At 54.5% G+C, this 121,896-nt stretch overlaps 4 protein-coding genes across 19 annotated transcripts; 3 read left to right on the forward strand and 1 right to left on the reverse strand.

The window, feature by feature from the left end:
- Positions 1-15,150: 15,150 nt before the first annotated feature.
- CDC42EP1 (CDC42 effector protein 1) lies at positions 15,151-24,093 on the forward strand. 4 transcript variants are annotated; one of them, XM_055105530.2, is made up of 4 exons: positions 15,179-15,309; positions 20,310-20,432; positions 20,782-21,522; positions 22,817-24,093. In XM_055105530.2, the coding sequence occupies exons 3-4, from the start codon at positions 21,060-21,062 to the stop codon at positions 23,506-23,508; spliced, it is 1,155 nt and encodes a 384-aa protein (XP_054961505.1). In that variant the 5' UTR covers positions 15,179-15,309; positions 20,310-20,432; positions 20,782-21,059; the 3' UTR covers positions 23,509-24,093. The 4 variants fall into 4 exon arrangements, with proteins under 4 accessions (XP_034804365.1, XP_054961505.1, XP_063459320.1 ...); XM_034948474.3 differs by lacking the exon at positions 20,310-20,432 and having other exon boundaries at positions 15,151-15,309; XM_063603250.1 differs by lacking the exons at positions 15,179-15,309; positions 20,310-20,432 and adding an exon at positions 16,022-16,537.
- A 426-nt stretch (positions 24,094-24,519) lies between these two features.
- LGALS2 (galectin 2) lies at positions 24,520-34,767 on the reverse strand. Its single transcript, XM_003821564.7, has 4 exons — positions 34,580-34,767; positions 26,537-26,619; positions 25,264-25,423; positions 24,520-25,100 (listed from the first exon to the last, which is right to left on the reverse strand). Exons 1-4 carry the CDS (start codon positions 34,583-34,585, stop codon positions 24,951-24,953), a joined length of 399 nt encoding a protein of 132 aa, XP_003821612.1. The 5' UTR covers positions 34,586-34,767; the 3' UTR covers positions 24,520-24,950.
- Positions 34,768-62,479: 27,712 nt separating this feature from the next.
- Positions 62,480-88,317, forward strand: GGA1 (golgi associated, gamma adaptin ear containing, ARF binding protein 1). 9 transcript variants are annotated; one of them, XM_034948942.3, is made up of 17 exons: positions 62,480-63,544; positions 68,629-68,713; positions 71,352-71,427; positions 73,205-73,303; positions 74,991-75,114; positions 75,560-75,660; positions 76,363-76,485; positions 78,035-78,175; positions 78,260-78,341; positions 79,675-79,782; positions 80,510-80,662; positions 84,173-84,237; positions 84,709-84,881; positions 85,648-85,844; positions 86,740-86,909; positions 87,149-87,259; positions 87,345-88,317. In XM_034948942.3, exons 1-17 carry the CDS (start codon positions 63,502-63,504, stop codon positions 87,453-87,455), a joined length of 1,962 nt encoding a protein of 653 aa, XP_034804833.1. In that variant the 5' UTR covers positions 62,480-63,501; the 3' UTR covers positions 87,456-88,317. The 9 variants fall into 9 exon arrangements, with proteins under 9 accessions (XP_034804833.1, XP_008973290.1, XP_063459321.1 ...); XM_008975042.5 differs by having other exon boundaries at positions 76,363-76,443; XM_063603251.1 differs by having other exon boundaries at positions 63,480-63,544; positions 68,633-68,713; positions 76,363-76,443.
- A 1,104-nt stretch (positions 88,318-89,421) lies between these two features.
- On the forward strand, positions 89,422-121,678 carry LOC100968722 (chronophin). 5 transcript variants are annotated; one of them, XM_024927094.4, is made up of 18 exons: positions 89,422-94,550; positions 95,826-95,868; positions 96,074-96,178; positions 97,238-97,314; positions 97,594-97,705; positions 97,797-97,873; positions 98,343-98,487; positions 99,339-99,407; positions 99,572-99,662; positions 100,068-100,213; positions 101,535-101,646; positions 101,985-102,066; positions 102,193-102,273; positions 103,070-103,186; positions 104,911-105,008; positions 105,301-105,484; positions 108,539-108,633; positions 110,692-110,883. In XM_024927094.4, the coding sequence occupies exons 1-18, from the start codon at positions 94,492-94,494 to the stop codon at positions 110,823-110,825; spliced, it is 1,827 nt and encodes a 608-aa protein (XP_024782862.2). In that variant the 5' UTR covers positions 89,422-94,491; the 3' UTR covers positions 110,826-110,883. The 5 variants fall into 5 exon arrangements, with proteins under 5 accessions (XP_024782862.2, XP_054961636.2, XP_024782863.2 ...); XM_055105661.2 differs by having other exon boundaries at positions 89,424-94,550; positions 110,039-110,809; XM_024927095.4 differs by lacking the exon at positions 110,692-110,883 and adding an exon at positions 120,316-121,678 and having other exon boundaries at positions 90,660-94,550.
- The last annotated feature ends 218 nt before the right edge of the window (positions 121,679-121,896 follow it).

Raw genomic sequence — 121,896 nt, forward strand, 5'->3', positions numbered from 1 at the left:
AAATTGTGGTGGTTCCTTTACCAGGCTCCCCTCTGCCTTCCTGCCTGGGGCAAAAGAGGGCGCTCCAGAGCCACAGAAAGTCCACTGGGACAAATGACCTCATCCTTCCACCACAGCCCTCCACTCCCTAAAACCTCCCCTCCTTCCCTCACCTGTGCCTTTCTCCAACCCTATCATGTCACTAGCACTTCTCTAGAACTGCCATGCCTTTGGCCAGGTTGTTTCCTGGGCCAGGCACACTCTTTCCCAATTTTAGGCTTCTATATTGAGAGGGTGGCCTCCTTCCTCCAGGAAGCCCTCCCTGGCTGCCTCCTCTGAGCTAGCTAGCTCCAATGTGCCCCCACGGCCTCTGGGGGATGACTGCCCCAAGCATCAACCATGTTGTGCCCTAAGGGGCTGGGGTCCGGGAGGGGAGACGAGGACAGGGGTCACCTACCTCCTTTTGGGTTAGGTGAGGGAGGGTGTGGGGGATGGGGCAGGCCTCCCTCTGCCTGGCCTCTTCTGGACCAGCGACCCTGACCCTCAGGCCCTCGGTCAATACCCATTGGGCAACCACAGGATCGATCGGCTGGGGCTGCCTGGAGGGGGAGGTAGGCAGGGTTGTTTGCTTCCCCAGGGGCACCTTTGGCCAGCCCCACCCCTCCGTGGAGGTCTCCCCTGCCGGTCTCAGCCTCTTGACGTCCTCACCCCTCCTCTGGGATTGTGCAGGCAGCAGGGGCGAAAAAGAGGGAGGCAGCAGCAGATGGGGGCTGACCCGGGAGCTGGCTCAACGCCCTGCCCTAGGGATGGAGAGACTGAGGCCGCCAGAGCCTGGTCAAGCCAGAGCTGAAGCCTCCGGCCCCAGCGGGACGGGAAGGAATCTGGTCTCCTCCTTCCTGGCTCCCTCAGCCCCGCCCCCATCAGAGCTGGGGAGGCCCCGGGATGGGAGGAGAGGACTGGGGCGGGGCACCCAGACTTGGAGTGGGGCCTGGAGCCCGGGATGCTTCCTGCGGACCTTCAACTCCCACATTCCAGGCTGTTCCCAAGACTCCTCGCTCCTCCTCCCTTCTCTACCCATCCCGTGTTGCGGGCGGGGGCGCGGGTGTTAGTGGCCCGGGTCTGAGCTAGCTGCCTGGGGCCTGTGGGGGTACTCGGGGGCCCCTCCTAGGGAGGGATTAGATCTACACTAGAGGGGCTGCCCTGGAGGCCTGTCCAAGCACCACCCAAGGGTACTTGTGATTGTCGTAAACAGGAAGCCCCCCTTTCCCCACCGCACCATGTAGACAGGCCCTGTGTGTCCAGACGCTGGGCTCTGGAGGCCGGGGGCTCTTGACCTCCCCGGCTGCGTTTCCTGTTAGCTGAGCCAGAGGAGAAAGAAGGGGACTGAAATGGGCTGGACAGGGGAGGTGCCTGAGGGAGTGAGAGCAGAAGGGGAAAGAGCCGAGGAGTGAAAGGCCAGAGCCGCCTGGCACACAGTAGGTGCTCAATAGTCTGTGGCCTGAGGTTGGGTAAGAAGGGAGGGGCCCCTCTGAGGAGAGCCATACAGTTGCGGGGAAGAGTGGAGGATTCACCCCACTGCCGCCAAGGCCTGGCACATAGTAGGTGCTCAGGAAATATTTGAGATCCATGTTTAGAGTAGGCCGGGAGGAGGCGTTCTTGGAAGAGAGCAGTGTTTCTGGAGGAGAAAATGAGGCCACCCCGGCCTTGCAGCCCGCTGCGGGCTCAGCATTCCCCCACCGTCCCTGTCTGGCCCCCGCCCCGCCCCGTGGCTGCCTGGGCCAGGCCACTGTCTCAAGGCCCTTTATTTTTAAAATCCCTGCGGTGTTCCTGCCCCAAGACTAAGGAGCAGTGCCAGCCAACAGCTCAGCCTGCGGCCTGGGCTCAGGGCCTAAAGGCGCCAGGGGTGGGGCATCCGGCCACCCCACAGCTGCTGGCCCAGCCGGCCTGCCTGAGCAGGGTGAGGAGGCCCCTGGAATGCCCCCACCCTGGGCCCCGAGGCATTAGTCCTTAGTCCCTGGTGAAGGGACAGAGGCCCACAAGGGTGGCAGGCAGGCTTTGCATGTTGAATATAGCAGCTTGTTCCTCCCACATCTTCCAAACAAATACGGGCACAGCACCTACTGTGTGTAAGGAGGAGGCGCGAGCTGGACCTCGTGGGGTGACAAAGGGGTGAGACATGCTTTCTCTTTTCCAGGGAGTCAGGGCCTGCAGAGGAAACAGGCATCGCAGTTGTGGGCATTTCTTGAAAGAGCCACGGACTGGAATCTAAGAGGCCTCTGGGCCCCAGTCCTGGCTCCATCCCTTCCCAGCTGTGTGGACTTGGGCAAGGCATTTGGTCTCTCTAAGCTTCTCTACAAAGGAAAACAATTACAGCTACCATGGAAGGCTGCTGTCTGTCACTAGACACAGCGATGAGCAACGCAGTCACCATCCCTGCCCTCACGGAGGTTAATGTCATGGGGGAAGGTGGTCCCCTGAACAAGGTCATGGCAGTCACCAGAGGCACAGAGCAGCAGCACGGAAGGGAGGGTGCTGGGGGGCAGGGGTGGGAGAGAACTTAATTTATGTGTTTTGGTTTTTTGAGACAGAGTTTTCGCTTTTTCTGCCCAGGCTGGAGGCAATGGCATAATTTCAGCTACCGCAACCTCCACCTCCCGGGTTCAAGTGATTCTCCTGCCTCAGCCTCCCGAGTAGCTGGGATTACAGGCACACACCACCACACCCGGCTGACTTTTGTGTTTTTAGTAGAGACAGGGTTTCACCATGTGGGCCAGCCTGGTCTCAAACTCCTGACCTCAGGCGATCTGCCCACCTCAGCCTCCCAAAGTGTTGGGATTACAGGCATGAGCCACCACGCCCAGCCAAGAACTTAGTTTAGATCCCTGGTCCCGTAGGCCCCTGAGGAGGGGACGTTTGAGCCGAGCAGAAAACAGCCTCTCACTTATCTGGGAAAAGAGTATTCTCTGCAGAAGAAAGAGTATTCTCTGCCAGGGCCCTGAGGCAGCAGGTGACAGGTATAGAAATGAAAGGACTTTGTAAACCCTTGAGGGCTGTGTGCCTGGTGCACAGGAGGTGCTATTATTATTATTATTATTTGTTTTTTTGAGAAGGAATCTCACTCTGTCGCCCAGGCTGGAGTGCAGTGGCGCAATCTCAGCTGCAAGCACCGCCTCCCGGGTTCACGCCATTCTCCTGCCTCAGCCTCCTGAGTAGCTGGGATTACAGGCACCTGCCACCACGCCCGGCTAACTTTTTTGTATTTTTTTAGTAGAAACGGGGTTTTACCATGTTAGCCAGGATGGTCTCGATCTCCTGACCTTGTAATCCACCCACCTCAGCCTCCTAAAGTGCTGGGATTACAGGCGTGAGCCACCACGCCCAGCCTATTATTATTTGTTGTTTTTTTTTTTTTTTTTGAGACGGAATCTCGCTCTGTTGCCCAGGCTGGAGTGCAGTGTGGTGCAATCTCAGCTCACTGCAACCTCTGCCTCCCAGGTTCAAGCAATTCTTCTGTCACAGCCTTCAGAGTAGCTGGGATTACAGGTAAGCACCACCACGCCCGACTAATTTTTGTATTTTTAGTAAAGACGGGGTTTCACCATGTTGGCCAGGCTGGTCTCTAACTCCTGACTTTGTGATCCGCCCACCTCGGCCTCCCAAAGTGCTGGGATTACAGGTGTGAGCCACCGCGCCCAGCCAGGAGGTACTATTATTATCAGTGTCACTATGTCAAGCGGGGAGGAGGCAGGGATGTCAGGCAGATCACACCACAGCTAAGAGCTGCCCCTGCCTCCCCTTCCCTTCACTTGCTCCCCTAGAGAATGCCAGGCTGGCCAGCCAGCATGTGTGGGCCTTTGCCCTACAAAGGGAGTTCACTCCGGCCCAACTCGTTTTTGCCTTTGATCCTCCCAACAGCTGTGGAGTAAGGCAGGCAGGGTATATTATCACATATACCCATTTGATGGATGGGGAAACTGAGGTGGGGTGCAGGATGGTGGGGGTGTCTCACTAAGATCACCCAGCTCATTCATGGCAAAGCTGGCCAGGTGTAGTGGCTCATGCCTGTAATCCCAACACTTTGGGAGGCTGAGATGGGAGGATCACTTAAGCCCAGGAGTTCGAGACCAGCCTGGGCAACATAGCAAGCCCACGTCTCTACAATAATTTAAAAAATTAGCCGAGCTGAGCATGGTGGTATGCATCTGTGGTCCTAGCTACTCAGGAAGCTGAGGCGGGAGGATCGCTTGAGCCCAGGAGGTCGAGGCTGCAGTAAGCCATATTCACGCCACTGTACTCCAGCCTGGGCGACAGAGCAAGACCCTGTCTAAAAAAAAAAAAAAAAAAAAAAAGACCAAGCTGAGCCGTGCAACCAAGTAGCCCAGTTCCCAGGCTAATCCATTTGCTCTGAGGTGGTCCCTTGGGAAGCCATCCTTGACTCCCCCCAAAAAACATTTCCTGCTTCACCCCAGCATCTGTCCCAGCACCCACAAACCAGATGAGCTTCTTTCCAGCACACAGACTCCACCAGGAGGTGCCAGCCACCCCTCAGGCTCCAGCCAGAGAAGAATGTGGCCTGACCCTCCCCGTGGGAGCTCTGGCCAGCAGGCCTTGGCAGAAGCGAGGCCGGCTGAGTCAACAAGAGGCTGGCAGGGGCTCAAGCTGCCCACTGAGGGGGAGTCAGAGACCCAGAGGGGGCTGCCCATTCTCCAACTCTCACTCTCTGCGAGATCCCCCCTCCTGCTTGGTAGGCGCCAGCCAGCCTGGTTAACCCCTGCAGACCCAATCGGGGAATGGCCTGGTGAGAATCCACTGTCAATCTCCTTTGGAACAGTGGTGTGGGACTTCAGGTAGGTCGCTTCACCTCTCTGGGCAGTTTTCTTGCCTGTGAGATCCTCCACTTGCCCATGAGGATGTTGTCAGAGTCTTTATGAATTCATAAAGATGACTCTGCACATAAAACCCTAAACCATCGCGTCCCCTCTCTGCAGCCTGGGAGTGTGAATTTCTGAGTTCAAAGGCAGTGGCTGGGCCGGGCGCCGTGGCTAACGCCTATAATCCCAGCACTTTGGGAGTCCGAGGCGGGCAGATCACCTGAGCTCAGGAGTTTGAGACCACCCTGGGCAACATGGTGAAACTCCGTCTCTACTAAAATACAAAAAATTAGCCAGGTGTGGTGGTGCGCACCTGTAGTCCCAGCTACTCCGGAGGCTGAGGCACCAGAATCTCTTGAACCTGGGAGGTGGAGGTTGCAGTGAGCCAAGAGTGCACCACTGCACTCTGGCTTAGGCTACAGAGTGAGACTCTGTCTCCAAAAAAAAAACCACAAAGGCAGTGGCTGTGCCCTGCTGCCAGGTGCTGAACTGGTGCTTCATGAGTGTTTGCTGTGATGTGAAAGTTAAGTCCATGAAACAAATGAGAAAAGTACAAGGAGTTTGAGCCTCTGCAATGATTATGACACACCCCCAACCTGTGTTTCTAAAGCTCCTTTCGCAGACATGTTTGATCACAGGCATTGTTTGTTTGTTTGTTTTTGGGTGTTTTTTGTTTTTTTTTGAGACACAGTCTCACTCTGTCACCAAGCTGGAGTGCAGTGACGCGATCTCAGCTCACTGAAGAGCTGAGATCTCTCTCTGCCTCCCGGGTTCAAGTGATTCTCCTGCCTCAGCCTCCTGAGTAGCTGGGAATACAGGCATGCGCCACCTCACCCGGCTAATTTTTGTATTTTTAGTAGAGACGCGGTTTCGCTATGTTGGCCAGGCTGGTCTCAATCTCTTGACCTCGTGATCTGCCTACCTCGCCCTCCCAAAGTGGTGAGATTACAGGCATGAGCCACCACGCCCGGCCCATCATAGGCATTGTTACTCCCACTTGACAGATGAGAAAACTGAGGCACGGGGAGGCTAAAGAACTTGCCCAAGATCCATAACTGGTACTACTTGGAGCCAGGTCTTCTTCTGACTTTCTGCAAAGGGAAGCATCTGGGGAACTCTCTGTTCTCAGAGGTGGAAAGAGGAGCAGTGAGCAGAGGTTATGACGAGTTGATTTCTGCTCCATTTCAGGGAGAAATTCTTGGCTGGCAGAGCTGTCCTCTTGGGGGAGTGGTGAGCTTCCAGTCACCAAAGGGATGTAAGTAGAGGCAACAGCCATCAGTCAGGGTTGCTTCTGAACAATTCCAGCCCCAGAAGGATGTGTATACAGGACGTGAGGTTCCTCCTCACCCCTGGAGACCGGAGGAGATCATGGTCCCTCTGAGCGTGGTCCCAGAGCCTTTGCCCTCAAGGCAGCAGGCCACTGAGAGGCGACAGACCTGGACTCAAATCCAGCGCGACCATTTCCAAGCCATGAGAGGTTACTTCACCTCCTTGGCCTCAGTTTCCTCATCTGCACAATGGCGTTGTGAGGATCAGAGCAAATATAAGTGGAACTTCAAGCTCCGAGCTGTGTCTGGCAATCAGGAGATGCTCAGTTAATGCTCCTCCTGCTTCTGCTCTTCTTCTTATCATCAGTCCAGGAAAGAGAGGAGGAAACCAGGAGCTAGGAAGCAGGTTTGGGGCATAGGAGGTTGCTGAGTGAACCCAGGACCTAGAGCCAGGAGCGCCAGGTCCGACTCCCAGCTCTTTGATGAACAGGCAGGTGCCATGGGCAAAAGGTGTGTTCCCTTGTCCATTTCCATCTCTGCCACACAAAGGAGATCATGAACATGGAAGTGCTTCATTAACCAAAGTGGACGGGCTTTTGTTAGAAGAAAACAGAGAGATCCACGTGTCCAGGAATGAGCGCGTGGCCATGGGGGTGAGGAAGGCGCCCCCACAGCCCACCCAGGCAGGGCCACGTGAAGCCCCCAGGGCTGGGCCAGGCTGGAGGAGGCCATGCAGGAGATGGTCAGGGCAAAGCAGGACTGGCCTGCAGCCCACGGGCCTATCTCTTAGGCCAGGGTGGGCCACAGAGAATAGGCCATTGTTTCTGCTCCTCAAATGCTTTTCCTGTCCCCCCTCCATGCCCCTCCTCTCTCCACCCCACCCACCTCACAGTGAGAACAAAGGTCTCCCAGAGGACCCCTCCCCACCACCCTTCCATCCAGGCCCCGAACCACCTGGCCCAGGTCTGGAGAGCACATTTCTATCACCCAGGGACAACAGGGTCACCTGGCCCTGACCCCTTCTGCTGCCCCTCCCGCCCCCTCCAACTGCAGCCGCCGCAGACCCCCACTCCGCCCTCAGTCCATCCATCTGTCTGTCCTCCTCAGGGGTGGGGCTGGAGGAACTGACCCCACATCCTTCCTCAACCCCCCTCCAACTTCTTGCTCTCCAGGAGAAAGGGAGCCAGAGGGGTTGGGGGGGCCTCCCCACCCCCATTTCCCTGCGGATCAGTGAACAAGAAACCAGAGCTGGGTTGGCCTGGAAGGCTCCGCCTGAGAAAGCTCTTCCACAGGCCAGCCCTTTTCCCAGAGCCTGGAATTCCAGAGGCGTTTCCGGCTCTGACAGCTGTCTCCTGGAGACGTGCCCTCCCCGTGGGCCTCATAGCCACGCCCTCCAAAATGCCCCTGGGATTAACTCCCATCCTGACCCTACTGCTCCCAAGAATCGTTTTGCACCCAGACATCACCTCGAGGAGCAGCTGGGTGACACAGATAGGGACGAAGAGCAGCTGGGTGACACAGATAGGGATGCATCTGCCATCACCCGGCACCAAGGCTACTCCCTAGCCTCAGGCCAGGCCCTGACTCCCGCACGTCTCAGCCATCACTGCAGCTGACACACCTTGGCCACATATACCCGAGTCAGACACACACACTTAGAGTTTCCAGCCTGGCTCTCACTGTTTGCACACAGCCTCATAAATCTATAGAGCCTCGCTCATCCTACCTCCTCCAGGCAGTCTTCCTGGAAGCCCTGCCAAGTCGGTGCTGAGCCTTACCTGTCTGTGAGCCTGTTTCACCCTGTTAGTCTGAGAGATGGCACACACTCAACAGATGCTCACCCACACTGAAGCCAGCCATGGAGTGTGTGGCAGCCCAGGACTCCACTGCACACTCGCATGCAACCCCGACAAGTCTATTCTCTCTGGGCCTCAGTGGCCTCAGAAGCCTTATTTTTTATTTTTATTTTTTTCAGTCACCCAGGCTGGAGTTCAGTGGCACATCTCAGCTCACTGCAACCTCCGCCTGCCAGGTTCAAGCGATTCCTATGCCTCAGCCTCCCCAGTAGCTGAGATTACGGGCGTGTGCCACCACACCCAGCTAATTTTTGTATGTTTAGTAGAGATGGGGTTTTGCCACATTGGCCAGGCTGGTCTCAAACTCCTGACCTCAAGCGATCTGCTGGCCTCGGTCTCCCAAAGTGCTGGGATTACAGGCGTGAGCCACTGCGCCTAGCACCCAGGAGTCTTCTGAGAACCCTGAAACCGCCCCCTCTCCCCCCACCAAGTGTTAACTCGTGGGGATCTGGAGTCAGAGGAAGGAACCAGAGAGCCGAAGGGTCCTTCCAGGAGGGTCTCCATCTCCTGGCTCTTTCAGAACACATTCCTGTCATCAAGGGCCACAAGGGGAAAAAAAAAGCAAAACAAAAAACAGCATTAGGCAGGGTTGCCCCCAGCCTCTGCTAATGAGGAAGCCCCATCAAGGATCCTGAGTCACCCCTGGGTCTGTGATCCCCGAGGGCCACCATCACTGAGTGGGGCAGTGGCCCAGCCTAGCACCCGACACTACTCTCCCCGTGTGCGGCATTCAGTGCCTCTGCCTGCGTCCTCCACAGTAGACCCAGCTTAACTTCTAGCCTTCCAGAACCAGATCATGAACTCAGGTGTACCCATTCCCACCTCCACCTCTCTGCTGAAGCCTGTTCTCTCCCCAACTTCACCTACAGACAATCTTACCCCAAGACAGAATGCCCAACTCAAGTGCCACCTTCTCCAGGAAGGCTCCCTGGCCCTCCTCAGTCGGTCTTCTGCCTCCCTGGTCCCTTCAACCGCTGCTTTGACCTTTCATCGCTACCAGTCTCCTGGCCTCTGTCTTCCCCAGCAGACTCTAAGTATCTTGAAAGTATGGCCCATGTTCCTTACCGCTGCCCCCTCATAAGGTGCTCAGCCCAGGGCCTGCTGCAGCAACTACCCGTTTACCATGTGTCCAGGGCCTTGTCCAGGGCCTGCTGCAGCAACTACCCATTTACCATGTGTTCACGGAAACTGCCTACTGGTAAAGGAAAAATGATAAAGTCATAACAGGCCGGGCGCGGTGGCTCACGCCTGTAATCCCAACACTTTGGGAGCCTGAGGCGGGTGGATCGCTTGAGCCCAGGAGTTCGAGACCAGCCTGGCCAACATGGCGAAACCCCGTGTCTACTAAAAATACAAAAATTAGCCAGGTGTGGTGGTGCATGCCTGTAATCCCACCTACTTGGGAGGCTGAGGCACAAGAATCGCTTGAACCTGGGAGGCAGAGGTTGCAGTGAGCCGAGATCACCACCACTGCATTCCAGCCTGGGTGACAGAGCAAGACTCCATCTAAAAAAAAAAAAAAAAAAAAAAATGGTCGGGTGCAGTGGCTCACACCTGTAATCCCAGCATTTTGGGAGCCAAGACGGGCGGATCACCTGAGGTCAGGAATTCAAGACTAGCCTGGCCAACATAGCGAAACCTCGTCTCTACTAAAAATACAAAAATTAGCTGTGTGGTTGCGGACTCCTATAATCCCAGCTTCTCGGGAGGCTGAGGCAGGAGAATCGCTTGAACCCAGGAGGCACAGGTTGCAGTGAGCCAAGATGGTGCCATTTCACTCCAGCCTGGGTGACAGAGCAAGACTCAATCTTGAAAACAAAAAAAAAAAGAAAAGGAAAGAAAAAAGAAAAAAAAAGTCGTAATAACAGCTACCCTTCCTTGACCATAACTACAGGTCAGGCAATGAACTTTATGGCTTATTACAGATAATGGAGTTGAGACCAATGCTGGGGACTGACTTATCCAAGGTCACTCTGCTAGTGAGAGACAAAGTCCTGATTTGCACTCAGGGTTGTCTGACTTGGGAATGCACACTGGGGAGAGCATGGGGGTCAGCCTTCTTGGCCCATCGCCAGTCTCCCCTAGGTGTGAGGTCACCTCTGGAGAACTAGGTCACAGCACAAACCTCTTGAAGAGTCCAAAGCTGCCCCCTTCCCCTGCAGTGCCCAGGTGTGCCTGAGCCCCTGCAGGAGTCTAGCCAGTGAGTATCCTTGTATTGGTCCCAGGAGGAGAGTACCTGCTCTCGTTTGGCTCAGTCAAGGAACGATGAACAAAGATTCCTGTGTTGGTCCTGATCATTCATTTTCCAGTGCGCCAGGAGCACAGAGCATGCACGGACATCACTCTCTCATCAGCGATCTCACCAGGAAATAGATACCAACATGGAGGATGGACCGGATGCAGTGGGGAGGCTCATTTTGAAGGAGTTCTTCCAGAAGAAGGTGACATTTCAAAGCAGTCTTCAGCCGGGCGCAGTGGCTCACACCTGTAATCCCAGCACTTTGGGAGGCCAAGGCGGGTGGATCACCTGAGGTCAGGAGTTAGAGACCAGCCTGGCCCACATGGCGAAATCCCATCTCTACTAAAAATACAAAAAAAAAAAAATTAGCTGGGCATGGTGGTGGATGCCTGTAATCTCAGCTACTCAGGAGGCTGAGGCAAGAGAATTGCCTGAACCCGGGAGGCAGAGGTTGCAGTGAGCCGAGATCACGCCATTGCACTCCAACCTGGGTGACACAGCAAGACTCTGTCTCAAAAAAAAAAAAAAAAAAAAAGCAGTCTTCAAGGGTATTTTGCCTCCAGGTAACCTGCTGATGAGGTGAGTGAAGTGCATGTGTGTGAGAAAGATGGGGACGTGCTCAGACACCCATACTGGTCAGCAGAGACCAGGCGTGAGTCAGTGTAAGGGCATTACAGGATGGAAGTGGAAGGAGTAGATGGACAGGTGGGTGAGTAGATGGCCACGGGTGTGGGCAGTGGATCAAGCGATGCTGGGTAGAGTGGGTGGGTGGGTGTACAGGTAGGTAAATGGATGATGGGGTGGAAGGATGCATGGGTGTGTAGGCGGCTGGATGGGTGCATAAGTGGATGGATGGATGAATGGGGGATAGGCAATGGGTCAATGGAAGGGTGGGTAAGTAAGTGGTTGAGTGATTGGATGTATGTGAGTAGCAGATCAAGACATGGACAGGAAGTAGGTGGGTAAATGGGTGCATGGAAGGGAGGGCAGATGGACAGGGGAGTGGGCAGTGGGTAGATGGATGAATTAGCAATCGCATCGACGGATGGATGGACCAGTGGACACTCAAGAGCTGGAGAACGGGAAAGACCAATCAGTGGGTCAATGAGCAGATGCATTAACTGACCAAAAGCCCAGCCAGACTTTGGGGTACAAAGGGGACATGCACCCTAGGGAGGGGCTGATAGTTGTGGCCTCAGTTGAAGGCTCCCATCCCAAACCTCCCTGGAACCTGGAAGCAGCCACTGGCATTCCTGGGTCCCCAAGGAGGAAATACTTCTCCCTAGCTCTGCCCTGCCCCCTCCTCCCTGGCTCCATAGACTGCTCCCTGCCCAGGACCTGCCTCCTTCCCTTAGGCCCCTTGCCTTGGCCAACCCAATCTGCTGGGCTGAGTGGATGGGGCAGCTGAGCCCTGGGACTATAGCCTGAGGAGCCTGGTTCCTTCAAGACAGGGAGGTAGGGGATCCTGAGCTCTGGGCGGTTGGTTCACCTAGCAGCTCCCCGTCCCCAGCTGGGAGGCATTTGTTCTGCATTCTGCATGGTGATTACAGCCCTGCCAAGGTTAACCCCTGCACTCCTGGGCACAGCCTCTCAAAGGGAAGGAAGGGGACCACAGGAAATTGGGGGAGGAGAAAAGCATGATAAAGGGAGACTGCCCAACCCTGGATCCTTCTTGGGGATATTGAAACTTCTCCCTTTCTCCCGTTTTCCAGAGGGAAAAACTGAGTCAGATCCTTAAATCAGGAGTGGAGCCAGGAACAAGGGCACAGCCTACATGGAGATAGGTTTCTATCTGGAGGCAGGCAAAGGAGGGAGAGGGCTCCTCTCTGCCTCAGCTTACCCAGATGTAAAAGGGGGCAAGAATTCCTGATTCACAGGTTGCCTGTCAATGAGCTGGAGAAGACAAAGCATGTGGCATATATAGTAGGGAGGTTCTCAACCTCTTGTTCTTTCCTGCCTGCCCTCCCTGCCCACGGGTGAAGAAGATGGAGCAAGCATGGGGCAGGTTGTAACCACTTCCATCAGGACTGCTTGCTCAGTCATCTGCCTGGGGCTCACAACACCCCAACTAGTAAATACCCACACTGCTATTATACCCGTTTCAGAGATGAGAAACTTGAGGCTCAGATGGGCCAAGTGCTTTGCCCACGGTCAGCCACTGGGCCAGGATTTGAGCTCAGGGCCTTTGACATTGCACCAAACTGCCTCCTTTACCAGCCGCTCTAGGGATCCTCTGACTAGAGTGACGTGTAATTGATTGTCTAACCAGGTCACCTTTGAGAATGAAAGGAAGTGCTATTAATAATTACACTGGAACAGTATGTGTAATCTGGGCTGTCCTAGGCAAACTGGAAAGTATGGCTATCCTGCCAAAGTAGGGAGCTTTACGCAAATCACTTCACTTATCTGCAAAAGGGACACCATGGCAGGACTTTCCCTATGGGGCTCTCACAAGAATTAAATGTCATAATGCATGTTAATGAGCTACAGGACCTGGTATGCATCAGGTGCTCAATAAGTGCTGGTTACTACTGATGCTATTAATAGTAATAACCACAGTAGCACTAGTTCTTTGTTTCCATCACTGTCCTTCCAGTCCATTCTTCACTCACAGTCAGATTTCTATTTTGTTTTTTGTTTTTTTGAGATGGGGTCTCGCTCTCTCGCCCAGGCTGGAGTGCAGTAGCACGATCTCAGCTCACTGTAACCTCCGTCTCCCAGGTTCAAGCAATTCTCCTGTCTCTGCCTCCTGAATAGCTGGGATTACAGGCACCCACCACTATGCCCGACTAATTTTTGGTATTTTTAGTAGAGACAGGGTTTCACCATGTTGGCCAAGCTGGTCACGAACTCCTGACCTCAAGTGATCTGCTCGCCTCGGCCTCCCAAAGTGCTGGGATTACAAGTGTGAGCCACCGCGCCCGGCACTTTTTTATTTTTATTTTTTAAGATGGAGTCTCGCTCTGTTGACCAGGCTGGAGTGCCGTGGTGCGATCTCATCTCACTGCAACCTCCGCTTCCCGGGTTCAAGCAATTCTCCCTGCCTCAGCCTCCCGAGTAGCTGGGATTACAGGCACCCGCCACCATGCCTGGCTAATTTTTGTATTTTTAGTTGAGACGGAGTTTTATCATATTGGTCAGGCTGGTCTCAAACTCCCAGCCTCAAGTAATCTGCCCACCTCAGCCTCCCAAAGTGCTGGGATTACAGGCGTGAGCAACCGCGCCGGACGACAGTCAGTCTTCTAAATGTACACCTGCCAGTGCTGCCTGCTGGCTCACTGTCCTGATGCTGTTCCAATTCTCCATGGGACAAAATACTCCTGGGCCGGCCCCCAGGGAAAGAGTTCCTACCGCTGTGCCACTTGAGCAAATGCTAGAATGCTTTGTGCCTCTGTTTCCTCATTTGTCCAGCTGCATAAATAGCTCCTTCCCTTGGCGGCCAGCATGGGGATTCAGGGAGCCAGTGGAAGAGGCCTAGCCCCTGGGTGAACAGTAAAGACCTTGTCTCCTCCACCTGCGGGTAAATACAGCTCCTCATCCCCGGCCACAACAGCGCTCAGCCAGTCTCCTCCAGCCGGGTTTGCCTCCGCTGCAGGGTCCTCCACTCCCAACCTTTGCTGTGCTGTCCCCTGCCAGCTGTGCACTGTGCATTTCCACTGCCCTTCCCTCTGCCTACACGTCCTTTAAGACTTAACTCACAACCATGCAGTGGCTCACACCCATAATCCTAGCACTTGGGGAGGCCGAGGCAGGCGGATCACCTGAGGTAAGGAGTTCAAGACCAGCCTGGCCAACATGGTGAAGCCCCCTCTCTACTAAAAAATATAAAAATTAGCCGGGCGTGGGTGGGTGCCTGTAATCCCAGCTAGTCCGGAGGCTGAGGAGGGAGAATCGCTTGAACCCGGGAGGTGGAAGCTGCAGTGAGCTGAGATCATGCCATGGCACTCCAGCCTGAGCAACAGAGAGAGACTCCGTCTCAAAAAAAAAAAAAAAAGAGAGACTTAACTCAGGTATCATCTCCTCTAGGAAGCTTTCCTGAGCCCCCAGGCCCTGCAGGAAGTGTTAGGGACCTCTCTGTGCCCTGACAGCCCAGGGACTCTATAGTCAGATGGGAGTAGTCAGAGGAGGGCACAACAACGGGAGGCAGGGGCCAGAGATCTCTCTCCCCTCCTTGAGGATGGCACAGGGTCCCGGGTATGGCTGATTCCCTGCCCTCCATGGAGGTGGGCGGGGTGGGGGGAGGGTCTGTAAAGTCTCTGAGATGCGACTTCATTTACCTGCCGAGCAAGCCTCCTAGGTGCTCTTGGAGCAGGGAACACTTCACACAACATCTGACGCTGCTATTAGCTATCCCACTTTCAGATCAGGAAACTGAGGCAGAGAAAGGTAAGTAGTGACCGAGGCAGGACAGGAGCCCAGGCTGTCCGGCTCCAGGGTCCCGGTCTTGACGGCCACTCTACCCCACTCTACCAGTCGCCCCAGTATGGCTGTCTTCCTCCTGGGCACCGCGGGGCCTGTACCGGATGGAAGGGAATGAGAATGGGGAGCAAAGGAGTGGGCATGTCATGCCTGTAAACATCAAGGTTTAAAGGCCCAGGCATTCAAGGCCTCAGATCGAGCTTCCCGGTTCCCCAAACTCCCGCAGGGCGCGGCTGGAGGGCCCAGGAGGGAGGAGAGTTCATCAGGCCTGGACGCCCCAAGCAAGGCCACGAGGGGAACCGGTGGAGGAGGGGTTGGCGGCCGGGGACGGGAGTCGCCTCCCCGGGGCAGCCCGCACGTTCCCCGGCTGGCCTTGTCCGGGGTGGCGAGCAGAGGCCTGGCCTGGCCCCCCAGCCGCGTCCCTGCCAGCTCTCGGCGGCCGCGAGGACGGTGCCGGGGAGGGGGCCGGGCCCCGCCCGCGGGCGGGAGGAGAGGGGCGGGAGGCGGGAGCGCCCACACCCCGCCCCCGCCCCCGGATCCAGCCCGCGGAGCCCGCGGCCAGGGCGGCGCAGACCGGCCCAGCGACTCTCCCGGGCTGCCAGCCGGGACGCGCGGCCGCCGCCGCTGCAGACGACGAGTCCGCCCTCGTCCCGCGCCCCCGGGGCTCGCGGAGCCAGGTAACAGCCCGGGCGCGCGGGTCCTCGGGGCGGAGGCCGTGGAGGCCGGCGGGTCCCGGCGCCCGCGGGGACTCTGCACCCTACTAGGCTCCCGGGGCCGGGACGGGGACGAGACCCGCCCGGGAGAGGCGCCCCCGGGTGCCCACGGGAAGGCCGGGCGCGGCCGCGGAGCCGCGCGAGGAAACTCCGAGCTTTCGGGCTTCGTGTCCCGTTCCAGGCTGGCGGAAGGGGCAGAGGATCGGACCGGGCTGAGCGGCCAAAATGCGCGAGGAGGGGGCGAGCCGAGGGGCAGAGCGGGGGCTGTCTCCGCGCCTTCCTGTGCGGGGGAAGGAAGGGCCGGGGCGGGCAGCGGGCGACGCGGCGGAATGTCTCCCCTCCGCCGAGGCCCACGCGGAGAGCGGGAAGTGGGGGGTGAGGGGCCCGGGGAGATGGACAGGCACCCTGCCCCCCTGCCCGACCGCCGCATTCCAGGCTGGAGCCGCGGATGAGGTCATCCCGTCCGGTTCCCCTCCGGCCAAGACAGCCGGTCGTCCCCTTCCCCCGCGGAGCGACCCTCCGCGTCCTGAGCCCCGTCCCCCCAGGGAATGTTGGATGGCCGAAGTCCTTCCCGGACTTCCAATCCCGGCCGCCCTCTAGATTGTTCTGCCTTTGCCCCAGCCGTGCCAGACCCGCAACATTCGAAGCCCTTTTCCTAGACCGGGAAACTGAGGCTTAGAGAGTACGGGGGACTGGCCGGGAGGCCGCAGCGGCACTAAACGTGGCGCGGGGACCCGAGACGCGGCCCGCAGCCGCTCCGCCTCGCTCGGTCCAGGGCTGGTTCGGCTCTAACTCGGGGCGGTGGGCACGAAGCGCGTCTCCTTTCCACTTTCCCCGTCGCTCCCTAATGGCCCACGGTGCCCCCCTTGGAATACGGAGGACCGGGTCCCCTAGCGCGACTGCGAACAACTAGCTACCCCGTTCTGACCTCAGTTTCCCCGTCTCTCCACTTTGAAGCGTCTGGACTTTGAGGAGCAGGAGAAGCCAGCCGCCCGGTTTAACCCCTTATCCCAGGGACCACAGCAGGTTTGGGGGAGCTGCCATAACCATGACCGGGACCCGCTGTCCAGCGGTGGGGGGGGCGTCACCCAGCTGGATGCCCGCAGGAAGTGGGCTGTGTGCACCCGAGCAGTGGCCTCCAGGATGAGACGTGGGCCCCTGGCCAGCACTGCGGCCTGCGGGTGACCCCCAGGTGAATGCCAGGGTGCAGCCGCCCCCGCTGTCCTTCAGACCCGCCCTTGGCCTCCCCGCGACCACATGTGCCTCCACAGCGGCCCCTGTTGGCCCGATCCCGGCTCCAAAACTTGTTCTTGCGTCATTCCCACCATTGAGTGAGCTCAGGCCATGTGCCCAGGCCCTGACTATCCTCTATAGGGTAAATATAAGGACTCCAGGGACACTGAGGCTGTGTGGTGACCTCCTTGCCCAGGTCACAGGCAGTGAATCTGCAGAGCTGGGTCTCCTGTCTTCCCAGGCCTGCACCTGCACCCCACACCAGGCTCAGCACTGGGCATCCAAGCCCTCCAAATCCTCTTCCCCATTCCCCATCGTCTTCACCCCCACCCTGGGGCATTTACCAGCAATGTTGGTCTGTGACTGAGGGTAAATGTCTCTGAGCTTCGTTTTTTCCATCTGTGAAAGGGGTGTTCTGAACACTAACGGGCGGTGTTCCTGGGCAGGTGAGGGGAGGTGAGCCTGGCACCAGGACACTTGGAGCCCTGCTTACTCCAGTGCCAAGTGAGGCACACCTGATGGCCAGCAGTGCCCTGTGGTTGGCAGCAAGTGCCACGTGGCTGCCACCGGGGTCCCTGGAATGAGAGATGTTAGTGTAAAGGTGTCAGATTTGAACCCATGGCTGCCCTGCTCCAGTATCTGAGGGTTTCATTACATTTTCTACCCTTGCAACTCCCCTGGGAGGGGAACTGCCTGGTGTGCTGTTCCGTTTTCCACATGGGAAGACCGGGTCCCAATACCCTGCCCTCAGCTCCACAGCGCTGCAGAGTCTCTCGACCGCAGTAGGCAGGGTAGTGTGAGGGGTGGGTACTATTGGGGGGTGCCCAGAAATATTTGAAAGATGGGATCATCACAAGATTGGGGAGGAAGCTGGTCCCCCAAGTCAAAAGTGACCATGGGGGTTCTGGGGGGAGGAGCCCCTTTTGCTGGGAGATGAGGTGCTGCCTCAAGAAGTCAGGGAGGCCAGGTGTGGTGTTTCACACCTGTAATCCCAGCACTTTGGGAGGCTGAGGCAGCAGGATGGCTTGAGTTCAGGAATTTGAGACCAACCTGGGCAATGGAGTGAGACCCTGTCCTTACAAAAAGTGGAAAAACTTAGCTGAGCCTAGTGGTATGTGCCTGTAGTCCCAGCTACTCAGGAGGCTGAGGTGGGAGGATCGCTTGAGCCTGGGAGTTCGAGGCTGCAGTTAGCTGTGATGGAGCCACTGCATTCAGCCTGGGTGACAGAGTGAGACCCTGCCTCAAAAAAAAAAAAAAAAAAAAGTCAGGGAGCTGGGGTGGGAGCAAGTGGGTAAGGCCACATGGCAGACCCTTCTACAGGACATTGTACAGAGGAACACCCTCCCCGCTCCCATTCCTTCCCCCAGAGATGCATCCTTAATCCCTGCTGAGCAGGGAAACTTGGCCCTGCCATGAACCTGTCACTTAACCTTGGACAGGTCTCCCTTCCCTCCGAACCTCAGTGCTGCCTGTCAAATAGGCCACGCTGTGGCTTTGCAGGGTTGTGGGAGAATCAGATGACATCATGTAATGGTTGGCCAACTGTGGATCGCTTCAGAACTTCAGCAAACATTCCACGAGGACTTCTCGGTGCCGGGGGTGCCAGGGAGGGAAAAAGATGATTCAGAAGTTCCCCCCCACAAGGGGGAGGAGTTAGGGCTGGGGGAGGATCAGATGGTGGGAAGGGAAGAGAATGTAGTCAGAAAACAAAGCAAGCTTTGTCCTATTGGCTTCTTTGTTCTTATCTTGTTATTTAACCTATTTTGAATTTCAAATAACATTAGAAGGGCAGTATTGAGATTTTTATGCTTGGAGGTGGCAGCAATGGTTTTAAAAAAGGAAGAAGGCTGAGCCGCAGACGTAGGTGTTCTTAAGGATCATTACTGACTTTTATCAGCTGAGGTCCCAGGTCTGTGTAGGTAAGTGACTTGCCCAAGGTCACATTGTGAGGACACAGAGCCCAGCCTGCCCTCCCACTCTCAGAAGGGGCCAGGGTGATGTTTTGGCATGCAGGTTATCATGGAGATCTGTGATTCAGCTGGCATTGATTTGGCACTTGTTAAGTGCAGAGCCCAAGCTAGATGCCCAAGGGAGAAAGGCAGGAAAATCCAGGCGGCCTCCCCACCCTCCAAGTGCATTGCCGATCTCGGGAGGCAAGACTGGGCTCCACAAGCCAGTCAAGGGCTTATGTGAGTTCAAGTCTCAACTAGCTCTGTGGATCTGACCTCTAGCCAGCTTTGCCCTCAGTGGGCCACAGGAAAAGCATAGGATCACAGGTGTGCTCTAGCCTGGACTTTGTATGACACTAGAAGGAAAGGGGTCAGAAGGAAAGGGGTCAGAACAAGAGATGCTTAGAGAAGCTGGAGCAGGGGAGGATGTGTGTGTGTGTATGGTGGGGGTGAGGAATCAGGAAGGAGAGATGCGCAAGAAATAGCTTTTGGCACCAGCTGAGCTTTTTCCAAAGCTTGCTCCCTGACAGCAAGGCTCCTACGTCAATTTGACAAACTGTGATAAAGTCTTTTCCTGCGGGCCTTCTCAGAGCCTTGAATATGCTCACGCATGGAGGAGGCAGCTGGAAAAAGCCACTTTTGACCACAGGATCCTTATTCCAGGAAGCTCCTTGAAGGTGGATGGTTCAGAGGAACCTCTGCTCTGGCTGTTTACCCAGCTTCACAAAGCTTTGGTGAGGTGTCTGCTCCCTCCTGGCTTCGCTGCGTGGCAGAGATTTTAATGCACAGAGAAGGGAGGTGACTTACTCTGTTACTCAGCAGGAGGCAGTGTAGCCTGGGGCTCCAGGGCTCTGGGATGTGGGGCCTGTTTCACCATTTCTTACTACGTAGCCTCAGGCAAGTTACTTCACTTTGTGCCTCAGTTTCCCCTCTCTAATCTCATGCTGCCCTCAGGAGTAATGTTTTTGTTGTTGTTGTTGTTTGTGAGACGGAGTCTCGCTCTGTCGCACAGGCTGGAGTGCAGTGGCGCAATCTCGGCTCACTGCAACCTCTGCCTCCCGGGTTCAAGCAATTCTCCTGCCTCAGGCTCCTGAGTAGCTGGGATTACAGGCGCCCGCCACTACGCCCAGCTAATTTTTTGTATTTCTGGTAGAGACAGGGTTTCACCATGTTGGCCAGGCTGGTCTCTAATTCCTGACCTCGTGATTCACCCGCCTTGGCCTCCCAAAGTGCTGGGAATACAGGCGTGAGCCACCGCGCCCAGCCCCTCAGGAGTATTGTATGGGTTTAAACGATGAGGCAGGTGAGGTCTTGGCACTTAGTAAGTGCTTCATAAGTGGGCCCTGCAGAATAAGTGCTTTCTTTTTTTTTTCCTTTTTTTTTTTTTTTTTTTGAGACAAGGTCTCGCTCTGTCTCCCAGACTGGAGTGCAGTGACACAATCATGGCTCATTGCAGCCTTGACCTCCTAGGCTCAAAGGATCCTCCCTTCTTAGCCTCCTGAGTAGCTAGGACCACAGGCATACACCACCACACCCAACTAATTTTTTAAAAAATTTTTTGTAAAAACCAGGTCTCATTATGTTGCTCAGACTTAGAATGAGTGAATGAGTGCTTCTATTTTTTCCTGATACATGGCTTAAGTGTATAGCTCAATGAATTATTTGTCCCCTATTCAGTCAGTACCTGCTCAGAGGCTGCCATCATTCTGATTGCTAATAGCATCAATTGGTTTTGCCTGTTACTGAACTTCCTTGTTTTTTGTGTTTTTTTTTTCTTTTGAGACGGAATGTTGCTCTTGTTGCCGAGGCTGGAGTGCGGTGATGTGATCTTGGCTCACTGCAACCTCTGCCTCCAAGGTTCAAGCGATTCTCCTGCCGCAGCTTCCTGGGTAGCTGGGATTACAGGTGCGCACCACCACGTCCGGCTAAGTTTTGTATTTTTAGTAGAGACGGGGTTTCTCTATGTTGGCCAGGCTGGTCTCGAACTCCTGACCTCAGGTGAGCCACCCACCTCAACCTCCCAAAGTGCTGGGATTACCAGCATGAGCCACCGTACCCGGCTGTGTTCTTGAACTTTCTATACACAGACTCACTTGGGTCCCCGTGTGCCTAGCTTCTGCCCCGCGTCAGTTGGAGGCCTCCATCCGTGTAGTTGGGTGTGATCATCTATCTTCTTCAGCTGCTAATGTTTGGACCGCGGATTTCCTCCTCTGTCGCGGGCCTGCCGTCACCACCCATTCTGTCTTCCTTCCAGGTCTCCACCTCTGGGCAGGAGAGTTGCCGACCACCTCGGGGGTGCTTTCTCTGCGCTTGAACATCTATAGCTGCTTCTGAGGGGCTGGGAGACGGGCCCCTGGGAGAGACAAGCCATGAACCCCCCACAGCCTCAGCATTTGGGGACCTCACCTTAGGAGAGTGCCATTTACAGCTTCCGCCAGGGCAAAGGAGCTGAGCAGCCATCCCAAGCCCAGCCCACCTCCCTCCCCCGGCCCCTGGTAGGCATGGACTAGCAGCTGTGAGCAGCCAGAGCTGATGCCCGGCCCCCAGGGGGGCAGAGGCGCCCCCACCATGAGCCTGGGCAAGCTCTCGCCTGTGGGCTGGGTGTCCAGTTCACAGGGAAAGAGGCGGCTGACTGCAGACATGATCAGCCACCCACTCGGGGACTTCCGCCACACCATGCATGTGGGCCGCGGCGGGGATGTCTTCGGGGACACGTCCTTCCTCAGCAACCACGGTGGCAGCTCCGGGAGCACCCATCGCTCACCCCGCAGCTTCCTGGCCAAGAAGCTGCAGCTGGTGCGGAGGGTGGGGGCGCCCCCCCGGAGGATGGCATCTCCCCCTGCACCCTCCCCGGCTCCACCGGCCATCTCCCCCATCATCAAGAACGCCATCTCCCTGCCCCAGCTCAACCAGGCCGCCTACGACAGCCTCGTGGTTGGCAAGCTCAGCTTCGACAGCAGCCCCACCAGCTCCACAGACGGCCACTCCAGCTACGGTGAGGGCCTGGGTCATCTTGGCCCACTTTTCAGAGGCTGAGGCTGAGGCCCAGAGGGGTTCAATGGCTCCTCCAAGCTCCAAGTGAGCTCCAAGTGACCACAGAGGTCAGGCCCAAACCCCACATCATGGATGGGGAGGGGGTGCAGTGGTGGGAACAAGCTGACTCCCCAAAACACCTGAGGTTGAGAGTGAGGAGGTGGAGTTTGAGTTCTAGCTGCCCCTCACTTGCTGTGTGACCTGGGCAAGCACATCCCCCTCTCTGGGCCTTAGCTGAACCAGTCACCCACCCATTCTTGCCCCCTTCAACCAAAGCCTTCCCCTCATGTCGGAATGATATCATGGAGAGGTGAAGGGCCTGGGCTCTAGATTCCAATTCGGTTCTGCCTGAATTTCAGGAAGTCAATTGACCTCTATAAGTTCAAGTCCTCGCCTGGATAATGAGTCTCTCGGGGTCATTGCTAAGATTCAGTGCCAGGAGAGGCGCAGGGGGGCTGGTACTTAGTAGGTGCTCAGGACACTGGAGCTGTTGTTATCTGAACTTGGTTTCCTGTAACCCGACAAATTTGGAAAACCACTCACAGGAACCGCAAGCCACGGGCCTTCCTGCCCAGCCAGAAGTGCCACCTTGGCCATTTGGTCAGAGCTCACCTGAGAACCATGGGCCCCTGCTGCCACCTGGTGGCCACTCCCTGCCTTGCAGGAGTGGCTCTAACGCCCCTGCCCCAGGCGGCCGCTCAGAACCGCACTGAGGACTGGTCCACAGAAACCCGATTCTGTCTCAGGTCTGTAGTCCTGGAAGCAGGGGCTGGACGTGTCTGTCCTTCATTTCTATACAGTCAGACCCGATTGCTGGTCCCATCCTGTGTCCACAAACCAGCTCACGTGCTATGGGTTCACCTGCAGCCATCGGCCAGCGTCATGGCAGGGAGCCGGTGGCCATGGCTGAGGTCACAGTTGGGACTGAGAGGAGATTTGAGCTCCAGACTTGATTCCACCTCGTCAGACTTCTATGGCCTTGGGCTAGCTCCTTCGCCCCATCCCAAACTGAGCCTCACTTTCCCCATCTGCATAATGGAAATGAGGATAATGATGATTTTCAGCTTTCGGGGTAGAGAGGAAGATCACACAGGTGACCATGGAGTGTATTCTATTGGAAAGATGGGAGAAACCGAGGCCTGAGAGGGGAGGGACTAGCCAGAAGCCACACAGCAAGCCAGGACTGGTCCTGTCTCCCCTCCTGAATTCCTGGTGAGGGACCCCAGCTCTGAGCCCACTGCCCATTTCTCTTCTAGGCCTGGACTCTGGGTTCTGCACCATCTCCCGCCTGCCCCGCTCGGAAAAGCCGCATGACCGAGACCGGGATGGTTCCTTCCCCTCTGAGCCCGGGCTTCGCCGCTCTGACTCTCTCTTGTCCTTCCGCCTGGACCTCGACCTTGGGCCCTCGCTCCTCAGCGAGCTGCTAGGGGTCATGAGCCTCCCAGAAGCCCCTGCAGCTGAGACTCCAGCCCCCGCTGCAAACCCCACGGGTCCTGCTGCAAACCCCCCAGCCACTACTGCAAACCCCCCAGCGCCTGCTGCAAACCCCTCAGCACCTGCCGCAACCCCCACGGGTCCTGCTGCAAATCCCCCAGCCCCTGCCGCAAGCTCCACACCCCATGGACACTGTCCCAATGGGGTAACAGCTGGGTTGGGCCCAGTGGCTGAGGTGAAGGCCAGCCCAGTGGGAGGGGGTCCCCGAGGACCTGCTGGCCCTGCCCTCGGCAGGCACTGGGGAGCAGGCTGGGATGGCGGCCGCCACTACCCAGAGATGGATGCGCGGCAGGAGCGGGTGGAGGTGCTGCCCCAAGCCCGGGCCTCCTGGGAGAGCCTGGACGAAGAGTGGAGGGCGCCCCAGGCAGGCAGCAGGACCCCGGTGCCCAGCACAGTGCAAGCAAACACCTTTGAATTTGCGGATGCTGAGGAGGATGATGAGGTCAAGGTGTGAGGGGCTGGGGCATGGTCCCAGGGCCCCACCTAGGTGCAGAGCCGGCCCCTCACCTAACAGCTGGTTCCTACCAGACCGGAGAGGGGAGAAGTCGTGTTGCCCCTAAACCCCTCCCCACCTCTGCAGGACAGACATGGGAGGGAGGACAGGGAAGGCCAGGCTTGCTCTGGGACTTTTATGCTCCCAGAGGCCCTGCCAAACTGACCACCTCCCCCGACTGCCACTTTGGACCTAATAGCTGTTCCTTAGGCCCCACTCCATGCCACCCCCACCAGCTGGAGGACCCAGCCTCACAGTGTGTCCTTTGTGCCAGACCAAGCGGCCCGTGGGGGGTGGGGGGCAGGGAGTGTACCACACAGGGCCATTGTCTCACCTCCCAAAGGGACCGCCTGCCCCCAGCTCATCCCAGAGCGTCCCTGCTGCAACCCTGACAGCCGTCTCCCAGGCCGCTTCCCCAACATCCCCGCCCCAGCCTCCCTCTTACCCCAGAAAGGTCAGGTATGACCTCCCGGGGAGGAATCCCACCTGCCTGTATACCCCAGACTTGCCTCTGGGGCCTGATTAAATAAGGCTGTTTTGATAAAAGGTGTCCTGCAAGATGCTTGGGGACCTGGGACAACAGCATCAGCTCTGTCTGCTTCAGTCCCCTCCCCTCCAGGGAGTTTAGAAAGCCAAGGATCCCCCATCAAGGCCCCCAGCAGGGAAGGGAAGTGGACGCGCCAAGGGGAGGGTAATGAGTAACCAGGCTGGAACGCCCCTGAGATAAGAGGCCCAGGTGGGAGCCCTTATCTGCAGTTCCGGGAACAGCCCCTGGCCCAGGTGCCTGGGACTCGTGTCTGCCCCATAATCCCACAGGGCAGCGTGGCATTTGCTCTGGCGATGGTGGGGGCAAGTAGACAGAAGCAAGTGCGTAGAACTGTTGGGAGCATGTCTCAGCCTCCCAACATGGCAGCCGGGTGTCCTCATATCTGTTTCCTCCTCAGTATTATGAAAATGCCAGGAGCATTAAAATGCACGGAAAGAGAAATGCCCTCCTTAGGTATCGGAAGACCGGTTAAATTTAGCCACAAACAGCTAACGTGAGGTGGTGCGCTCCCTGTCACTACAGGTATGCAGCCAGAGGATGTGTGGCAGGAGGCAGGATCACTACGGGACCTCAGGATCCCTGAGAGCAGGACATTCTGGATCATGGGGTGCCTTCATTCAGAGGTCCTCAGACCAGGGGTATCCCATGTTTTTGTAAACTTGAGGGACCCAAGAGAGAAAGGAGTCACAAGCCACAGTTCTTGCCACAGGAAGACTCGATAAAAACAGATTATTTTGTTTGCTTTTAGCCCTGGGGCAGGAACTGCAGGTAGGGATAGGGGAACACAGCCAAGCTCTGTTGATCCTGGTGTGACTCGGAAGAAGAACCAGGACAGAGAATCTCGGCTGGAAGTCTTTTATTCTTTTAACTTGAAAGAGGACATGTTGAACCCGCCCCTTATGCTCAGGTAGCTCAGGTGGCTGTGGCCCAGCCTGTTGGGAAAAGTCAGCTCGTGCCCATCTGGCAGCTTCACCTTGAATTTGTCACTCTCAAAGGTCACTGTGAACTGTGGGGAGGGAGGGTGTCAAGGAGGCAGGAGGCCCTGGAAATGGGCCAGGGCAATGCCTGATGGCTCAAACAAGGCCAGCACCTGTGTCCAGGCCAGGCTCTCTTCCATCTGGGCCCTCCCCTTGACATCACCCCAGTGCCCTTTCCCCCTTTGACCTCACCTTGACCTCTGACCCTGGGCTGAAGCACAGGTGATCTTCCCGTTGTTCTTGCCCCCAGTTGCTGCCGTCCAATGAGTTGCAGACAATGATGGATTCGCTGAAGCGAGGGTTGAAATGCAGGTTCAGCTTGTCTGTCCCCTGGCCCAGATTAATTACAAAGCTGCAGGAGAAGGGGTAGCAGGTGAGGTTCAGGGCTCAGGCCTGGATAAAGCAGCTTGGGTTGGAGGACCTTGGTTGACCACAAGCTGGAAGAATCAAAGCTTGTGTTAGTTGAGATCTGTGCCTTAAAACAAGGGAGGTAACAACCTGCTCAGACTTAGCACTGTGGTAGCACATTCCATTTGGAGCAGGGATCACACTGTTGAGAGAAGGGTAACTGATAGTGACAGCTTCAGGAATTGGGGGTGGCTCTCCTGGGAGAGAGAAATGCTATCTCTTAGATATCTGAAGACCTATTAAATTTAGCCACCAGCAGCCAACCTAAGGTGGTGAGCTCCCTGTCACTATGGGTGTGCAACCGGGGTTGTATGACTTCTTGGCAGGATCACTACAGGAGCCTGGGCTAGACCTGCAGGGTTCCTGAAAGTGGGGCATTCTGGGTCATGGGGTGTCTTCATTTGGGAGTCTCAGACCAAGGGTATCACACATTTTGACAAACTTGAGGGACCCAAGTAGGAGAAATAAGTCACTTTTCCCTTAGCTCCTATGGCATGCAACTGCCCGCCCCCTCTCTAACCAAAAGTAGATAAAGCACAGTTCCAAGATGCGCTGACATGTTCTGCAGGCGAGAGAGCCCTTCGCTGGACTGTGACTCACGGAGGTGGTGAGGCCGCTGGTTCTAACCAAGAGGATGCCAGCGAGACCACTCAGCCTCCCCTGGTGGCTGCCCTGGTTTAATGCTCATGAAATGCCAGCCTGTGGCCATTCTGCTGGGTAAAGAGGGTGGTGTCTCTGGGGATTTGGGCGTTCCCTAGAGGCACCTGCCCCGCAGGGGGCCAGGCAGAGTTCCAGGGGCTTCTCCACCTGCCCCTTCAATGGCTGTTGGGGCAAAAGAACAGAGCATATGGCATCAACTCTGAAATTCTGCAGGTCCCCAAACCTAGCCTCAGACATGAAGTGGGGGCCAGCAGGGGTGTGGGGAGAAGGGTGTGAAAAAGGGCCCATTGGCCTGACGTCCCTCTTGCCTGACCACTTCACAGGGCTGCCCTGCCTGCCCCACCCGCCCTGCCTATTCCGGGCCTGCAGACTCCCCCAACCCTGAAACCTTGCTCACCCATCAGTGCCATCGGCGATGCTGCCTGTGATCTTCAGGGTTGACCCCGGCTTCATGTCCATGTTCTTAACCTCAAGTTCCCCCTGGGCCAACAGAGAAACATTCCACTCGAGTCCCCACAGAAAATCAATCCCACACTTGCTCAGCAGCTTCATCCACCTCATCCCAACCCAGCTGCAGGTCTCAATCCCCCTGCCCACGTGAGGACGCAGGAGACCACCAAGCTGGAAAGTGGCAGAGCCAGAGCGCTCTGATCAAGGCCTCCCCAGAGCTTCCCCACTCTCTGCCCTGTTTTGCTCTTATCCACCCCAACCCGAAGAGGCACAGGACGGAGGCTCAGTTTGCCCATCTATGAAATGGGCAGAGTGCTTCCTGCCCAGTTCCGCAAAGTGTTCAAGTGATGAAATCACACTGCCCTCAGCAGAACCCCAGAAACAAAAATATGATATGGAAAATGACTGTAACAGAGGCACAAGATCTTGGCCCACCCAAAACTAAATCTGGCCAGGTACAGGGGCTCACGCCTGTAATCCCAGCATTTTGGGAGGCCGAGGCGGGCTGATCACCTGAGGTCAGGAGTTAGCAACCAGCCTGGGCAACATGGTGAAACCTCGTCTCTACTAAAAATTAAAAAATTGGCCAGACGCGGTGGCTCACACCTGTAATCCCAACACTTTGGGAGGCTGAGGCGGGTGGATTACGAGGTCAGGAGATCGAGACCATCCTGGCTAACATGGTGAAACCCCATCTCTACTAAAAATACAAAAAGTTAGCCGGGTGTGGTGGCAGGCGCCTGTAGTCCCAGCTACTCGGGAGGCTGAGGCAGGAGAATGGTGTGAACCCGGGAGGCGGAGCTTGCAGTGAGGTGAGATCGCGTCACTGCCCTCCAGCCTGGGCGACAGAGCGAAACTCCATCTCAAAAATAATAATAATAATAATAATAATAAATAAAATAAAAAAAATTATCTGTGCATGGTGGCGGGCGCCTGTAATCCCAGCTGCTCGGGAGGCTGAGGCGGGAGAATTGCTTGAATTCTGGAAGCGGAGGTTGCCATGAGCTGAGATCGTACCATTGCACTCCAGCCTGGGCGACAAGAGTGACTTTTCATCTCAAAGAAAAACAGAAAAAAAGGCTGGGCCCAGTGGCTCACACCTGTAATCCCAGCACTTTGGAAGGCCGAGGCAGCCAGATCACCTGAGGTCAGGAGTTTAAGACCAGTCTGCCTAACATTTAACCCTGTCTCTACTAAAAATGCAAAAATTAGCCAGGTGTGGTGGCACGCATCTATAGTCCCAGCTACTTGGGAGGCTGAGGCAGGAGAATGGCTTAAGCCTGGGAGGCAGAGGTTGCAGTGAGACAAGATCACGCCACTGCACTCCAGCCTAGGCAACAGAGCAAGACTCCGTCTCAAAAACAAAAACAAACAAACAAACAAAAACTAAGAATCTATAAAACTCCGCAAGTCCTATGTCCATCAAAGTCTCTCTCCAAGCTTCACTTTCCCCTTCTGTAAAATTGACTAATTTGATTTATTCATTTAAAAAACAGTTGATAGCCTGGGTGTGGAAGTGTGTACCTGTATTCCAGCTACTCGGGAGGCTGAGACAGGAGGGTCCCTTGAGCCCAGGAGTTGGAGACCAGCCTGGGCAACATAGCGAGACTCCCATTTCTATTTTTGTTGTTGTTGTTGCTGAATGCCAGCTGTATGACAGACCCTGTCACACCAGGGAGACACCACCAACCTTCAAGCTGGTTTTGAGAGGATTCAAGAACATGTTTGTGAAATCCCATGCACAGGCCCTCATGTAGACCAACAGCAAATCACAGGACCACCATCATTTATTGTTTTACTTTCCTTTTCTTTTTTTGTTTTTTTGTGGTTTTTTTGAGCAGAGTCTTGCTTTGTCGCCCAGGCTGGAGTGCAACGGTGCGATCTCGACTCATTGCAACCTCCACCTCTCAGGTTCAAGCGATTCTCCTGCCTCAGCCTCCCGAGTAGCTGGGACTACAGGCATGTACCACCATGCCTAATTTTTGCATTTTTAGTAGAGACAAGGTTTCACCATGTTGGTGTGGCTGGTCTCAAACTCCTGGCCTCAATTGATCTGCCCACCTCAGCTCCCCAAAGTGCTGGGATTACAGGCGTGAACCAAGCCCAGCCTTAATTTTCTTTTTTAAATTTTTTCTTTTTTTCTGGACAGTGGTCTGCCCAAATGACCATCATTTTGATTACTTGCAGTTATGATTCATCTGCTCCTTATTTTCCATAGGAAAGCAGCACCTGAATTTCTGTACAGTAGGAGCCTCCTCTAGCCTCACGATGGTTACTAGGGGAGATTTCTAAGCTGGGTTTTCAAAGCTCATTACCCAGGGCTGGGCGCGGTGGCTCACGCCTGTAATCCCAACACTTTGGGAGGCTGAGTCGGGTGGATCACCTGAGGTCAGGAGTTTGAGACTGGCCTGGCCAACATGGAGAAACCCTGTCTCTATTAAAAATACAAAAATTAGCCGGGTGTGGTGGCACATGCCTGTCGTCCCAGCTGCTTGGGAGGCTGAGGCAAGAGAATCGCTTGAACCCAGGAGGCGGAGGTTGCAGTGAGCCGAGATTGTGCCAGGCGACAGAGCAAGACTCTGTCTAAAAAAAAAAAAAAAAAAAAAAAAACTCATTACCCAAGACCAGTTTTTGCATCTATGACCAGAGGGTGAGGGTTGGTCTGACTGGGACGCAACAGGCACCAAAGATTTAGAACAACTTATGGGAGGACACTTTTACATTGTGGGAGTTCTGCTCACTGACTTTTTTCTTTTTATTTCCAGAAAAAGCATGATCTGAGAAGCCCTGAATGAGCTCATTGGACTGGGGCACTTTGCCAGAAGTCAAGGGGGCAGTGGCCATGGGAGGACCCTCAGTGCCCTCTTGCTGGCAGCCGCCTCCTCTCTGCAGAGGAGGAAGTGACCCGCTGGTAGGTCACATGTAGGGGTAGGTTGTTAGGTATTGCCCAACTCTCCCACAGGCAGTAAGTTCCTTTTTTTTTTTTTTTTTTTTTTTTTGAGATGTTGAGATGGAGTCTCACTCTGTCACCCATGCTGGAGTGCAGTGGTGCAATCTTGGCTCACTGCAACCTCCACTTCCCGGGTTCAAGCAATTATCCTGCCTCAGCCTCCCGAGTCACTGAGATTACAGGCTCCCACCACCATATCTAGCTAATTTTCTTTGTATTTTTAGTAGAGACGGGGTTTCACCACTTTGGCCAGGTTGGTCTCGAACTCCTGACCTCAAGTGATCCTCCCCTCTGGGCCTCCCAAAGTTCTGGGATTATAGGCGTGAGACACCACACCCAGCATTTTTTTTTTCTTTTCTTTCTTTCTTTTTTTTTTTTTTTGAGACAGGGTCTTGCTCTGTCACCCAAGATGGAGTGCAGTAGCACGATTATAACTCACTGCATGCAGCCTCATAGCCTCCTGAGCTCAAACGATTCTCCTGCCTCAGCCTCCTAAGTAGCTACGACTATAGACGTGTGCCACCATGCCCAGCTAATTTTTAAAATTTTTGTAGAGATAGGGTTTTGCTATGTTACCCAGGCTGCTCTGGAACTCCTGACCCTCAAGTGGTCCTCCCACCTCAGCCAGTAATACATTATTTTTTTGAAAGGTCTTGCTCTGTCACCCAGGCTAGAGTGCAGTGATGTGATCAGAGCTCACTACAGCCTTGACCTCTTGGGCTCAAGCAATCCTCCCACCTCAGCCCCCCAGGTAGCCTGGACCACAGGTATCCCACCTGGCCCAGCTGATTTTTTTTTTTTTGAGATGGGGTCTCACTATGTTGTCCAGGCCAGCCTCGACCTCCTGAGCTCAAAGGATCCTCCCACTTCGGCCTCCCAAAGTGTTGGGATTACAGGTGTGAGCCACTGTGCCCGGTCTGGCAGTACATTTTATAAGAGACGCCTGGAGGAGGCAGCAATGCTTAACCCAGGACAGCGGGCCATGACGGCGTCATGTCAGACACGAGGCTGCTCAGACCAGGGCTTCTCAGCCTTGGCCCTCTGGACGTTTGGGGCAGGCATTTCTTTGTTGGGGTCTGTCCCTTGTGTTATAGGATGTTGAGCAGTATTCCTGGCCTCTACCCACTGGATGTCAGTGACACCCTCCCCTGAGCGGTGACAACCAAGAATGTCTCCAGACAGGGTCTGTTGTCCCCTGGGAGCAAAACCTCCCTGCTTTAGAGAAAGTGGGGTTTGGAGGCTGGACACCTAACTCCCCATGTCTTCGCTTAACACGACGGGGTGGGGTCCAGATTTTGGAGCCAGACAGACGGGATTAAAATCAGTCTCTTGCTGGCCAGGCGCGGTGGCTCACACCTGTAATCCCAGCACTTTGGGAGGCCGAGGCGGGCGGATCACGAGGTCAGGAGATTGAGATCATCCTGGCTAACACGGTGAAACCCTGTCTCTACTAAAAATACAAAAAATTAGCCGGATGTGGTGGTGGGCGCCTGTAGTCCCAGCTACTCGGGAGGCTGGGGCAGAAGAATGGCGTGAACCCGGGAGGCGGTGCTTGCAGTGAGCCAAGATGGCGCCACTGCACTCCAGCCTGGGCGAAAGAGCGAGACTCTGTCTCAAAAAAAAAAAATCAGTCTCTCACTGACAAAGACCATTACCTCTGGGAGATGAGGTTATCCAGTGAGGACAGTCCAAAAGGGGCTCAAACAAGAAACAGAAGACAGGTGTGCCCGCCACACAGACACTCACAGACGTGTGCCCTGCGCACACACACGTCTAACACCAAGCATCAGGAGATGGCTCCCCGCCTCCTGCCAGCAGCCTGTGCCCACACCCCGAGCCCTGCAACAGTCAGGCCAGGATAGGGGAGCTGGGCTGGGCCTGGACTAAGAGAAGCACCCACACTCCCCTTGCAGCTCCTGGGGGCTGCCTGACGGAAACAGCAAAGCTCAAACCCCAAGGATAGAGGTGGGGGCTGCTGCAGGGCAGAAGCACTCGGAAGTCCAGGGTCAGGGGTGCACTTGGACAAATAGGGATGCTGAGAGCTGCGGGAGGGTGCAGGCCCGGGAGACTTGTCCCCACCCAACAGAGTCAAAGGCGCAGAGAGAGACAGGCAGAACTGGGTGGGGGTGTGGTCGTCCCTAGAGCTGGGGGGGTGGGGAGTTGGGGGCCCAGACTCTAGTGCCGACTCTGCCCCTAATTGGCAGAGGGGCCTGGGGCCAGCTTAGCCCCTTTCTGGGCCTTGGTTCCCTTATCTGTCGTATAAGGGATTTGGATGATATGGCCTCTGGAGCTGCAGAGAGAGGAAAGAAAAGGCAGAGGTGAGATGACCAGGAAAGAGAAGGTCGGGAGAGTCCGTGGGCCACAGCAGTCCTCCCCGAGAGGCAGAGGGTGATGAGGGCATAGACCCTTCCACGCAGGACCCCTGGCACATTCACATCCTGCATCCCCCCTGCACTTGAATAGCATCCCCTGAAAATTCATGTCCACCTAGAACCTGTCAATGTGACCTTTTTTTTTTTTTTTTTGAGATGAAGTCTCACTCTGTCACCTAGGCTGGAGTACAGTGGCTCGATCTCGGCTCACTGCAACCTCTGCCTCCCGGGTTCAACCGATTCTCCTGCCTCAGCCTCCCAAGTAGCTGGGATTACGGGTGCCCGCCACAACATCTGTCTAATTTTTTCTTCTTCTTCTTCTTCTTTTTTTTTTGTTTTTGTATTTTCAGTACAGACAGGGTTTCACCATGTTGGCCAGGCTGGTCTTGAACTCCTGATCTCAAGTGATCCGCCTGCCTCGGCCTCCCAAAGTGCTGGGATTACAGGGGTGAGCCACCGCGCCCAGCCTCAATGTGACCTATTTAAAAATAGTTCCTTTGCATATGTAATCGAGTTAAGAGGTCATACTGGTTTAGGGTTGGTCCTAAATCCAATACGACCAGTGTTCTCATAAGAGGAGAGAAATATAGACACAGAGACGGAGACACACAGAGGAGTCCACGTGAAGTTGGAGGCAGAGATTGGAGTGATGCAAGCCAAGGAATGCGAGCAGCCACCAGAAGCTGGAAGAGGCAAGAAAGAACCCTCCCCTTGCGCCTTCAGCAGGAGCGTAGCCCTGTAGCACCTTGGTTTCAGGTTTCTAGTCACCAAAACCAAGACAGAACAAACGTCTATTGTGTGAAGCCACCCACAATTTGGTGGTAATTTGTTATTGCAGCCCTAGGCAATGAATACACCATCTAATCCTCAGAAGAGGCAGCCTGTGATCCCCTTCCACAGATGTAAGGAAGACTGGGGCTCAGAGACGGTCAGTGACTTGGCCAAAGCCACACAGTAAAGCTGTGGCAGAGTCAGGTGTAGAATCAACGAATCAGAGACCTCAGTGGGAATCCACTCAACCCCTTGTGATTTGCAGCTTGTGGCCTTGGGCAATTTGCTCTCCAGGACTTGGGTTTTGTGTGTGTGTGTATATGAGACAAGGTCTCACTCTGTTGCCCAGGCTGGAGTACAGTAGTGCAATTACAGCTCACTGTAGCCTCGACCTCCTGGGCTCAAGTGATCCTCAGCCTCCCAAGGCTGAGGAGTGTGCCGCTACCCCTACTAATTTTTTAAGGCAAGGCGTAGTGGCATGCACCTGTAGCAGAAAAGGTCTCACTATATTGCCCAAGCTGAGTTTTTTTTTTTTAATCTCTATAAAGCTCAATGGAGGCCAGGCACAGTGGCTCACACCTGTAATCTCAGCACTTCGAGAGGCCAAGGCAGGAGGATCCCTTGAACCCAGGAGTTTGATATCAGCCTGAGCAACATAGTGAGACCTCATCTCTACGAAAAATAAGAAATAAGCTGGGTGGGGTGGCTCACGCCTGTAATCCCAGCACTTTGGGAGGCCGAGGTGGGCGGATCACCTGAGGTCAGGAGTTCGAGATCAGCCTAGCCAACATGGTGAAACCCTGTCTCTACTTTAAAAATACAAAAATTAGGCCAGGAGCAGTGGCTCACACCTGTAATCCCAGCACTGAGATCGGGAGTTCAAGACCAGCCTGACCAACATGGAGAAACCCCTACTAAAAATACAAAATTAATCAGGTGTGGTGGTGCATGCCTGTAATCCCTGCTACTCGGGAGGCTGAGGCAGGAGAATTGCTTGAACCTGGGAGGTGGAAGTTGTGGTGAGCTGAGGTCGTGCCATTGCACTCCAGCCTGGGCAACAGAAACTCCGTCTCAAAAAAAAAAAAAAAAAATTAGCCAGGTGTGGTGGCACATACCTGTAATCCCAGCTACTTGGGAGGCTGAGACCAGAGAATTGCTTGAACCCAGGCAGCAGAGGTTGCAATGAGCTGAGATCGGGCCACTGCACTCCAGCCTGGGCAACAGAGCGAGACTCCATCTCAAAAAAAAAAAAAAGAGAAAAAGAAACAAATAAAATTAGCCAGTGTTGTGGTGAGTGCCTGGGGTCCCAGCTACTCAAGAGGCTGAGGTGGGAGGATCATTTAAGCCAAGGAGGTCAAGTCCTTGCTTAAATCAAGTGCGTTATGATTGCCACCACTGCACTCCACCTGGTGACAGAGCAAGATGCTGTATTGCTATTGTTGTTTTGAGATGGAGTTTCACTCTTGTTGCCCAGGCTGGAGTGCAATGGCACAATCTCGGCTCACCATAACCTCTGCCTCCCAGGTTCAAGTGATTCTCCTGCCTCAGCCTCCCCAGTAGCTGGGATTACAGGCATGCGCCACCAGGCCTAGCTAATTTTGTATTTTTTTAGCAGAGACGGGGTTTCTCCATGTTGGTCAGGCTGGTCTCAAACTCCCAACCTCAGATGATCCACCAGCCTCGGCCTCCCAAAGTGCTGGGATTACAAGCAGGAGCTACCACGCCTGGCCCAAGATGCTGTTTTTTAAAAAAAAGACCTCTGTCCAACTTCTTTGCTGCACAGATGGGGAAACTGAGGCCCAGAGAGGGACAGCAATGGTTTTCCCTAAAAGCCCCCACCCAGGCAAAGACAAAGATGAACAGAGTGGGGCAGGCAGCAGGGGGCTAGTGTCCTCACCGTCATGGTGACAGCTCCTGGCGGCAGCTCCCAGCGGCTCCTGGAGGCCTGTGCTCAGGGTCTCAACTCGTGGTCAAGCTTATATCCTAGAATATTACACATTAACTCCCTCAAGTTCCGAGGTGAGGACTTTGCCCCTTCTACCTCGTGTCTCCCCGCCTGCATCTCCCAGTACCCAGCACAAACAGGCAGAAGACTCCTCAGCCAGCTCCACCCCACCCAGCCCGGAGCATCCTCCGGGCCTCCCTCCAGCCCAGCCTCCCCCTCCTCAGCGCTCCCAGAGCCCGAGAGGGGAAGCAGCCCCAGCTCTGCCCCCACACAAACCGCAATGCAGCCGCTTGACAGCTCTCCCAGCCTCCCTCACTTAGCCCAGCTTCCTTGCCTGTAAAAAGAGAGATTTGCTTTGCAAAAAAAAAAAAGTCTAGGTTTCTAATTTTCTTTTTTTTTTTTTTTTTTTTGAGACGGAGTCTCACTCTGTCACCCAGGCTGGAGTGCAGTGGCAACGATCTCCGCTCAATGCAAGCTCCTGGGTTCACACCATTCTGCTGCCTCAGCCTCCCGAGTAGCTGGAACTACAGGCACCCGCCACCATGCCCGGCTAATTTTTTGGTATTTTTAGTAGAAACGAGGTTTCACCGTATTAGCCAGGATGGTCTCGATCTCCTGACCTCGTGATCTGCCCACCTTGGCCTCCCAAAGTGCTGGGATTACAGGCGTGAGCCATTGCGCCTGGCCTAAGGTTCTAATTTTCTATGATGTTATGATTCACTGTCAGAGAGCATTATGTTTTCTTCTTCCCTCCCCATATTATTTATCTGATCGGACATGTAGGTTTCAAAACCAATACACAGATTCAAAGAAAAGATTTCAAACTATTTACAACAAATGGTCAAAAGCAGAGGAGAGCTGGGCGCAGTTGCTTAAGCCTGTAATCCCAGCACTTTGGGAGGCCAAGGCAGGCAGATCACCTGAAGTCAGGAGTTTGCGACCAGCCCGGCCAACATGGTGAAACCCCATCTCTACTAAAAATACAAAAATTAGCTGGGCGTGGTCGCACCTGTAGTCACAGCTACTCAAGAGGCTGAGGCAGGAGAGTCGCTTGAACCCGGGAGGTGGAGGTTACAAGGAGCTAAGATCGCGCCACTACACTCCAGCCTGGGCGACAGAGTGAGGCTCCGTCTCAAATAAAAAAATAAAAAATAAATAAAAGTGCAGAAGGAGTGGGAGGGCTGAGTGGGGGACACGGAGGATGAAAATGCTTTGCTCTTGACTTCTGTTACTTATGTAACTGGCATGCTTACTATAGACAATTAGAGATATTAAATAAAAAGAAAAATAATCACTCATAATGCCACCGCCACGAGGGAACTGGCTTACTCTGTTGGCACATTTCCTTCCAGGCGGTTCTCCACAGATTTACATTATAGACACCCCTCTGTCTGTGCAATTGTTTATCTCTCTTCATTTGGGAAACATTAAAGACCACAAATCTATATTTCAGAACCATACTTTAATGCCTGCGAAATAGTCTACCTTTCAACGACTGAATTTATTTAACCAATTTCCTTCTGCTGAATACTCACATTAATTCTAAATTTTTGCTATTAAAAATACTGCTGCATTAAATCTATTTGGACATAAACTTTGGCTGCATCGTGACAACTTATGTAGGGCAGATTCCCAGAAGGAGAACTTTTCTAGAGCTCAGGATTTGGCGAGCCAGAGCGTTTTCCATCAGAGTTGGCGGTGGCCACTCCGGGCAGGATGTGGGGAGCTGGCCTTGCCGAGGGCCCTTGGTGCCAGGAGTCTGCAGGTGGCTCACTGCCCAGTGCCCACATAGGACACCACCTTCAGTCCCCTGCCAGCCCGGAGTGAGGAGTGACTTCCTCCTTTCACCCACAAGGAAATTAATCCTCTCTCGGCCTTTCTCCCAAAGGCATGGTAAAACCCCAGTGAGATAAGGAATTTTAAAAGGCTTTCTCCCTGGAAACTAATCAACAGAAACTATACCTTTTAAAGGTGGCATTTTTCTGATTATAATAATAATATTATCCACTATAGGAGGTTCCAGAAAGTACACACACTAAAAGGAACTTAAAGTTCACTTGTTTTAAAAGAATGTTCAAAAGCAGGGGAAAATGACCATGCATATCATTTACGTACTTTGCTGCGTATATATTTTATACCAATGAAAGATTTAAAAAAAGAAAAAAGAATGGCTGGGCATGGTGGCTCACCCCTGTAATCCCAGCACTTTGGGAAGCTGAGGTGGGTGGATCGCTTGAGTCCAGGAGTTCGAGACCAGCCTGGGCCACATAGTGAGACCCTATCTCTACTAAAAATTTTTTTTTAATTAGCCAGGCATGGTGGCACATGCCAGTAGTCCCAGCTACTCAGGAGTCTGAGGTAAGAGAATCACTTGAGCCCTGGAGATCCAGGCTGCAGTGAGCCATGATTGTGCCACTGCACTCCAGCCTGGGTGACAGTGACGGACCCTGTCTCAAAGGAAAAAGAAAAAGAACAGAAATTCCAATACTCACATCTGTAACCTTGTCCTCTTAACAATGGCTACCTTCTGAAGGGCATTCTGCACTTTGCAAACCACTTTCTTCAGCCCTCATCGTTATAAGCTCATAGTACATTCTCAAGGGAACCTCTGTTCTCACCCCATTTTTCAGGTGGGGAATTAGGGATCCCAGGACTCACGCAACTAGAAAGTAGCAGAACTTGCTGTCTAGCAACCAATCCCTTGCTCAGGCGCCTGCCAAAGTGTGTGGCACTGCCCTCACTTAGCAAAAAGAGCATTTGACCTCCAGTGTGACCTTGAGCCCTCTGTGCGGTGGCCGCCTCTGAGATGGCCCCAGTGATCCCCAGCTCCTGGTAATCACATACTTGCCTAATCAGCTCCCTTGAGCATGGCTGGACACAGGACTTGCTTCTAACTAAAAGAATACTAGAATGTGGCAAAAGTCATGGGATGTCACTTCCAAGGTTAGGTTACAAAAAAACTGTTGTCTTGCTGTCTCTCTCGCCCTCTGCTCTGCTCTTGCCCTGGGGAAGAAGCAATGAAACCACCTTGCGAGTAGCTCTATGGAGAGGCCCATGTGCCAAGGAACTGACGTCTCCAGCCAACCACCAATGAAGACCGGGACCTGCCAACAGCCACATGAGTGAACTTGACATTGGAGCTTACCCCACGCCAGCCTGGAGACAACTTGTGCAGCCGACACCCTGACTGCAGCCTTGTGAGACCCGGAGCCAGAGGCTCTCAGCTAAACCCCACCTGGATTCCTGCCCCAAAGAAACCATGAGAAACGTGTTTCTTATTTTAAGTCCCTACATTTTGGGTTAATTTATTACGCAGTGATAGATAACTAATATACCTTGCCAAGCAATTGTTATTGGAAGGCTGGTAGGCGGAATAATATTCCTGAAGGCCTCCCTCCTGGCTAAAGAATCTTTGGTCCATAGATGTCCACAGACATTCTATAATACTATACTGAATTTTTTTTTTTCTTGAGATGGAGTCTTGCTCTTGTCGCCCAGGCTGGAGTGTAATGGCGCGATCTCAGTTCACTGCAACCTCCACCTCCCAGGTTCAAGTGATTCTCCTGCCTCAGCCTCCCAAGTACCTGGGATTACAGGCACCCACCACCATGCCCAGCTAATTTTTGTATTTTTAGTAGAGGCAGCATTTCACCATGTTGGCCAGGCTGGTCTCAAACTCCTGACCTCAGGTGATCCGCCTGCCTCAGCCTCCCAAAGTGCTAGGATTACGGGTGTGAGACACCACGCCTGGCTACAAAAGATATTTTTAAATTAGCTTGGCACGGTGGAGCACAAATGTAGTCCCAGCTACGGGAGAGGCTGAGGTGGGAGGTTCGCCTGAACCCAGGAGGTCAAGGCTGCAGTCAGCCATGGTCACACCACTGCACTACAGTCTGGGTGACAGAGTAAGACCTTGGTCTCAAAAAATATGTATATATTTTCTCTTCAACCTAAAAGTTTATTTTTTTCTGATTGTATAAGAAATTAAAACATTTTAGGCTGGGCGCAGTGGCTCACGCCTGTAATCCTAGCACTTTGGGAGGCCGAGGCAGGTGGATCACCTGAGGTCAGGAGTTCAAGACCAGCCCAACCAATATGGTGAAACCCCATCTCTACTAAAAATACAAAAACTAGCCTGGTGTGGTGGTGTGCGCCTGGAGTCCAAGGTACTCGGGAGGCTAAGACGGAAGAATCGCTTGAACCCAGGAGACGGAGGTTGCAGTGAGCTGAGATAGTGCCACTGCACTCCAGCCTGTGCAACAGAGCAAGAGTCCATCTCAAAAAAAAAAGAAAGAAAGAAAAGAAATGAAAACATTTTGGTGTCATGGGCCTGAGGCATCATGCCTGCTGAGCCTGGTGGTGCACACAGCTTCCCACGGGGCTCCTGCTATTGGGAGACTTTGGTCCTGACATCCCTGAGACCCCTACTGTGTCCTCTGCCGTCCTCCTCCCAAAGAACAAACAGATCAACACCCCGGCAATATCCATTTTAACTCTTGCTTCCCTCTCTGCCGAGCCCTCCCCAGCAGCACACAGAGGGACCGGGAAGACCCTCAGGTACTGGTGGGGTGTGGGAAACACAGAGCTTTCAGCAACAGATAGATAATGTCCAGTCCCGGCTGTGTCACCTACAAGCTAAGTGGTCATGACAGGTTGCTTCAAGCCTCGTTTCTTCATCTGTGAAAGGGAGCTAACAGCACCTTCGTCCCAGGGTGGTTGTGAGAATTTTTTTTAATTTAATTTTATTTTATTTTATTTATTTATTTATTTTTTTGAGATGGAGTCTCGCTCTGTCACCCAGGCTGGAGTGCAGTGGCGCGATCTTGGCTCACTGCAAGCTCCTCCTCCCGGGTTCTCGCCATTCTCCTGCCTCAGCCTCCCAAGTGGCTGGGACTACAGGTGCCTGCCACCATGCCCGACTAATTTTTTTGTATTTTTAGTAGAGACGGGGTTTCACCGTGTTAGCCAGGATGGTCTCGATCTCCTGACCTCATGATCTACCCGCCTCGGCCTCCCACAGGGCTGGGATTACAGGTGTGAGCCACTGTGCCCAGCCTGAATTTCAATTTAAAAAGTTAACCTATGGGCTGGGCGCGATGGCTCACACCTGTAATCCCAGCTACTCAGGAGGCTGAGGCAGGAGAATTGCTTGAAACTGGGAGGTGGAGGTTGCAGTGAGCCGAGATGATGCCATTGCATTCCAGCCTGGGCGATAGAGCAAGACTCCCAACCAAAATAAATAAATAAATTATATATATGACCATCAGGTCTCCAGGATGTTTAGGCTGCCTGAGGGGGGGTCCCCTGCTCCCGCAGCTCATGAGCTGACCGTCCCTCCTTCAGGGGACTTCCACAGAGCTCTCGCCTCATCCAGCCCAGGGATCTTCCTGTTTAACTTGATGGCCAGGTCCGGGGCCCCTCTCTACACAGCAGCCGCTGGCCATTTCTGGCCACCCATCCCCAGCTAGTGTCCCTCCAGGACAACCCAGGTCCCCTGGAGCTCTGGGGTCATCCCATCTCACCTGGAATCAGGGTGGGGCCTTGAAGGAGGAAGGAATTTGGAGACTTAGTGGGGAGTGGGCCGAAGCCACCGAGCTTTCTCCCTTTCTCCACTCCTGCCCCCAGTCTTTCCACCAACCACTGGTTCTTTGTAAGATGTAAATGACAACATTCCACTCTCCTGCTTTAAATCCTCCAGGTTTCTCCTTGCACTTACAGCAAAATCCAAACTCCCCTCTCAGCTAACCAGCCCCACACGATCGGGTCTGGTCCACCTCTTACCCCGTCTCACGCCACCTGCCCCCTGGCCACACTGACATCTCTATCCCTTGAATTCACCAGGCTCATTCTAGTCTCATGCCTTATGTCCTTGCTGTTCCTTCCACCTGGAATTCTTCCTCAGCTCTTGGCTGGATTGAGCTCCTTATCATGTCAGTTTTAACTCAAAAAGGGGATGGATGGACAGTCGGATGGATGGATGGGTGCTATGATACTATTATTACATAAAATAGGTTTTGCCCATGGTTTCTAACTCATAACTCTCACAGCCTTTGTTAGTCTTTTGTTATAATGTTGGGGTGCTTTAGGCCTCAGGAACAGGCCTCAGAAAACAGAATCTCTCTCTGACCTTTGGCTGTCCTTCCTTACCTGCTCCTTTCTCTCCTCAAGGTAGGAATCTCCCCCTGCCTTTCTTTCTTAGAACAGAAATTCTGGCCAGGCACAGTGGCTCACACCTGTAGTCCCAGCACTTTGGGAGGTTGAGGCAGGCGAATCACTTGAGGTCAGGAGTTCGAGACCAGCCTGGCCAACATGGCGAAACCCTGTCTCTACTAAAAATACAAAATAATTAGCAGGGCGCGGTGATGCGCACCTGTAATCCCAGCTACTCGGGAGGCTGAGGCAGGAGAATCGCTTGAACCTGGGAGGCTGCAGTGAGCCGAGATCGCACCATTGCACTCCAGCCTGGGCAACAAGAGAAATTCTTCCTTAAAGAAATTCTTCCTTAAAGAAATTCCCTGGCAGGGCACGGTGGCTCACGCCTGTAATCCCAGCACTTTGGGAGGCCGAGGCAGGCGGATCACCTGAGGTCGGGATTTCGAAACCAGCCTGACCAACAAGGAGAAACCCCATCTCTACTAAAAATATAAAATTAGCCAGGCGTAGTGGTGCATGCTTGTAATCCCAGCTGCTCGGGAAGCTGAGGCAGGAGAATTTCTGGAACCCAGGAGGCGGAGATTGCAGTGAGCCGAGATCGCACCATTGCACTCCAGCCTGGGCAACAAGAGCAAAACTCCGTCTCAAAAAAAAAAAAAAAGAAAGAAATTCCCTGACCTACCTTGTCATAAGACCCTCATTTCAGAAGGGGTCCTGCTCCATCCCTTGGAGTAAGAAATGCTGCACAGAGAGGCCAAGAAGAATCTGAACAGACGGGCCTTGCGGGGGTTCCACGCTTCGTCTAGTAATATTAGATCAGATCCTTTTTGCCCATTCACAGTTCTACACAGAGGTCAATCATGCCGGCATAATAAAGTCCCCATAAAAGGCCCCAGGGGATTGGGTTTGGGCAGCTTCTGAGATAGCTGAACACATGGCTGTCCTGAAGGATGGTGCCCCCAGGTGGGAGGGGAAGCTCTGCATCTCTTCCCCATAACCCGCCCTAAACATCTCTTCATCTGTATGTTTTATAACATCCTTTATAATAGACCAGTACACACAAATGTTTCCCTGACTTCTGTGAGCACTCTAACAAATTAACTGAACCCAAAGAGGGGTCGTGGGATCCCCAACTTGAAGTCCAGAGGCTCAGACTTGCAACCGGTGTGGAGGGAGAGGGGAGTCAGGGAGAGGGAGCTCAGGAGTTCGAGACCAGCCTGGCCAACATGGTGAAATCCTGTCTCTACTAAAAATACAAAAATTAGCCAAGCGTGGTGGCACACACCTGTAAGCCCAGCTACTCTGGAAGCTGAGAAAGGAGAATTGCTTGAATCCAGGAGGTTGCAGTGAGCCGAGATTGTGCCACTGTACTCCAGCCTGGGTGACAGAGTGAAACTCTGCCTCAAAAAAGGAGAAAAAAGAGGCCTGGTGTGGTGGCCCACACCTGTAATCCCAGCACTTTGGGAGGTTGAGGTGGGTGGCTTACCTGAGGTCAGGAGTTCGAGACCAGCCTGGCCAACATAGAGAAACCCCATCTCTACTAAAAATACAAAAATTAGCTGGGCGTGGTGGTGTGCACCTGTAATCCCAGCTACTCGGGAGGCTGAGGCAGGAGAATCACTTGAACCTGGGAGGCAGCAGCTGCAGTGAGCCGAGATCGGGCCATTGCACTCCAGCCTGGGCAATAGAGTGAGACTGCATCTCAAAAAAAAGAAAAGAAAAAGAAAAAAGATGCATGGTTAAGTGGGTGGATGGGTGAGGAGGTGGAGGGAGGGGTGGGTGCGTGGATGGTGGATCAGCAGGAGGAATTGCTCATCATAGAGCCCCAAAGGGTGGGTATCTTCAGGGCCCCAATCTGGTGTAGCACGGCCCCTCCCTCCATCCCTCCTGCCCCCTCCCTGGCTTATCATCCCAGCCTTTTGAACCAGGAAGCCTCCGTCTCAGGGCCACGCCAACTTATGCACATGTGGTGCTGGGTGGATTTACAGAAAAGATCATCAGGTTCTGTGTCCACCTTCTTATAAGTGGCAAGAAGATTTTCCATCTCTGTGTCTTTAGAAATTGAAGATGTAAACCAAGCTGCTTCTGTGACTTGGGTGGTCCTTGAGTGCTCTTCCTCAGAGACAGGTGACCTGAGTCCTGAGCGCAGTTCCTTCTCCCTGGCCCAGGCCACACAGTCTTTCCATGGATAGTGGAGCCTTTTTTTTTTTTTTTGAGACAGAGTCTCGCTCTGTTGCCCAGGCTGGACTGCAGTGGTGCAATCTCGGCTCACTGCGACCTCCACCTTCCAGGTTCAAGTGATTCTCCTGCTTCAGCCTCCCAAGTAGCTGGGATTATAGGCACCCGCCATCACGCCCGACTAATTTTTGTATTTGTAGTAGAGACGAGGTTTCACCATGTTGGCCAGGCTTTTCCTGAACTCCTGACCGCAGGTGATCCGCCTGACTTGGCTTCCCAAGGTGCTGGGATTACAGGCGTGAGCCACAGCGCCTGACCTGAGCCTTCTGCAGCTTAATCACCCAGTCACAGCTGTCCATGCGGGCGGGTACCTGGGGATGGTGAGGAGAGGCTAAAACAACAGAAGCAATGAAGCAACGCTGCTCACCCCAGCATTCCCACCCCACCCCCAGCTTCTGGCAGGATTATATCTGCCAAGGACAGGACTATATCCGCCTCAATCTTTGTGTTTGCCAAGCAGGGAGAGGAGCATTTATCCATCTCTAATGTGGTAAACAACCAAAGGAGGTCCCCCGCCAAGTGCAGCCCTAGTCGCAGGAGCACACCCACTCCCAAGGCTTCTGATCCACCCTGAGCACCTACGGCCACTGGAAACCCCCACTCTTACTGAAGTCTGTCCCTGGGGGCAATCCCCTTCCGCTCACAGTTGGCCCCAGCTCTGCCCTGGGCCACACAGATTCTGCTGCCATCACTGCTTTTCTGATGATTGCAGTCTCAGGACCATCTGGGCTGCCTCCCCGCAGCACCCCGTACATATACAAGCCTCCTTCCTCAAGGGGAAACACCTATGAGCCCCCAGGGCCTCATCTCCCAGAATCAGAATCCAAAGGATTCCAGAAGCAGCTTGGTTTAAATGGACATTTTCCTGAAGGCCAAAATCAACAGGTACAGGCCTTCAGGGAAATGTCCATTTCAGAAGCTGACCCTTTATTTTTAGGATGGGAGCAGGACCTAGGTGCCGTAATACCCTTGCAGGTCAAGTTCACAACCCCCGAGACCCACCAACCAGAGCGGTCATGAATTCTCCCCTAATTCCCAGAGCCCCTGGGGAGACCATGGGCTGCAGGAGAGCAGATGAGACTGTGGCTGGGTGTCCAGAGCTGCTGCCTGCTCCGGCACCTTCATGGAATGGCATTGGCCTCAAGTCCTCGCTGCCTCTTACTGGCTGTGTGACCTTGGGCAGGCCAGGTAGCCTCAGCTTCCTAGAGAATGTATGTAATGGGCTTGGCACACAAAATATGGCACATAGTAGGTACTCAACTATTATTATTCTGTATTTAATAGCTAATTGGCTGGCATTTGCTCAGCACTCTGCATACATTGGGCCATTTCGAGGTCTCTCGCCTGCATCTTAGTTTGCTAATTAGGTGCTTATCTGGGACCTTCCTGGAGCAGGCATTCTCTGCTCCATTCTCTCCTCTGAACGCGTGACAGCCCCAACCCTTGTTCCCCCAGCAGGAGCAAAAGGGATTGGATATGATGACCTCCAGCTCAATGTCTAAGGATCTCTGGGTTTCAGTTTCCCCCTCGGCCAGCTCCTCCTGCCCCTACCAGCCACCTCCCAAGCTGGGGGTTTCACTGGCCCACCTTTGTTCCCTGCAGAATCCTAGAGTCCTCCAGCCCTTCCCTCTCTGGCCTTCACACTCCACATCCTCAGCCCAGCACAGGAGCCAATTTTGCAAAGAGGTAAAGAGACCTCACCACTGCTTCACCAGTCTGTCCATTTCCTAGCAAGCAACTGACACTTGTTTGGTTTTATAAATTAAGGTTTCGATTCTTGGCCAGGCGCGATGCCTCACACCTGTAATCCCAGCACTTTGGGAGGGCAAGGGTGGTGGATTACCTGAGGTTAGGAGTTCAAGATCAGCTCTGCCAACATGGTGAAACCCCATCTCTACTAAAAATACAAAAATTAACCGGGCATGGTGGCTCATGCCTGTAATCCCAGCCACTCAGGAGGCTGAGGCACAAGAATCATTTGAACCCAGGAGGTAGAGGTTGCAGTGAGCCAAGATGGCACCACTGCACTCCATCCAGCCTAGGAGACAAAGCAAGACTCCTTCTCAAAAAAAAAAAAAAAAAACAGTTTCAATTCTTGTATAATATGTTGCTAGTGGGAATGTAAAATGTTGCAGCTGCTATGATAAATAGTTTGGCAGTTCCTCAAAAAGCTAAACATGGAATTACCCTGTGATCTAGCAATTCTACTCCCAAGTATGGACATACCCAAAGGAATCGAAAGCAGGAACTCAAACTAAGATTTGTAAACCAATGTTCATAGCAACATTATTCATCAGACCAAAGGTGGAAATACCCAAGCATCTACCAACAGATGAGCTAACGGCCCGGCGCGGTGGCTCATGCCTGTAATCCTAGCACTTTGGGAGGCTGAGGCAGGAGGATCACGAGGTCAGGAGATCAAGACCATCCTGGCTAACACGGTGAAACCCTGTCTCTACTAAAAAATACAAAAAATTAGCCGGGCGTGGTTGCGGGCGCCTGTAGTCCCAGCTACTCGGGAGGCTGAGGCAGAAGAATGGCATGAACCTGGGAGGCAGAGGTTGCAGTGAGCCGAGATCACGCCACTGCACTCCAGCCTGGGCCACAGAGCAAGACTCTGTCTCAAAAAAAAAAGAAAGAAAGAAAGAAGAAAGAAAGAAGGAAAGGAGCTGGGCATGGTGGCTCATGCCTGTAATCCCAACAATTTGGGAGGCTGAGGCAGGATGACTGATTGAGGCAGGAGTTCGAGACCAGCCTGGGCAACATAGTGAGACCTCATCTCTACAAAAAAAAATTTTTTTTTAATTAGCCAGGTATGGTGGCACACACCTGTAGTTCCAGCTACTTGAGAGGCTGAGGTGGGAGAATCATTTAAGCTTCAGAGGCCAAGGCTGCGAGCTGTGATTGCACCACGGCACCCTAGCCTGGGCAACAGAGAAAGACCTTGTCTCAAAAAAAAAAAAAAAAAAAAGATGAATAGATAAACAAAATGTGGTATATACAAACAGTGGAATTTTTTTTTTTTTTTTTTTTGAGAGGGAGTCTTGCTCTGTCTTCCAGGCTGGAGTGTAGTGGCATGATCTCGGCTCACTGCCACCTCCGCCTCCCGGATTCAAGCAATTCTCTTCCTCAGCCACCCAAGTGGCTGGGATTACAGACACCCGCCACCATGCCCAGCTAATTTTTGTATTTTTAGTAGAGACGGGGTTTCATCATCTTGGCCAGGTGGGTCTTGAACTCCTGACGTTGTGATCCACCCACATCAGCCTCGCAAAGTGCTGGGATTACAGGCATTGAGAGAAGAGAGACAGATCCTCTCATTTTGTGTTATATTGTCTTATACTCAGAAAAGGAAAGAGAAGCAAAACTAAAGGCAGGTAGCCCGGCACCTAGGAACCAGACCCGAAAGCAAGGAACCAGACCTGAAACCAGGCCTGGGCCTGCCTGACCTAAGCCTGGTAGTTAAAGATCGACCCCTGACCTAACTGGTTATGTTATCTATAGATTCCAGACATTGTATGGAAAGGCATTGCAAAAATCCCTGTCCTGTTCTGTTTCCTTCTGATTATCGATGCATGCAGCCCCCAGTCACATACCCTCTGCTTGCTCAATCCATCACGACTCTCTCACGCGGACCCACTTAGAGTTGTGAGCCCTTAAAAGGGAAATGAATCGCTCACTCAGGGAGCTCGGCTCTTGAGACAGGAGTCTTGCCTGATGCTCCCGGCCGAATAAACCACTGCCTTCTTTAACTCAGTGTCTGAGGAGTTTTGTCTGCGGCTCGTCCTGCTACAGCATGAGCCACCGTGCCCAGCAGACAATGGAATATTATTTAGCTATGAAAAAGGATGAAGTGCTGATACATGCTGCATGCTACAGCATGGATGAAACTTGAAAACATTATGTTCAATGAAAGAAGCCAAACACAAAAGGACAAATATTGTATGATTCTACTCATATGAAATATTTGCAATAGACAATTTATAGAGACAGAAAGTAGATTAGAAGTTATCAGGGGCTGAGGGGATGGGAGAATAGTGGAGTTACTGTTTAATGGGTATAGAGCTTCTGTTTGGGGTGATAAAAAAAGTTTTGGGACTAGATAGTGGTGATGGTTGCACAATGTTATAAATGTAATAAATGCCACAGAATCCTACATTTAAAGATGGTTAAAATTGGCCAGCCGCTCCCCGCCCCTGACGGCGTCTTGCTCTATCGCCCGAGCTGGAGTGCAGTGGTGCAATCTCAGCTCACTGCAACTTCCGCCTCCCAGTTCAAGCCATTCTCCTGTCTCAAGAAGGGTGGTTGTCAACCGTGTGGTTTAGATGTTTGAAGAGAGAAAGCATTTACCTCCCCCTGCTGGCCACTAAGAGAACAATATAAATTAGGAAGAAAAACAGCTTTTCAATTGCTAAACCTCTACTTAAAAATATGACAATTAAGACAAGCATGTGATTAAAACACTTCACACAGCTCAAAAGGGCTTTACAGGGAAAAGCAAGTCTCCCTCTTTTCTCAATCCCCAAGCCAATATCTCTCTCATGCTTGTTTCCAGGGATATTCTATGTGCTACGCAGGTGAAAACATGCCAGACACTGACTGCGTGTTTTTTTTTTTTTTTTTTTTTTTTTGGAGATGGAGTCTCTGTCACCCAGGCTGGAGTGCAGTGGTGTGATCTCGGCTCACTGCAACCTCTGCCTCCCGGGTTCAAACAATTCTCCTGCCTCAGCCTCCCAAGTAGCTAGGACTACAGGCGCGTGCCACCACCACCGGCTAATTTTTTGTATTTTTAGTAGAGATGGGGTTTCGCCATGTTAGCCAGGACGGTCTCAATCTCCTGACCTCATGATCCGCCCACCTCGGCCTCTCAAAGTGCTGGGATTGCAGGTGTGAGCCACCGCGCCTGGCCCTTTTTTTTTTTTCTCAGACAGGATCTCACTCTGTCACCCAGGCTGGAGAGCAGTGGCAGTGACTCAAACATGGCTCCCTGCAGCCTCAACCCCTTAGGCTCAAGTGATCCTCCTGCCTCAGCCCCCCAGGTAGCTGGGACTACAGGTACATGCCACCACATCCGGCTAATTTTTATATTTTTTGTAGAGACATAGTATCGCCATGTTGCCCAGGCTAGTCTTGAACCCCTGGGCTTAAGCGATCCTCCTGCCTTGGCCTCCCAAAGTGCTAGGGTTACAGGCATGAGCCACCATGCCTGGCCTATATTGGCTGTTCTGTACTTTGGTTTTATTCCCTTAACAGCATATCTTGGAAATTGTTCCATCTCAGTGAAACACATTTCTCTTTTTTTTTTTTTTTTTGAGACAGAGTCTCGCTCTGTCGACCAGGCTGGAGTGCAGTGGCGCAATCTTGGCTCACTGCAAGCCCTGCCTCCCGGGTTCACACCATTCTCCTGCCTCAGCCTCCCGAGTAGCTGGGACTACAGGTGCCCACCACCACGCCCGGCTAATTTTTTGTATTTTTAGTAGAGACGGGGTTTCACCATGTTAGATAGGATGGTCTCAATCTCCTGACCTCATGATCCGCCTGCCTCGGCCTCCCAAAGTGCTGGGATTACAGGCATGAGCCACCGTGCCTGGCCAACACTTTTCTCTTTCTAAAGGCTGGGATGTATTCCACCTTCGACATTTTCAGCCAGTCACCTACTGGTGGACATTTAGGTTGTTTCTAGTCTTTGACTTTTACGAGCAAACCTGCATGATCCTCTGTGAACATGGCCCTTTGTGCAAGCGTGTCATGATTTCTAGGGGATAACTGAGCGCTGACTTTGTGCATACGCTATCACTTTTAACCACATGCCAACCCCTGAAGTAGGTATTACAGTCTCCATTTTACAGAGGAGCAAACTTAGAGAGGTTAGGTAATTTGCCCCAAGTTGCCCAGGAAGTAAGAACCCAGGTCTGAGGGCAGGGTTGATGCTAACCCATCAGTGCTTTTGTGCAAATTAGGAAAAGGTATAACCCCACCCCAGGGTGAGGGGTTTGGCAGATGGAGGTGAGCTGGATGTCTGGTTGAATGCTTAGCCAGGTGCTATGTGCAGTGCGCAACCTGCCCAACCGTTCACAGTGGCGCTGTGGGGTTCCTGAGTTGTCACCTGAAGGTGAATTGTGGGTTCACGTCTGGAGGTCAGTGAAAAAGTGATGGATACGAACTGGATAAAGGCCAAGTGTTTGTTTGCATTCATTCCATTCATTCAACCACCATCTCCTGAACCTCTGTGAGTAGGGCCCATGGATATACAGAGAAGCAAGTAGAAATGGCCCCTGACCCAATCCAGCCCCCTCCCAGCAGAAAAAGAGACCCACAGCAAAAGGCAGCCCAAAGGGAAAAGGCGTTTCGTGAGGGCAGAGAAAAGGCCCACAGGCTGGGAGGCAGGTGACAAAGCTCTGGGACTACTGGTTCTGTGACTTTCAGCAAGCCACTAATCCACTCTGGACTCAAATGAGACTTGGACCAGCACCTTCTAACTGCAGGCTGCCAAAGAGAACAGAACAGAAGATATCAGTATGCCTGGCACGTAGGGTAAGTATTGCCGTGTGAAACTTGATTATGTGTGTGTGTGTGTGCACGCGTGTGCGTGTGTGTGTGTGTGTGAGTCAGAGATGGAGTTTTTTGTTTTTGTTTTTTACTTCTTGAGACGGAGTTTCACTCTTGTTGCCCGGGCTGGAGTGCAGGGTCACAATCTCGGCTCACTGCTACCTCTGCCTCCCGGGTTCAGTGGATTCTCCTGCCTCAGCCTCCCGAGTAGCTGGAACTGCAAGCACACGCCACCACGCCCAGCTAATTTTGTATTTTTAGTAGAAATGAGGTTTCCCCATGTTGGTCAGGCTGGTCTCGAACTCCTGACCTCAGGTGATCCGGCCACCTCGGCCTCCCGAAGTGCTGGGATTACAGGTGTGAGCCACGGCATCCGGCCTAGTCAGAGATGGATTTTCCATGACGCTAATAGACCTTAAATTCCAGGGCTCCTCCCTTGTCTTGGGAGAGGCCTTAGCAAGTGTTCATGTGTTCAACAGTTTGCAAAAGTAAGAGGTTTTTTTGTTTGTTTGTTTGTTTTTGAGATGGAGTTTCACTCTTGTTGCCCGGCTGGACTGCAAGGTCATGATCTCTCTCACTGCAACCTCCACCTCCCAGGTTCAAGCGATTCTCCTGCCTCAGCCTCCCAAGTAGCTGGGATTACAGGCATGTGCCACCATGCCTGGCTAATTTTTTGCATTTTTAGTAGAGATGGGGTTTCTCCATGTTGGTCAGGCTGGTCTCGAAGTCGTGACCTCAGTGATCCGCTCACCTCGGCCTCCCAAAGTGCTGGGATTACAGGCATGAGCCACCATGACTGGCCCAAAAGTAAGAGTTTTAAGTCACAATCAGGGCTGCTGCTATTCTCTTTCCACTGACTTGCTCTCTGTCACACTTCCCCTGGGGAAGGGGATACTGAGGTGGCCATAAGCATTTTTGAGACCCCACTAATGGGTGAGTTGTACATACACTTAATTTGAAGTTTGCCAGGCATGGTGGCTCACACCTGTAATCTCAGCACTTTGGGAGGCTGAGGTGGGTGGATCACTTGAGATCAGGATTTCGAGATCAGCCTGCCTAACATATAGTAAAACCCTGTCTCTACTAAAAATACCAAAAACAAAAAACAAAAAACAGGCCAGGCGCGGTGGCTCACACCTGTAATCCCGGCACTTTGGGAGACCGAGGTGGGCAGATCACGCGGTCATATCGAGACCATCCTGGCCAACATGATGAAACCCCATCTCTACTAAAATACAAAAAATTAGCTGGGCGTGGTGGCGCACGCCTGTAGTCCCAGCTACCTGGGAGCCTGAGGCAGGGGACTCACTTGAACCCGGGAGGCAGAGCTTGCAGTGAGCCGAGATCGTGCCACTGCACTCCAGCCTAGGCGACAGAGCGAGACTCCGTCTAAAAATAAATAATAAATAAATAAATAAATAAATAAATATAAATAAAAATTAGCCGGGCATGATGATGGGCACCTGTAATCCCAGCTACTCAAGAGGCTGAGGCAGGAGAATCACTGGAACCCAGGAGGTAGAGGTTGCAGTGAGCCGAGATCACGCCACTGCACTCCAGCCTGGGCAACAGAATGAGACTCCGCCTCAAAAAAAAAAAATTGAAATCAGTGGGTTATAGTTATAAGGTTCACAGTCACTTCTGTGACTAGTTACGTGATTGCTAGTGGCCCTAGTGTAGGAATGGCTTCCAGAAATACTCCTAGAACTCCCCTGACACACCTGGTATCCTGACCTAAAGGTGCAGGGACAGGGGTCACTCTATGACCACGGTATACATCCTAGATGCCCGACATGGGAAGAATGTGGTCCTGGGAGGAGAAACAAGGTCTGCATTGTAGGGAAGCAGAAGCTAGTCTGTAGAAAATTCTTCCAATTATCAGATGCATTAAATTATAAATGGATGATTCAGTTCCCATTGATACTTGGTTAGAATAGAACTCCTGCCTATTGTGAACATAGTTAATAACGTTGCATATGTAATTACAAGTGTACCACGCGAGATTTGGTTTTTTGTTAGAAAGCATATGCAGTCGAATTGATCAGAATGCTTTTGCAGAGCACAAACCTGAAGCAGTACTGCAAACAGCAAATGTTTCTACACCTCGTGATTTACACGGCATGACACACGAGCTGTGTCTCAGCATGTAACACATTACCAACAACACAATATGACACTGAGAAAAACTTTCCTAAAATAAAAAAGTAAAAAACATTTTTTGATCAACCATGCCAGAAAGCTGACTTGTCTTTCCCTTTATAGAAAATATAATCTGGAGGCTGGGCGCGGTGGTTCACACCTGTAATCCTAGCAATTTGGGAGGCTGAGGCAGGCGGATCACCTGAGGTCAGGGGTTTGAGACCAGCCAACATGGTGAAATCCCGTCTCTACTAAAAATACAAAAATTATCCAGGCGTAGTGGCAGGCACCTGTAATCCCAGCTACTCGGGAGGCTGAGGCAGAATCACTTGAACCCAGGAGACAGAGGTTGCAGTGAGCCAAGGTCACGCCACTGCACTCCAGCCTGGGTGACAGAGTGAGACTCTATCTCAAAAAAAAGAAAAAAAAGAAAATATAAGCTGGCCATGGTGGTGCATGCCTATAGTCCCAGCTACTGGGGAGGCTGAGGCAGGAGGATCCCTTGTTCCCAGAAGTTCGAGGCTGCAGTGAACTTCATGATCATGCCGCTGCACTCCAGCCTGGATGACAGAGTAAGACCTCATCTCTAAAAAAATAAAAATAGAGGCCAGGCGTGGTGGCTCACCCCTGTAATCCCAGCACTTTGGGAGGCCAAGGTGGCGGTAACTTGAGGCCAGGAGTCTGAGACCAACCCAGCCAACATGGTGAAACCCCGCCTCTACTAAAAATACAAAAATTATCCAGGCGTGGTGGTGCATGCCTGCAGTTCCAGCTACTCGGGAGGCTGAGGCAGGAGAATCGCTTGAGCCCAGAAACTGGAGGTTGTAGTGAGCCAAGGTCGCGCCACTGCACTCCAGCCTGGGTGACAGAGTGAGACTCCATCTCAAAATAAATAAAAATAAGGCCGGGCGCAGTGGCTCACGCCTGTAATCCCAGCACTTTGGAAGGCCGAGGCGGGTGGATCACGAGGTCAGGAGATCGAGACCATCCTGGCTAACACAGTGAAACCCTGTCTCTACTAAAAATACAAAATATTAGCCAGGAGTGGTGGCACGTGCCTGTAGTCCCAGCTACTCAGGAGGCTGAAGCAGGAGAATCGCTTGAACCTAGGAGGCAGAGGTTGCACTGAGCTGAGATTGCGCCACTGCACTCCAGCCTGGGGGACAGAGCAAGCCTCCATCTCAAAAAATAAATAAATAAATAAAAATTAAAATAGAAAATAAAATAAAATAAAATCATTGCTACATAACAAGCATGTGGCCCAAAATTGTAGGAAAAAAATGTATTACAGTGGCATGTCAGGTGCTTAAGTAAAAATATCTTATTGTTCTGATTTAATAATTATGGTATTTGCCAACATTTTAAAGTTTTTTATCTATTTCTCACTCTAAATAAATACATAAGCAGGGCGTGGTGGCTCACGCCTGTAATCCCAGCACTTTGGGAGGCCGAGGTAGGTGAATCACCTGAGATCAGGAATTCGAGACCAGCCTGACCAATATGGAGAAACCCCGTATCTACTAAAAATACAAAATTAGCCAAGCCTGGTGGCGCATGCCTGTCATCCCACCTACTCAGGAGGCTGAGGCAGGAGAATCGCTTGAACCTGGGAGGCGGAGGTTTTGGTGAGCCGAGATCATGCCATTGCACTCCAGCCTGGGCAACAAGAGCGAAACTCTGTCTCAAAAAAATAAATAAATAAATACATAATTTTGCATCAGTCATTTTATATCCTTTTTTCTTAGAGGTTCCCCAATTTTTTACAAATTTCAGTCTCCACGAAATCTGAATTCATCCCATCCTGATGTAAAACATATTTCTTAAATTGGAAATCTGCCACAAAAGATCGAAAAGCTCTGGACTAGATAGATGATCTCAAAGATTTCTTTTTCTTTTTTCTTTTTTTTTTTTTTTTTGAGATGAAGTTTCACTCTGCCACCCATGCTGGAGTGAAGTGGCGCGATCTCGGCTCACCGCAACCTCCATCTCCTGGGTTCAAGCGATTCTCCCACCTTTGCCTCCCTAGTAGCTAGGATTACAGGCACGCAACTAACACGCCTGGCTAATTTTTTTTTTTTTTTGTATTTTTAGTACAGACGGGGTTTCACCATGTTGGCCAGGCTGGTCTCAGATTCCTGGCCTTAAGTGATCCGCCTGCCTGGTCCTCCCAAAGTGCTGAGATGACAGGTGTGAGCCACTGCGCCTGGCCCAATCTCAAAGATTTCTTCCCGCTCTAGAATTCTCTCTGTGAGAACTGCATTCTGATCCCCTCCCCCCAGCAGCTGCAACTCTAACAGAAAGACAAGGAAGTTCTTCCTTGGAGCTGATCCAAGTCTTTCCTGCTGTCCTTGAAGTCCTTGTCCTGCAAGGAGGCAGGGAGACAAAGTGCCAGTGTGCAGGGCTGTAGGCAAGCCAAGGCGGGGAGAGGTGAAGACAGGTGCTTTGAAGCTATATGCTCTAGGAGAAGAGAAGGAAAAGGGTAGGACCAAAGCCCTAAACCTAGAGAATGGAACTGACGGCCTCTCCCAGTATACCAGTAGCAGCCAACATTTGGAGCCTTTTTTTTTTTTTTTTTGAGACAGTACCTAGCTCTGTTGCCCAGGCTGGAGTGCAGTGGCACGATCACAGCTCGCTGTAGCCTCGACCTCCTGGGTCCAGCCATCCTCCTACCTCAGCCTCTCAAATAGCTGGGACCACAGGCATGCACCACCATGACGGGCTAATTTTTAAAATTTTTTTATGGAGACGGGATCTTGCCATGTTGCCCAGGCTGGTGGAGGCTTCTTTATTTAGAATTTATAGAGTGCCAGCCAGGCGTGGTGGCTCACGCCTGTAATCCCAGCACTTTGGGAGGCCGAGGCGGGTGGATCACGAGGTCAGGAGATCGAGACCATCCTGGCTAACACGGTGAAACCCTGTCTCTACTAAAAATACAAAAAATTAGCCGGGCGTGGTGGCGGGCGCCTGTAGTCCCAGCTACTCGGGAGGCTGAGGCAGGAGAATGGCATGAACCCGGGAGGTGGAGCTTGCAGTGAGCCAAGATCGCGCCACTGCACTCCAGCCTGGGCGACAGAGTGAGACTCCATCTCAGAAAAAAAAAAAAAGAATTTATAGAGTGCCTACCGCGTGCTAGGTAATGTACGTGTAACTTCCTTTTTTTGTTTGTTTTTGTTTTGAGACAGGGTCTCCTCTGTCTCCCAGCCTGGGGTGCAGTGGCTCAATCTCAGCTCACTGCAACCTCCGCCTCCCGGGTTCAAGCGATTCTCCTGCCTCAGCCTGCCGAGTAGCTGGGATTACAGGCACGTGCCATCATGCCCGGCTAATTTTTGTATTTTTGTAGAGACAGGGTTTCACCATGTTGGCCAGGCTGGTCTTGAACTCCTGACCTCAGGTGATCTGCCCGCCTCAGCCTCCCAAAGTGCTGAGATTTCAGGCATGAGCCACCGCGCCCGGCCATGTACATGTTATTTCTAACCTCCCAGCAACCGAGGTTGGAGAGGTGAAGTGACTTACCCGAAGTCACACAGCTCTGCACTCTCCTGTCCTGCACTTCTTACCCTCCAGCATTGCCATGCTCCCCAGTTCTAAAGATTTTATTTAGCAGGCTGGGCGAGGTGGCTCAAGCCTGTAATGCCATCACTTTGGGAGGCCAAGGCGGGCGGCTCACTCGAGGTCAGGAGTTTGAGACCAGCCTGGCCAACATGGTGAAGCCCAGTCTCAATGAAAAATACAAAAAACAGGGCTGGGCCTGGTGGCCCATGCCTGTAATCCCAGCACTTTGGGAGGCCGAGGTAGGTGGATCACCTGAGGTTGGGAGTTTGAGACCAGTCTGACCAACATGGAGAAACCCTGTCTCTACTAAAAGTACAAAAATTAGCTGGCGTGGTGGCACATGCCTGTAGTCCCAGCTACTCAGGAGGCTGAGGCAGAAGAATCACTTGATCCCAGGAGGCAGAGGTTGCAGTGAGCCAAGACTGTGCCACTGCACTCCAGCCTGGGTGACAGAGCAAGACTCCATCTCAAAAATAAATAAATAATTTTTAAAAATACAAAAAAATTAGCCGGGCGCGGTGGCTCGTGCCTGTAATCCCAGCTACTCGGGAGGCTGAGGCAGGAGAATTGCTTGAATCTGGGAGACGGAGGTTGCAGTGAGCCGAGATCTAGCCACTGCACTCCAGCCTGAGCCACAGAGTGAAACTCCATCTCAAAAAAAAAAAAAAAGATTTTATTTAGCAAACACCATCTCCCCCAACCCACCTTTGGGGAGGAAATTCCTCCTCATTCTCCATTCACTGCCCCTTCTGTCTCACACTCATTCAGCCACCTGTCGGGTAATTGGTCTCTCGCCCTCCTCTGCAGCACTTTGAATAAACCCACACAGGACTTCGGACAGCCCCGCCAGCCTACAGCTTCTCGGCTGATTGTCTTTGTGGCACCATCCAATCTGAAAGTATATTGTTCATTTATGGGCTGAGTAATTTACTTGAATGTAAATTCTACCAGGGCAGGGGCTTGCCTCTCTTATTCCCCCCAACTTCCTCCCCTGTCCTGCCACAGGACTTGGCACAAGGTGGGCGCTGAATCATTAATTGCTTTCTTGTGTAACCTCGACCTCAGAGTCATGCTGTAAACTCCAAGTGCTAGAGCACAAGAATGAAAAGTAGCAACTAACACGGGGCAGTATTTGCACATTGTCTTCCCATTGATGAAATCCGCTGTCTCTAGTTTCCTTCTGGCCAGTGGGGTAAGGGCATAGTATCCGCCTCAGTGTCCACGCCCCTGTAATTTACATCTTCCTACCCAATGAAAAGGTGTCCGGGGGTGGGGAAAAGGGAGTTGCTCAGACTCTTCATTCCCCAGCCCCTTCTGTCCCCTAACTGGTTGGCACACAATTCAGTCACTGGCAAACATGACCCCATCTGGTACACCTGAGCACCTAGAGTAGGGAGAGGCTGATAATATGAAGAGCTGGGGCAGAGGAGGCTGGGGACTAGAGTCCCACTCTGCAGCAGAGGTGGTCCACACCATGTAGTCAGACCTTGAGGTGAATCTACATAAGCTCTTCTCAGATCTAAGGTCCTTGGGGAGCTAGAGCAGGCAGGAACAGTTGGCTTGGGGAGCATGAGGTGGACTGAGCAGAGGTTAAGGTTCTCTAACTTTGGGCAGACATTCCTGGGCCGGCTAACTGCAGCCTTGACCTCCTGGGCTCAAGCGATCCTCCTGCCGTATCGAGTAGCTGGGACTATAGTTGCATACCACCACACTCAGCGCTGAGCTAATTCTTTTTTTTTTTTTCTGGTTGCCCAGACTGGTCTCAAACTCCTGAGCTCAAGTGATCCTCCTGCCTTGGCCTCCCAAAGTGTTTGGATTACAGTCGTGAGGCCCCTGTGCCTGTGCCCAGCCTCTCCAAGGGGCTTTTACATGGTGGTCACCCAGAGAAAACCAGCAAGGTAGAGCCTGCAGCACCTTGGAAATCAAGCAGAACTTGGCCCCAGCTCCCCATTTATGGCTTCAGGCAAGAGTTTCTGTAACCTCACTGGCCCTCTACTTTCCTCCTCTGTAATTTGAGAAGACTAATAACTATCTTAAAGTACTGGTATGATATAAATGAAAAAGCCATGGCACATAATGGATGAGTCAATAAATGGTAGCAAATTATCCTGATTTGGAATCAGATCAAAGGTAGTGAAACGAACTGTCACATGGGAGATTCCCACCTGCCCCCCAATCTTCCCAGGACATGGAAAAGCCCAATGAACAAATCCATTTCATTAGTGGCCACAGTCCCCTCACTCCCACCCTGAAATGGCCCAGATTTCCCTTGCAGCAGATTTTTTTTTTTTTTTTGAGATCTCACTCTGTTGCCCAGGTTGAAGTGCAGTGGCATAATCATGGCTCACTGTAGCCTCAACCTCCTGGACTTAATCCATCCTCCCACCTCAGCCTCCCTAGTAGCTGGGGCCACTGGCAGGTGCCATCATGCCTCGCTAATTTTTTTTTTTTGAGACAGAGTCTCACTGTGTTGTCCAGGCTGGAGTGCAGTGGCACAATCTCGGCTCACTGCAACCTCCGCCTCCCAGGTTTCAAGCAATTCTCCTGCCTCAGCCTCCCAGATAGCTGGGATTACAGGCATGCATTACCAAGCCCGGCTAATTTTTTGTATTTTTAGTAGAGATGGGGTTTCACCATATTGGCCAGGCTGGTCTCGAACTTCTGACCTCAGGTGATCTGCCCACCTCGGCCTCCCAAAGTGCTGGGATTATAGGAGTAAGCCACTGTGCCTGGCCATGCCTGGCTAATTTTTTAAATTTTTTGTAGAGACGGGGTCTTGCTGACCTTGTAGCAGGTCTTATTTTTGCTGTCCCATTGTTTCAGGCAATCTAGATTTTGGGGGAAAGGCTTAACTGCAAACAACCAATGAGATAATCTTCTGTAACACAGGCATTTATATATTTGTACTGAATTATATTTCTTTTCATCTTAAACATCATTTTCTTTTTTAATTTTATTTATAATAAATAAATATTTATTATAATTTTTTTTTTTTTTTTTGGAGACGGAGTCTCGCTCTGTCACCCAGGCTGGAGTGCAGTGGTATGATCTCGGCTCACTGCAACCTCCGCCTCCCAGGTTCAAGCGATTCTCCTGCCTCAGCCTCCTGAGTAGCTGGGATTACAGGCTTACACCACCACGCCCAGCTAATTAGTAGAAACGAGGTTTCACCATGTCGGTCAGGCTGGTCTTGAACTCCTGACCTCGTGATCCACCCACCTTGGCCTCCCTAAGTGCTGGGATTACAGGTGTGAGCCACTGCACCCAGCCAACATGATTCTTTTCAATTAAGATAATTTATTAAATTCACCGGGAAATAGAGCTAAATTTTAATACTTTGTGAGCCTTTTATTGTGTAAATTCACACATTTTGGCAATGATCTTGGTTACACCACTTGGCCCAGATCGGATTCAGAAAATAGAGCCCTTCTCCCTGTCCCCTGCACACATACATGAGGAGTTGAATACATCCATTCTGTAGGCTCTGTCATCTTTCTGATGTCTGCTCTCTCCCAGTCAGCAGCAGCATCTGGAATCATGGCTCCTGGGATCATGCATGAACTTTGGGTGCAGAGAATCAAGCTTGAGTTCAAATTCTGCTTTCTGTCTTCTTAGCTGTGTGACCTCAGGACCTTTGCACTTGCTGTCTGCGTAGTCACCCTTTCTACCGCTGGCTCCTTCTCAGCTTAAATATCAACTCCAACAGGCCTGTCCAGGCCACTTCCCATATGGCCTCTACTCTCTCACACTAGCTCACTTGGGTCCCTTCGTAATTACCTCCATGTGCTTTGTTTGCTTCCGTGTTTTCTTTTTTTATTCTTTTTTTTTTTTTTTGAGACTGAGTCTTATTCTGTTGCCCGGGCTGGAGTGCAGTGGTGCAATTTTGGCTCACTGCAACCTCTGCCTCTTGGGTTCAAGCAATTCTCCTGCCTCAGCCTCTTGAGTAGCTGGGACTACAGGCACGCGCCACCACGCCCAGCTAATTTTTTGTATTTTTAGTAGAGACGGGGTTTCACCATGTTTGCCAGGACGGTCTCAATCTCCTGACCTCGTGATCCGTCCGCCTCTGCCTCGCAAAGTGCTGGGATTACAGGCTTGAGCCACTAGCCTTTTTTTTTTTTTTTTTTGAGATGGAGTCTCACTCTGTCGCCCAGGCTGGAGTGCAGTGGCGCGATCTCAGCTCACTGCAACCTCCCAGGTTCAAGGAATTCTTGTGCCTCAGCTTCCCAAGTATCTGGGATTACAGGTGCATACCACCACACCCGGCTAATTTTTGTATTTTTAGTAGAGATGGGGTTTCACCATGTTGAGCAGGCTGGTCTCAAACTCCTGACCTCAAGTGATCTACTCGTCTTGGCCTCCCAAAATGCTGGGATTGTAGGCTTGAGCCACCCCGCCCAGCCTGCTTCTGTGCTTTCCATCCTTTGAAGGCAGGGACTTGCTCTGATGTGGGCTCTTGTGATGGAGACACGTGGGGGCCTTGGCCAACCACATCCTTGCTCAGAGTCTCAGATTTCTCATCTGTAAAACAGGAAGAATAGAATTCAACTCTGAGGTCTGTGGGAATATTAAAGGCGACAATGACAACCATGGTCCTCTGTGCCCCCCTCCCCTGAGGTTCCCATGCCCGGAAGGGACATGCAGGATCTGACTGGAGTCACAGGGGCTGAGGCTGGGGCCACGCCTCAGTTTGTTTCCTGAACCTTCTACAATCCTCTTCCAAGAAAGAATTGCATGTCCCCCCCATATCTCTCCTCCAAGTTTGCAAGGATGCCCATCTCCCCAGCTCCTATTCCCTCGCCCCAGCCCTCCCTCACCAACGTTTCCAGTGTTCCAGGGGTTTTCCTAGGAAGGAGCTGAGGTGTTAAATCCTTAGAGGTCGGTGTGGCTCAGGCGATTATAGCTGAGCTTTACCTGCCCTTCTCAGGGTTTCCTCAAGTCTCTCAAAGCAACACATTTGCTCATGGTGGGGAATGGGTGGGAACGGCTGCCACAGGCATTTCCTCCAAGTTTCCCGTGTTGGTCCTCCTTCCTTTCACCATCTTTAGGTTCCTCCTACCGTACCTCCTACCCTGATTCCCAGTTTGGGCCAGGCCCTTCACGCATAGACACAGCTCCTGAGTCTACCTTATCACGCCCTGCTCCCCAGAACTCAGAGGGACAGCCTACAGCCTTTGTTACAAGCACAGCCTGGCTCGCCTCTCCAAACCCCCATACTCACTGTGCAATGTTGGGCATATTCATTCATTTATTTGATGCATATTTATTGAATACTTATTGTGTAACAGTTACTGTTTTAGGGCTTGGGGATATATTATTAGTGAAGTAACTAAATAAAATCCATTGCCGTGGTGGAGCTTACATTCTGGTGGGGGAGAGAGACACAAAACACAACAAAGAAATGAAATATGTAGTGGAGATAAGCGCTAAGGAGAAAAGTTCAGCAGAAAAGGTGGTAGGGAACATGTGGTAGGGGATTAATTTTGCAGACACACTTGTTCAAGATCATCCAGAAAGCAGTGAAGTCAGAATTTGCACCTAAATCAAATCTATTTTGTCTTTAAAAGTGACTCCTGACAGCACAGACATGTCCCTAAATGAATGCAGTAAATGCGATGTGAGTTTTATTTCAGTAATAATTCATCTCAGGCTGGGCGTGGTGGCTCACGCCTGTAATCCAAACACTTTGGGTGGTCATGGCAGGCGGATCACCTTAGGTCAGGGGTTCGAGACCCGCCTGGCCAACATGGCGAAACCCTGTCTCTACTAAAAATACAAAAATTAGCCAGGCATGATGGCGCATGCCTGTAATCCCAGCAACTCAGGAGGCTGAGGCAGGGGAATTGCTTGAACCCAGGAAGCAGAGGTTGCAGTGAGCTGAGATCGTGCCACTGCACTCTAGCCTGGGCGACAGAGTAAAACTCTGTCTCAAAAATAAATATAATAGGCTGGGCGCAGTGGTTCATACCTGTAATCCCAGCACTTTGGGAGGCTCAGGCGGGTGGATTACCTGAGGTCCAGAGTTCGAGACCAGCCTGGCCAACATGGTGAAACCCCGTCTCTACTAAAAATATGAAAAAATTAGCCGGGCATGGTGGCAGGCGCCAGTAATCCCAGCTACTCGGGAGGGTGAGGGAGGAAAATCACTTGAACCCGGGAGGCAGAGGTTGTGGTGAGCTGAGATCACGTCACTGCACTCCGGCCTGGGCGACAGAGAGAGACTCCGTCTCAAAAATAAAATAAAATAAAAATATATATATAATTCATTTCAGTAGTAAAAGACATAAACAAAAAGCTATAAGTATACACTATGTTACAGCTTTTGTTGAGGAATGCAATAAACATACATATCACTTCCCTGTATAATCTCAATGGCCTTTGGGAGAGAATTTAGAAAAGCATCCCAGTCGCTGAATGGTTGAGTTTAGGGGAAAAACTGACCCAGCACAGCCCCCTCATCTCCTGGATGAGGTTACTGCGGTTCCGCAAGGTGAATCGAGGTCAGTCGCCAAGGCAGAACCGGATTCGCCAGATTCCCTAGTCTCAGTGGAGCTTTAACCCTCCCAGGCACAGGACCGCTGGAGAGGTCGCCACGGGCCGGTTTCCCAGCCGGCCGCGAGGGGGCGACAGAGTGCAATGGACCCAGGTGAGTTGGGGACCAGGCGCCGCCAGGTCGTGACGCCACAAGGTGAGGGAGGTCTTTGATGGAGGGAGATACAGGAGAAAAGGCGCCGAGCTTAGGAAGTCTGTTCGTACTGTCCTCCCCGATTCCAGTCTGGCTCCCACTGCTATCTTCCTCCCACTGCTGGACCTTTCTAAAACAAAAGCCTGACTTTGCTACCATCCGTAAAACTGTAACGACACCTCCAACGTTGCTTACAGGGAAAAACAAAAGGGCAGCAAAACATGGGACCTGGGTGATCTTGCCCCAGCCTAATTCCAAGATATCTCCTGCAAATAGATATCTATTTGCAGATATCTGGGAGCCGTATTGAAATACTTCCAATTCCCTGGACTCATCCTACTTTTTTTTTTTTTTTTTTGAGACTGAGTCTCGCTCTGTCGCCCAGGCTGGAGTGCAGTGACGCAATCTCGGCTCACTGCAACCTTCACCTCCCGGATTCAAGCGATTCTCCTGCCTCAGCCTCCTAAGTTGCTGGCACTACAGGCACGCCCAGATAATTTTTTTTTTTTTTTTTTTTTTTTTTTTTTTTTTAGTAGAGACGGGGTTTCACCGTGTTAGCCAGGATGGTTTCGATCTCCTGACCTCGTGATCCGCCCTCCTCGGCCTTCATCCTACTTTTTCTCCCTGAATATCTTTTCGCACCAGCTCTACGTGGAGAAATCCGACTGCCTTTGAGCGAAGTACAGTATCACTTTCTCTTGAAACCTCCCCTGACACGACCCCTCCCCTGACAACACCCCCACCTACCCCACCCCAGTTTGGGGGAGGAGCCCCCTCCTTTGTTCCCACTACCCCGTGGGCTTCCCCTATCACACTGTAATAAATATCTGGCCTTGTCTATCTCCTGTGCCCATCACAGAGCAAAGCAAATACAAAGAGTTCATTAAACGTTTGCTGGATGAATGGAGGAGACGGCACAGGGTTCATGCTCTGCTACTTGTGCGGCCTCAGGCCGACTAATTATCTGGTGGGTTTGTTGTAAGGAGTCAGAACTAAATGGATTAATTACAAATAGTGCTTAGGACAATGCCCAGAGTACTGTAAGCACTCAAGAAACTGATTTATTTTCGTCATTTTCACAGCGGCCAAGGTACATAAGGATGTAGCTTATCGCCCTTTTAAGGGACTCTCCCACGTTCGACTCTAAGCGGAAGTAGCCGCTCAGGGCTCCGGAAGTGGCCTCAGAGCCCCTCAGCAACATGCCCGCAGAGAATTCTTCCGGAGGCGGTCACAGACATCTCCGTGACGCAGAACGAGTTACAGCGTCCCTTGGGGTTTCCATGGTGCTGCCCTTAGCCTGCAGTATCTCCGCTTCCTCTCCCGCCTGAGCGCCGGGAACGGAAAAGCAGGCGGCCGGCCCCAGCTGCGACGCAGACGCCGCGTGGGGGTGGGGTTGGGCGAGTAGGTGACGCTCTAGGCGAGCTCGTTGGCCTCTCTATGGTGCCGAGCGCGCCCGTTCGGACGTTGCCCCTTTAATCGGCAGAGGGCGGTGCCCAGGAGGTCCCGCGAGAGCTGCGGGGGGCGGGGGGGCGGTGCCGAGCCTGGGGGCCGGTGGCGGATGGAGCCCGCGATGGAGCCGGAGACTCTGGAGGCGCGAATCAGTGAGTGTCCGGGAGGGGCGCGGGCCGGACCGGAACCGGAACCGGAACCGGGGGCACGAGGCGGGCCCCTTCCCGGCGGGGGCGGGGTACGGGTCGCCCCCTCCTCACGCCCCGCCCCCGGCCCGGGAGGGGCGGTGTCCTCAGTCGGCCCCTCAGACCCTGGAGGGATGGAGGACCCCGGCCCCTGCGCGGTCCAGCGGTGGGAGCGGGCGCCGCCCACCTGTCGGATCCCTGGGCCACGACCCCTGGGACGGCGAGTGAGCTGCGCCGGGAACCCCCGGGACGGAGAGAGCAGCCTCCAACCCCCAAGGCTCACATTGCTTCACGGAGTAGCGGCCCGGGGAAGGAGCACGCGAGCGGTCCCCCGGGGTTGCATCTCACACCCGGGAGGGAGGGACCCTACTATTCTCAGGCCCCGAATCCTCCACTCTCTGGCCCTGCATGGCGTTCCTGGAGCCCGCAAGTAGTCACATTTGCTCATTACCCCGTCCTGGAAGGGAGGACCCACTGCCCCATTTGATTCCTCCCGCCGCTCCCAGTCTCTAGCCACACAGTGAGAAACCCCCGCACCCTACAGGCTTGGGAGAGTCTTAGACTCCAGAAGTATTAATAATTCCAAGCTCCCTGTCACTCCCTTCAGCCTAACCCCTCAGTCTCCAAGATGCCTTTCCCAGCTCTTGCTGAACTTCCTTCAAAGGCTTCTACACCCCTTTTTTTCTTGTTTCTCCTCAGACGTAGCTTCCTATTGCTTAGGCTTCCTAGCCCGCAAACCCTCCACCTGAGCTCCTTAACCCACAGCCCTGATGATCCCCTGCTCTCACAGCCCCGCTCCTGGACTCTGCCTCTGAAAGCCGTGGCTGGCTTCTCCCTGGTCTAGTGAGGGTTCTCTCCCGAGGCTTTAACTGCTGTTGGGACCCCGTCGTTGCCAGGGCCTCAGGGAAGCCTCTTGGACCCGGGCACACCGGCAACTGTCTAGCGTGGTTTGGGGTCATGGCCGGCCCCTTTTAAGCCAGGCTTGAGCAGAGTTGAACCATGACGTTGGCCCCAGAACCAAACCTCTAGGGATGTTTCAGAGTCATCCTAGCCACCAGAGGGGCAGGGGGTGGAAAAGGGGCACTCAGCAGCCCTTGACCGTTGTGAACGCCGGAAGTGTCCGCCTGGGTCTCAGCAGCAACTGGGCTGGGGGGATGGGTGGGCCCCTGGCTAACTGATGTCAGACACAGGTCTTGAGCTGTGGGTCATACAAAACATTCTCAGGTTTAGAAACAGTGGGGGTTTTCTGAGAGTCCAGAGAGTCTAAAACCAGGCAGAAGTTAGAGATACCTGGGTTTGGCTGGGCCCTGACACATTGGGGCTGGGATTTTCTCCTTTCCTTCCCGCTTTGTGTCCTAGCAGAACTGTAAGATCTTTCCTCTTCCCTTGTGGAGGCTGGAGGTAAAGGGTAGCTTCTTTTTTTTTTTTTTTTTTTTTGAGACGGGTTTTCGCTCTTGTCACCCAGGCTGGAGTGCAGTGGCACAATCTCAGCTCTCTGCAACCTCCACCTCCCGGGTTCAAGTGATTCTCCTGTCTCAGCCTCCCGAGTAGCTGGAATTACAGGTGCGCCACCACGCCCAGCTATTTTTGTATTTTTAGTACAGATGGGCTTTCACCATGTTGGCCAGGCTGATCTCGAACTCCTGACCTCAGGTGATCCGCCTATATAGGCCTCTCAAAGTGTTGGGATTACAGGCGTTAGCCACTCATCCGCCCACGTCGGCCTCTCAAAGTGTTGGGATTACAGGCGTGAGCCACCGCGCCCGGCCTAGTGAGGTAAATGATGTTATTGTCAGCACTATAGAGTGGCAGGGTGGAGTCTTACCCTGTTGTGAAACACCTCCCTCCCTCTCTAGGTGTTCTCCCCAACTGCCTGCTAGGGAGGGTACTCCCCTCAGGTAGAATTAAGAGGGCTGAGGGTCAGGGGCCATGGGCCAAGGAGGTCAGTCAGATCTCCTTGGATCTGGAGGCCCTGGCTTTCAGCCAGAGGCAGGGGGAGAAAGATGATGTCTCATGATGCCAGCGCTTCCTCTTCACTGGCGTCTGACCCAGGAGCAGTCCAGAATCAGCTTCTCTGACCTCACTCCAACTCACGTGTCTTTGACACTTTAAGAGACTTCCTGTTTTAGGGTCTTCTGGCTGGGTGTCATTGAATGGGCAGTGATTCTCTTAACTTTAGACTGATGTTCCCCAGCCTTTGGGGACTCGGAGGCAGAGTAGACAGTTACCCTTACCCCTGGGTTGGGGAGGGTCATATTCCTGGTATCCCCAGGAGGTCAACAGGGGCTTCATTTTTCTGAGGGACTAGAGGGTCTTGTGGAGCTCCTGGGACAGAGCTCTAGATCCAGAGAGAACATTCGTCCTTCCGATCTCAGCTCAGCTCTGAGAGGCCTCCCAGAGAGCAGCTCCCGAGGGCTCCAGAGCCCTCCGAGAGCCCTCCCAGAGAGCAGCCCCCACCTCCCAGGCTGTCTGCACTTCTCCTTGCTATGCTTTGCTCTGTAACATTTTGCAACAGTCTGCAGTACACGGGGTTTGTTAATCTGAGTATTCATTGTTTCTCTTGCTGGGCAGTGAACTTGAGGAGGGCAGGGATTTTGTCTGTTCACTGCTGGAGCCCCAGCACCCAGAATACTTAAATCTGAGTTGGATGAATGGCGGCCAGCCACTGGGATTCCAGGGCTTTGGGCCCTCTGCCATAACATATGGCCCAGGGCAGGCGCCACATGCTGGGTCAGTCCCCAGCCTCCTGTCCACAGATCTGTCTCTGTTCTACCTCCTGGGCTGTGTCCTTCCACACCCTCAGCTCGGTGCTCAGGCGTGGGCAGAACTGGCTGGGAAGGGGTGGTGCTTAGAGGTGGGCTGTGGAGAAATGAAGATCGAGCTCTGGCTGCCCCCATGGCCTTCCCATGCAAAAAGTATTTTGTCATCCAAAATCAATATTTCGGTCAGGCACAGTGGCTCATGCCTGTAATACCAGCACTTTGGGTGGCCGAGGTGGGTGGATCATTTGAGGTCAGGAGTTTGAGACCAGCCTGACCAACATGGTGAAATTCCATCTCTACCAAAAATACAAAAAAATTAGCTGGGCATGGTGGTGGACGCCTGTGATCCCAGCTACTCTCAGGAGGCTGAAGCAGGAGAATCGCTTGAACCCAGGAGGCTGAGATTGCAGTGAGCGGAGATCTCGCCACTGCACTCCAGCCTGGGCAACAAAGCAAGACTCTTTCTCAAAAAAAAATAAAAATAAAAAAATACAGGCCGGACGCGGTGGCTCACACCTGTAATTCCAGTACTTTGGGAGGCCGAGGCAGGTGGATCACGAGGTTAGGAGATCAAGACCATCCTGGCTAACACAGTGAAACCCCGTCTCTACTAAAAATACAAAAAAAAAAAAATTAGCCGGGCGTGGTGGCGGGCACCTGTAGTCCCAGCTACTCAGGAGGCTGAGGAAGGAGAATGGCATGAACCTGGGAGGCGGAGCTTGCAGTGAGCCGAGATCGTGCCACTACACTCCAGCCTGGGCAACAGTGCGAGACTCGTCTCAAAAAAAAAATCCATATGTCATTCCAGCTTTACAAGATGGGGAAATGGAGGTTCAGGGAAGCATGTAACCTAAATTGTTGTTTAACCGGTATTGGGGGTTAAAGGGGTAGCTGTCTGGTCGTGTTTACACCACTTCATGTAGACCTGTTGGCCCTCTTTCCTTGCCACTATCCATTTCTGGATTCAGACTTCCCCAGAACCTCACCCTTTGCCTGCCCTCAGCTGACTGCTCATTCATTTGCCAAGGGGAGACAGGTGTGGACATGAGTGGCTGGGATGCAGTGCCGTAGCAGGCTGGGGGACACAAAAGAGAACTGACCCAGCACTGCTACCGTGGGCAGGAGTAGAGGATTAGGGAAGGGGACACCGGAGCCACTCCCAAGGGAATGAAGGCTTTCTGAACCTGGTGTGATGGTAAGACTCACTCCTTACTGAGGCCCCTCATTCTCCTTACTGAGGCCCCTCATTCTCCTTACTGAGGCCCCTCATTCTCCTTACTGAGGCCCCTCATTCTCCTTACTGAGGCCCCTCATTCTCTGCCTCGTGTGGTTACCTGCATCTTTCCTGCCCGTACAGCCATGCGTGGGTCAGAGGTGTACCAGCTCCAGCGTGGGTGACTCCTCCTGGTCCCTGCTTGTGTGTTGCCTCTTCCAGGCAGCCTCCTCAACCCCAAACTGAACTGAGTCCCCTCCTCTGTGTTTCTTTTTTGTTTGTTTGAGACGGAGTCACCCAGGAGTCACCCAGAGTCCCAGCTCTGTCACCCAGGCTGGAGGGCAGTGGCGAGACCTCGGCTCACTCCAAGCTCTGCCTCCCGGGTTCACGCCATTCTCCTGCCTCAGCCTCCCAAGTAGCTGGGACTACAGGCACCCACCACCAAGCCCGGCTAATTTTTGTATTTTTAGTAGAGATGGGGTTTCATCGTGTTAGCTAGGATGGTCTTGATCTCCTGACCTCGTGATCCACCCACCTCAGCCTCCCAAAGTGCTGGGATTACAGGCATGAGCCACCGCGCCTGGCCCCTCCTCTGTGTTTCTACAGCTCCTTGGCTTCCCTCTGTCACACGTTATTGAGAACCTAGCTTCCCTTGGCCCACTTCCCGGCTACACAGCTCCTTGAGGGCGGGACTATGATTTTTTCTCCCTTACTTCTGGATCTCCTCTGAGCATAAATTTCATGAGAATTATGGAGACACTGTTCTCAGCAGAATCAGAGGAGGTGGGGCTGGCGTGATGGGTCCAGCTGCAGGGGTGGGAGGAGTGGGGAGGAGGGGAAGGGCCCTGACCATAGTCTCTAAAAGTGGGGCCCTTTGGAGGGCAGCTGTGCTCATCTGTCTGTCTACACCCACACTCAGGTCTTGAGGCTGTCTGGGCAGGAAGGCAGGGGGAGAGCTTTCCCACGTGCTCAGTCACACTCCTCTCCCACTCCTGACCACACCTTTGCCAGGGTCAGGAGTGGAAGAGCAGGAATCCCACTGCCGGGCCACAATGACCCCAGCTCTCCTCTTCCAGATAGAGCCACGAACCCCCTGAACAAGGAGCTCGACTGGGCCAGCATCAACGGCTTCTGCGAGCAGCTCAACGAGGACTTTGAGGGGTAGGTGGCCGTCCCCACTTGTTTGCACTGCCCTGCACTCTCCAGAACCCAGTCTCGGGTACAATGGCCTGGGTGGGTGGAGACCCCGTTTTCATTCTGAACGTATTCACAAAGCGATGAGGATGGGGCACTTGGCACTGAATGCTGTTTGGGTGTCACTCTCTGGGGTGGGCCTTGCTGGATCCATTTAACAGGTAAAGAAATCAAGGCTCAGAGGACTCAGATCTGCCCCCACATCTCACAGGGAGAAAATGCTAGTCCTGAGCTTGGTAAGACCCAGGCCTGCTGGACCCGCAGCCAGTGCTTTGTGGGGAAAGGCCCCCCAGAGGGAGAACTGCATGTTCCCCAATTGGGAGGAGGCCAGTAGGCCCTTTGCTCAAGGAAGAACCAGAACTACCTGTGTTAGAATCACCTAGAATGTTGGCCAGGCACAGTGGCTCATGCCTGTAATCCCAGCACTTTGGAAGGCCGAGGTGGGTGGATTACCTGAGGTCAGGAGTTTGAGACCAGCCTGGCCAACATGGTGACACCCCGTCTCTACTAAAAATGCAAAAATTAGCTGGGCGTGGTGGCACGTGCCTGTAATCCCAGCTACTCAGGAGGCTGAGGCAGGAGAATTGCTTGAACCCAAGAGACAGAGATTGTAATGAGCCGAGATTGCGCCACTGCCCTGCAGCCTGGGCAGCAGAGTGAGACTCTGTCTCGAAAAACAAAACAAAGAATTACCTAGAATGCTTGTCAGAAATGTACATTCTTAGCCAGGCATGGTGGCGCACACCTGTAATCTCAGTTACTGGGGAGGCCAAGGCGGGAGGATCCCTTGAGGCTAGCCTGGGCAACATAGCGAGACATCATCTCTTAAAAAATAAAAAAATAGGCCAGGCATGGTGGCTCACGCCTGTAATCGCAGCACTTTGGGAGGCCAAGGCAGTTGGATCACCTGAGGTTGGGAGTTCAAGACCAGCCTTACCAACATAGAGAAATCCCATCTCTACTAAAAATACAAAAAAAATTAGCCGGGCATGGTGGTGCATGCCTGTAATCCCAGCTACTCAGGAAGCTGAGGCAGGAGAATTGCTTGAACCCAGGAGGTAGAGGTTGCAGTGAGCCAAGATCGTGCCATTGCACTCCAGCCTGGGCGACGGAGTGAAACTCCGTCTCAAAAAATAAGTAAATAAATAAATAATAAAAAATAAGGCCGGGTGTGGTGGCTCACGTCTATAATCCCAGCACTCTGGGAGGCCGAGGCAGGTGGATCACGAGGCCAACAGATTGAGACCATCCTGGCCAACATGGTGAAACCCCATCTCTACTAAAAATGCAAAAATTAGCAAGGTGCAGTGGTGTGCGCCTGTAGTCCCAGCTACTCGGGAGGCTGAGGCAGGAGAATTGCTTGAACCCGGGAGGCTGAGGTTGCAGTGAGCCAAGATTGCATCACTGCACTCCAGTATGGTGACGGTGAGACTCCATCTCAAAAAAATAAATAAAATAAAGTAAATGCACATTCTTGGGCTGCCCCCAGACTCGACTGTCCAGTGGGGGGTTGGGAGTGGACATTCTTTTTATTTTTTTTTTGAGATGGAGTCTCGCTCTGTCGCCCAGGCTGGAGTGCATTGGCGCGATCTCGGCTCACTGCAAGCTCCGCCTCCCGGGTTCACGCGGTTCTCCTGCCTCAGCCTCCCCAGCAGCTGGGACTACAGGCGCCTGCCACCACACCCGGCTAATTTTTTTGTATTTTTTAGTAGAGACGGGGTTTCACCATGTTAGCCAGGATGGTCTCGATCTCCTGACCTCATGATCCACCTGCCTCGGCCTCCCAAAGTGCTGGGATTACAGGCGTGAGCCACCGTGCCCAGCTGGGAGTGGACATTCTTAGTGGGCTCCCCAGGCGATACTAAAGTTTCGGGACCACAAACAGCAGTGTGTGTGCTTTGGAGTCGTGCTGCTTGGGTACGAGTCCCGTCCCCTCTCTTAGCTGAGTAACCTTGGGTGAGTGGTTGCCTCTGAGTGTCAGTTTCTTCACAGTTGAAGGAACTTCCCACGGTGAGGCGGGAATGACCATGCTGCCTGCCTTATGCAGCTTAGGCAGGAAAGTGCATGTGAGCCTCCTCACACATGACCAGTTCAGCACATGTGAGCTCTTACCGTCACTGGTGACGGGTCTTTTACAGTCTGGTAGATGATGTCACCACCTCCACCATGAAGCTGCTCTGATTTGCCACAGCAGAACTTCCTTTGCCACCTTGAGTTCCCAGGGAACTGTGTCTGCCCGTCTCTCATGGCATATTGTAATTGTCTCTATGGCAAGCCAAGCCAAGGATGTGACACATCAGAGTTCTTAGGCCAGCCCAGGAGCTGAGCTCACACCTTTTGAAGGTCCCTGCCTGCAGTCTCTGTCTGGCCCTGCCCTGCCACAATCTCAGGCCATATCTGATCTGGAGAGGGAGCTGGGCCTTTGCATATGCCTGCAGAAACCTTAGAGGGCTGAAGTCTCGGCGGCGGGCTGGGGTGGTGACCCTCCCCTAGGGCGACCAGGGCCCCTTGGAGGAGGGCTGCAGTCCCAGCGGCCTGGGGTCATGGCCCTAGGGTGACCGGGACTCCGTGGCGACTCTGGCTCTGTGTTGTTCCTCCCACCCAGGCCTCCACTCGCCACCCGGCTGCTGGCCCACAAGATCCAGTCCCCACAGGAGTGGGAGGCGATCCAGGCCTTGACGGTGAGAAGGGGAGAGGCCACCATCCATCCCCCGCCATGTGACGACACCAAGGGAGGCCAAGACTGAGGTTCTTGGGGTCCATAAGGCTCTTCAGAGCCCAAGAGAGTTGTGCTAAGATGGCCCAGGATGGAGGTCTGGGCCTGCCCCAAGGGTCCCACCACAGCCAGCGGGCTGGCCTCCCACCCCAGCATCCATACACGTAGGCCTGTTGCTGAGGGAAGGCCCTCTAGGGTCATCTGGTCCAGGGGTTCCTTGCTTCAGCTGCACATCGGCTGCCTCTCCAGGAAGCGTGTTCAACACATGGAATCAGGGCTCCACCCAGACCTGCCGAGGCCACACTCCTGGAGTATCTGCATCCAGAGATCTGCACGTTTGTAAAGCTAAGGGGTGGTGCTTGGGCTCAGGCCTGAGGTTTTGCATCTGTTCAATAGCAGAGGAGAGAGGGGTGTACTGTCTGTGGCCCCCAGCATGGGCCACATACCAACCCACCATGGAGCAAAGCTGATTTTTTTTTTTTTTTTTTTTTTTTTTTGAGACGGAGTCTCGCTCTGTCGCCCAGGCTGGACTGCAGTGGCGCAATCTCGGCTCACTGCAAGCTCCGCCTCCCGGGTTCACGCCATTCTCCTGCCTCAGCCTCCCGAGTAGCTGGGACTACAGGCGCCCGCCACCACGCCCGGCTAATTTTTTGTATTTTTAGTAGAGACGAGGTTTCACCGTGTTAGCCAGGATGGTCTCGATCTCCTGACCTCGTGATCCGCCTGCCTCGGCCTCCCAAAGTGCTGGGATTACAGGCGTGAGCCACCACGCCCGGCCGGAGCAAAGCTGATTTTAAGTGGTGGTAGAGATAGTTTCTCTTTTAATACTTACGTGTTTAGTTGGGTGCAGTGGCTTATACCTGTAATTTCAGCACTTGGGGAGGCCAAGGCAGGAGGCTTGCTTGAGGCAAGGAGTTCAAGGCTACAGTGAGCTATGATTGTGCCACTGTACTCCAGACTGGACAACAGAGTGAGACCCCATCTCTAAATGATAATCATTATTGTTACATATTTGTTTTAACATTTTTTTCTCAAGTATAACTAGTCCTATGATTTCATAGATGTAGCTTAGGATAAGGCCAAGGTAGATGTTGCCTATATAAGGTTTTTTTAAAAAAGGAAAAATAGGCCGGGCTGGTGGCTCACGCCTGTAATCCCAGCACTTTGGCAGGCTGAGGCGGGCAGATCACCTGAGATCAGGAGTTCAAGATCAGCCTGACCAACATGGAGAAACCCCATGTCTACTAAAAATAAAAAATTAGCGAGGCGTGGTGGGCAGGCGCCTGTAATCCCAGCTACTTGGGAGGCTGAGGCAGAAGAATCATTTGAACCCAGGAGGCAGAGGTTACAGTGAGCCGAGATCGTGCTACTGCATTCCAGCCTGGGCAACAAGAGTGAAACTCTGTCTCAAAAAAAAAAAAAAAAAAAAAAAAAGGAAAAATAGTAAGAAAATAATGTACAGTTGGTACTCAGATGTGGGGCCTAAGCTATGAATGGGACTAGAGCATTGCTACAGGTTGGGCATTGCTGGGCACTGTATGTAGGTCGCCTGACCCTATCTCCCATGGGAGTGATGACCAGTCCCAGAGGCCTGTGTGACTCTGAATCTTCCAACCTCACAGGCCATTCCCTCCCTTCTGAAAGCCCACCCATGGGCTTCTGGCCCCTGTCCAAGGCGTGGGAGGGAGGCCACGGCCTCTGATGCACCTGGGCGTCCCCTCCCATCCCCCCTCCCTGCACAGGTGCTGGAAACATGCATGAAGAGCTGCGGCAAGCGGTTCCACGACGAAGTGGGCAAGTTCCGCTTTCTCAACGAGCTCATCAAGGTCGTGTCTCCCAAGGTTGGTGCCCTCAGCCCAAGCTCAGTCCTGCCCTGTCGGATGTGGGGAGAGGAAAGAGGACCTTCAGATTGTGGAGCGACTTTTCCAGGGAGCCTCCCACTGGGGTGTCACCTCAGCCCCCCATGAGAACTCAGACCTAGGAAAAACACTGATCTCTTCTCACAGTCCTCTCATACCTGATTCTGGGACAGCCTGGGGTCTCGGAGGAGTGTTTCCAGGCTGGCCAGGGGCGGGCAGCCATGGAGCTGCCCGGTGCTTAGGAAGAAATGATTCCAGGGGATACATAAGCTGACAGATGGCTGTATGTGTCAGCCATCTCTGGCCTGAAATCACTCCCTGTGGACCTGGCCACAGAACCCTAGCTGGTCTCTGGCAGGTTTCCCTGTCCCCACCACACAAGAGCAACCTCCCTGGACCTCAGCATCCAAGGCCACAGACCTGAGTGATGGAGCCTGCTGGCTCCAGACGGGCCATCCCCGGCTCAGCCCAAGGAGTCTTCCCACAGACCGTGAACATTTCTTTTTCTTTATTTTTTTGAGATGAAGTCTTGCTCTGTCACCCAGGCTGGAGTGCAATGGCATGATCTCTACGCTCCACAACCTCCACCTCCTGGGTTCAAGCAATTCTCGTGCCTCAACCTCCCAAGTAGCTGGGATTGCAGGCGCACGCCACCATACCCGGCTAATTTTTTGTATTTTTAGTAGAGATGGGGTTTCACCATGTTGGCCAGGCTGGTCTCGAACTCCTGACCTCGTGATCTGCCTGTCGTGGCCTCCCAAAGTGCCGGGATTACAGGCGTGAGCCACCATGCCCGGCCTACCTACCGTGAACTTTTTTTTTTTTTTTTTGACAAGGAGTTTCACTCTTGTCACCCAGGCTGGAGTGCAATGGTGCGATCTCAGCTCACTGCACCCTCCACCTCCTTTTTGAGCAATTCTCCTGCCTCATCCTCCAGAGTAGCTGCAATTATAGGTGCCCACCACCAAGCCTGGCTAATTTTTTATTTTTAGTAGAGACAGGGTTTCACCATATTGGTCAGGCTGGTCTTGAACTCCTGACCTCATGATCCACTGCGTTGGCCTCCCAAAGTGCTGGGATTACAGGCATGAGCCATGGCCTCCGGCCTACTGTGAACATTTCTTAAGCTGTTTGAGTGACAGCCCACCCCCTTGGCCCTTCCTTGCTCAGACCCATCCTTTGACCAGAGCTACTGAATAATCCATATGGCCTCCCATTCTCCTCCCAACAGGGGACTCTGGTGTGAGAGCCACTTTCCCCAGCCCAGTTTGCTGCTAGGAGACGGAGAGTAGGCCCAGGGCCTCCCAGTTCCACCCTCACCCCTCCCTGGGCAGCCTGGAGACCTCTGGCTCCTCTTTCCTGGGATGTCAAGGCTAAGTCCCCAGAGCCGACTATGAGCAGGCCTGTCCCTCATGTCAGTTCTGCATCCTCACCATGGTGCCATCTAGCAGGTGGGGAAACAGACACTGAGGGCTGACCCAGCTAATAAGTGGCAGGGGTAGTAGGTGAACTCAGTCTACCCCAGGCTGGTTGGGCGGGGCTATGAGGACCCTGTAGGCTAGAGGGCTTCCCGGGGAGTCCTGGGGAGGCAGTAGGGTGTGGACAGGGCTTGAGGCTGAAGTGAGTGGGGCTGGGCAGTATCAAAGGCCTCCCCACTGTGTCCCTGAAGTATCTGGGCTCTCGGACATCGGAGAAGGTGAAGAACAAGATCTTGGAGCTCCTCTACAGCTGGACAGTGGGCCTGCCCGAGGAGATGAAAATCGCAGAGGCCTACCAGATGCTAAAGAAGCAGGGTGAGGCACACAGAGGGTGGGGGGGCGACCAGGGCCTGCCTTCCCCTCCCCCACCATGAGCTGGGGCTCCAGCGGCTTCAGGGCCTTCTGAGCCAGCAAGGTCATGGGTCTGTCTAACTCCTGGAGAAAGTACAGCTAGTGCGGCCTTCTGTGCTCTGCCTGAGGCTAGCTTGGGTGGAAAGAAGGTGAGTTCGAATCAAGCTTCCCCTCAAAGAGTGGTCTCCAGGGAGTGGCCTCAAAATATGGGTCCCCAAACCATCTCCCCCAGGCAATTTTGATGGAGTAGGTAGGAGTAGGCCCAGGCCACTAAGAGTCCAGAGCCAGCGTGCTGGCAAAAGACTGACCTCCCTCTTCTGTCCTACCCTTGCCTGCCCCCATCCCCATGTCACCCCTACCCCTGGGCCTGGGACATATTGACAGCCTTTCTGACACTCATCTAATCCAGGGATTGTAAAGTCCGACCCCAGGCTTCCAGATGACACTACCTTTCCCCTTCCTCCTCCACGGCCGAAGAATGTGATCTTTGAAGATGAGGAGAAATCCAAGGTGAGACTCCAAGGAGGCACATATGGGGACTCTGAGCCCAGGTGGGGGTCCGTGGGTTCTGACCTCTAGCTGCCCTGGCATCAGCCGTTGGAACAGAGGCACACACTGAGCCCAGGCATCGTTGTAGATGATGGGTGCTGTTTACTGGGCATTTAATATGTGCTGAGTGTGTCCCATACAGCATCCCCACATTTAATAAACAGGAGTGTGTCTGGTGTCCCTGGAGTTTGTTTGAGGGTATTTTGACCTTTTCTATAAGAATTTCACTAATTTTTTGTTAAAAGTTAATAACATTAAAACTTGTGGGTGAAAAGTTAAACAGCCCAGGAGGAGGTAAGATTAAACTAAAGAGGTTAAAGTAAAAGCTTCCCTCTCCCCAGTCTTAGCCCCAGCCCTGGAGAGTGTCTACTGTTAAGGTTCTTGTACATTGTCCCAGAAAGGTTCTCAGCCATGGGGATATAAGGAGCACCATTTGTTGATTACTTATTTCTGCTAGGCGCTGTGGTGTGCACTTTACATGCAGTGTCTCCGCTGGCCTGTGGCCACCCTATCAGGCATCAGTAAATTCTCACCATTTCACAGAGAGCTTAAGTAACTTACTCAGGTCCCACAGGCAGGAAGCGGGGAGCCATCAAGTGACTCCAGTCTTCTGACCCCTGGCCCAGGTGCTGCCCTCACAGTCACACCCCTCTGTCTCTGCAGATGCTGGCCCGCCTGCTGAAGAGCTCCCATCCCGAAGACCTCCGCGCAGCCAATAAGCTCATCAAAGAGATGGTGCAGGAGGTAGCGGCCGAGCCTAGAGCACAGGGAGGAGGCAGGATGGGGGTATTGAGCTGGGCCACTGAGATGGGGCTGTATGCGTCTTCACATGGAAGGAGCCCTGCAGTGACCCGGGCTGGCACAGCAGAGAAGCTGATGCTGGGGGACCAGGGTGTGCAGGGAAGAATTCCCGGCAGCCTGGGTGACTTGCTCTGGATGGGCCTTTGGGAGGCTGGCTACCTCTTCGTCAAAAGTTAGAAATGAATTAGGCCTTAGTATATTTTTAAAAATACTAAGTATTTTTAAAATTACTTTTTAGTATTTAAAAATACTAATGAATATATGTAAGTATGTATACGTGTATGTATATGAGGAGACTTTTTTTGAGACAAGGACTCACTCTCTAGCCCAAGCAGGAGTACAGTGGCATGATCATGGCTCATTGCAGCCTCAACCTCCCGGGCTCAAGCAGTCCTCCCACCTCAACCTCCCAGGCCGCTGGCACTAAATACGTGTGCCACCACACCGGTATAGTTTTTGTATTTTTTTTGTGGAGAAGGGGTTTCGCCACGTTGCCCAGGCTGGTCTGGAACTCCTGGGCTCAAGCAATCTGCCTGCCTCGGCGTCCCAAAGTGCTGGGATTACAGGCATGAGCCACTGCCTGGCCAAATGTTTAATTTTTAAGTAAATATACATATGTTGCCTGGGTGCCTGCTGAAACTTTTTTTTTTTAATTGAGACAAGATCTCATCCTGGAGTGCAGTGGCACGATCATGGCTCACTGCAGCCTCGACCTCCTGGGCTCAAGCGATCCTCCCACCTCAACCTCCCAAGTAGCTGGGACCAAAGGCACACGCTACAGCGCCCGGCTAATTTTATTTTTTGTAGAGACAGCGTCTCCCTTTGTTGCCCAAACTAGTCTCTAACTCCTGGGCTCAATGACCCTCCCATCTCGGCCTCCCAAAGTGCTGAAAAAAAAGTTTCAAAGCTGGATGTGGTGGCTCATGCCTGTAATCCCAGCACTTTGGAGGCCAAGGTGGGAGGACTGTGTGAGGCCACTTTTCACTCCGCAAAGGAGGGGCACGCACAGTAAGCGGAGGGGCAGGGGAAAGCCGGGCTGCTCCCAACAGCAGCCTTTGAAGGCACGGGCTCCCCCATCTGCCAGGCACCGACAGACACTGGAAGGGTCTTCCTGCTCGTTTCCAGGCTGTACCTGGTGACCACAGAGGTCCCCTTGCACTATGAAGTACAGGAACCTCCTTTGAAAGGGCAAACACAAGGAGGGCAAGAGTCACTGAGAACCACAGTGGAGGTCTAGGGCCCTGGGCCTTCAGAAGCACCTGGTGAGGGGTTTGGAAACCCAGGTTCCTGGGCCATCTCTGAAGATCCTGATGAGCTTGTGCAGAGGCCTGGGCACTGGGGGCTTCTTGGACCAGCGTGCCCTTCCTAGGCATGAGGGGCTCCTGGCAGGGCCTGCTGGAGCCCCACCCGGAGTCTGATCCCACAGTCACCCAGCTGTCAACCCAGATCCCAGCACACATTCTCTCAAGTGGCAGGGGGCAGTGCCTCATCCAGGCCGAAGGTTCTCAGGGGCCCTTGGCCAATGTGTCCCCAGGACCAGAAGCGGATGGAGAAGATCTCGAAGAGGGTGAATGCCATCGAGGAGGTGAACAACAATGTGAAACTGCTCACGGAGATGGTGATGAGCCACAGCCAGGGCGGCGCAGCAGCTGGCAGCAGCGAGGACCTTATGAAGGTGCACCTGCCTCCCTGCCTACCCCACTCCCTGCCCACTCCACAGCCCACGCGGACCCTGACCCGCCCACCCTGCTGCCCTCAGGAACTGTACCAGCGCTGTGAGCGGATGCGGCCCACGCTCTTCCGACTGGCGAGTGACACAGAGGACAATGATGAGGCCTTAGGTGAGCCCGGGGCAGGTGCTGAGGTCAGGTCCCCCCCTCTCCCTCCACCTCCTGCCCCCACCTCCCCCAGGCCCTGCTAAGTATCTGCAGTTGGAAGGAGCCACCACCAGGGGGCCCCCTTCTCCAGCACCGACCTTGGGTTTCTCCTCTGTGAGGACACAGAGCAGGGGCCGCCCCCCTGTTGAGAGGCCCTGTGGGCCAGCCCCCTTAACAGGCATCTTATTTACTGCCCGCAGCTGCACAGGAGGCAGACCCATCCCCTTTTCACAACTGGGGCTAAGGGAGGAAAATGACTTGCCCAGATCACAGAGCAGAACAGTGGCAGAGCCAGGGGACACGGAGGGCCATCTGCCCCCAGACCTTCCTCCCTGGTGAGGGTGAATGGAAGCTAAGAGTGCATCCCACAGCCCGGGCAGTTCCAGACCTGAGCCCGACAGCTTCTGCCAGGGCCACATACCAGGTTCTTTTCCTTGATCTCTGCCCACGTGTCAGCCTGGGCCACCTGGGCTGCGGTCTGGGTACCATCCACTCCCTCATTAAGCACGAGCCCCACCCACAAGGCTCACTGCCCAGATTGCCCCACACCCTGGCACCCGGGCAGGCAGTGTTGCCGAGGGCCTGATTGGTGCCAGGCACTGTTCTAGGCCCTCAGGGATCTGGCACTGATCAAAGTTTGCAAAAGGCCAGGTGCAGTGGTTCACACCTGTAATCCCAGCATTTTGGGAGGCCAAGGTGGGAGGATTGCTTTAGTCCAGGAGTTCAAGACCAGCCTGGGTAACACAGAGAGACCCAGTCTCTATTTCAAATATATTTATATTAAAAAAAAAAAAAAAGGTTGACAAAAGCTTCCTCATGGTAGTTTAGTGAGAGGAGACAGACAATAACCAAGTCCATGAGCACCGACAGTTTGTCACGGTGGTGAGTGGCATGGAGGAAGAGAAGCAGGGAAGGGATGAGGTGGTGCAGGAGGGATTTAGGACAGGCCTCCCTGAGGTGAGCCTTGGGTGAAGACCTGAAGGCAGTAAGGGATGAAGCCGTGCAGAGATCTGGGGCAGCCAGAGAGCAGAGCTGGAGTGGAGGCCTGGAGGCGGGAGCGGGCCCAGTGTGTTGAGACAGCCCAGGCAGTATGGCAGGGAGTGAATGAGGGAAGGGTGGGAGGTGAGACCAGGGAGGTGGCGGAGGGCCAGAGTCTCAGCAGACGAGATGGGCTGTTTCCCTGCCCCTTTCCCTTCCCCTCACACACAGGCTGTGATGGATGTGGGGTCCTCGTCCCCTGCCGCCCAGAGGCCCCCACAGTCCTTCAGCCTGGCCTCTCCCCTCCTGCCTGTTCTAGCGGAGATCCTGCAGGCCAATGACAACCTCACCCAGGTGATCAACCTGTATAAGCAGCTGGTGCGGGGTGAAGAGGTCAACGGTGATGCCACAGCCGGCTCCATCCCTGGTGAGGAGGTGGCAGGAGAGCTGGGAGGGCACCCATCAGGCTGGAGGGGCACAGAGAGTGTAGGGTGGTGTGCTGGTCTCAGAGCGGCTGGAATGACTGCCAGGGTGACCCTGGCCCCTTAAGATGGGGAAGGCCCCAGGGAGGGAGCTGGGGGTGAAGTCTGTGCCAAGCGTGCAGCTGTGGGGGAAGAAGTCTGGATGTTGGTGGGGGAGCTGAGGGTTTGGTGAGGACAGGCAGAAGAAGGAAGGCATTCTTTCATTTGACAAATCTGGCACCTGTTGTATAGGGCTAGATGACACCCCAGAGGCTTTATGTATCAGAAAATGCGAGGGGGGTTAGGAAAGTAAACATTACAGACTCAGGTCTAATAAGGGTAAGATGGCAGCCTTGGGGGGTCACAAAAGGGGTTAGAATTGGTTCTGTTAGGGAGAAGTGGAGATGGAGGCACTGCACAGAAGCAGCCAAGTTTCAGCAGGGCCTTAAGGATGGGTAGCAGTTTGCCCAGTAGAGCTAAGAAGGAAATACATTCCGGACAGAAGTACCATCATATGCCAAAGAGAGGTCCTGTTGAGCAGTTTCCAGGCAGGGGCTGGTGTGGCCAAGGAAGGGGAGGCAGGAGACCAGTGGTAAAGCATCGGGGGTTAGGTGTTGCTCCCCCGCAACCCCTGTGGACTCTGAGAGACACGTGTACACCCAGGACTTGCCAGCCTCTTCTTTCCCACCCCAGGGAGCACCTCGGCCCTGCTGGATCTCTCAGGCCTGGATCTCCCGCCTGCGGGCACCACCTACCCAGCTATGCCCACCCGCCCTGGCGAGCAGGCCAGCCCTGAGCAGCCCAGTGCCTCAGTTTCCCTGCTTGACGACGAGCTCATGTCTCTGGGTGAGGAAGGGGCCAGGCCTGGAGGAGGGCGGGCTCAGCAGCAGATGGGGCATGATCCCAGGGCCCACTCACAGCTAGCGGAACCACGTACCCCAGGTGTGAATCCTGTGGGGCACGTGGATGAGCATTAGGCCCACTTCACAACTGAGGAAACCGAGGCTCGGGGAAGTTAGGAGCTTGTGCGAGGCCACACGGCCAGAGGGTGAGGCTGGCAACCTCTAAGCCGGCCTCGGATAAGCTAACCAGCATTCAGGCTCTGGCAGCCTGGGGGGAAACCAGGGGATTTCCCCGCAACAGGTTAGAGCCTGGAATTGAGAACTGTCTGGGCAAAAGTTCAGCAGTTTCTTCATCCACCAAGAGGAGAGGGAGGGCTCTGGGCTCCAGAGCACCCAGAGGCTCCAGAGAAGCCGAGGCCAGAGCTCGAGGGACTCGGTGATCCAAGCTGGTCCAGGGCCAGGCCTGCTGTTACTCCCAGGCAGGCTCCGGCTCCAGAGCCCAGCAGGGGCCAGGCTTACCCGGGGGGAAGCAGCAAAGCGGTCCCAGCTGCCCAAACCATTTTTGGGTTTCCAACTGCTGTCGGGGCAGCAGCCCCATCCGAGAGCTGAGATCAGAACAGCCTCCTCCTGAGAGCCACTGAAGGGATGAAGAGCAGATATGTTAGGGCCCCATCAAAGGAATCCTCAGGGATATGTTGGAAGCCAAGATTCAGACTGTGGTTTCCTGAGCCAGTTCTGAAGCAAAAACCAGACCCGAAGGCCTTGAAGAAGTGATGGGGGCCCGGGGCGCCCTGGGCGGGGTCTGCCTGGGTTCCAGGAGTGCTTCCTTAGGTGGTGCCCACTACTGCACTCTGTCCTGTCTTAGGTGACCCTCACAGTCTCTGCAGGCAGGTGCCGTTAATAGCCCCACTGCACAATGAGGAAACGGCAGCACAGAAAGGCGCGGTGGCTCACGCCTGGAATCCCAGCACTTTGGGAGGCCGAGGCAGAGGGATTACTTGAGGTCAGGAGTTTGAAACTAGCCTGGCCAACATGGCGAAACCCCGTGTCTATTAAAAATACAAAATTAGCTGGGCGTGGTGGCACATGCCTGTAGTCCCAGCTACTGGGGAGGCTGATGCAGGAAAATTGCTTGAACTGGGAAAGCAGAGGTTGCGGTGAGCCGAGATGGCACCACTGCACTCCAGCCTGGTTGACAGAGCAAGGCTCCGTCTCACAAAAAAAAGAAAAAGAAAAGGAAAAAGAAAGGCTGGGTGACTTGTGCAGAAAGGGCTCTAGGACTTGAGCTGGGCTCTGATCCTGAAGCCACACTCTGAGCAGCTGGGCTGCTCTGACTCGTTGTTCATAAGCAAGGAAAAGGAAATGAGGACCCGGAGTGTGGAGGGAGAGCCGAAGGGGAAGGAGAGCTGAGGGGAAAGGAGGCCCAGTTGTGAGCTCCCTTTGTGAACCCAGCAGCCAGCACCCTCCCTGAAGCTGCTTACGAGCCCCATGCAGCCTCCCCCTCTTCATTCAGAGCCAAGGGTGACTGCAGGGAGAGGACCTTTACCCCATTCTACAGAGAAGTAAAGGATGGTCAAGGGACAGGAACGTTCATACAAGGTTTATCTTCCCCTGTGGAGCCAACCCTAGGCGGCAGCTACCTGAGGGGCAGTGGGTGGGGAAGTACTGCAGCGCCGCCAGCCCCCAGCCAGCAGCTGCAGCACCACCTCCACAGGAGAAGCGAGATGCAGCTGCACTTCCTGTCCCCGCACTGCACTGGCATAGTTCTGAGCCACCAGCTTCCTTCTGTTTTCCTCTCAGAGGCAAAGCATGGGGGCACAGGAGCCGGAAGTGCCAGGGCAGCCTGCAGCCTGGGCCTGGTGAATGGAGGAGGCCCTGGGGCCACACAGGGGGCTGGTCCTCACTCTTCACGGCAGGGGTGGGAGACAGGTTCCTGTCCCTCAAGGAGGGTGTTCAGGCAGCCTTAACCTCCCCCGTCTCAAGTGATCCTCCCATCTCAGGCTCCTGAGTAGTTGGGACTACAGGTGTGTGCCACCACACCCGGTTAATTAGTTTATTTTTAGTAGACACACGGTTTCACCTGTGTTGGCCAGGGTATTGAACTCCTGGCCTCAAGTGATCCACCCACCCCAGCTTCCTAAAATGCTGGGATGACAGGCATGAGCCACTGCGCCCACCTCTTTTTGGTTTTGAGATGGGGGTCTCACTATATTGCTCAGGCTGGTCTCAAATTTCTGGCTTCAACTAATCCTCCCATCTCAGCCTCCCAAGTAGATGGGACCACAGGCATTGGCTAATTTTTTTTCCTTTTATTCTTTAGGGGTAGAGTCTCTATGCTGCCTGGGCTTATCTCAAACCCCAGCTTCAGCCTCCCAAATAGCTGGGATTACAGACATTAGCCACTGCACCTGGCTGGTGTCTCCATTTTACAGATGAGGCTGTCACCCCCCAATATCACACAGCCAAGTGGCAGAGTTGTGTTCAAATGCTGGCAGTCAGGCCATGCTCTGTCTGAGTCCAGACTCTGCCACTTTCCAGCTGTGTGTTCTCGGGCAGGTTATTTACCAACTCTGAGTCCATTTTCTTATCCCTAAAAGAGGGCTGAGAAGCTCACCCCTACCTTTGAAGGTTGTTTGAGGATTAAGCAAGACCAGCATCTGAAGGGCCTGAAGCATCTAGGGCATCATCAGTGCACTTTATCTCTGGCCTCTAAGAAGTGCATCTAGAAGAGACCAACTGTCACAGCTTCCTGGTACCCTTGCCTTTGCCTGTCAGGTAGCACTTCGGTTTGGACCTCACTTTTTCAGGATTTGTTGGAAACAAGATCCCATATCTTCTCTAGGTCAGATTTGGGGTGAACTTGGCTGACAGTATTTCAGGGCAGGCAGAGGTCAGGCTGGCTGGTGACCTGCTGCCTCCTTCCCATCGGCAGCTAGTTCTACGGCCATCCACAGGGATCCCCAGCCCTCCATAGTACCAGTGAGCCTCACTGGCATGTGCCAGGGCCAAGAGGGCCTTCAGCGTCGCCTCCAGTCCAGCCCTGTCCTCGTATTCTTGGGGACACTGTGGCTCAGCCAGCACGGTGCCTAGCCCACAGTCACCCGGCAGGTGTCCCTCGAGTGGGCCAGTGGCAGGCACAGAGCTGCTCTCTCCTTGCCTGGATGCATGAGGAAAGGAACCTCTTCTCCCTGCAGCCCAGCCCTGCAGGCTCTCTGCTGCCAGATGACGAGTGAAGATGAAAGTCCTGATGTCTATTGTCTGTGTGCACAGTAGCTTTGGAGTGGCCTGGCCGGGAAGAGGGGAAGCGTGTGTGGGGTCAGCACAAGGGGTTGCCGGGATCTTGGTTACTGGTTCTGCTCTGCTGCTGGTTCCCTCTGAAAGTGTGGGTTTCTCCCCTCTGTGCTGAGCCTCAGAAAGGGGCAGGGAGCCCCATGCCAGCACACATGGCCCCTCGGCTCTCTGGCCTCTGCAGGGTCAGCCCAGCTCCTTCACCTCTCTCCTGCTTTCCCCTCAGGCCTCAGTGACCCCACACCCCCTTCAGGCCCAAGCCTGGATGGTACCGGATGGAACAGCTTCCAGGTAGGAGGGGACCACAAACTAGCCTGGCCTGTCCCAGTTCCAGGGTCAGGGCAGCTGGGACAAGCGGCCTGGATAAACTAAAAGGATGGATGGGCTCTATTCAAGGGCCCAGGGCCAGGGGGTGGCCCAGGGGCCTGGAGACACCCACCCAGGGTACAGGGCCTCCCCTTACCTCCAGCTGTATCTTCCCCAAGTCTCAGCCTTGGGGCTGCAGCCCAGCCTTTGGGATTGGGATTGAGATGGGCAATCCCTCTTCCTTTCCCTTGAGGGTGACAGAGGTCCCTGGAATGTAGAACCCCCAACCAGACCCAGCCACCCTGCATCATGGACATGGGTGGTCTGGGGTCCCCACCTCTGTGGCTGCTTTCCCAGATGTCATTTGCAAGGAGGACACTGAGCCTCAGGGCAGGATCAGGTGATGCTGACACCTCTCTAGACAGCCCCACCCCACCTGCATCCTTTTCCCCACAGTCGTCGGATGCCACTGAGCCCCCAGCCCCTGCTCTGGCCCAGGCCCCCAGTATGGAAAGCCGACCCCCAGCGCAGACATCCCTGCCAGCAAGCAGCGGTCTGGACGACCTAGACCTCCTGGGGAAGACCCTCCTGCAGCAGTCGCTGCCCCCGGAGTCCCAGCAAGTGCGGTGGTGAGGGCCCACCATGGCTGGCATGGGGTGGGGAGCACTCCCTGTTCCCACAAACCAGCAACTTCTCCTGGGCTTGTCCAGGCCCAGCAGGGAGAGGCTCATTGCTGTCTTGTTCTGTAAGCAGCAGATGCCAAGCAGTGCACCTGCCTCTGGAAACACAACAGTGCCCAAGGCAGACCTGGGCCCATCTCACAGAGCACAGTTTATGGGACCTGGGCCCACTGGCCTGGCCTCCCCCCAGGTGTTCCCAGCTCCCTTGAGAAAGGTCCAGAGGTACGGCAGAGGGGAGGACACTGGGCTGGAGTGAATAGGTGGGGTGCAGGGTGGAGGGAGAACACGAGCTGCTCCTTCTAAAGGTAAGACCCAAGGCCAGAGAGATAGCCACACGTGCCAGCCTTTCCTGTGCCCCTGATCTCTCCATCACCAAAGAATCACTTTTTCTTTTTTTGAGAGGGAGTCTCACCCTGTCACCCAGGCTGGAGTGCAGTGGCATGATCTCGGTTCACTGCAACCTCCATCTCCCAAACTCAAGCGATTCTCCTACGTCAGCCTCCTGAGTAGCTGGGACCACAGGTGTGCGCTACCACGCCCAGCTAGTTTTTTGTATTTTTTATACAGACCGGGTTTCGCCATGTTGCCCAGGCTGGTCTCAAACTCCTGAGCTCAAGCGATCTGCCCGCCTCAGCCTCCCAAAGTGTTGGAATTACAGGGGTGAGCTACCACGCTGGCCAAGAATCACTTCTTAATGCACTGTCCCCCGATTAAGGGAGAAGCAGCAGCCAGCCCCCCGGCTCACACTCCGAGACCTGCAGAATAAGAGCAGCAGCTGCAGCACCCCCAGCTCCAACGCCACCAGCCTTCTCCACACCGTGTCCCCAGAGCCCCCCAGGCCTCCGCAGCAGCCCGTACCAACCGAGCTCTCACTGGCCAGCATCACTGTGCCCCTGGAGTCCATCAAACCCAGTGAGTAGGGCTGGGGCAGGTGCAGGCTGGGCTGGGTCAGCTTGCTGCCCTGTCAGGAGCTCTGTCTGGGGAAGCTAGTAGGAAAGCAGGGCTCCCCTGGCTCTGCCACTGGCCAACCAGAGGGGAGCTCTGAACAAGGCCCTCCCCTTCCCAGGAGTCAGTTTCCTTATCTGCCCCAGAGCAATCAGAGGACTGCTGTACAAACTCCAGGCTTATATAAGCAAGAAGACCTCTAGGGAGTAGGCTCTGGGCCCCTTCCATCCCCAGGAAGGCAGGGCCCAGGACACAGAGAGGTTTGGGGTCTCCCCCAGATTACGGAACTGAACCATGATAAAGACCCAGATCCAAGGCTGGGTTTTTCCAGCCCAGGAGCAGTAAGGGGACCATGGCCCAGCCCCGGGCCCCAAGCAGACACATGAGGCCTGGTGGTCCTCAGCATTACCCTCTATGAGCTCCCTGTGACCAAAGACACTACCCCCACAGTGTCTCCCAGCAGTGGGCAGAGCTGCCCCTCTCACCAGTAGGAGAACCCTGAGCTCAGAGAAGGGGAGTGACTGCCGCAAGGTCACACAGCGTGAGACTCACCCTCACCAAGTCCCTCACCCCAGCACTCCAGGCAGAGCCACACAGCATCGGGGGAAGCTGGGCTGTGACTCGGCTCTGGGGTGGGTGTCCTGCCTCCACTATCAGACTGGGGGTTCACCTGCCCTCTCTGGGCACCGCTCTGTGCCCCTGCCTGCACTGCCACCCAGGGTCCAGGTAAGGCCCCAAAGGAGGACTTTGCTCTTGTTGCCAGTACAGCAGCCAGCTCCTGAGCCGAGCTGGGTGGGGCCTGGGGGCTGAGCGGATGTGCTGCAGCTCAGCTGTCCCATCGCCCTCCCACCTTCTCCCACAGGCAACATCCTGCCCGTGACTGTGTATGACCAGCACGGCTTCCGCATCCTCTTCCATTTTGCCCGCGACCCACTGCCAGGGCGCTCCGACGTGCTGGTGGTGGTGGTTTCCATGCTGAGCACCGCCCCCCAGCCCATCCGCAACATCGTGTTCCAGTCAGCTGTCCCCAAGGTGACAAGCCAGTCGGACAGGGCATGCCTCCCTCCTTTCAAGGCAGGGTGACATGGAGCTGGGTGGGGAGCCACCTGTCAGGGGGCAGGTCTCCCTCCCTTGCTGGGTGGTTGGTGTAGAAGGGACCAGAAGGACTGAGCCCCAGGATCCCTGGAGGGGAGCTGGCAGGCTGGGTCTGGTTCCTCGGAGCAGGACAAGCAGCCAGGGCTAGCTGTGCCCATCCTGCCATCTGCCCACAGGTTATGAAGGTGAAGCTGCAGCCACCCTCGGGCACGGAGCTGCCGGCTTTTAACCCCATCGTCCACCCCTCAGCAATCACCCAGGTCCTGCTGCTTGCCAACCCCCAGAAGGTAAGGGGCTCCCAGGCAGTGCTCCAGGGTGGGGGCGGCCACTTCTCCTCCTCTGACCCCTCTGCCTTTGCCATCTCTTCCCCAGGAGAAGGTTCGCCTCCGCTACAAGCTCACCTTCACCATGGGTGACCAGACCTACAACGAGATGGGGGATGTGGACCAGTTCCCCCCACCTGAAACCTGGGGTAGCCTCTAGAACAGAGAGGGGCTGGGGAGAGGAAGGGGCAGAGGGACCGGTCACTGTCCAGCCTGGAGGGAGGCATTGGTGGCCAAGGACACCCTTTGTTGCCCATGGCCATTCACCCCCAGGCCTGGTGCTTCTCCCCACACCCCTATAGGCCTCAAGTGACTCTTCCCCCTCCTGCTCCGGCCCCGCCCCTGCTGAGCCAAACCCAGTAGGAGGCTGGACCTGGGTTTGTGCTGCTGGGGTCCAGGTCCCTCACCGGGACCTGGAGAGGGAGGGGCTGTGTAGCCTTGGAAGAACTTGGGTCATGGGGAGGAAGCACGGCTGTTGGGGAAGGGCCAGGACCTCAGGCCCAGCCCCAACCCCAGCTGGGGTGGGGTCTTCCCCACCTGTCTCTTATGCCTTATGGGAAGGCCCAGCCATAACTCGGGGGCGATGCTGGAGCTGGGGACCAGCTTAGGCCTCCTCCATAGGAACCCAGTGACTGGGGGGTGACGCCTACACCCCCAGCTATTTGCACTCTGGTGTGTGGTTTGACTCTGCTTTTCTTCCGGATTGGCCCTGTGGTCACAGCCTCAGGGGGCCAGGCTGGGGGAACCTCACCTGGCCCCTACTCCTCCTGGGGGTTTCCCTTTGCCATTGGGCCCCCTGAGGGACTGTGGGGGCTCAAGGGTAATGCCAGAGGCCCATGGCCCCAGCGAGGGGCTGTGGGGCGCCTAGAGTTCTCGGTGTGTCTCCTTCATTCATTGGCCTCTGCTGGGGCCTCCTATGGGTGTCTTACGTCTGTCCATCCATCTGTCTGTGGTCAGAAGTGGGGTCAGTGTGTGAGTGAGAGCAGGAGTATTTATGAAAATAAAACGTCGTTTTTCCTGGACCAGCTGCTCTCGTGGCCCTTTGGAGGTTGAGGGAGATGGGAGGGGTTGAGTCCATGTTCCCCAGGGCTGCCCTGTAGACCTCTCCACTTCCGTCTTTGGAGGTCAGGCCGTGGGCCCCCTCCCCACCACCCCCTGGGCCCTGCACCGGAAGAGGCCCTGCAAAGGGGCCTGTGGCCAGTGCTGAGTCACCAGAGAGGGCGCTGGGCTGTGGCGGACCAGGACCGTCCCAGCTGGAAGTGGGCGACCGCCAGGGCCTGGCAGGAGCCCCAGCTGCTACAGACACCGAGGGGGAGGCCCCTGGCTGCTCACGACTTCCTCCTGCTGTGCTCAGCCCTCCACACAACCTCGATGCTGCAGCACCCCAGAGGGAAGTCCAAGCCCAGCTTCTCCCTCCCCCCAGACATCACTCCCTTGCCTAGCACCAATCGCAGTTTGTTTGGGAGCAGACCCAGGGACCCTGAGCTGGGCCCCTGCCACTCGCAGCGGCAGCTCTCCCCCACACAGTGCTATCAGTTTTCTCCAACCAGGAGGCTGGGGTCCAAGCTTGGGCGTGGCTTCGAGGCCACACAGCTGGGAGCGAGGGGGCGCTGGTCCAGGCAGATGGGCCCTGTTGTGTGGGAGGCCAGCCCTGCGTGTGGCTCTGCAGGAAAGTGTTCCCTGCTCAGATGAGTCCAGGGAGGCTGCGCACGGTTTCTCCTGAGTAGATGAGCCCATACAGACCCTGGGAAGTCCCTCATTTAAGAAGCCATTTTCACTTTGTCTAATCTAGTGTTTCCCAATCTGAACTTGGCCGCTGAACCCTTCTCCTTAGATATAGTTGTGACATGCTGGAGAATTGCCCAGCACACCCGCCTCCCAGCGTGTGTGCTCTTTAACACTCATCAGCAAGCAAGGGGCCCCTCTCTGCTGGGCCCACACTGAAAGCGCAGGCTGAGAGCTCCTCCATGTCCGCCTTACTGCTGAGGGGACAAGAGGCATTAGCTGCACCCTGCGGGAGCCTCCTATCAGATCCCTACAGTGGGACTCCCACCCTGGCACAGCCCTCCAGACAGAGGCTGGCCCCTGGAGGCTTGCAGACACCCTGTCCCAGCCACGTGGCCTCGTTCCTGTTCCCCTCCCCTACCCTGCAGGACTCGCCTCCACACTTGTGATGTCTCCTGAAGATAACTCCGGTTGGAAGTTTCTTCTACCTGAAATGAAACCATATCGCCTGCAGCATCCACTTGGGGTGCCAGAGTCCCACCTCCAGCACAGTCTTCATTACTGGCCATGGCAGGGAGGAGTACAGGTTGGCATGGGGAACAGGTGGGACTGTGAGCTGGGAGTCTGGGGGCTGGTTCTGGCTGGGTCACTGGCTTGCTGTGTGATTTTGAGGAAGGTGCTTTCCTTTCTGGAAAAGGGGAGAGGGACTCAATGAGCTATAAGGTCCCTCTGAGGAGTCCTTGGACAAAGGAGCCAGGCTGTCAGCTTTGGAGTGACCCAGGATATTCCGGGGACGGGAAGGTGGGGTCCCTTCAGCCTTTGGACCTTCTCCCTTGCCTTGTCCTTAACCCACCCATCCTGTCAGTCATGCCAGTGTTTCCTGAGCAGCCCCTGGGCCAGCCCCTGTCCTAAGAGTTCACAAGCTGGCAAGGACTTGGGAGCCAGTGTGGCACCCTGAGAGCAAAGACATGAGGTACCACAGAAGCCCTGCATCTGTCTGAGTCTGGGGTGGGTTCTAACCAGAGGAAAGGGCCTCCACTCCCTGGAGGAGTCCTTCCCCAAATACCGTGTTGCTGCACAGAGGTCCGGGCCACTGCGCTCTGCAGTCTCAGGGGCTGGGATGCAGTGCACTGGGGAGGCGTGTGCTCTGTCTCTTGAAGGGTGACCCCCGGTGCCATGCCAAGACCAGTGGGACTTCCCAGATCTCGAAGCCCCACTTCCATTTCTGTTGATTTGGCCGAGGCACCAGTTAATTTTGGTTTTCAGCAACCGCATCACACTGTTCGTCTGTTTATGGCAGCCAGGAGAAGTGGCAAGGGCCTGGGAGCCTGCTCCTGCCTAGTCGGTTTTTTGTTGTTGTTGTTTTTACGGAGTTTCGCTCTTGTTGCCCAGGCTGGAGTGCAATGGCACGATCTCGGCTCACCACAACCTCTGCCTCCCGAGTTCAAGCGATTCTCCTGCCTCGGCCTCCCGAGTAGCTGGGATTACAGGCCTGCGCCACCACATCCTGCTAAGTTTGTATTTTTAGTAGAGACGGGGTTTCTCCATGTTGGTCAGGCTAACTCCCACCTAAGGTGATCCACCTGCCTTGGCCTCCCAAAGTGCTGGGATTACAGGCATGAGCCACCACACCCAGCCCCCAGTCGGTTTTTTGGTTTTTTTGTTTGTTTGTTTGAGGCAAGGTCTCTCACCCAGGCTGGAGGGCAGTGTTGTAAACACAGCTCCCTGCAGCCCTGACCTCCTGGGCGCAGGCAATCCTACCCTCTTAGCCTCCTGAGCAGCTGGGACCACAGGCGCGTGCCACCACGCCCGGCTAATATTTTTATTTTTTGTATAGAGTTTCGCCAGGTTGCCCAGGCTGGTCTGGAACTCCTGAGCTCAAGCGATCCACCTGCCTCAGCCTCCCAAAGTGTTGTGGTGAGCTACTGTGCCTGGTCTGCCTGGTCTCTCGACATACCCCCTCCCCCAGTCTCTTTGGGCCTTGCAACCAGGGCACCAGCCCAGCAAGGCAGGCAAGAGGAGCCCCCGGACCTGATGTAGCCTCCCATCTTAAGCCTCTGAAATGCCCTGTGAAATGGGAAGTGAGGCTCAGAGAAGTCACACATTACGGGCTGAGTCTGGGCCAGCAGTCTTGAGGTGTCTACCAGGATGGCACATTGCCCCGTACCTCCCAAGTCCTCCCCCCAGCCTCTGTCGGGCTGTCCTCTGGGGCTGGGCTCAGGGTACACACTCCTCCAGGGCTATCAGGATTAAAATGGAGTTCTCAGCCTTAGGGCCACCCCAGGATTTCCTGGAAAGTCCTTTGGGCTTGGCGAGGGAGGTGAGGGAGTTTTTAGAGCCCCAGAGATCTCACTATGCCCCTAGCTGCTCTGGGTGGAAGTCCACACAGAGGGCAGCACCGAGGGATACTACAAACAGGCAATTTGTCAAAGTGTCTAAAATGGGATGTTTCTGCTCCTGCAGCCCCTGCTTCTGACCCCTGTTACCACCACCACTCAGCTGCTGACCTCCCTGCCCACATCCTGCTCAAGCCTTACTAGCACACGCTACCCAGACTGTCCCAGGCTTTCACAGACAAATCTGCACAGAGGCTGCCAGGCCCTCAAAGCAACCACAGGGGTTAAGGCGGAGCCAAGGGCCAGCATTTCTGGAGCTCCCAGGCAATGCTGTCTGGGTCTGGCACAGCAGGAGAGCCCACGTGGGCTTAGGAGACTGTCAGATCTGTTTCCTAACTTGGCCTCTACCACTTTTCCAGCTGGGGACCTTAGGCCAGGGGCCTTGGGCTATTCACCTGTAAAATGGGGACAGTGATACCAGCCTCACTGGAGGATATGCTTTAGCACGACAAAAAGTCCCATTGTCCTAAGGCAGCTAGACACACACAGGGGTCACTGGGGCAGGAATGGGGGTAAGGGGTCTTTCCATTCCTGACTTGGCAAGCTGAATAATGATGGTAACAAGAAACAATGCAAGGCACTTTATAAGCATCTTGCATCTATTAATTCACCTAACGCTTCTGTGAGGTAGGTACTATTATTTCCAATTTACTGAGGAGGATGCTGAGGTTCAGAGACGTGAAGTGTCCCACCTAAGGTTACCCAGCTAATGACAGCCACAGTCTGGCCAGCTAGCCTCCTCCACACCCTTAAGCTCTCTCTGTTCCTGCTGCCTGAGCCACTGTGACAGGCACACTGCCGGGTCCCAGAGGCTTTAGCAGGAGCCAGCTAAGACCAGCCTGGTAGAGAATGACCCAAGCCAACAGGCCCCTGGATTGGGGAAGGGCCCCACGAGGGGTTGGCTGGGGAGCTCTGAGGTACCCCTTCTGTGTCTGCAGTTTAGAAAGGCCATGGTCCCAACACCCACTGATCAAAACTTCTGAGTCCGTAAGTCTCTGATTACAATTCCTTCTAAGGAACAGCCTATAACCCTAACCCAACCTTTGGGGAGTCCATCCTTCTACGATTCAACATCCAGGTGTGACAAGGGAGGGCCTAAAATCTACCCATCACCCAGCTAGGAGGCACAGCAGCCCCACCCGAATCCGACTCAAAGGCCCAGGGTGTCTCTCCTGCCCAGGACCCTTAGGTCTGGCTGGAGGGGAGTCTGGAGACCAGGGCAGGAGTGCGGGGCAAGAGCTCAGTTAGACTGATAATAGGGCTCGGGCAGTTTCCACCACAGCTGCGGCTACAACCCACGTGTACTGACCCCTCACCAGGCCGGAGCTGGGGCTCAGGACTGGGCAAATCTAGGAGGGACAGAGGTATAAGCCAAACCTTGCCTTCAAGGACTTTCAGACCAGCTACAGAACCAGACAAGCCCAGGCCCAGTGTGGTCTGGGCTGGAGGCTTGGCTGGAACAGCGGGGGCACCACATAGTCCAGAGACTTCCCGAGGGACAGGAAGGATGGCACCTGAGGTTCCCTTGCCATGCCACCCATAGTCACTGGCCAGCAGCCTTCCTGTTGGGAAAAGGGAGATGGGGGAGGGAACCTTGCCTGACATCTCATCCTGGCCTGAGCTTTGATCTTGGAGCCTCCCAACTTCCCACCAGGATTCCACACTCAGGTGGGCTCCCATCTGGGAGGCTCTGGCCATAGCAGGCAGCTGTTGGGTTCCCTTCTCAGCTCCTCCCACCCCCAATGAGGCCTGCCTCATTAGGGAGGAGAGAAGCAGCCAGTGAGTGTGCCAGGCCCTGGGCTAGGCGCTGGGAGTATGGAGATGTGTGGGGCCAAGGTCCTGCCTCTGAGAGGCGCCCAGTCTGTACCGGCACACAGTAGTGGCTCAAATAGTCTCAAACTAAACTGAAACTAACAAAGCAAAGTGCAGAGGGTGTGGCAGGACTCTGGGGCACACCCTCCCCTCTTCCCCACGCCTGCGGCTCCTGATGCCACAGGGGTGCAGGGTAAGGAGAGCCTACTGTTTCCTAAAGGCGCTCACATCTTGTAAAACCAGCAGTTATGCCTAACTCTGTTGAGTGGGGGGCCAAAGAGGAGAACTACTGAGTTTGGGGGCAGTCAGAGCAGCACCTACATCATTGCCCTACAAGAAGGAAGGGGGACTGAGGCTGTTTGCCAGGAGGAATGAGAGGAGACGGGCTTCACAGATGGAGCAAACTGCCAGGACATGTGGAGAACAGGGTGTCACAAACCGCTCTGGGAGGGTTCCTGGTGGCTGAGGGGTGTCACGCACCTCCCTTAAAGGGAGCTGGCAGGGGTGTCTTGTCCACTCTGCAGAATGGGCAGGCCCAGGACAGCTGGCCCATCAGACCATTAGAAACAGCGAGTCCGGAGTTCCAGGGGCTTGTCCACGGCCACACAGCAGCCCGTGGCCCCAGGAAGCCAAAGCTCCCAGCCAGTCATCCAGTGGTGGGGGGGTTTAGTTCCAGGGGGCCAGAGGTCCTCTGCGGAAGAGAGTGCAAGGCAGTATCCGCGGCAGGCCCAGAGGGGCCAGGACAGGTCAGAAAGGCCTACCCCTCTTTCGCTTGGCACCCTTTCCTCTCTGCGAGGGATGCAAAGGTTATTTATACCTCGGGCCTGCAGGCTGCGGGTGGGGCAGGCACCCTGCCTGGGGCGGGTTGCGGGCGCAGGGGCAGGAACGGGCTTACCTGCTTCCCGCCACCGGGGCTGGGCGGGGCGCTGCGGGGAGGAGGAGCCGGGCACAACCTGTGGACGGCCGCGGCCGGCGGACACACAGCAGCGGGGGCCCGGCCGGGGGTCGCCGGGGGGCCCGGAAGCCGGGGGAGAGCGAGGAAACCAACTTGGAGAGAGGAGTGACCTGGGGGCCGGGGGCGGAGTCGTGAGCGGGGGAGGAGAGAGCCGGCCGCCAGCAAGAGCCGCGCGGCGGCCCAGGAAGCGAGAGCGCCGCCCACCCATCCGGGGCAAGAGCCGCGCCGCAGGAGAGGCAGGCTGGACCGGGGGCTCCCCGGGCCCGCGACCCCCGCCGTGACCCCGCAGCCCCCAGCTCGCCCCCAAGATGATGAAGAGGCAGCTGCACCGCATGCGGCAGCTGGCCCAGACGGGCAGCTTGGGACGGTGAGTGTCACCCCCTTCCAGCCCCACTCTTACCCCGGCAGGACCTGCGGGGTCGTAAAAGGGTCGGGGGAGACGGGGGTGGGGGAGGCTGGGGACAGCTGGGCAGCCACCCTCTGAGCGGCCAGACTCCTGCCCTCTCTTCCTCCTCTCTGAACGCCGCCCCCGTCTCTCGGGCAGAGCTGGAGGAGCAGGGGTGGCCATTGGGGGAAGGGATGCCCCCCCTTACCGGATTGGAGGGGGCTTCAGGCGGGAGAATGCTCTCTGCCCTAGGACGCTGGGACTTCTCTGCCTCCACGAGTCTCTAAGTGGATGGTCCTCCTGACCTCACTTGTCCTCTCTGGACAATGGGGCAGTTCACCACCTCTGCTTGCTGGGCTGGGGAGGGAGGAGGGTCGATTAGGGCCACAGACCTGGGGCGAGGGGAGGAGATGGGTCCTGGCCTGGTGGGAGGAGGGGCCTGCCCCTGGCCTGCAGCGTCCCTTCCCCTCCCGCTCCCCCCAGCCCAGGGGCCTCCTGCTTCTCTGTCTCGTTTCTGCTTTTCCTGGACTCAGGTGGAAACATCCCCAGGTCTCCCAGCTCCCACCCCCAGTCTCTGAGCCGGTGGCACGGAGGCCGGAAGTTTGGGGAGCTTCTGAGAGCCTGTCTTCTCTGCTCCTCTTCCCCCAGCCTCAGGAGTTCCCCATTCTCTGGGTCCAGGGAGGGGACTGGGTGTCCAGAGACCTGGTTCTAGTCTCACACTGGCACAGATGCCTACATAGCCTGGACAGTCAGACCACCTTGCAGTGGGCCTTGGCATCCCCCATGTGTCCCCAGGTGGGGGCCAAGGGCCTGTGCACCCCTGCGCACAGCTGTAGCCCAGAGTGCTGTGTGACTGTGCCTAGGAGTCTGAGCTCCTGCACTTCCCGTTCTTGGGGCCAGCTAATACTCCTCATCCCGGGGTGGGCTGAGGATTTGGGAGTGGGCAGAAAAGAGGCTTCTGTGTCCCAAAGCTGGGCCCCGGGTGGGTCTCTCAGCCTCCCCTTTAGTTTCATCTGTCCGCCCTCTCTCAGGACACAGCCCTGGGTGGAGGAGGAAAAACCCATGTATCCTATTCCCACCCCCATGGAATGTGCTCTGACTGGGATGAAGCAACTGGGCCACCCAGGGCAGGCCTCAGCTGGGAGGGACAGTGGAAGCACTGGGGTCCAGGTGCCCTGCTGCGGGGAAGGGAAGTAGGGGGCGTTCTAACCCAGGCAGGCTCAGCAGAAGCACTCTCCCCCTTCCCACTCCCCGCAGCACCCCGGAGACCGCTGAGTTCTTGGGTGAGGACCTGCTGCAGGTATGTGCCTGGGCCGGGCAGGTGGGAAGGCAGGCCTGTGCAGGCTGTCGCGGAGCAGAGGGCCGGGGCGGGGACGCCATGTAGGGGCCCGGGTTGAGTCATTCCTCAAGCTGTTGGCCATGGGGTCCCCAGGGGACAGGAGAAAGTTTCCTGCTCAGGGGGAGACAGCCTCTCTTGATCCTTAACCTCCATACCTCCTTCCCAGGTAGAACAGCGGCTGGAGCCGGCCAAGCGGGCAGCCCACAACGTCCACAAGCGGCTGCAGGCCTGTCTGCAGGGCCAGAGCGGGGCAGACATGGACAAGCGGGTGGTGAGTGGGGGGTCCCGGGAAGGAGGGGCCTGAGCAGGAGACTTCCATCCAATGGGGAAGCAAGGTCGGGGCTGGGGTTTCCTTGCCAGTCTGAGAGTCTGGCACCAAGGGCATGGAGACTGCTCTGTTCCAAGGCCCCTCTGGCACTGCACTCAAGAGGCCCTATACCTTCCCCATCACCTTTACCCCACTTCCCTGTGCACCAGTTCCCATAAGCTGAGGCCAGGCTTCTGACAGCACCTGAACTTCTCTGTCCAATCAGTGCGCAGAGCAGGCTGTCAATGGGGCGGCCTCAGACGGTTTCCTGAAGGAGGTAGCAATTGAGCTGGCTTTTGAGGGATACATGTTTATTAATCAAGAGGCAGCATTTATTGGCTGGTAACCGCCAGCCTGTTACTAACATATTAGTGCATTGTCTCATGGAACACTGGCACAACCCTAGGGGCAGGCATTGCTTTACAGATGAGGAACTGGAGACTTAGAGATAAAGTCACTTGTCCAAGGTCACATAGCTAGTAAGTGGCAGAACTGAGGTTTGAACCCTGGTCTCTGATCCCAGAGCAGGCATTCTCCGTAACTCCAGATGGGGTGGGAGTGTGGGGCCATGTTTTGGAATCAGTTGACAATTCAGTGTGGCCAAGGCAAGGAAATTGGGAGCCATAGAGCGTTTGAACTCAGCGGTGGCTAGGTCAGCCATATATACCCTGGGACAGGGGAAAGAGCTCCCGCTCCCATTCTCCCTCCACCTGTGTGACCTGGGGCAAGCTCCCTGCCCTCCCTGCATCTTAGTTTCCCAGTCTGCAGTAGGACTTGGTCATTCCTTCTTGCCCAGTCAAGTGGCTTCTGGGAAGAGGAAAGGGCACGCCAGATGGAGAGGGGCTCCATCCATGCTCTCAGGGAAATGTCACCCCCACCACACCTTGTCATCTTGTTTCCACTCTCATCTGGGACTGTGGCCCTCCTGGGTTCCCTCCTCCCCTGCCCCAAGGGGCTGGCCTGGTGCTCAGGCAGGGTGGAGGGAGGCACGGACACTCAGCGCCGGCCCCACCCTCCCTGCAGAAGAAGCTTCCCCTCATGGCTCTGTCCACCACGATGGCTGAGAGCTTCAAGGAGCTGGACCCTGATTCCAGCATGGGGTGAGCACAGACGGGGCCCAGCCCTCACCTGGGGATACCAAGATGTGATCTCAGCTGGGAGGGGGTCCAGGTGGTGAGGGCATCCACATCAGAAGAATGACCAGTCTGGGGACAGTTCCCAGGTCAGTGAGGGTGGCCAGGCCTGGGAGGGTGTTCAGCTTAGCAGAGATGAAGGATATCTAGGAGGGGCCGGAAGTGAGGGAGGAGAGGCCCCACCAAGTGTTTCCAGTGGAGGTGAGGGCAGCGGGCACCTGGACCCATGGGGTGCCGTGTCCACAGGAAGGCCTTGGAGATGAGCTGTGCCATCCAGAATCAGCTGGCCCGCATCCTGGCCGAGTTTGAGATGACCCTGGAGAGGGACGTCCTGCAGCCACTCAGCAGGCTGAGTGAGGTGAGCCTGTGCCCTGCTTCCAGCCCCCAGCTTCCCCAGCTTCTGGCTCCCTCCTCCCCCAGCACACTGACCCCCCCATGCCCATCCCCAGGAGGAGCTGCCAGCCATCCTCAAGCACAAGAAAAGCCTCCAGAAGCTCGTGTCCGACTGGAACACACTCAAGAGCAGGTGGGAGCCCCAGCCGCTCAGGGGGCTCATATCTGGGTCAGCCCACAGAGATGGTCATAGAGCTTTGAGGCCCTGGCCACACCAGGAGGATGCTGTGGGGTCTGCTGAGTACAGTGTGTGTACTTGTGCACGCCTGGTCCCTAGGAGCACAGGTGGTTAGGGTATCTGTGAGGGTGTGCCCGCGTGTGTCACAGCTGGTGCTGGGGCAACCCTAAAGCCTGGGATCCTGTAAACAGTCCTGCGGCAGCCCTATTCTCCCCTCTGTGGAGTGGCTGTGATCACCAAACCTGCCACCAGGGGGCAACCCAGAGCACTCATGGCCCAGCCTGGGCAGAGGCCCCGGCCAGCGGAGCTCTCAGATCTGCAGCTCTAAATCCTAGAATCCCATGTGGTCTGCTGTATGGGGGGGACACTTGGCTCTGGACATGCAACAGGGCAGGTGACCAGCTCACCTTGGGATCATCCCCAGGCTCAGTCAGGCAACCAAGAATTCAGGCAGCAGTCAAGGCCTGGGAGGCGGCCCGGGCAGTCACAGCCATACGACCATGGCCAACAAGGTGGAGACGCTGAAGGAGGAGGAGGAGGAGCTGAAGAGGAAAGTGGAGCAATGCAGGGTGAGGGCCATGGGGGTCCCCTGGATATGTAGGGGTGGCAGGGGTGGGTCCTGGCCCCATCTCACAGGCAAGGAAGCTGAAGTTCAGAGAGGTGACACATGACTTGCCTAAGGCCACGTGGCTAGGAGCCAGCAGAGCTCCGCCATTCCCTTGTAGCCTCTTCTGTCTGTACCCCATGCATAACTTGGGAAGGCGGAGATTTGGTCTGTTCCCTGAGTCTCCATGTGTTTGTTTGCTGAGCGAGCGAGTGAATGAATAAATGAAGAGTGAATGAAAGAATGATTGAATGGTGAATAACAGGTCACTGTGTAAGGCCAGGCGCGGTGGCTTATGCCTGTAATCCCAGCACTTGGGGAGGCCGAGGCAGGCGAATCATGAGGTCAGGAGTTCAAGACCAGCCTGGCCAACATGGTGAAACCCTGTCTCTACTAAAAATACAAAAACTTAGCTGGGCGTAGTGGCACGTGCCTGTAATCCCAGCTACTCAGGAGGCTGAGGCAGGAGAATCGCTTGAACCCAGGAGGCAGAGGTTGCAGTGAGCCGAGATTGCACCACTGCACTCCAGCCCGGGCAACAGTGCGAGACTCCGTCTCAAACGAAACAAAACAAAAAACAAGGCACTGTGCTAAGTCTGTGGAGACACAGAGATGGGGACAAGAAGCCAGAAAAGTTTAAGGGAGTTCCCAGGGGCTGGCCCCAAGCACCAACCTTGGCAGAGAGAGGAGCCTGGCTGGGACCTCCCACCTGCAGTTGTGTGGCCTGGGGGAGGTCACCAGCCCTTCCAAGCCTCCTCTTCCCCTCTAGACCCCCCAGCCTCACCCAACGTAAGCTCTCCCCTCTCTGTCCCCAAGGACGAGTACTTGGCTGACCTGTACCACTTTGTTACCAAGGAGGACTCCTATGCCAACTACTTCATTCATGTGAGTCCAAGACCGGGCCCCAGCCATCCAGAGCTCAGGGGCTGAAAGCCAGAGCCAGGGGCCACTGGGGCTCTAAGATGGTGGAGGGGGCGTCTGCTCTCAAGGACCCTATAGAAGGCTCAGCTTCCCTCACTTCCGCTCAGGGTGTCCCTTCATCCCCACAGCTCCTGGAGATTCAGGCCGATTACCATCGCAGGTCACTGAGCTCGCTGGACACAGCCCTGGCTGAGCTGAGGGAGAACCACGGCCAAGCAGGTGGGGACATAGGCCCGGCGATACCACACCCCTGACCCTGCCCTGCTCGGGGCTTATTGAGAAGCTCACACTTCATCCTGATAGGTAGCAGGAAGCTGTGGATGGGTTCTGAGAGCTAGGCTCAACCTCTGTTGGAGAGGCAGCTCTGGCTACTGTGTGGAGGGTGGAGTGAAGGGGGCAGGACTAGAGCCAGGCCTGTGAGGCAGAAGGAGGCAACGGTGGCCTAGACTAGGACAGAGGCAGTGGAGGCGGGCCAATTCGAGAGATGTGATGGATGATTTCAGATGTGTGCCTGGACAGTCAGTGGCAGGTGGTACCACCTTGAGGACATGAAGGGGGGGGTGCCCCTGCCTGACTGCTCAGGGTGGGAAGGCCCTGGGCCGCTGATCTGTTTCATCCCTGCAGACCACTCCCCCTCGATGACAGCCACCCACTTCCCCAGGGTGTATGGGGTGTCGCTGGCAACCCACCTGCAAGAGCTGGGCCGGGAGATTGCCCTGCCCATCGAGGCCTGCGTCATGATGCTGCTTTCTGAGGGCATGAAGGAAGAGGTGGGGTCCCCTGGGGCAGGTGGGGAAGGAGGACTGGGGCCCTCATTCTGTCCCAAACCCCCCACTTGCTGCCCTTTCCCAGTGCCTGTAATTCCCTCATTCGAGCCCAGCTCCCCGGGAGAAGACATGGCCGCCTCCTGCGGCATCCACACTACCTCCCCCGTGTCAATGCTCACATGGGCCAAGCGCTATACTAGAAGCCTTTGCATTCCTGGCTCCATTTCACAATTTCACAAGAGGGAGACAGAGGTAGAGAGGTAACCATGCCCAGAGTCATATGAGAAGGTGACTTCTCAAACCAGGGGCTCCACTGCCACACACTGGCTGGATCTGCTGTGAATACATTGCTCCCCTGTCCTGAAGATAGACCCTAGTGGTAGCAGATACCCCAAAACAGTTCTGCGCTGCTCAGCAATCCTGCTGTGCTGGGGCCTCCTTTCTCCCTTACACTTTTTTTTTTTTTTTTTTTGAGATATGGAGTGTTGCTCTGTTACCCAGGCTGGAGTGCAGTGGCGTGATCTCGGCTCACTGCAGCCTCTGTCTCCTGGGTTCAAGCAATTCTCCTGCCTCAACTTCACAAGTAGCTGGGACTACAGGCATGCACCACCACGCCCAGCTAATTTTTGTATTTTTTAGTAGAGATGAGATTATGTTGGCCAGGCTAGTCCTGAACTCCTAACCTCAGGTGATCCACCTGCCTCAGCCTCCCAAAGTGCTGGGGTTGCAGGCATGAGCCACTGCGCCCGACCCTTTTTTTTTTTTTGAGACAGGATCTCGCTCTGTCACCCAGGCTGTAGTGCAGTGGTGCGATCCTGGCTCACTGCAACCTTCGGCTCACTGCAACCTTCACCTCCCTGGTTCAAGCGATTGTGTCTCAGCCTCCCAAGTAGCTGGGATTACAGATGCCCACCACCATGCCCAGCTAATTTTTTTTATTTTAGTAGAAATGGGATTTCACCATGTTGGCCAGGCTGGTCTCAAACCCCTGGCTTCAAGTGATCCACCTGCACAGGCCTCCCAAAGTGCTGGGATTACAGGCATGAGCCACTGCACCCGGCCCCTCCCTTCCACTTCTGACTGGGCTTCCATTTCCCCATGATTTTTCCCACCTCCTCCCAGACTTCCCAGCCCCGCCCTTTGCTCAGAATTCTAGACCTTGAAGGTTGAAGCCCGTGGACACCGTGGTGCCCACACTGCCAGCCAGACCAGCGGGGACACAGGCCTAGCAAAGGCCAGTGGCACACCCCAGGCTACAAGTGCGCCAGGGTGTCCTGCCCTGCCCACCCCTCTGTGACCCTTGCCTGCCTCCTCTCAAACCCAGGGTCTCTTCCGTCTGGCTGCTGGGGCCTCGGTGCTGAAGCGTCTCAAGCAGACAATGGCCTCGGACCCCCACAGCCTGGAGGAGTTCTGCTCCGACCCGCACGCCGTGGCAGGTGCCTGATCTGGGGAGCCCTGGGCAGGAGGTTGGGGGGAGGGGGTGCAGTGGCTTGAAACGATCCCAAGATAGCCTGGCTTTAAGACTTGATATTCTGTTGAGACTGAGGACACTCGGGTTCTTAATGTGGGGTCCATCATGAGCCCCCCAAAAATGTTTGTACATTTTTCTGGGGACAAGATGGCTAGCCTTCATTTTCTCAAAAGGGCCTACAGCCCAAAGAAACTGTCAGACCTAGACACGTTAGTGTGAACAAGGGCCGGAGGTTCCTTCTACAGGGAGAGTGGGAGAGCGGGGTGGGGGCTGCCTCTGACCCTCCCCACACCCCTGCTTCAGGTGCCCTCAAGTCCTATCTGCGGGAGCTGCCAGAGCCTCTGATGACCTTCGACCTCTATGACGACTGGATGAGGGCAGCCAGGTGAGGATGTTGGAGGAGGGAGGGGATGGGGAGGAGGAGGATGTTGGAGGAGGGAGGGGATGGGGAGGAGGAGGATGCAAAGGTGTAGCCCTGCGCTGGCTGACAGGTCTCTCCACTCCCCCCCAGCCTGAAGGAGCCAGGGGCCCGGCTGCAGGCCCTCCAAGAGGTGTGCAGCCGCCTACCCCCCGAGAACCTCAGCAACCTCAGGTGAGCCCGAGCCCGCCTCCCCAGCCTGCCGCAGAGCCAGAGCCCAGCTGGGGTCACGGACCCTGGGACCCTGGGCTTGAGCCTGGCCTTGCCACTGTATCCTAAGAAATATTACTGAAAATGCAGCTTTGATGGATTAGTCATTTATATATATAATTTTTTTTTTTTTCTGAGACAGGGTCTCACTCTGTCGCCCAAGCTGGAGTGCAGTGGTGCAGTCTTGGCTCACTGCAACCTCCGCCTCCTGGGTTCAAGCAGTTCTCCTGCCTCAGCCTCCCGAGTAGCTAGGACTACAGGCGCCTGCCATCACACTCGGCTAATTTTTGTATTTTTAGTAAAGGTGGGGTTTTACCATGTTGGTCAGGCTGGTCTTGAACTCCTGACCTCAGGTGATCCACCCACCTCAGCCTCCCAAAGTGCTGGGATTACAGGCGTGAGGCACTGTGCCCAGCCGGATTAGTCATACATTTTTATGCGAAGCATTGAAATAAATGAGACCTTGAACTTTTGAAGCCATACCGCCTGGCTTCACATGCCACCTCTGGGCAGGCCACTCAGCGTCATCATCTGGAAAATGCAGACTGTAACAGTCTCTACCCTGTAGGGTGGCTGCTGAGGACTCAGCTTGGCTCAGTGCCCACTGCAGGGTTGGCACTCAGTGGATAAGCTGATTTAACTGTGACAATGTTAAGACCATTCTGGGCGGTGTCTTTCACACTCTTTGGAAACCCTGGGCTGGAGAATTCTCAGGGCTGGGTGCGTTCTGCCCCTGGCCTAAGCCTGCCTCCGCCCTTAGGTACCTGATGAAGTTCCTGGCACGGCTGGCCGAGGAGCAGGAGGTGAACAAGATGACACCCAGCAACATCGCCATAGTCCTGGGACCCAACTTGCTGTGGCCACCTGAGAAAGAAGGGTGAGGGGCCGCGGGCTGGGGGAGGTGGCAGGAGGAAGGCAGATCCCACCCCAACTATCTGTTGTCTATTTTTCCCCGGGGCCTCGGTGTCCCCATTTTTGGAGTGGGTTGAGCAGCTCCTGTTTTTGAGGCTGCCGTGAGGAACAGGCCAAAGGGGCTGTGCAGGCCACAGGGCTTTGGAGAGAGGCAATTCTGGCATTTTGGCCAGTGGTGGTGATGAGGTGTTTAGTGGCATGGGGGAGCTGGGAGCCCAGAGATCGGGTTCTTTTTTTTTTTTTTTTTTTTTTTTGAGATGGAGTCTTGCTCTTGTTGCCCAGGCTGGAGTACAGTGGCGCAATCTCGGCTCACTGCAACCTCCGCCTCCCGGGTTCAAGCGATTCTTCTGCCTCAGCCTGCCAAGTAGCTGGGACTACAGGTGCGCACCACCACTCCCGGCTAATTTTTTGTATTTTCAGTAGAGACAGGGTTTCACCGTGTTAGCCAGGGTGGTCTCGATCTCCTCAGCTCGTGATCCACCAGCCTGGGCCACCCAAAGTGCTGGGATTACAGGTGTGAGCCATCGCGCCCCAGGTGTGAGCTGCCGCGCCTGGCCCGATCAGGTTCTACTAATAGCTCCACCCCTCCACCTTCCAGAGATGGGCCTGAGGAAGACACCCTCAGAACCTCGATTTCCTCATCTGTAAATTGGGGAGAAATCATACAAACTTTGAGGGCTTTTGCTTTGGGGAGTGAGTGATATGATGAATTGGAAAATGTTTTAGAAACTGTGAAGTGCAAGCCAGGTCCAGTGTCATGCCTGTAATCCTAGCACTTTGGGAGGCCAAGGTGGGAAGATCACTTGAACTCAGGAGTTTGAAACCAGCCTGGGCAACTTAATGAGACCCCGTCTCTACAAAAAATTAAAAAGATTAGCCAGGCATGGTGCACACCTGAAGTCTCAGCTACTCAGAAGGCTGAGGTGGGAGGACTGCTTGGGCCCAGGGAGTCAAGGCTGCAGTGAGCCATGATGGAGCCACTGCATTCCAGCCTGTGCGACACAATGAGACCCTGTCTCTAAAAATGAAGAAATAGGCCGGGGGCAGCGGCTCGCGGCTGTAATCCCAGCACTTTGGGAGGCCGAGGTGGGTGGATCACCTGAGGTCGGGAGTTCGAGACCAGCCTGGCCAACATGGTGAAACTCCGTCTCTACTAAAAATACAAAAATTACCTGGGCGTGGTGGTACGCGCCTGTAATCCCAGCTACTCGGGAGGCTGAGGCAGGAGAATCTCTTGAACCTGGGAGGTGGAGGATGCAGTGAGCCAAGATCGGGCCACTGCACCCCAGCCTGGGTGAGACAGCAAGACTCCGTCTCAAAAAAAAAAAAAGAAGAAATAATAAAATTAAAGTGTAAAGTGCAGTGCTATGTGAGGAGTCATCATTATTTACCTGGCCACAGATGGCAAGATTTCCTCCCACGTGCTGATTGCATTTGCTTGGTAGAGGCTGTCCAGATCACAACTATGAGGAAAAGGGTCCTTGATTAATTAGTGATGTCTGTCAGGGTGAAGGAAGGGGGACATTTGGCATGTGAGTGACACATTTACCATCAACTGGTGCTTTGTGGGCTTTTTGAGAACAAGGACTCAATATGATGGATCCTTGTGTCTCCATTGCCCAGCACAGAGCCAGCCAGAGAGTTGGGGTCACAAACCCTTTGCTGAGCAGATGCATCTCTTTGTCCCAGGGACCAGGCCCAGCTGGATGCGGCCTCCGTGTCTTCCATCCAGGTGGTGGGCGTCGTCGAGGCGCTGATCCAGAGCGCAGACACCCTCTTCCCTGGAGGTGAAGCTCCTGCCTGCATGGACGCCCTGCTGGGTGCCCTCCTTCTGCCCTGCTCCCTCCCCTGTAGCCCCACAAACTCACCATAAGTCCAGGAGGAAGTCTGAGCCTCAGTTTCTCATTTTTACAACGGGGATGGTCTGCCTGCTTTGTGGGGTGGTGGTGAGGCTCACACGGGAGTGGGGAAGCTGAACATGGTCCAGATGGGTTCAGGGGAAGGGGAAACGGTCCCCGCCAGTGGAGCGAGGAGCCTGGCGCGGTCTCTGAGAGCCGTCTCCGCTCCTTCTGTCTCCAGACATCAACTTCAACGTGTCAGGCCTCTTCTCAGCTGTTACCCTCCAGGACACAGTCAGTGACAGGCTGGCCTCTGAGGAACTTCCGTCCACTGCCGTGCCCACCCCAGCCACCACCCCGGCTCTGGCTCCGGCTCCAGCTCCAGCCCCAGCCCCAGCCTTGGCTTCAGTGGCTACCAAGGAAAGGTGAGGACTGAGGGGCTTGAATGGCTCCTGTGGTACTCCCACAATCAGCCTGCCTGAGGCACCATGTCTCAGAGCTGGAAGCTGAATTTTTGGAAATGTAATTATTAGTGTTTTCATCGCAAAGACCGGATCTCCTAGTTTGGAGAGGGTGGGGCGGAGACTCAGAGGCGAAATTTGTCTCAGCCACTGATGTGTGCCCTATTCATCATGTAGCAATTTCCTGAGCACCTACTATATGCCAGGCTTTGTTTCCAGTCCTAGGGAACTCGAGAGATGATCATTTTGGAATCTGTAAATACCTTCCAGGTTTTTTTTGTTTTTTTTTTAAGACAGAGTCTCACTCTGTCGCCCAGGCCAGAGTGCAGTGGCACAATCTTGGCTCACTGCAACCTGTGCCTCCCAGGTTCAACTGAGTCTCATGCCTCAGCCTCCCGAGTAACTGGGATTACAGGTGAGTGCCACCACACCTGTCTAATTTTTGTATTTTAAGTAGAGACGGGGTTTCGCCATGTTGGCCAGGCTGGTCTTGAACTCCTGGCCTCAAATGATCCACCCACCTTGGCCCCTGAAAGTGCTGGGATTACAAGTGTGAGCCACTGCACCCAGCCTCTTTTTTTTTTTTCTGAGATGGAGTTCATTCTGTTGCTTAGGCTGGAGTGCAATGGCGAGATCTTGGCTCACTTGCAGCCTCCACCTCCCGGGTTCAAGCAATTCTCCTGCCTTAGCCTCCCGAATAGCTGGGACTTCAGGCGTGCACCACCATAGCCGGCTAATTTTTGTATTTTCAGTAGAGACAGGGTTACCCCATGTTGGCCAGGCTGGTTTTGAACTCCTGGCCTCAAGCGATCCGCCTGCCTCAGTCCCCCAAAGTGCTGGGATTATAGGCATGAGCCACAGTGCTTGGCCACCGTCTTCTCTTTGATCGTTTAAATCTGGAAGGGCCTCGTGGTACCGTGGTGCCTCCATACCAAGCAGCTACTGTTCAGGATACCACAGAGCACTGCGGCTCACACCTTGAATTTCCTGATGAGCAAGACAAATGCTCACATTTCAGGGCACAGGGAGAGAGAAAGACAGCATCAAGCACAGCCACCGGTGCGTTCTCTCTATAGTGTCAGGTGGAGAGGCGCTGCTAAGGGAGGGGGAGCAGGTTAAGGGGGAGCGTGGGGGCTACTTTAGTTGTGGGGCCAGGAAAGACCTCGCTAAGGAAGAGACGACCAAGCAGAGACCCGAAGGCAGTGAGGAATGAGCCTAGGACCCCCTCTGCTTCTCACCCACTCTCTGGCTTCCAGTGGCCAAAGCATCTCATAAAGATCACGTGGCCCGGCACGGTGGCTCACGCCTGTAATCCCAGCACTTTGGGAGGCCGAGGCAGGCGAGATCGAGACCATCCTGGCTAACACAGTGAAACCCCGTCTCTACTAAAAATACAAAAAATTAGCTGGGCGTGTTGGTGGGCGCCTGTAGTCCCAGCTACTCGGGAGGCTGAGGCAAGAGAATGGCGTGAACCCAGGAGGCGGAGCTTGCAGTGAGCCAAGATTGCGCCACTGCACTCCAACCTGGGCAACAGTGCGAGACTCCGTCTCAAAAAAAAAAAAAAAAAGATCACGTGGAGGCAGATTGGGTAACATAGCAAGACTGTGTCTCTACAAAAAATAAATGAGGTCGGTGTGGTGGTGCACACCTGTGGTCCCAGCTACCCAGAAGGCTGTAGTGGGAGGATTTCTTGAGCCTAGGAGGTCGAGGCTGCAGTGAGCAATGATTGTGCCATTGCACTCAGCCTGGGCAACAGAGTGAGATCCTTTCTCAAAAAGAAATGGCCGGGTGTGGTGGCTCACGCCTGTAATCCCAGCACTTTGGGAAGCCAAGGCAGGTAGATCACGTCAGGTCTGGAGTTTGAGACCAGCCTGGCAAACATGGTGAAATCCCATCTCTACTAAAAATGCAAAAAATTAGCCAGGCATGGTAGTGCACACCTGTAATCCCAGCTACTCGGGAGGCTGAGGCAGGAGAATGGCTTGAACCAGGGAGGCAGAGGTTGCAGTGAGCCAAGATCGTGCCATTGCACTCCAGCCTGAGCAACAAGAGCGAAACTCCATCTCAAAAAAAAAAGAAAAAGAAAAAGAAATGGCCGGGTGTGGTGGCTCACACCTGTAATCCCAGCACTTTGGGAGGCTGAAGCAGATGGATCACTTGAAGTCAGGAGTTTGAGACCAGCCTGGCCAACATGGTGAAACCCCATCTCTACTAAAAATGCAAAAAATTAGCAGGGCATGGTGGCGCACGCCTGTAATCTCAGCTACTCAGGAGACCAAGACAGGAGAATCCCATGAACCCAGGAGGCGGAGGTCACAGTGAGCCAAGATCATGCCATCGCATTCCAGCCTGAGCGACAGAGCAAGACTTCTCAACAACAATAACAAAAAAAAACAAGGCTAGGTGGCGCACACTTGTAATCCCAGCACTTTGGGAGGCCGAGGTGGGCAGAAGATCGCTTGAGACCAGGAGTTCAAGAACAACATGACAAAACCCCATCTCTACTACAAAAAAACAACAACAAAAAAATCTGGGCATGGTGGTGTGTGCCTATAATCCCAGCTACTCCAGAGGCTGAGGCAGGATAATTGCTTGAACTTTGGAGGTGGAGGCTGCAGTGAGCCAAGATCGCACCACTGCACTCCAGCCTGGGCGACAGAGTGAGACTCCATCTCAAGAAAAAAAACCACATGGAGGCCCTGAGCTGAGGCAGAGGTCAGGCCCTGTGTCCCACCTCCCATCCTGGCCCTACCTACCAGGCAGGTGGGGCTCCCTCCTGGTCCCTGGAGGAACATGGACTCTGTCACAGGGTCACAAAGCAGCCAGGGGCTCAGTGGATGCAGACCCCAACCAATGCCAGAAGCATCTTCTGGGAGGGGTGCGTGGCATGGGGACAGAGTGATAGAGAGCGAGTGCTGGGAGGATCCGGACTCCACCTGGCAGCTGGAGACTCCTCAGGATTCCATGAGACTTCTGGGAGGTGGCTAAGTCTGCCCCATCCTCTCCTTCCCTCTGCAGGACAGAGTCTGAGGTGCCCCCCAGACCAGCCTCCCCCAAGGCCACCAGGAGTCCCCCGGAGACAGCTGCCCCAGTGGAGGACATGGCTCGGAGGAGTGAGTTGGCTGTGGGAGGGGAGGAGGGGACAGAGGGTGGGCGGGGAGAGAGGACAGGCAGTCCCAGGTCCTCCTATCTTTTTAGGCAGCCAGGGGAGACCAGGAATCAAGGTGATAAAGAGCCCAGGTCTTGCCACCTGGCACTCTGGGTTTAGATTTGAGCTCTTTGACCTTGGGCAGGTGAGTTCACCTGTCTGAGCCTCACCTTCCTCCTCTGTGTAATGGGACAGTGTCTGCACTTACCTTATGGGGCTGCATGGAGCCTGCAGTGGTGCTGCAGGAAGAGTGCCTGGCCCTGGCACACAGCACGTGCCCACTAAGGGGGAGCCGGCGTGAGTACTGGGGTACTGGAGTCCCGTCCCTCCAGAAGCCCAGAGGTCACAGACTACAGTGGAAGGAGGGAGTCTTCAAAGGGCAGTGAAGGGGCTGGGCACAGTGGCTCACACATGTAAACCCAGCACTTTGGGAGGCTGAGACGGGTGGATCACTTGAGGCCAGGAGTTCGAGACCAGCCTGGCCAACATAGTGAAACCTCACCTCTACTAAAAATACAAAAATTAGCTGGGCATGGTTGCGGGTGCCTATCATCCCAGATACTTAGGAGGCTGAGGCAGGAGAATCACTTGAACCCGGGAGGCGGAAGCTGCAGTGAGCAAAGATCACGCCACTGCACTCCAGCCTGGGTGACAAGAATGAGACTCTGTCTCAAAAAAAAAAAGAAAAAAGGCAGTGGCAGCGAAGGAGAGGAGGTGGCAGGGGTGGGAAGAAACCAGGGGCCTCCTTCTGAGCCCCTCTGGCACACTCACCTGTCAATTTGGCCCAGAGCTGACCAGGTGAGAGAGTGACTGACACTCAGTGGAGGCAATGAGCAGTGGACAGCCAGGAATAGGCGGAACAGCTCTGGGAGCCTCGTGACCAGGGCTGGTAGGTAGTCTACAGTAAAATAAAAATGAACAAGATAGGCCGGGGACGGTGGCTTACACCTGTCATCCCAGCACTTTGAGAGGCCGAGGCAGGAGGCTAGCTTGAGCCCTGGAGTTCAAGACCAGCCTGGACAACACAGCGAGACCCTGTCTCAAAATTTAAGAACTTTTAAAAATTCAAAATAAATGGGCAAGATAATTTCAGAGAACAAAAAGTCCTGCGAAGAAAATACAACTGGAAAATGTGACGGAGCAGCTGGGGTGGGGCATGGGGTGGGACTCTAACTAGGGTGCTCGGGGAGGGCCTCCAAGGGGGCAAAGGGCACAAGGAGAGGCCTAGATGATGAGGAGCCAGCCGCAGAAACAGTGTTCCCGGCAGAGGGAACAGCAGATGCAAAGGCTGTGAGGGGGCACGGAGCTTGGTGGATTCACCACAGGCCACGTGGACACTCAGCCTCCCTCACCCTTTCCTTCCTCAACAGCCAAGCGCCCGGCGCCAGCCCGGCCCACCATGCCGCCCCCCCAGGTCTCCGGCTCCCGCTCCTCCCCTCCAGCCCCGCCCTTGCCCCCTGGCTCTGGCAGCCCTGGGACCCCCCAAGCCCTGCCCCGACGTCTGGTTGGCAGCAGCCTCCGAGCCCCCACAGTGCCACCCCCGTTACCCCCCACACCCCCTCAGCCTGCCCGGCGCCAAAGCCGGCGTTCACCAGCCTCCCCCAGCCCGGCCTCCCCAGGTCCAGCCTCCCCCAGCCCAGTCTCTTTGAGTAACCCTGCACAGATGGACCTGGGGGCTGCCACAGCAGAGGGAGGAGCCCCTGAGGCTGTCAGTGGGGTCCCCACTCCCCCAGCTATCCCCCCTCAGCCCCGCCCCAGGAGCCTTGCCTCAGAGACCAACTGAGTGGCTGGTTTCTCCCTAAGCAGCCCTCAGCATCCCCTCCCTCCCCACCTGGCCCTCCCAGGACAGCTCTCGCCCCCCACAAAGGGGCATGGGCCTCCAGCCTTTGCCCACAAGTGCCTCAGTGCCCACTGGGTCGGCCCCCATGGCCAGGAGGGCTCAGAACAATCCTCTATTTCCTGACCTTTTCCTCGTCTACCCTGGGCTTGGGGACCCCCCACCGGACTCTCCACTCTCCGGCAGGTCCTAGGGGAGCCACCGGAAGGAAGGAGAGGTTTCCCTGCTCCTACGGGACTGATTCTTCTCTTGCCGACATGTTTTTTGTAAGGCTGGTAAATAAATTATTTTGGACAAAACTGGAGCAGCTGCCCAAATGATAGTTTTATTTTCTGTCCTTGAAATAAAGAAGCCAATTTTATAAAGGGGAAAACAATACATATTCTTTGCCTCCTTTCTTCCTGTCTGAAGTGAGATCACAGCAGACATTTTTAGAGCTTTCTCTGCACTACATGCTGTGCTGTTCTGTGGATGATTTCCACTTAATCTTCTCCTACTGCAGTAAATACCATTACCTCTTAGCAGTGAGGAGACTGAGGCTCAGACAGAAGTGACCTGCCAAGGTCACACGGCAGTCAGGCAGGGGCCTGGGATTAGAGCCTAGGTCTGACTCCAAAGCCTGGCTTGTCCCTCACATTCTGGGCAATTTACTTAACTTCTTGGTATCCCTTTTCCTCATTTGTGAAACTTTATAACAATGCCCTCCACAGAGGCATTGCTCTCCATTGAAAACCAAAGCACCACCCTTGGCCCACAGAAGCCCCTACCGCTCCCACTGTTTCCTGGACCCCTCACTCTCCTTCCGGGAGGAGGCTGGGAAGCCTCCCCAAGGAGCAGGGATGGATCTGTCCTCAAACCTTCCCTAAATCTGCTCTGTGCCAGGCCCTGAGCTAGCTCCAAGACTTAACCCTACACCCAAAGAGTTCCCGAACAGACAGGCAGAAGCAACCATTAGAATCAAGTGTCTGGCCAGGCACGGTGGCTCATGCCTATAATCCCAGCACTGGGAGCCTGAGGCAGGAGGATCACTTGAGCCCAGGAGTTCTAGACCAGCCTGGACAACATAGTGAGACCCTGTCTCTACAAAAAAAAATTTTTTAATTAACTGGGTGTAGTGGCGTGTGCCTGTAGTCTCAGCAACTAGGAAGGCTGAGGCAGGAGGATCGCTTGAGCCCAGGAGTTGGAGGCTTCAGTGAGCAGTGATCATGCCACTGCACTCCAGCCTGGGTGACGGTGTAAGACCCTGTCTCAAAAACAAAAAAAATCAAGTGTCATTGCACTGGGAGCCCATATTAGCCAAGTTAGGGGTGGCCATATAACCTAGACTCATGGTATGGGGTGGGTGGTTAAGAACGGCTTCCTGGAGAAGGTGATATTTAAGGGAAGTCTTTCAGGAGCTGACCTGAAGGTGAATTTTGTTTATTTTTATTTATTTATTTTATTTATTTATTTATTTATTTATTTTTTGAGATGGAGTCTCGCTCTGTTGCCCAGGCCGGAGTGCATTGGCGTGATCTCAGGTCGCTGCAAGCTCCGCCTCCTGGGTTCAAGCAATTCTCCTGCCTCAGCCTCCCGAGTAGCTGGGACTACAGGCACCCGCCACCACGCCTAGCTAATTTTTTTCTTTTTTTTTTTTTTTTTGTATTTTTAGTAGAGACGGGGTTTCACCGTAGCCAGGATGGTCTCGATCTCCTGACCTCGTGATCCGCCCACCTCAGCCTCCCAAAGTGCTGGGATTACAGGCGTGAGCCACCGAGCCCGGCCCTGAAGGTGGAATTTTTAAAGGAAAAAGGAACATTCAGGCCAAGGAGACTATGCAAAGGCCAGGAGCAAAAGGCTTAGGGCACTTGGGGAATAGGAGCTAGTTGAGCTTCCAAGGTTGGGTACAAGGTACAGTTTTTCCCAAGTCTTTGGAGCTCCAGTTGCTCCTGGGGGTCACAGCCTTATCTGAAGTTGGCAGACAACTTCAAAACTGTGACACCACAGCTCACAATTCATTCATCCCCACACTGCAGACCAGTGGCTCCTCAAAGGTCCCAAGACCTGTGGTTGCTTCCAGATCACAAGGCCTCCTCCCTAAGACAGAGACCCAGCCAACCTGGGTCACCCCATTACTATCCTGGGCAATTGGCCACGACCATTCTGGATCCTGCCCTCCCGGGGCGTGCTGCAGTGACAGCCTACCAGCCTCTAGCCCAGTGCTTCCCTACCCTATCCTAGCTCACGGTAGAATCCCTGGAATTAAACCAACTAACCAACAAACCAAAAAATGCCCAGTCTTCACCCAAAACACTTACAAGAGAATCTGTCCTGCTACACATCGGTGATTTCAAAAGCATTTGTCAAGACATTGAACTGTACATTTAAGATCTATGCATTTTACTATATGTAAATGATATCTGAAAATAAGTTCCCAGGGGACTCTAACGCAGTGTGAAGAACTACTGGTCTAGACCGAGGGCTCCAGCACCCAAGAAGACACCATGTGCCTCGTACCCCATCGTACCCACACGTTTCTTGGGACTTCGCTCTGAACTGGAGCGTCCACGATTCAGGGGGCAATGAGATTTGACCCAAAGGCAGTTCATTTAACATCTGTTTTTCTCCCAGCAACCAGCTCGCCTAAGCTTCTGATTGGCTGGAGGGAGCGGGGCCTTTCGCCTCGCGTTTTGTTTGTAGATTCTTATTGGTTAAGAAGAGCGTCAGTCTCCCACCCCGTAAGAGTGTAGTCGGCGTTGAAACTCGGCGGCGACTGGTCCAGCAGAACCAGGGACGGGGAGAAGGATCAAGCTAGCTCTTCATTGGTCCCTTCCCCTCGGTGTTGGCCACGAATCCGCCCCTCTCTCCAAGTTCCGTTAGCTCGCGGCTTCGCTCCTCTCCCAGACTCTCGCCCCCATTGGCTGCAGGCCACGCCGTCGCCCCGCCCCCCGGTCCTTCCAGCGCGCCAATTGGCGGCTGCGTGGAACGTGCCAGGGCGAGCGCGCCGTGCCCGCGGAGAGAGCGCGGCGCGGGAGGCCGGCGGCCGGCCGGCTGCATGGCGCGCTGCGAGAGGCTGCGCGGAGCGGCCCTGCGCGACGTGCTGGGCCGGGCGCAGGGGGTCCTGTTCGACTGTGACGGGGTGCTGTGGAATGGCGAGCGCGCCGTGCCGGGCGCCCCGGAGCTGCTGGAGCGGCTGGCGCGGGCCGGCAAGGCGGCTTTGTTTGTGAGCAACAACAGCCGGCGCGCGCGACCCGAGCTGGCCCTGCGCTTCGCGCGCCTCGGCTTCGGGGGGCTGCGCGCCGAGCAGCTCTTCAGCTCCGCGCTGTGCGCCGCGCGCCTGCTGCGCCAGCGCCTGCCCGGGCCTCCGGACGCGCCGGGCGCCGTGTTCGTGCTGGGCGGCGAGGGGCTGCGCGCCGAGCTGCGCGCCGCGGGGCTGCGCCTGGCCGGGGACCCGAGCGCGGGGGACGGCGCGGCCCCGCGCGTGCGCGCCGTGCTTGTGGGCTACGACGAGCACTTCTCCTTCGCCAAGCTGAGGGAGGCGTGCGCGCACCTGCGCGACCCCGAGTGCCTACTCGTGGCCACCGACCGTGACCCATGGCACCCGCTGAGCGACGGCAGCCGGACCCCTGGTGAGCGCGGGAATGGCGGGGAAACTGAGATGGGGGCGACCTGTGCATTCGCCTCCACGCCTAAGGGTGAGGGGCGGGGAAGAGGCGTCTCCAGGTGGCAGGTGGGGAACAGGAGAGTGCGAGGAAGGCCCAGGGTGCTTTGGTATGGGGGAGGGGGTTGATCCCTGTAGCCGTCATCCTGTGAGGCGCAGCAGTGTGGTCCCTGTTGGACAGATGAGGAAACTGAGGCCCTTTGTAACTTAGGGAGTTGGGCGCAATTCTGCCCTACCCACCATCGGGGTGGGGTTGGAGAGGAAGCCTGGGAGGATTGTGCCCCTGTGTGAGGGTTGAAACACCATTCTCAGAGGCAGGGTGTAGGCAGGTGTGTGGGGAGCAAAGGCGGTGGAGTTCGACCTCAGTTCCAGGTCCAGCTCCAGCTCCACAGCTGTGTAATCGTGTTCAGTTACATAACCTCCAAGCATCTCTGCCTGGGTGAAAAATGGCAGTGCTCAGCATGCCCGGTGACGGTGATCAGGGTGAGTGCCTGGCACATAGTAGGTGTTCAGATGATGTAAGTTGTAGCCAGAGTCCCCCATGTTACAGAGAACTTAATGAAACAGCTTTGTGTGTGTTCTTCTTTGGTTTCCAAATTACTCTGGAGATGGAAGTTATTGTCCCATTTCTCAAGTAAAGAGACTGAGGCAGCCGGATACAGTGGCAACAGCCTGTAGTCCCAGCTACTCGAGAGGCTGAGGCGGGAGGATTGCTTGAGCCTAGGAGGTCAAGGCTGTAGTGTGCTATCATTGCATCTGTGAAAAGCCACTGTACTTCAGCATTGGCAACATAGTGAGACCTTATCTCTAAAAGAAGAGGAAAGAAACTGAGACTAAGAGGAGGGAAGTGAGCTGCCCAAGAACAGATAGAGTGAGCCCCTCCACCTCCTGTGTCCCCACACACCTGCCTCCATCCTGCCTCTGGGAATTGGTGTTTCAGCCCTCACACATAGGGACAGTCCTCCCAGGCTTCCCCTCCAACCCTCCAACCCCACCCCAATGATGGGTGGGGCAGAATTCTGCCAGCAACTCTCTGGCAGAGTGATAGAGCGCGGGAACCTGAATTTGGCTTTTGTGACACCGACCTCCAGGGCACTCTTCACTGCTGTCATCTTGCGAGTTCAGCCCTGCAGGGGAGGCAGAAGCAAAAGGAGGCTCCTCCATTGTGGAGGGTTTGAGTTAGACAGGAGCAGGTGGCAGCAGAGGCTAATTGGTAGTGGTCAGTGTGTGTGGACAGGTTAATAGCCCAGTCAGTATACTGGGGCCGTGGACAGATCTCTGTCACTCCCTCTCTGTTGGCCACTGACCCGGACAGTCATTGATATTAAATCCTGGGGGTACAGGATGGTATTGAGTGGAGAGAAGTAGACACAGGATTATGGTGGGGTGCTGAGCAGGGCCTAGTGCCAGGGGCACCTAGGAAGACTTCCTGGAGGAGGCATGATGCAGGGCAGTGATAATACACCAGGAGATGTAAACCCAGTGTTATGGCATGGCAGAAAGGGATTCCGTAGTCCTTGGCCTCTCCTGGCTGTGCTGCACACCTGCTTGGTATGTGGGCGGGCTCACCTCAGCCTCAGTTTCCCTATAAATCTGTGTTGAGGGCTCTCTGGTCAGGGCTGTCAGCGGCAGCAGCTCCTGCCTGCCTTAGGCTATGCTATGAAAAGTTTTTCCCAGGAGGCCTCAAGGCTCAGGTTAAGGCTGTGGGTTAAGAAGTTCCCCAGGGCTCAGGAAGGCTGGTTGTCAAGGAGCTAGGGAGAAACCAGGCCCTGCCCACACCTGCCTTGCAGGCCTCTGTGGAATCCAGACCCCTTTGGTCTCAGTAGCCACCTGGCTGTGCCCACCCATCCTGCTGTCACTCCCATAGCCTAGAGGGGGAGGCAGAGGCTTAACAAATACAGCGCTGCGATCATGTTTGTGCACAGCTTGATGCAGCTTTCAAACGATGTGGTGTGGTGTGGTGTGTGTGTGTGGTGTGGTGTGGTGTGGTGTGACAATATTAATAAAAGCCCCCATGATGCGTATGTCTGAAATAATGCAAATATCTCACCCCCAACTCCTCCTCCCCTGCCCCAGGGACCTCCGAAATTGTGTGTTTATCTTGTCACCACATGGCAGCCACTTGAGCTGACAAATAGAAAGGCCTGCTGTCTTAGGAATACGTCATCAGCATAACATGCAGAGCGGTGTATTACAGAGTGGAGGGGAGTGGAATGATGGTGGCCTGGGAGACGGCGATGTTCCCAGATGCCCCTGCTAGGAGGCTCGCTCCCCTGAGGTCAGGATCTTTGTAGTGTTGACTGCTCTATCCCGTGTCTGGCATGTAGTTGGGCCTTAGTAAATATTAGCTGAATGAAGGATGTGGGACACAGGGCCCAAAGGTGAACAGCTCCATCCTGGTGGGGAAGGACAGAGTTGGGGCCATTCTTGAGCTCAGAAGAACATTTTGGGATGACTCAGTGGAAGCCCTTTCTGTCCCAGAAGGAATCGCTCACCAACGGAGCACATGGCTTTTATTCTCTCTCTTTTTCTTTAATTTTTTTTTTTTTTTTTTTTTTTTTTTTTGAAACAGAGTCTTGCTCTGTCACCCAGGCTGGAGTGCAGTGGCCTGATGTTGGCTCACTGCAACCTCTGCCTCCCAGGTTCAAGCGATTCTCCTGCCTCAGCCTCCCCAGTAGCTGGGATTACAGGTACCCACCACCACACGCAGCTAATTTTTATTCTCTACCAAGTTCTTAAAATAGGCAGGTCACAAGATGTCAGATGAGGGGAGAACTCCCAGGGGTGTTGCCCTGGGCCAGCCTGAAAGCATGAGTTCTGGCCCACCTCGGCCTTGATCTTGTGAGCCTGGGAAGTTTCTCTTCCTCATCTGGGGACAGCAGGGCTGAGGATTCTTGCTCTCCCCGCCTGTTTTCTCCTTAGTTCCCCTTCCCCATCTTTGCCTTTGGCTTAACTGAGTGGAGTGTTGTCAGCCTTGGGAAGGGAGACAGGAGGCCCAGAGCATTTGGGGTCAGACCAGTGGTGCGCTGAGAAACATGGAATAGCAGGGAAAGCCATGATTATACCATGTGCTGGCTTCTGTGGTGTAAATACTCCCAGTACAGCCGATCTTGAGCTACCAACGTGAAGTCAGTCCCTGAACATGGGGTCAGGAAGAGATGTGCAGTAGCACACACCTTCATACGGGATTTCCACCATCACAGGTACGGTGGAACCTCAAGAGCAAAAAGAGCAGAGGCTAGTGTGGTTCAGTAACTAAGAAGTGATGAGTTTTGAGAACTTACTACCTTCGTTTTAAACATTATCATTTAGGCCGGCCACAGTGGCGCACGCCTGTAATCCCAGCACTTTGGGAGGCCGAGGCAGTGGATCACTTGAGGTCAGGTGTTCGAGACCACCCTGGCCAACATGGTGAAACTCTGTCTCCACTAAAAATACAAAAATTAGCTGGGTGTGGTGACACGTGCCTGTAATCCCAGCTACTTGGGAGGCTGAGGCAGGAGAATGGCTTGAACCCAGGAGGCAGAGGTTGCTGTGAGCTGAGATCGCTCCATTGCACTCCAGCCTGGGTGACAGAGCGAGACTCCACCTCTAAATAAATAAATAAATAAATAAAAGATTACCATGGGCTGGTCACAGTGGCTCACACCTGTAATCCCAGCACTTTGGGAGGCAGAGGCGGGTGGATCACGAACGAGGTCAGGAGATCGAGACCATTCTGGCTAACACGGTGAAACCCCATCTCTACTAAAAAAATACAAAAAAATTTAGCTGGGCATGGTGGCGGGCGCCTGTAGTCCCGGCTACTCGGGAGGCTGAGGCAGGAGAATGGCGTGAACCCGGGAGGTGGAGCTTGCAGTGAGCCGAGATGACGCCACTGCACTTAAGCCTGGGCGACAGAGGGAGACTGTCTCAAAAAAAAAAAAATTATCATATAGTTGTAAGTTTGTAAGCTGACTTTTTTTTGAGACAGGGTCTCGCTCTGTCACCCAGGCTGAAGTGCAGTGGCAAGATCACACAGCTCACTTTAACCTCAAACTCCTGGGCTCAGGCACTCCTCCTGCCTCAGCCTCCTGAGTAGCTGGGACTGCAGGTATATGCCACCGTACCCCACTATAATCCTGTGTCTACTTCTCTTCACTCAATACCATCCTGTACCCCCAGGATTTAATATCAATGACTGTCCGGGTCAGTGGCCAGCAGAGAGGGAGTGACAGAGATCTGTCCACACCCCCAGTCTACTCACTGGGCTATTAACCTGTCCACACACACTGACCACTGCCAATTAGCCTCTGCTGCCACCTGCTTTTGTCTGACTCAAACCCTCCACTATGGAGGGGCCTTCTTTTGCTCCCGCCTCCCCTGCAGGGCCAAATTCGCAAGATGACAGCAATGAAGAGTGCCCTGGACCGGATGTCGGTGTTACAGAGGCCAATAATTTTTTTATTTTTCGTAGAGACGGAGTTTCATGGTGCAGGCTGGGCCTTTTATTTATTTATTTTAAATGCAGCTGTGCCTGGAATACGTTGACTTTTTTTTTTTTTTTTTTTTTTTTTTGAGTCAGAGCCTAGCTCTGGCGCCCAGACTGGAATGCTGCAGTGGCGTCATCTCAGCTCACCGCAGCCTCCGCCTCCCGGGCTTAAGTGATTCTCCTGCCCCAGCCTCCCGAATAGCTGGGATTACAGGCATGCGCCGCCGCGCCTGGCTAATTTTTGTGTTTTTAGTAGAGACGGATTTTTACCATGTTGGTCGGGCTGGTCTTGAATTCCTGACCTCAGATGATCCGCCTGCCTCAGACTCCCAAAGTCCTGGGATTACAGGCGTGAGCCACGGCGCCCAGCCAGCTTTTCTTTTTTTTTTAATTTTTAAAATATGTATGTATATTTATTTAAGTAGAGATGGGATCTCCCTGTTGCCCAGGCTGGTCTTGAACTCCTGGGCTCAAGCAATCCTCCCACCTGTGCTTCCCAAAGTGCTGGGATTACAGGCATGGGCCACTGTACCCAGCCATAAGGTGACTCTTAATAGTACCTTCCTTTAACAACCAGCTCATAAAATTCCTGCATAGGAAACAATCTGTACTCCCAGGTCAGAGCTGGGTTGGACCCACCCAAATGCAAATCCTTTTGCTGCCACTTATGAAGCTGTACAACCCTGGGCAAATTACTTAATGTCCCTGAGCCTTGGCATTCTCTTCTGTAAAATGGGCTTCCAGAAACACCCAGCACAGGCCAGGCAGTTTAGAATGTGCTTAGTAAATGGTGATTATCATCATTTGTTCAGGGACATTAGCATGAAGGCCGAATGTTCTGGCACAAAGACACATCTGTGGGACAGGCACAGTGGACTTATTGTGTGAGGCAGGATGGTACTGGGCTGGAAGACAGGACTGTCCTTTAGTTCTAAACAGTCCTCCTATTGTTGGACACTTGGGAGTGTTCCACAGTTTGGCTTATCAGTTACTGTAGCCACAGACGTCTTCCAGCCTGCAGCTTTTTGTCTCCAGCTGGAATTCTCTTCTTGTGATTACTTTCCCGGGGGAGGCGGACTGGGTCAGAGGTGCGAACATTTCTGTGTCCCGCTGTGTTCCAAAGGGGCTGTGCCAGTTTCTGACGCCAGCCGCATGAATTCCTGCAGCAGTAACCACAACTGCTATTTGTTAAGTGCTGTTCCATTTACAAAGCACTTGCCCCTGTGTTGCCCAGCGCCCGTTTGGAGGTAGGCGTTAACTTGGATTCCGCTTTCGCAGGAGTCCGGAGAAACTCGGGGTGGTTGAGTGGTTTGTCCAAAGGTCCACGGCTGTCAGGGTGAAATCGCGAACCTCAGGCAGGACTGACCGAGCCAGGCCCTGTTTACCTGCAGTAGCTCCACGCATCCTCACAGTACCCACATGAGATAAGTGCCGTAGACATCCCCATATTAGAGATGGGGAAACCAAGGCACAGAGAGGTTAGCTAGCCTGCCAAGAACGGTGGAGATGGAGTCCAGATGCCGGCATCTGGTTGCCGTCTCTACCCTTAACCACTACAGTGAGACTCGGAAGTGGGCTTTCTGGCTCGTGTCAGCAGCCGATTTGACCCTGGCACAATCCACCTCCCTGGACTTCCAGTTTCAGGGCCTGACGCTGTCCCTGCCGCCCTCCTGCTGACTGCGTCTCCATCTCCCTACAGGCACCGGGAGCCTGGCCGCTGCAGTGGAGACGGCCTCGGGACGCCAGGCCCTGGTGGTGGGCAAGCCCAGCCCCTACATGTTCGAGTGCATCACGGAGAACTTCAGCATCGACCCCGCACGCACGCTTATGGTGGGTGACCGCCTGGAGACCGACATCCTCTTTGGCCACCGCTGCGGCATGACCACTGTGCTCACGCTCACAGGAGTCTCCCGCCTAGAAGAGGCCCAGGCCTACCTAGCGGCCGGCCAGCACGACCTCGTGCCCCATTACTATGTGGAGAGCATCGCAGACTTGACAGAGGGGTTGGAGGACTGAGCCCACTGCACCTGCAGCCACAGGCCCACCCCTCCCCACTCCCTGATCCCGTAGGTGGAGGCGATGGGTCACGAGCCATGTTAAGCACAACCGGCTCCTTGGTCCGGTTCTGCACCGGGGTGGGGCTGGGACCCGGGGAATGTTTGAGGGCCCTTGCAGCCCCCTCCCAGCAGTGGCTGGGCACTCTTTGCTGCCCCAGAAGCTGGTCCCCTATGGATTCATCTTGGCCTGACCCAGCCAGGTGGCCTTATTTCTTCCCTGTCACCTCCCCTCCTTGAAATCTGGGCCCTGGTGCCTGCTGAAGATTCCCTCTATCCCTGGCACTTAGTCTTCTCCCCCTTCCCTGGGGCTTCTAGAGCTCTCTCTGCCCCTCAGGTCCTGGCCCTTGGGTCCTTGTCAACCAGAGGTCTAGGGAACCACAACCCTTATTGTCCTGGGTGGACCAATCCAAAGGCTAAGTGATAGTGACTTATCAGTGTTGGGTCCTGTGGGGTACCAGTTTAGGTTCCTAAGTAACAGTGACCCTTTCATGTCCTGGACCAATCGGAAGCCTAAGTGACGACCCTCGCATGTCCTAGGTCCCCGGGTGGACCCATCAGGACCCCAAGTGATAGTGACCCAGTGGTCTTTTAGATCCTCAGTAGAACAGTCCAGAAGCCTGAGAGACAGTGGCCCCTTGATAATCTGGGTCTCACGGGACCAGCTAGGGGTCCAGGTTTCAGTCAGTAAATAAGAGTGGTCCACGTCCTAAAGACACCCCTCCTTTACAAAGACTTGTGATGCTCTGGGGCTTCTGTGGCCAAGCCCCACCCTTTCCTGGTCATGGTACCCGTACAGCGTTGATGGCCACAGCTCGAAGGGGGGCTTTCGTGTCTCCCTGTGCGGTCAGTGTTTTCAGTACCACCTCTCTCCCGTGCCCACTTGGCTATTTACTTATTTATTTATTGTGTGCCAGTGATGGTGGGTGGGGGCTGGGCCTTCCCCGCCACCTCCACCCCTGTTGTGACCTGTCCTTCCGTACTTAATAAAGTGCGCGTGGGAGTGTTCACCTGTGTTTGAGTCCATGTTTGGGGAGGGAGGAGGACCCCCTGCTGGAGTGTGCTCTCCCTGGACCTGGCCCGCCACATTGTTCTCTGCATGAAATGACCCATTCCTGTTCCTGAGTGTCTTCTGTGTGTAGCGATACTTTGAGTCAAGAGCGCTTTATAGCCAGGCGCGGTGACTCACGCTTGTAATCCCAGCACTTTGGGAGGCCAAGGTGGGT

The sequence above is a fragment of the Pan paniscus genome, chromosome 23 (assembly GCF_029289425.2).
Source record: "Pan paniscus chromosome 23, NHGRI_mPanPan1-v2.0_pri, whole genome shotgun sequence".
NCBI lineage: Eukaryota > Metazoa > Chordata > Mammalia > Primates > Hominidae > Pan > Pan paniscus.

What these genes read in the sequence shown, in the direction of transcription:
- LOC100968722 (XM_055105661.2), top strand. Translation starts at nt 94,492, where the DNA reads ATGATGAAGAGGCAGCTGCACCGCATGCGGCAGCTGGCCCAGACGGGC. An exon ending in CAGACGGGCAGCTTGGGACG is followed by an intron (nt 94,551 to 95,825) that starts GTGAGTGTCACC and finishes CACTCCCCGCAG; the next exon opens with CACCCCGGAGACCGCTGAGT. An exon ending in GACTGGATGAGGGCAGCCAG is followed by an intron (nt 102,067 to 102,192) that starts GTGAGGATGTTG and finishes ACTCCCCCCCAG; the next exon opens with CCTGAAGGAGCCAGGGGCCC.
- GGA1 (XM_055105657.2), top strand. Translation starts at nt 63,712, where the DNA reads ATGGAGGACCCCGGCCCCTGCGCGGTCCAGCGGTGGGAGCGGGCGCCG. An exon ending in AAGATGAGGAGAAATCCAAG is followed by an intron (nt 75,661 to 76,362) that starts GTGAGACTCCAA and finishes CTGTCTCTGCAG; the next exon opens with ATGCTGGCCCGCCTGCTGAA. An exon ending in TCAAAGAGATGGTGCAGGAG is followed by an intron (nt 76,444 to 78,034) that starts GTAGCGGCCGAG and finishes ATGTGTCCCCAG; the next exon opens with GACCAGAAGCGGATGGAGAA.
- CDC42EP1 (XM_034948474.3), top strand. Translation starts at nt 21,060, where the DNA reads ATGCCCGGCCCCCAGGGGGGCAGAGGCGCCCCCACCATGAGCCTGGGC. An exon ending in AGACGGCCACTCCAGCTACG is followed by an intron (nt 21,523 to 22,816) that starts GTGAGGGCCTGG and finishes TTTCTCTTCTAG; the next exon opens with GCCTGGACTCTGGGTTCTGC.
- LGALS2 (XM_003821564.7), bottom strand. An exon ending in ATCGCCGATGGCACTGATGG is followed by an intron (nt 25,424 to 26,536) that starts GTGAGCAAGGTT and finishes CTTCTCCTGCAG; the next exon opens with CTTTGTAATTAATCTGGGCC. An exon ending in GCCCAGGGTCAGAGGTCAAG is followed by an intron (nt 25,101 to 25,263) that starts GTGAGGTCAAAG and finishes CCCTCCCCACAG; the next exon opens with TTCACAGTGACCTTTGAGAG.